A 144,179-nucleotide genomic window follows, 5' to 3' on the forward strand; every position below is an offset into this window, starting at 1 on the left:
GTAGCTGCTGGAACATGCTCCCTCCGAAAACTGCTGATGTCACTCAAACTGCCACACATTTTCGAACAACGTCTCCATCATTTGGCTGGGAAAAACCAAAGTTCATTCACACGTACATAGTTTCACACACACAGTCTTTCTCAGTCAGTGCCTGACAGGAGCAGGGTGTGACAGCACAACGCCACAGTGTGTTGTTGTGATTGACTCATGAGGGTTATATGAGGTCATGGCCAATAAAGTGTCACTAACGGTTAGCAACAGAATCGGCTTGTGCTAACTTGCAGAGCAGGGGTGTGTGACTCTGCTATTGTTTTAGAAAAGGTTTTTACCATTACTCAGACTTCTTGGGAAATTTGCTCATTTATTTTCAAAAGCATGACCAATTTTTCAGCTTTCATGCTGATTTCATAAGGAGAGGGTGAACTGACTAGTTGTTGTTGCAGAAAACACCACCATGTGTCCACTTTTGGCTCACAACTGTGGAGAAATAGGTGCAAAACTTTCCTGCATTCCTTGTTTCGAGACAGATCTCTCAGCAGAAACATTTGTGCCTAAACAAATAGTCATATAGCCATGTTTTATATTGTTTTCTATTCTCCTTTTCTATAGTCCTTCTGTGAATAATGTCCAACCGGCATTTTGAAATTGCAAACAAGCTTAGATAACCACTGCGTAGATGAAGTTACCCGCCGTCTTCCAATATCCATGATTGTCTATCACTATTCGTACATTGATGCAGATCCAGACACAGAAATATGAAACATTTTTATCATTTATCAAAACATATTCAAAGTTTGCCTGGATTTGGCAGAGGGGCATGTGGTCTGCGAGCGAGTGTGTCCATGCATATGTTAACAGATTTTTTTTTTTTTTTCCTTCAGCTAATATGTTGTCCAGAAAGATGGCATCTGGAGTTTTGGGGTCAGTGATCTGAGACTTGAACTTCAACTTTTTGTTTTCCATCGTGTGATGTAGATTTCACAATAAAAGGTCAACAAAGCAAAAGATCTGGCTGTCAGATTTGGATAAGGGATTATTATTGGTTTCGTCTTAAACCACAGAAAAGGGCAACAGCAGAAAAGTACTTGGCTCACTCTGTTGTTAGGCCTTTGATTTTAAAATCATTTTGGAATCAATTTCATTTTCCATGTTGTGGATGGCAACGCAGACTTTTACTTAAGTCCAGACTCTGACAGCTACTATTACTGTCCAGTCCACAGCTTGCTTATTCTGCCAGTATGAGGCTCTGCATTAATTAAGAACCGTCTGGAAACCGGTTGGCCGTAACAGGCACAATTAATCCATGCAAACAATACATCATATCTCTTCCAGAATCAGCAACTTTGGATGGCTGAGCACTGCAGCTATCTACAGTTACTTTTGTTTGCAGACTGTCACTCTTCCTAGAATACTTTCTCTCTTTCACTCTCTCTCCCTGTCACACTCATACTTTGGAAAGATGCTTGGTTTTTTTTTCTCCTTTGGCTCCCTTTTCTTGGTCATGCAGTCTGAGATGTAGAGAGAATTGCAGCCATTTCCTCTGAAACCAGGCAGACACACACACACACACACACACACACACACTTATTCTGTCTCTCAGCTGATGTTTGTTTCTACACAAAAGCATTATGAGCCTTTACAGTATGTGAGAGAATGGAGAGAATTTTAATTTAAAAGTTGAGAGGGCTTCTGCAGACTTTTAGAGATTACCACTGTCACTTTTTCCTTAAGTCTCCTCCAGCTTTTTCCTCCCGTCTCCTTTTCTCCGTCCACATATGCAGTTTTACCACCACTGCCCTCAATGAGCTGATACTGTTTCAAATTGTCAGGGAAGAAAAAGAGCACATGTCTCGATGTGGGCATGCAAAAAGGTTATGACTTATGATCCTGGTTCGCTAGTTTGACAACGCTATCCCACATATTACAAACGCACCGACGTGTGCACAGACACACTCACTTACACCAGTACCGCAATAGCTGCAGTATTCATATCCCATCCCTAATGACCACATTTCACATTTTTATATTTCATAATCAGATTTTCTATTTCCACATAAAACTGGAATGTGTATCCACAGCTCCCTCCTGGTTAAGCTACACGCACACACGCATGCACGCACGCCCGCAAGCACACACGCACACACACACATACACACACTGTTTTAGCTTCTTTCCTCCAGACTTTTTCAGAAAGTGATTGGTTACTCCTGGCAGTACAGATTTTAGTGTGACTAGAATGCAGTGAAATACATGCAGGAATTCAGCCCTTGATGCTCTCAAACCTGCCCCATCATCCTCTGACTGAAGAATGCTTTTGAAAAGAAAGAGAGAGGAGAATGAGTTGGCAGGGTGAGAGGAGAACTAGAAAATATTTCATGATTTGGGATTTTATTCAAAGACTTTGGGGAATAAATGATTTGTGTTCAGATGCCAGGGTAATTTCAAGGTAATCTTAAAGTAGGCTGGCATCTTGTTTTGGTTTTTTTTTTTTTTTTTTTCCAACCCCTCCATCCTCATTCCCATCACCTGCTTACACAACTACAGGCTCAGTCTTCCTGTCTGAACATTTTGTACATAGTGTAACAGATATTTTCTTTTCTCTCCCACCTCCACTCTCTACTTTTAATTCTCCTTCCTCCCCTTTCTCTAATTGTGTCTGTCTGTCTCTCCTTTCACTCCGTCACCATCTTTGTGTTTTATTTGGCCCGAGCAGTTGAAAATCTTATCTAGATGTTGATCTGAAATTGCAACACTTGAACTGATCATTCCAGTTTCGCACTGCACTCATTTGTCTTGATCCAGCTGGCATATTGTTAATGAACATATTGTACTAAATCTACAAAAAAAAAAAAAAAAAAAAAAAAAAAAAAAAAAAAGAACTAATAAGAGAAATGGTTTCACTTTAAATCTGCAAGTGATATTTAAGCAGGATGAAATGTATCATAAAAGAGGCTGAAACATCCATTTGTCAACCAGAGATATTCCCCGTAGCCCATAGTGCAGTACAATCACAAGATTATAAGGAACATACAATTACAGAAGTTTACCTTTGAACTTAGTATGGTTCAGACCAGTTTAATAAAAAGTAAGAAAATAGCTGTTTAACTGTAAATTTTGACTAAACTTGAACAGCTTAAATATTCTTCTTTTTTTTTTTCTTTTTTTTTTTACGGCATGTTCTCACTATCCATAGGCTGTTGGGAAACAGTATTTAATCCAACAGCAAAGGGATATTCAGCATTGTTTTACATGTCAGAAAGAGAAGGAAGAATCATGTTAGACCAAAAACATTTGTAACGTTAAAGTCACAGCAAATCTCTGCTCAGCGCATCACATAAAGACTGCTGCTGCCATTGAAATGTTCTGCCCACTTGCTCACATTTAGCACATGTTGCAGTGTGACAGATCAGGAGGACGAGCCTTTGAAAGGTTGTTGTTGTTGTTGTTGTTATTTTGGATGGCATGAATAGACTGTGCTCTGTTTTGTTGAGCGCGTTGTTCGTCTGTGGGTCCTGAGTCGTTGGATTCTAGAAAATGTTGTTTTCTTACATATTATTTTTTTTTTGTTCTTCAAATGGACCTACATGGCTTGGCAATGATGTCTGTGGGCTATCCTCTAATGTGATAACTGCCTCTACTCTAAAGCAGATAGAACGCTAGGGGAAAAAAAAAAAAAATCCAATTTGAGGAACTGCTTAAGACTCTCATTGAAACCCAGAGCCGGTCCTTAGTGCAGCAACAGTCTTTTTCTATGAGAAAGCCGATAAGGAGAGAGAGACTATTCACCACATATAAAGCGTCCACCAGTCTTCAAGAACACATATTGGAATATTGTATATCTCCAAGGACAAATTAGATATTCGCTTTTTCAGTATGTTGTTGTAATACGACAATTCCGTTCCCTGCGTGTTACCTCTGAAATAACCACAGTGGGAGATGACATTTCAACAGAAAGGCATAACTGAAATCTTTGGCAGTCTTGCCGTCCCGACTTAGTCACAACAAATCTACAAACTGCGTTGGACAGCAGCCAACTACCAATTCTACAACGACCCAACTGTGGTTTCCACAGCGACGGCGCCTTAATTGATTCCTTTTCTAATTAACATGCTTTAAGGACAGCTGGGCCAAGCGGCATTGTGTTAAACGTCCCCTGAACAGCACGGTTATTAGCTTAATACCCAACTGGTTATCTGGATGGTGTTGGTACACAACGTTCTGCTGTTCAGCAGAGCATTTGCTCGTGAACTCTTGGAATGTGCATTGAATTTATTTAGTTGCTCTGCATAATAAAAAAGCTTAATGTGTTTATCGTGGTTGCTGTCCAGAACCAAGGAAGATGTTTTCTCTCTCTTGCTGTCTATCTCCCGTCATCACTTATCTGCCCTTTGCAGGCGTCTGCTAAAATATCTGGATTAAAGCAGTGGATAGATACTTTAATTCTAGCTTATATTTTGTACACAAATCAATGTACTTTCACCTCTAATTCACAACAACAGAATGGATTCCTCAAAGTGTAAGGAGAACCAGTACCCCGACAGCTGAGATGGGAAAGAGCTTTTTAATTGTGTCTCTAATGAGCCATGAGTCCCCTCACCAAAGCTTGTCCTTATTTGAAGACAGCATATCACATTGCAACCGCAAAACAGGTGGAACCAGTACAAGACACACAAAGAGCCTGTTGACAGGTTGTAGTGAGAGTCTATCCATAACCATAAAATGCAAAGCTGTACTGCAGTGTGCAGTATTGTTTGCATTCTTTCTAAATAATCCTCTTGTAACTGTCCATCTGTGAAAACCGAGCCATCCAGCTAGTGTCAGTGTCTTTCACGTTTGCGGTGAGCACAAGGGATCTGTTTTACCTGCTTCCGCTGAGGAGCCCACTCGATTTTCGTGAAGCCTGGCCTTGTGTTATGGTTGTACATGACTCATTTCAGTGTCGCACTCATTTTCTCCCACTCAGGCGTGAGTGAGGGGGAGTGCATTTACATTGGGTATAAATGAGATACATGACAGATGTAATGAGTTACAGTATCAGTACAGTGTCAGGATCATTTTTCTGTTTCCTCTTCCTCTCTCTCTCTCTCTTGCAGAAACTGGTAATAAGTGCTAAGGCATTAAAAACTCAAAGAACACCAATGTGCTCTGTAAATGTTCTCCTGATAACTTTGACAACAGTTTATCTGCTGCAGAATTATTGGTGACAATCAAACGGTTATACATCAGCATCAGTTTTGTGTGGTTTTCTCATTAAGTCTGCCTGTCAGTTGAAGGCCTTGACTGTCTGGGCATCTACTCCTTTATATAATTGTCTTCCAAGTTAGGAAGGTCTAGACTGAAATATCTCACAACTACTGAATGGATTGCCATGACATTTGCTACAGATATATGGTGTCCCCAAATGACAGTCATCTGTCCTAATGATTTCTGCAGGGCCCTGACTTTTCACCTAGTGGCACCAGCATGTACTTCAGTTTATAACTAAATACCTGTTTTACAGTGTTAACATTATACCTGCTAAACATCAGCATGTTAACATTGTCCCTGAGTCGAAACAGAATAAGGCTTCTGGCACAACTTAATCTACTTTCAAGGTGTATGGAAACAGCAGGAGGTCCAAAGAGGTAAAAAAAAAAAGTCAAGCAACACTTGTAGTAAAAGAAGTAAAAACTTTATTTGACCAACGCGTTTCGGCTTGTGGTCTCCATCAGGGTCATCATAAAACACATTACAGGTGACATTTAAATAAGATAGGTATGGAACAAAAAAAAAAAAAAATACAAAACAGCCAATCGTGTGTGAACACATTGATAACTGCCTATGGGGCTACTTCAAAGGTGGGTTGGGCCTTTGGCCATGTGGATTCAGGCCAATCACTGTTCCAGGCTGGTGAGAAATGTCCAATACGGGACAAGGGTGCCATGTTTTGTTCAAAGCCTGGAAAAGTGCAGTTAAAGGGTTGTATAAAGGGGACCTTGTTCCAAACTGGGTCCATTTGATGTGGCGTAGCACCCCCACAAAAGTCTTACATTTAAAAAAAGATTTAAAAAAAACTTTATATGTAGAAGGCCACAAGATACAACAGAAAAGTAAAAGTAAAAATTACATAAGTAAAAAAAACAAATTATACATAAATACATCCAAACAACATTGTGCACATTGTCACTGAGACCATTTAAGCGTGCTGACATGTAACATGTAGCTCAAAGAACAACCTCAGAGACCAGCCGAAATGGATTAGTCTTGGTTCACATTTACATTAAGCTTTGCATTGTAATCAGTATACATGAGACCATCAGCGTTCATGACATGTTTATTTTGGGGCATTCAAGGCATAGGAGACAATTGGTTAAAGGTCACCTTTGCTGCCAGGTGTGTTGATAGAAAGACAGAGTCTGGTGTCAGTGGCAAGGATATTAGTCATCCCTCAACAACCCAAGCCACCCCCATTCCTCCCACCCACCTCTCAACATGTCTTTAGTGGCTGTTCCCTCCATATGAAGGTCAGATGTGCTCCAGGATTGATCTTTGTCAGCTTTCTCATGAATGTTTAATGGTGTGCTTGTGTGTGCATGTGTGCATGAAGCTAAATGATGGTCAACATGAGCAAAGATGTGTGTGTCTCTATTGTTGCACATGTTCTACAAATCTGATATTCATGTCAATCTAACACCTTTTTACTCCAAAGCACCATTTGTTGTTGTGTCAAGAGTGCTCCTTGTCTGACATGGTGTGATGGAACAAAGGCCACCTTGATGATGGTGGACAGCAGGATGGCCCAGCAGGTGGTCCAATTAGTTGGCCCCACGCTGAGAGGGAAGAACATCATAAAGAGGAGTGTTTCATGCTCCAGGCTGCAGAACTCCAGTCACAGTGTGATGTGATATGTTATCTGCAAGTCAAGGTGTTGATCACAGTTAGATGCATCGGTGGCGTACACATGATGCTTCGTTTAAAGTAAAACAAGCAGTGACAACACATGCATGGTAAAAGATTCACAATCTGTTCAAGATGTGTGGTATAAGAAAAGTGTAAAGTGTATGAAATTCATTGATGTTTTGATGCACTGTGATTCAAATTTCACAGATCGTGATTTGCTTGATGCATGAACTGTGAACTGAAGGGGAAAATCAACAAATGTCAAAATAATTGCAAATGTTTTACATTCTAATTGCAAACAAATACTGTAGATCATGCACAGAGTTTGCCAGAGTTTGTCGTGATTTATTTCTGGAGTTTTTTTTGCAAAATATTGAACAGAGAGTAGCTATAAGAACTGATCACCAGGAGGTTTTATTGAGTTTAACAAAATCTAAACATTGCAGGGCCTAGTCATGAAGTTTCCTTTTGTTTATGGGGCTCTTTCTCAACCTTATAATCAATGCTCTCCTTAAAATGCGGTTGTAATTAAATGCAACACATCATCCTACCACCCAGGGACCTGGCTGCTGTACACCACCCACACTGTTCGTCTATATCCCCAGGATGGTGTGTGTCATCTATTGGACCCTGACATTTACAAGGCCTGATATGTCAGGGCAAGAGAAGTGGCGTGTCAACTTCAGAACAGTAACAGGAGTCACAAGGAAGCACAATGTTCCCCTGGGACACACTGTGCCCCTTACTGGCATCTTTTTGCGTAAATAGGCTTGTGTTAAAAGGATTCACAAAGGGATTTCAGCTGTGTTAAATAAAATTTTGTCAGAGACTCCCACAGACACTAAGCGTGAAATCAGAAAATCAGTGATATTTCCATTTTTAAATCCATGCAGTCATTACTTCCTGATGGGATTGGATAGAAGCAGTTAAACGTGGTACAGAAATAGTAATATTATGCATGAAACAGTGTGTAATAAACCTTGCATTGTTATTTTTGTGCTTCAGGAGACCCAGGAGAGGTTTCCAAAACTGGGCCAGGTCGATGCCTGGGACGAGCTGGGTAGCGGGGAAACAGACGAGGGCAGCACCACAGACTGCGATGATGAAGATGGATGTCAAGCCTCAGGAGACGGTCCAGAAAAGACCTGTAAGTGACACATGCCAGCTTCCACATGCACAAACGCTCACATGAACACAAATTGTTCTGCTTTTTCCTTTTAGCCCTAATCTCATTCCAGTGTCCTTCACTCTGCGTTTAAAATTCACAGTACACATTATGTCCACACATAATGATTTTCAGTATCATTGTGATATCTTTGTGATATTTTTTATTTTGATTTACCTTTAGTCAGCAGATTTTTGTGCAGTATATAAGTAAAGACAGATCCGCCTCTGAACTGTTTTCTGCGGCTCCTACGTTCACTTCGTACAGGGCGAGGAAAATTCACTTTAAAACACATTTTCACTCTCTGCAATCCCCGTCTACTGTATCTCCTTGAGGCTACGGCAAAGGTGGCGGCACAGGAGGTTCTTAAGATCCTGAGACAACAAGCCGGTTTACAGTTGGCACACACACACACACGCACACACACGCACACACAAAACAGTGAAGAGGTGTTAGGGCATGTGTTGGCTTTGATGAGAATCATTTGATCTGCTGCAGAAGCTTCACGTTAATCATCCCTAATTATCATGTTGGTATTTTCCACCTACACAGTTAAACAAAGGAGTCTGGTGTGAAACATTGTCTGACTAGCATGGAGGGAGTAGAGAGGAACGCGGAGGAGCAAAAATTCACTCATCCATGCACACAAAAGCAGCGGGTGCCAGGTTAGGTACAAGTGTTGTGATTCTTTTTCATGTGGGCGGTAAATAGGCCATCAGGGGATACTGTACGCTGAGACATCCAAGCAAGCTGACAGGAAAACATAATGAGGGAAAGGCCCAGTGATAAGATCCTCATTGGAGTAAGCTGATTCTTTTTGGCTTCCCCAAGCGCCAGACGGCAGGAAAGCCAGATGCTGATTCAGCAGTCTCTTCATTCTTAAGGTGTACTTTGTTTCCTCTGTCCATCATAGGCACATTTTACACATACCTCTGGCCACAAACATCAACTTGTGTCTTATGATGAGCACATAAGTAAATACTACGGACATGGGTGCGTGCTGGTGGCTTCGATGTTAGAGATTAAGCGCTTGCCATTCTTCGTCTGTTTCCTTTCAACAAATGTCGCCTGTTGCATGTCACCTGCCCACTCTCTGCCGTCAAAATATCATTTAAAAATATACAAGATATACAACATTATTCCCACATACCATCCAACCTTTAATCTCTCTTGAGTCACTGAGGTCACAATATTATAATTTTTTTGTGTTGCTAGTGTTGCTCACTAGATAAAAAAAAACCATCAGTATACTCGATGGACATTTTCAACTGATCCTCTACTGTCACCACAAGGCCTATTCATTTTCAGCACGCTGACATATCAAAATGGTTTTTCCACCACCCTCCATGGGGCCGCAATTGACAGCAAAGACACAAACAGAAAGTAGGGCATATCTCATCAGTCGTGTCTCTACTCATGATGACAATTGTTTAATTGGTAATCAAATCTCATTGTACTCCTGTACTGTGCTTGATGGAGTTTACATAACTACTTGATGTTATAAAGTAAAGTAAAAACAGCATGAGTCAATGAAAATTAGTTAAAATATTTTAGCCCCAAAAAATAAAAATCCCACCATAAGCCATTGCAATATAAGTATATGCGAGATGAAAGGGACCGAAGTTAACATTCAATGGGCTTAAAACCACCGGTCTAGTTTTTTTAGTGTAGTGCAGAGGCTACCCACGCCACGATACGGCTAATACACTAATCAATAACCATTACATTCCCGCTTACACACTGCGCTGGTCAGGCCGTTGCTGCTCCTTGTTGTGATGTGGATAAAACATGCCAAAGTGTCTTGAGCACTGACAGCACAGCCAGTATCCCAACAGCAGGGGGTAATCAATCAAAACCACTGTCTGAGATTTACTGAACAAAACACATTAGTCTGTGCTTTAAGTATAAATCCATATCCTGGTGAGCTCTGTTCAGCTGTCCTTTAGCTTTCAAAAGAAGGTTTTTCATCCAGAGGTATGGTGAGGTATTTGGCCTTGGTATCTCTCTTCGTATCTATAAAAACAGATTCCAGTATTGGCTCTATCATAAGACAACTCTGACTATGACACAGAGTCATTTGCTTCTCCGAAGACCGACGGCAAGATCTTGGCAACACTTGTCCTCTGAAGCAAAGATAGTCCAGTTTTGGTACATCGTCCATTCACGCTTGCCAAGGCTCGCTTTGAACTCTGTTGTGGGTATGATCAACTATTTTTACAAGTCTTAGTCATGTGCTGCACTCCCCTGTCAAACTCTTTGAAGAGACGAGTTTTGGAGTTAGGATTTTATCTAGGATTTAGAAATTGATCTAGGATTTCCTCTGACTTTTAGCATTTTTAAATCTTCTTAAAGTCATTTAGAGCTCACCATCTGACATGTGACATTGTACCGCTTGGTAGCTTGATGTTCCTTGATGAGATCTGCTTCACTGATCACCAGGTCATGCTTGAAAATTGAAATCGTTGTCTTATGCCTTCACAAAAAAAAAAATGGTTAAGCTGTTATTGATCCAAACAGCAACTTTGGCAACTGTTAAAAGAATTCCTCAGGTGGGTGAGGTTGTAAACCATTATCGCGGTAGGAGGCATATTTTAACTTCCATCTGTCTGTGCATTTGTTTGCCTCTGTAGATGTAGCAGAGCTCGCAAGGTCCATGTTAAAAGGGGGCATGACCACCCACTGTTCTGCTAAGGGAGACTTCATTACCAAGCTAATGAACAGCGCTAATCTGCAGAGGACAGACTCACTGTCTCTGTCATCATTCAGATATGATGGAGCTGCTGCACGTCTTAAGGAGGAGATAGGATGCATGCACACAGCCTTCTGCATACTGAAAGCATGCAGTTTAAGAATGCAGATGTAGATGCTTCTTCATACATTCAGAAGATCAGTGGCTGTGAAAACCAAAGGATTGTTGGCAACCATATATGAAAACTGAGCAATGTTACTGTTTGACACTGCCTGGCTAAGAAAAGGGATTATAAATATGCTAACAAAAGAAGCTATAGACAAGAGTTGGAAAAGTCGCATTCTTTTCCCATACTCCAATTTGCTCTCCGCTACCACAAGAAAGCACAGTCTGATTGCATGATGTCATGCCTGTTTGATCTTGGTTCAGATCCCACTACTCTTGCCCTGCAGACATGTTAGTGTACTTTGTGTGCCAACTAAACAAGGCCTGGTCATGTACGAACTGCCATGACCACAGCCATGAACAGGAGAATAAATCAGTGAATCTTTAATGAACCATATCATCCCTCTCCCCTGCAGCTATGAGAGCCTCCTCTGTGGTACATTTTGTGGCGTGACTATGGCTTATTAACTGTATTAGCCCGGGAACACTTATGGCTGCTCCTTCCAAAGGAGCTATTCATTTGTAGCTAGCTCATTAACGTATTAATCTGTAAAAGACCCACAGTGGCATATTTGACCACTATCTCTCCATTAGACAGAGAGAGGAGACTCCGGATGTCTGTGCATCAAAAGGTGGAACATTACTTTATTTGTCTGTGTGCTTCCCGGACTCCAGCAGTCTTGTCTGAGTCTCTGGCAGAGCTGACACAGCCTTTTTCTTCTCTGGCCTTTTGTGCAGATCTCATGAAACAGATTTAGGCAAATGGAGAAGAGATGTTCTTTCTTAGCACTGAAAGTACAAGAGAAGGTAGAATTTTGCTTTTAGATTTCATGAAATCTTAAAGGAGTTTAGGATGGAATGTGGGAGATCAAAAAAAAAAAAATCCCACTACTTACACCCTTTGTATTTGACCGCAAAATAGTTTTGTTTGTGCTGCTGTTGAGGCTGCCTGGCAAAGGTGTGAGAAGCCATAAAAACACAACCAGGAGAGAGCAGGTTATCCATCTCAGAGGAGGAGGAGAAGTAAATGCATGGATAAACACTTCCTGTGATTGAGCCGGGGGGATGTGCTGTGAAAAAGTGTGAATCGTACAGCCATGAAAGTACAATTCTCTTCTGGTAACAAACACCATCTGTCAGGAACACTGGTGAGCTCATCAAGAAAGTGAAGACACCCCCGGCATCGCTCACACACTCTGCAGTTCAGTGGCTAAACCTGCCTATTAGCATGAAGCCACTAGCAATGATTGTTTTGCTTTGTCATCCTGTCGCAGAACATAATTATCTAAATGTGACAAGATGGGAAGATTTAAGAGTGGATCGGTGTGCTTCCATCATTCTTGAACAGAGGGATAAATATCTAAACTTTCTTTGTCTCTCCTTGCTTACCCTTATACAGCTGGAAACAGCTGGCTGTGTGTATCTGTGTGTTTGTGAGTGTGTGTGTGTGTGTGTGTGTGTGTGTGTGTGTGTGTGTGTGTGTGTGTGTGTGTGTAAACCTGAAGCTAAGGGAAGTAAACTCTGAACACTATTTCAAATTCAGAGCTTTTTTTTTTTTTGTGAAGTTGTGAATTTTTCTCCACTTTTAACACACACACACACACACATTGATGGAGAGGTAGGTCTATATGGCAGCAGGTTTTGAATTTAAGTCTAAAGGGCACCCGAGCGAAATCTGTACTCCCCATCCATCAATGCCCAATGTTCCTAGTGTGTCTTTCACTCTCTCCTTTGTGTACACACACACACACACACACACACACACACACACTTATTATGAATACGTTGCTATCCACAGCTGTATTTCTACACCTTGAAAGCTTGAATGTCAGGAATTCAAAGTAGTAATGTGTCCGATATGACCTTGAATCTGACCTTGATACGGTGATTAAGCCTTCGACATATCAGCCTAATAAGGTTCTTGGGTTTCTGTTGTGTTTGTACCTGAGTGTCAAAGGCATGGAGAGAACTTCTCCCCAAAGCCTATAAGGCCATAAAGGTGTGCGACAGCTGTTCGCCCTGGCAGGGGAAGTACATTCCTGACGTGAACGGCTGCTTGGGCAGGATATGGCCAACCTACACCAGTGTTAGCAGGATTACACTGGATCGGCCCCAAGCCCACTACAGCCTGCTGTTGCCCTGGATCCAGCACGCACCGACCTTTCATGTTAGAAAACTGGAGATTAAGGATGAAGTTCTCCAAGTTGAGGTCTGAGAGAGGACACGCGGTCAGAAGTAGAGGTGAATGGGGCAGGAAAAGGGTTTGAGATGAAGAAAAAAACACAGGGGTAATACCATAGAGCTGTATGACGTTATGTTACAGTGCAAGAGGTAACAGAAGCATGGAAGTACAGTTTACACAGGCATAGAGTGCTAAAGGCTGAGGTTCAGAAAGGACGATTGCAAGATGCAAACCTGTGACTCAATATGCCGTGAGAGGATGGGTGGAGGATTTGGTGCGTGAATGTTCTGCCAGGCTGGTTAGAACCAATCCACCCCACACTCTTCCCATCCTAGGTCCTGATTCAGCCTGGGCCCCTTGGGACTGGCGTGTCTCGAGACCGGCTGGACAGCAGATGTCCCGGTGCGGATATTACCAGTAGAACTGCCATTTCCCTTAGCCTTTCATCTGGAGCTCAAGGGGCTGAGAGTGTGCTCCGCAGGGCAGAGTAGGCCTGGAGAAGAAGGAACAAGAGGATCAGAGACGGCTTTGGCAGGGCAGGGCGATGGTCTGGTCTGATGTGGGAGGAATGAGTCACAATTTCTCTCAGATATGCAGAATCATCTATTTGTTTAATGTGACACTGCGAATAACATTGCATAATTTCCCTTAATACTTGCTGGGACAGATGTGAACGATTCTGAGAAATCTCAGTATCCTTCAAGCAGAACAATTACAGCAATAATCCTTCAGACTAATATGTGCTCAAACTTATTTTCAGCAATTAAACTACTTGACAGATATTCAGTTTTCTTAGAATCGCTGTATCAGACATTTGTTGTTGTTGTTGTTGTTGTTGTGCGCATCAGCATTTGTGATCAATTGGCTCCAATCTTCTGCCGCCCCCATCCATCCCTTTTTATACTATTTTCCACCTTGCCTTTCAGTGGTCTCCTTTTTTGTCCTAGCTTGGCATATTCTGCCCAGTGGTTTTTATGGCACTATGAGAGCATATTAGCTTGAAGTGCTCCCTAGGCGTGCAGTCATCAGTGGAGAATGGTTCTCATTAGCCGGCATCATCATTCCGTTTCTAAGCAGTGTCAGTGAGACCTTTATGACTGAGCCTCTGCAGCACACCTTTGGGACCCTGGTTGGGAAACACCAAGAATCTCTTGTATGGCAACAAGTTATAAACTAAAGGAAGTAGTGGGAATTACTACCTTGGAAGTGTAAAATGAAAATGATTCATGGAATCCAGCATTTTGTATGGTTGCTATGAAGTTTACTAGCAGAGCAACAAGGAATGCTAGTGACTCAGTGTTCTGATACCGTAGCCACATAGAAGGCTTTACTACGGTATCGCAGGAGGAGCTCTTATTCACTTATATAACAAGAAATCCTTACAACATGTGCAGGTTTCCAAGCAGTAAATGGTATTTTAAAGATGGTGTCCAGACTCATAAAGTGCTCTTTATTGAAAGCTGCAAATTCAGTGGATATGACTTGAATTTTATTGTGTGCGTAACGCACTCCTTATACCACCATTCCACCCCGGCCCCCAGTCGGGCTTATATTAAACTTGTGCACTGTCATTGGGGCCAGAGGTAATCAGTGCTCAATGAATTTATGGAAATATTTTGTTGCTGGCTACACACACTAACAGACAGACCTACAGCTGAGGCGACGTGGTGATGGCCCTAGTTTATTTGGGCTGCTTTATTAATGCCCATACTCAGGCTTCTCTGTCGGGGGTTGAGATGGGGATTGGACGGGAGGGTGGGTGTGGGGTTGCATGAGTGACCTCCTTGACTCTCCTGCCTTGCCTGGAGCCCAACCCTGGCTACTAACACAGAAACTGGCATTCCTGCTGTAACACAGCACTGAGCAAATAAAGGCAGACATTCCATTGATATTGAAAAATACAGTTGAAGGATAAGCAGGGATGAGTCTGATCCTCTTTGTCTCATCTCAGCCTGGTATGCAGGGGGAAATACAAATTAGGTGAGGGGAGAAGGAGAGAAAGCGTGGAATGGCTTGGGATGGAATTTTCCCACTGAGGCAGGTACTATCACGAACTCAAAAGATTCAAACTTTTGTTTTAAAGCAACACTGGGATCAGAGTATCTGCTTTAGATAGCAGAGGTGCATTGCATGAGTGGTCAGATAATGGAGGTTGGTACCAATGAGCCAAGTTTTGTATTGACTACCTGCAGCGGGACTCTGTGTGCAGTCTTATATATGTGTATGTATCAAAGGGACACACACGCTAGACAGGTCACTTCATTAAAATCCTATCCTATTGACCAGCAGTGAGAGCGACAAAGCCCTTCTCCTTTATCCATAATTGATTTGGCAATTAGAGCTGAACCTGGAACAGACTGTCAGGCCTGAGGGCTGGGAGGGGGCTGACCTCTCACTGCTTCAGCTGATTACAGATCAGATTGGAAGAGCCGCTGACAGCGTACTTAATGTAGTGCACAGTTGTAATTTGATTCTAAAACTGCAGTCAGTTACGCAACCAAGAGTTTACATCAAAGTATTTGACTCGCCCCCATAAAATCAAACATTTATAACATCACACCACAATTTTTTTTTCCTTCTTTTTTAACCCACACAGATTTCTGAAAAACACTTTGAAGTTGAAAAGGCAAGTATCACTTAGATCAGTTTAATTCAGAGGAGGCTCGTCACATGGAGTAACTCAAGATTTCGTTCTATTCTCTGCATCTTACTTTTGTGTGGGCGCTGCTGCTGCTGCTGCTGCTGCTACAACACTGTGTCACTGAGAAGATAGTACCCAGTGACAGTTTACACACTCTAAAGCATATTTTCCATACATACAGCCTTTACACCCTGTCTGTGTCACTTTAACAACAAGAGCAAAGAGCGAGCTCCGAATGTGTCATTGGAGTCTTGATGCTCCAAAACTGTATAGATTTCGCAGAGAGAATATGATTTATCTTGAGACTTCTGTACTGATTCGCTGATTCCAGTGGGCATGGATCCATGTGTGGCATGTTAAGTCAGCAGACTTACACGGCAACTGTGTCTCTGTGGTGCTACCTGATGTGCTCTTCCTCTTGACTATAATGGATGGCAATGACATGTGCGTTGTGCCCGTGTGTGTGTGTGCGTGTGTGTGTGTGTGCGTGTGTGTGTGTGTGTGTGTGTGAGAGAGAGAGAGTGAGAGAGCAAAAGAATATGAATGTGAGTTTATCTCCGCATCCTTCACGCTTGTCTGTCCACAAGGACAACCTGACACCTGCCAATGCAATGAGGCATCTGGCGTTTGAGTGCACACAGGTGTGGCATTAGGCGTGTGTGTGTGTGTGTTTGGGTGTGTCTCGGCGCTGATATCATCCAAATGAATGTTCTGGTGGGAAAGCAGCGTATGTGCATCTGTAAGATTGAGGAGTTGTACTGGGCCTTTAACTCCTCTGTTGCATAGATGCTGCTTTCTCCTCAGGATTCCCCCTCCATCTTGGGAATCTGTCGCATTGACTGGTGGAGGTCACTGTCCTCCCAGGGCCCCTTTAGCCTATTTGTTTCTGTGTGTATGTGTTTGTGTGTGTGTGTGTATGTGTCTAGAGGAGTAAATCTTAATCTTGCCAAGGAGCTTAATAGTGTAGTACAGCCAAGAATCGCACTGGGTAGATTCCATTGCGCTGATCCCTGCTCCGGAGTTGCCATGCTGCTCTGCCCGTTGCTAGGTTAGCTGTAGGCTCCGATGCGTACCCCGCTGGTGCCCCTGTATTTTTGGCCCTTTAGCCCCTCGAGTGGCCTGCCAGAGACCCTGTACCAGTCCTGGATTCCCTATACAAGTTGCCTGTGAACCAGAAGGACAGTTCCCAGAGAAGTGAGTTGGTGTGTGAGTGTGCAACCAAATTCAGTGTGTAACTTAGAATACAGAATAAGGAGATTAGTTTTTGATGGGGTGAGGAGCCCCTGCCTGACATGGGACCACATAAAGAGTGAGCCGTAGACAAAAACAGCAAAGAGATGAATGGCCAGTCATGAACTGTGTGAATGCATCCTTCCCTTCTCTCCACCCTCTAACCTTACCACTCTTTGTAAGAAAGTGTATGTGAAAAAAGATAAGGGACTACTGTGTGGGTGCTTGGGAAGGTAAATGTCTGTGTGCGAGACAGTGAAAGAGAGGCCATAAAAACTATTGTGACCCAGAGAGTTTTCTCCTGGGTCCCAATGGTTCCTCTGATGTACCAAATAGTGTCAGGACACTCCTGATACATTGCCACCAAGAGCAGCATCAGTCTTTTATTGGTGTCCAAAGGTCTGATCAGAGGGAGACTGATAGCTCTGTGTCTTGGTAATACCGGCTTTACCCAAGAATAAAAAAGACTTGTATTGGACTGCATACATTCAAAAATGAAAAATATGTGTTCATGAAAATATTGCAACCAAGGAGTAGCAATTAATTACTGAATGGATGTGTGCCTTAAGGGGCTACGTATGCATAATATGGACTCTTTATTGTTATCATTATTGTAGAACTCACGTACTGTTGAGCCCCAAAAGAAGGTTGCCGAACACTTTATCTACACAAAGTGTAGAAAATTATGGGGTTAAAATCTCCAATCATAAAACTTTAAAACATATTTGGAATACGTGCATGTACAAAAAGGGAGTAGTAGAACATTGCGTCTGTGTCTCCTCTCTCTTCTTTTGGGAAAACGGAGAGCCTCTTGCTTTCAGAGGGATTGATGGCAAGAAGCAAATATCTGGCAAAGGTCACACATCAGGTCGGATCAGAGGAGAATGCTCTGTCCCTGTTAAAGTCAACAGAGAGTAATGGTAGAAATAATTGTACATTTGAAAAACGGTGAGCAGGTGCCCACGTTTTCAAAGACATATTGGCTGTTGCATTTGTTTTACGGCGAATGAATCATTTAGCAAATCAACAGTGTCATTATTCAGCCGCTTGGCAGAGCTGTTGCAGGGGAAAGGGAGGAACAGTTGGATAAACTGCACCCCTGTTGTCTCTGAAGCATGCTGACGAGTCTTGAACTTAAGCTGGAACTAAGCACACACTCACATTCAGACAGCATGTCTGAGTGTGTATCTACATGCACCATGAACATGCATAAATCTTTGCACCTGTGTGCGTGCTTACATGTATGTGTCTGCCTGTTTGAGTGGGAAAAGGTCACCTCTCCTAATGAAACATCACCATGAGACAGATCCAGTGGCCTTGTCAAAACTCAGGAGCATGAGCTGCTTTACAACCCCCACCCCTCCTGCATCCTTCTCCCATCAACCGCTTAGCAGATAAAAAACCTCCAAGGTCAAGGCAGAGGTGTGAACCTAGAGAGGGGAAGATTCTGAGAATGAGAGAGAGGAGGAGCAACTTACTGACCTGCACCCACCACCTCCACCACACTCCCTTGATGTGCCATAAATTGAAGCGCTACCTTCTGACCATCGCTATAATTATACACAGCAGGCAGAGGAGCGAGAACTGCCACAGGTGCTTTAAAGTCCATGTTAAGCAGGTCAACGTCTTCTATTTACACATGTAACTTCTCTGTAGAGTTAAGTTACAACAGCAAGTTACACTAAAGGGATATTAAGACCCTACAACACAATTCTGGGTTGATTATAATTCAGTGAAATACAAAAATAAAAAATGAACACAATTGAACTCAACATAACACATATCTGTGTTTGTTATGGCTACAGGTCTGTGCTTAGTCTGGAAAAGCTGCCTTGTCATGTTGATAGCATATAGTATGACAACTTGCTAAGCCCCAGTATACAGTAGCACCATTCCTCACTGGATTACAGCTCTGCAGCTAGTGTTCTGCCAAGAGTCCCATGGAGGCTTGCACAACACACACAAATGCACTCACACACGCACACACGCGCACACACACTGGGTTAACTCATTGGATTTGTCCCTTAGTAAACTCTTTGCCCTGTTGCTCCTGTACTGCTCCTCTGAGTGAGAGTGTGCGTTTGCTTTTGTGCGTCCATTTGTGTTGTGTGCATGTATACTGTAAGAGTGTGTATTCTTGTCCACGCATGACGCGCTGAGGAAAAGAGAGACTAAATCTTATCAGTTGAAGACAGAGCCAGGATTGTTCGAGAGCGGTTTGCTTCTTCCCTTTGCATAGATTCAAGGATTTAGACTGTGTGGCAGCAGTGGCCGGGTGCTGGCAAACCAAAGGAAGCACAGAGGAGAAGAGGGAAGGAAAGAGAGAGGGAGGAGAGCAGAATATGAAAACTGACATGGCTGCCCAGACAACCATCATGCAATTTTCTGTCCCTCAGAATTTTTCCAAAGAAATGATGGCCAAGGCGTTTGTTATTCCTCCCACTCACCTTCCAACCCTTTCTCCTCCCTTCCTCTCTCCCTTCCCTCCAATCCCTCCTTCCTCTTGGCTAGAGCCCGAGGTCCACCTCTTCCTCAGTGCTGTGGCCAGGCTTGTTAGAAGCAGCTGTTGTTGCTCCTTGGCCAGTGGGAAATGGAGGCTCCTCCAAACACACAAGCTGCCCATCTGGAGAGGCATTAATGGCAAAGGACACTATGAACCATTTCTCACACACTTAGCCAACAGAGAGGTCAACAAGGTGGAGGAGGACCTTGTACTGTATGTGTAGTTATGAAGGTAACACAGTGCTTATACTGTATATAGTGTTGGACGTGTATAAAGTGACCTGATCCCACATCCTGTTTCCCTTCATGACCCTGTCTACCACACACTTTAATGACAAATGAAAGCTACCACAACCCATCCTTTATACTTGCACAGGGCCCACACACACACACACACACATATACACACTTCACATTTAATGTCTGCAGTGTTGCACAGACCTCTTAGCACTCAGGTTCTATTTGTCTCTTGGGTTTGCTTTGCCCTGTTCTTGTTTTTCACTGTCACTCTTTGTCGCCTGTTACAAAGCTTTTTACCAATCAAATCACATTTGTCTTTTACTGGTAGAGGACATAAGTCATTGACTGGCGAATGTTGTCGTGATAGGAGGAGCATGTCAATGTGGCATCGCTTAGCCTTGATACAAGTGTCAACGGACATTCATCTTCCTCATACTGAAAAGCCAAACTAACTGTTTTCTTCCTCTAACACTTTACGTCATCTTTCACTCCCTCCCACCCCTCTGTTTTTCTATCTTGCTTGTTCTCCTTCCTTATTTGGAGGATTTACACATGAGCCAGCTTATGAAGCACGGCTTATGTGCTAACATTGTCTCATTATGACAACAACACCACATTCCATTATCCTCCTGCCCTCCTGCTTTTTCACTTTTTTGTGCCTCAGGTTGTTAAATACTTTTAGGGACCTTTTTCTATTTCAGTTCACCCCTTTTTTCTCAAGTTTCCACTGCTTCTACTGTTCTATTTTATTACTTTGATAATTGAATCCATCTCAACTCTTGCATGGCAATATGGCTAAAAGATCCCCATATTATCTGATAAATAATTTAAAAGAGACCAGACGTACAGTATGCCGTGTCACAAAAACATTTTTTTTTCGGACCAAATAGATGAAAAAGAAAACTAAAGAAATAGGATAAGTTAAAACTAAAATACAGCTTACAATTCCTGGCCTTTATTAACTGTGTGGGAGGGTTTCCCTTGAGAACTTATTCATGGTAAATCTGCCAAAATAAATGTTGAGAATTGTTTAAAACTGTTGTATTGCTGAAAAGAAACCTCTCCAAGATAAACATGGCACAGTGCATTATTACATTTTAGTATAAAATGACAATTGTGTTATACAATTTGAATGCACCTGTCAATGTTTTGGAGAAGTTTCCTTCCTCTATTTCACAACAGATGTTCATCTGTTTTCAAGACTTCAACAATGTCATCTTTAAGAATTGTTTAAATCTATTTATAAAACATATTATCTGTGTAAAAAAATATCTCAGACTAATCTAGCACAGTACCACTGCGCTGAATCATCCATCAAATCAAATTAAGGCCACTTATTTGGGTCCCAGTCATGACAGCAGCTCATGAGAACAGCTCAGGAGTGTTTTTCTCCAGCCACGTCCACCATCTCATTGTGGAGGATACTGGAACGTTCTCTGGTTGGGAAACATAATCTCTTGTACGTGCTCTGGATTTGCCTTCTGGGGCAGGTGTGGTGCAGTGTGAGCTTGTTTTTTTTTTATATTTATGAATTTGTCACATCAGATACAATTTTGAAAGGCATTTGAAAGTATATGAGATTTTTATGTGTCTTCCAGCTGGGTTTAGGTAATCCCAAGTTTGGCTTTGCCCAAAAATGGACCCGGGTTGATGATTAGGTAAATACGTATTGACTCTCGGCCTTGTAATCTGATTTTATTGCATCCCATTTTATTTTATTTCAAAGATCACAAAGTATTCTAGCTCCATGCAATACCTACCTTAGATGAAAAAAGACACTTTAACTAGTTGGCAGCACTGTTGTCTATGCTGTAAGTGGTTGTTCTGGCAAGGACCTGCTCCAATAATTAGCCAGTTGGTTAGCCTGCAGTGGAGCAGTATTAGCGTTGTGTTGGCCCATTCAAACGCTGTTTTCTGACATCTCCCTGATGAGATGCAGCCCATTTCCATCGAAACAATAACAGCAATCTGATTTGGGATAAATGATGTCTTTGTCTATTGTCTTCTGGAACAACAAAAACCATTGGCACGGGAAACACTTCTCTCTCTAGAGCCCCGCCTAGCCCTATTCAGACTTGCATACACATAAAACCCAAGTGCACAATAGGGATGGGTTGATATGCATTCTCAGTTCTACAAAAGAATGTTTTTTTTTTTGTTTTTTTTAGAATTACCCATTTGACTATGCCATTTGTGCTTAAAAAGAGCAATAAGTGTTGTTCCCAGTGGAGAAGTGATCACGCTAGGTATTCAGAGCTTTTGCACAGTGTGCTATGACATTTTTGGGTTTTATATGGGTGTAACATCTCGTAACCCATCACACACCTGACTGTCAAGCTGTTTGACAGCAAAGTAGCCACAGAGGGGCGGCTTGAACTGTATATAATTAGACAACTGAACTCTAGACAGATTGGTTTATACACACAGTAGTCTGAATCATTGAAAACTTGGCCTGTTTCTGTGACAGTGGCAGCTTAAAGAGACACTTTGACACTGGGCTTTGGCATGGTCAGTACTCTGATAACTAGCTTTCCCCCATAGCACAACACACACAGTCATTCTGTCCTTCACCTGTGTACCATTTGTTACTTCCATATGGGTACAGACTAAATATATTGCACGTGTAAAGTCTGAGTGATGCAGGTTAATGGGAATTTGATTACGAGTGTGTGGTGCACTTCCTGTGCCAGGGGTGGTAATCTGTCTCTAATCCAATCATGCACGAATTTGGTCTGGGTTGGGTTGGGTCCGGGTGGGATCCATAAAGAGGAGTAGAAAGAAGGATGGGTAACGAGCAGATGGAATTAATTTCCTTTCAATTTTAGAGACACCAACACCTTGTCACCACCCAGAGGAAAGTGAGATGAAGAGAGGAAAGAGATTTGTTCAGAACCACAGCTGTGATGTGGTATGAAGATTGAAGTTGGAGAGAGACTGGAAGAACAGTAGGGAGTAGAGGCATGAGTGAAGTCCTTTTTCAGGAAAGAAATTTTACAGACGTCAGCAAGAGTGGGTTTGTGCGCTCAACTTTATGTGTGTGTTTGCGGGGACCGTGATAGAATGGGTGCTTAATGTCTGCCCTACCCTCATCAGCCTGATTTATCTCTGATTGGCTGTAATGACATAGTGAGGGCTGTCCATCATCTTCTGCAGGAGATTAGACTGTCTGTCAGTCCCCAGTCATGATGTGTGTGTGTGTGTGGTTGGAGTTCAGTTTTTATTATACTGTGTCCCTCTGGGGTAGAAAAATACAGTATATTGCAGCGCAGGCTTGATGTGTGTAACTTGGACAAAAGAATTTAAAAGTGAGTTGATAGCTGAATACTAATCTAGTAGCACTGTACATATATTTTTTAAATTTTTTGTAAAGCACTGTTCAAAAAAGAAAAATCGCAGGTAAAATCGACTGAAGCAGCCGCAGCTGTGCTTCTTCTGATGAACATTGTGAACTCACTTTAACTGTAACAGACATAATCATACATCATTTTTATGTCTGATTGTTTTTGAAAATCCTTGGAATGAGGTGATGGAAACGGTGACTGGAGATGATGAGCCTCTAATGTACAATTTTACAAGCCCAAAGGACTCTGAACAATAAGGCAGATTACCATGATTACTGTGATGTGCCAGACTATTTATCTCAGTCTGTCTCTCTCCTCCCTTCTCCCTCTCTGTCTGTCTCTTGCAGCACAAACAGAAGTCTCCAGTGAAGGAAAGCCCATTGGGAGACAGCCTGGAGGTGACAGCCCACATGAGAACTCTTCCAGGCCCCCCTCGGTGAAGGTGATAGGGGGCTCGCCGTCTGCCAGCTGGGCACGACCCTGGAGCCTTGCACTGCTCTTTGCTGTACTTTGCTTGCAGTGGACCCTATTCTGATGCCAGCACCATCTGTGAATCCCCACTCCCCTTTACATGTACATGCAGACAGACACTCATATCATATAAACCACACGTAGTATCCTTACTCCTGTCCTCGACCTGCGTGGATGGATCGTAATGATGGAAAAAGGAAAACAAGATGGAGACGGAAGAGAGAAGGACAACATTGTAGGAGACTGTAGGGGGAGGGTGGGGGGGGGCTGCTCTTGCAGGAAGTTGTTGTCCTGCAGCATCACCAATGTGGATGATCGCACAAGCTGATCTCATGCGCTCTCGTCTACAAAGATTATGCCTGCTGCTTCCACTAGGCTGTTCTGGGACTAGATGTGTTTGTGTGTGTGTATAAAGACACCAATATAGCCCTGCAGCTCCTTGCTCCACTCACACAAACACACACGCTTTGTAGTTCAGAACAGGACTTCATCATTCTGATTTTACTTAAAACCACTTACACATTTACAAACTCACTTACACGTGTTTTACATATACCAATGCAGCCGTCTTCTTTTTTTTTTCTGCTGCTGGATTTCACTTATCCTTTCAGACTAAAAAACCTGGTCACAGCCATTAGCCAGCCAGACACAAGAATTCAGCTCATTTGAAAACTCCACTCATTTTCTTTTGGAGGATTAAGGAATGCATGATAGATTGATAGATCAACCCCAGGTGCCTGGCCCAGAACAGCAGATTTGATATACTCTAATGACTGTGTACCTTGGCAGGGATTAGAATGTAATGAGTTCACAGGTAGAGCACGGGCGCACTTGCACGGCTGAACAGAGACAAACTAGGTGTGTATAGTATGTAACTGTATATAGGTGGAAAGATTTGATGGAGTGTATGAGGTTCTGATTCTACAAAAAGCTCTTAATTGATTTAGCTGAATGGGTTTTTCTTTTCAACTAGCTATGAATGGACTATGCTTGTCGACTCCATACTACATAGAAAACGATGCAAAAAAAAAAAAAATAGAGAGAGATTTCATTTCTATAACAAAAAAAGCAGGAATGTGCATCATTTTCCAACTCAAGCCCATGACATAAATGGACAAATTTTGGACAAGTCTGTACATTGTTGATTTTCCTAATGTTTATCGTGCATCCGGTTTTGTGTGTTAGCTCGTTGAATTGCACATTAATGCATGTATCGCCTACCAGGTTCTCAAATCGTTATGATGGGATCAGGCCCTTCTTCAGACAGCATAAGAAACATATATTCTAAAACCTTTTACCTATAACGTTTCACTGATGGCATGACATCAGGTCTGACCTTTCTCAACAGATTCATCACATGCAAAAAAAAAAACCAAACAAAAACAAAAACATGCAGAATATTTTTTACAAATCGGTGCATCTATTGTTTGATCCAGTACACTGGCAGCCATTGTAGAAGTCATGGATTTTACCATGTATTTCGTCCTGTACTGAAATTGTTTTTTTTTTTTCTTAAACATCATTCAGGAAACCCAAATAAGCTCAAATTCCTGCACACCATTCCTTGGAATTCCAACAGCAAATCGTTAATTGTTTTAAATGATTCCTGATGGGGATGGAACAAAAAGGAGGTTCAACCAAAAAGATTGCGACTTCTACAATGGCTTCCTCTGTATACCAGTTTTCTTTCTTGTGTAGATGAGGATTTTGTACGCACAGATACTGGTATACCAGAGTACCTGTGTGAATGAGGATGATGAATGTATGGTCATTGCTATGCAAATGCTATATTAAAGCTGACTATGCCCTATATAAAGGCTACACAGATACGGTATCTACGGTAGCTAAAAAGGTCTACACACTTACAGATTGACATGGGTCTATGAGCAGTGATATACCTCTTCCATTAACTAGCCTTTATTGTAAACAACTTTTCCTGTCGTTACTGAAAGGTAATTCACCTTTAACTCTGCCTGGCAGTGCAAATAGGATGACCTGCTTAACTACACGCAAATACAATTATACATTAAATGCCTGCCGTCAATGAAGAACAACGATGACTACAGCTATGTAAGGTTTCGGCAGTTTAAATGTGTCACATTTTGTGTTCTATAACCCTTTGTTTAGTTCATATGATTTCCTCCATGTATGTTTTGTTCCAGACTGGCGTTCATTGCACCCACAGATCACTTACAGCCCTATACCCTCGCATGTGTATAAATGTACATATTTTAAGTCATTTACCATTTGTTTTGTGTCTCATTTCCTCTCTTTTGTATCAGTATGATACGGTGTAGCTGAGCTCTATTAAAGGTGCTCTGCTTTTTTTGCTTGTCTCTGTAGCCTCTCCTTGAAGAATATCAGTCACAACAGATATTGACAGACAACAGAGATTTGCTTGGAAAAGGTGTTTATTAAAGGACCTACACACCCACACAGGTGTTGTTATTTCTGATTAATCCTCTTCTTAGGACTGTGTGGACTTGCTTGGTTGACATTTTCTTCGTCCTCTTGTTAGGTCTAGTCAACTTACATCTTCTTTTTTTTTTTTCTAATGGTACGGTAAGTTTAGTCAGCTTTTTTAATTATGTAATTCCCAGCATAGCTCCACCCAACCTCAATCTGGTGGGAAGTTTAATGAGCCGTAATAGATGAAAACACCTGTGTGGGTGAGTAGGCTCTTAAAATATTTCATGCTGATACCACATACATTGCCCCTGTCCTCAAAAAAGAATATTAAACAGTGAGGTGGCCACATTTTGCACATCAAGCTATATTTTGAGCCTTCTGTCACATTTGTGTGTTATTTGGGGCTAGAGCCATGAGGTTGTTAGCTTAGATTAGCATAAAGACTGCAAACATGAGGAAACACTGAGCCTGGCTTGCACCAAAGTTCGCCTACCGACACCTCTAAAGCTTAACACATTATATCTCATTTGATATCCAAGACTCCTGGACGTCACTGCGTCCAGCCAAGAAATAGTTACAGCAATCAACTCCCTGTAGAAGCTCAACCTGTCGTTGTAAAATTTTGATTTGTTGTGAACAAATGAACAAGTTGTGTTCATTTGTGAGTTTTGGAGGTGCTTGTAGATGTGTTTGTGAGCCTTGGAGTGAGCTAGGCTAGCTGTTTCCACCTGCTTTCACTCTGTATGCTAAGCTAACTGCTTCATACTTAACGCACAGACATAAGAGTCATATAGTTCTTCTCATCAGAAACACACCATCACTTTCATTGACCATACTTGTTGCTGGTCAGCAGTAGAGCAGGACTGAGTTATGAGGGTGTAGGCAGGGCAAGCCATCTCAGTCTGACCTTCTCTATTTGCATCCAGGAAGCCTCTTGTTAAACATATCTGTCTGTGTGTTTGCACCAGGAATAGAGGCAGAGGGAGTGTGAGAGTACAGAGGACATGAATAGGTTTGGTGCTGGAAAAGACCGCGGCAGACAGTCAGTTGTGATGACAGCGGCGTCGACAGTGACAGTTTGCTCGCTCAGCTGATGTGTGGCTGACCCCTTTGGCTGCTCCTGTAGGGGAAACTTTGCGTGTTCATGGGCTAAAATTGCCCTGAATTAGTCACTGCATCACTTTGTTTGTCTAGCTTAGCTGCCATAGGTGTGTTTTATGCATTATTTTAGATAAAGCCCAATAAGTTACAAAAACATACAATAGGACTGAAGAAAACCTTTTAAAAGCAACGTTTAATGTCTTTTTTCCTCCACAGTAATTATAAAAGCATTTGATGGCAATGTATCAGGCAACAGTGGCCCTCCAAGTCTCACCACACCTCTCACTGTTTTAGCCATCAGCCTGGGAGCACATACCCTAATAGCACTTTCCTGGCTAAAGCACACAATGCCCATGAGCTCTTTCTCACTCTCTTTGTCTCTCTCTCTCTCTCACACACACAAATGTACCCTTTTATGAACACAAAACTTGTCAAAAAGACACACTGATGATCTCATTCACGCACCCCATCCCACAGTTTTGCACTTCCAATTGCACCCAGACTGTATTTGATCCTTGGAGTCTATTTCATGCTTGTTGCTGTGAAACTGAGTGTCTGGCTAGCTGCAGACGAGAGCAGAGCGAGTGCCTAGTCCAAGGATATCGTGCCTCCTCTTTGCCTGGGCTGTAATTGGGCTGCATTGTCCCTGCTTGACAAAACCAAAGCTGTCTGTTGTCCTTTAATAACCTCCGCTGACTGACGCAGAAAGCCATGGATGACTTTAAAATATGGACAATAATGGGAGCAAACTCGGGCACTGAAAGAGAGTTAGTCCGACAATTACTTTCAGCCGAGTTTTCTTACTGAAGTTCGCTTCATAAAGACAGTTTAATGTCTCCGAAATTGGTATAGACGATTCAGTGTATTATACTGTAGGTACAGACACACACACATTGCAAAGAGCAGTGTGGTCAGTGAGTGTAACTGAGAGTTCGGGGGACCTGAGGTCACAGCTGCTCAGCTGTCTGTCTGGGCTATTTTAAACAGTAGCACACATCAGCGCTTCTGTCCCACTGGCTTGGCCAAGTCCACACCTAAATGTCCTCACACACACACACTGAAATCTGTCTCTTGCTTTAGTTAAAGAGTAGATCTTACAATAACTCACGCATTCAGAGATGAACAGTTGCATCACACAGCGTGAACAGACCCTTAAGATGCATAACTGCATAACTGCAGATGTTCCCTCAAGTCAACCTGATTGTGTGGTAGCAGAATGAGAGCAGTGAAGACCCCTCGCTCCCCCCCAACCAGATTGTCTTACCTTTTGAGCCAGGGGGATCAGAGTGACAAGCTAGAACCAGGAGGAGGGAGCAAAAGGAAGGAGGGAGGCACTGGAAATAGATTTTCAAAGATGGACAATTGGGTGAGGTAGAGGGGAAACGAAGGAGGACCTGCGGCTCCTGTTAGCCACATCTCTCCTTGAGTTTCAGCCGTCATCTGTATCCATTCCCCTCTGTTCAGAGCTGCCTCTGCCCTCACAACAGGCTAACACAAGCTGTCACTGCCAATTCTCCTTCTGTCACCCTGCTCTGCTGGCCACTTAGCATTATGCTCAATGAGCTCTTGAGCTGACTAATTGAGTCCAATTAAACAAATTTTCAACATGACAGACCATCAAGAAGAGTCTTAGCAACCCTGACAGAGATCAAATCTGCACCAGGAACACGGGAACTTTTGCTTGATTCCTCCTTCTCACTGATTGGCCTCACTTGTCAGGTTTGTTTCCCATCATGCACTGTGCTGCTGGCAGAGGCCAGGTAAACAGTATTAGGAGGTGTTATCTTCCTGGCAGCTACGGTGAGGTTGTTGTCATTTTCTGTCTGACTGTGGGAAAAAAAACTGTTATGTGGCAATGCACAAAGGTTTGCTGCTGAATTAAGATATATAAAACCCAACATGTGTGTACAAAACATTCATGCATACCAACAATTGTGAAAGTTTCAGATTGTGCAAGATTGCACAAGTCGTACAAGTCGCTTTGCAGACAGCTCCCTCTGGCAAGTACTTCTGGATGTGTACGAACAGACCTGAAGACGAAAGCAGTGATGCAGAACAGGCATTCATCTGTGCAATAATCTCAGATCCCACGAGAATCCCAATTTATTCTGCCTGTTATGGGGGAAGAATAGAGGCGGACATGAACCACCACACCTCGCGTCACAACACTGGACATCTGTGTTGTGCCCCTAACTACTCGCAGAGGACACCTGAAGGTGAAGATGTTTTCTGTACTTCACTGCCAGGTCAGGTAGTGCTCTGCCCACAGATATCCCTAACCATGTCTCAAGCAGATGAGAGAGAGGACAGAAATCATTTACAATAGAGAAACAAATGTTATATATGCTCTAAACTTTTCAACTTTTAGGGGTACCACATTAGCACACACAATGCATTCAAGTAAGCCCAGTTTTAAAGGATGTCTAAACATCTCCTCACCTCAAATAGTCAGAAAAGCTATGTCAGCTGTACCAATAATAAAGCATAGTTGCCTGCTGTACTGTGCATAATTATGTTTCATGTCACAAAGAAGAGAACTAAATTACTACAATTTCTACAGTTTCAAACTTTTGTGATGTGAATCATAGTACAAAACATAAACACAACACATGTACAGTCATGCACAAGCCCACAAAGAAACAGAAGTGCTTGGTGAGGGCGAGTTGTCATTAGAATGTATTTTGTCTTAATAAGGCGATGCAGAGGGGCCTGAACATTAGTCACCATGAAAGTCTGGCTGTTTGGAAAACAGATTAACTTTGTCGCCACATGACAATGGCGAGCCGGAGAGAAATGTGGCCCCACTAGCATGAGCTCCCATTCCAATTAGACCAGTGGGGTCTGCACTGATGTGTGTGTGGTGTGAGGCGTGATTGAGGAGTTTAAGAAGGAGTTTGTGAGCGTGTGTGTGTGCATGCATGAATGTCTGTCACACATGTTCAAGGCTGGCCGGCATCTCATGTTGAATTCTCTGTCAGGCTTGCTCTGTTTGGCATGCTACAGGCTGCCTCCTTCCCCATGTCCCAGAGATGGATGAGCTATGGTGTGAATGTTCCATGGCTCCCTTGGGTGCCATTCTACCTTTCCAACTCTCTCTCCCTCTCTCTGTCTTTATCAGGCTGGAGCTGAATTCACACATTCCCCTGTATGACTATTGTATTAGTTGGACTCTGTTTTTTTTTTTGTTTTTTTTTTTTTAATTTATTTCATATTCATTCAGGATTATTTTCACCTGCATTTGCGATCTGAATACCTGACATCATTGTGTTATATGGTGTTAGACTTGAATGAGCATAGAGCATGAATGTTAACATGCTAGTTTGTTGGTTTGTGTAAGGGTGTGTGAGCATGTTGGCCACATGTGTGTGACCCAGGATGAATGAGCATGCTGGTGGACAGGAACATCATTGATTGGCTCTGATTACAGATTCAGAGATGCCTGCTGCTGTCCGATTCTGCTGGGCCTGAGAGAGTGGCGATCAATGTTGCAGGGCCACAAGATCTTCACTCACATACACCCTCATACTTACAACACACATCCTCCCTACCTCATACCAGACGGGATTTGGATTACATTAATGACACTAAAAACACATTGCTGATTGACATGACTACTGTTGGGACAACAAAAGTCCGCTGCATTTTTTCATTTTGACCTTGTACTGTACAACCTGTACAAGCAATAACTCAACACTAAGGATGGATGATCTTCACAAAAAACTCATATAACTCATGTATTAGTGACTATAATATGAAAATGATGATATGATATTTCTCTAATGGCTCATGGCATTGATAATGATTTATAATAAGAAATGACAAAAAATATGTTTCATACCTATTCTCACTCAAGAGACATGCAATTAAATGATTTGGGAGATATTATTTGTAAATGAAAATTCACATTTATTTGTTGAAAGTTTAGTCTAAACATGCAAATTTGGACAATTTTAATTTCTGCTCAAATCTAACCTAGCAGCGACAGAGTCAATACTGTGCTTGCAGCCCGTGTTTTTGAATGAGCGACAGATTTAATTCATGCTTTGACAGAACCAGTAGACCAGTGTTGGGTAAGCAAGCAGCTCTTCCGGGGGCGTCCTCCTTGCAGGTACCGGTGAGTATCTTGACAACAACCTCGACTGTCACACTTTGCGGCGGTCGCAGAATATGTCGTAACACGCAGTTCACTCACCCTCGAACTCTGACCAAAAGTGTTTCCTGAATGTATTTTGTAGTTGCTAACTTTAGCGTGACTCCTTAAAACATGCAGTAGGTTATGTAAATATGAAAATGTCGGAGTGACCAGGAGTCTCATTTTTCTTTTGCGAAGGCTACTGGCCTTTCCCACCTCCAGTCCCTGCGCCAACCTAACATGCACAGGAGAGAGGCCGTCTCGAAAGCAAACGGATATCAACCATTCATCAAACTCCTGATAATGGCGAGTATACGCTGTGCTATTTTGTGCTACGCACACAGACCAACGTGAAAGAAACATGGCAATATCTTTGTTCGTGGCTCCAAGTGGCCCTACATCTGTGACAGAGGTTCAAAGATGGTTGCCATGGTTTTGATACACTGGAACAAAATACTGACTGTGTCAAACATCCAGGATGATCAATTATCAAAGCATACATTTCTGAAAAAGTTATCACATTATGTAACATGTTACTTTACTTCTGCTAACAGTTATTGCTGCAGGGAAATGGTTCACAGATTTACTTCTTTAATCTTTTCCAACTGTTAATTAATAGAGCAATTTGGTTTTTGCTAGCTTTAGTATATTTAAGCTTTCTTCACAGCACACATTTTCCTCCGTCATAGCAGGTTTAACTGATAACACTAATGAGAAATCTGTTCATTCAGGTGTCCCAGTAAGCAAAGCCAGGGAGCCAGCATGTAAAATATCAGAACCATGAAACCTGCAGCCAGTTATTATTAATTGCACATGTGTTTGTCCTGCTATGATAAAATCTCTCCTGTGAAAAAGTCTCACTGGCATGGTTTACAAGGATACGCCATTGCAATGGAGACATCCTTAATGTTATCAACTTAACTTGCTCTTAATTGTCCTTCTGTTACAAGTGAAAATGTTTATTGGTAAAAGCTCTCACTCTCTATATTACGATTAACATGTCTCATAGATTTGAAATAAAATGAATTTGACTTGACTTTAGATGTCCCCATAGGGGAAAAAAAGTAGTCACTGCACACTAATTTATTCAATACTAAGATCAAAAAAGTTTAACCTGGAAAAAGATCTAACAGAAATCAAAATATCAAAAATAGCCAGGGAATTACAAATAATGTGCATATAATAATGGTAATTTCCCTTCTGATGTCTTTATACTATGCTACAAAAATCAAGTCTCTGTGTTTACAGTAGGTACCTTGTAAAACATGCATGTATGCATCAGTGACTGTGACAGTGTTACATGGTAAGCACATCCATGTTGAGTTTGCTACTGTAAATCATGCTCCAGTCAAGAGGGCTTTTTGCATTAGCGATGAGCCACGCAGAGCTGCAGGAAATGTGCACACGGCATTACAGCTTCATTTGAAACCCAACCAAAGACGGACTGTTTCTAAGCTGACAGATTTACAGGCTAGATTTGTTTTACCATCCAGTTTACAACGCCATATGAGGGGAATACTGAGAGAACTATCCGTCTAAATGGCAATGCCCCATTAGCAGCTTCGCTCTGAACACAGAGGGTGAGGGAAAAGGCTTCAGACAAAAGCCAGTACCAAAGCTGGGTAGCTCTCAAAAGTGGGTTGTTTAAAATTGAAAAAAAAAAAAAAAACAGCAGCGGAAGCTGGCATTTTATATCAGTGGTAAGCATAAGCACTTACACAGTCACTTACTGTATTTGTGTCTGGTGATCGAACTGAGTCAGCACTGATACATTCCACTTTTTATGCAATCTTTCTCATTAGAAACAAATTGGAGAAATGTGAGGAGGAGTAATGTGATAAAGTGCTTCTGTACAGGGGAGGGCTGAGTAATGTTGAAGGAATGTGTGGATATTCTAAAGTGGCAGTGGGAAAATAATGAAGGACTCCTCTTAGGGGGCTGAGAACCACACAGAGACACGGCCTCCCGCTGTCCCTGAGGCCAACATGGAGGGAGATGCTGCCAATTTGGACGAAGAGCTGCCGTAGAACCACATAAGACCTGAAGAGAGTTGAGGTTAGTTGACTCTGGACCATTTGCATGTATTGGAATTCAGAGAACACTTGTGGCCAGTTTCAGTGTTTCAGTTTCTGTTATGATAGCAAGGTCACTCTCAAGGTCACTCTCAGGAAAATATAATCCACCAAACTTGTTTTCCTTGCAGCACATGACATGGAACGTAACATCATGAAATATATGAATACAAGTATCCGTGCATATTAATACCCAGCTAACAATTAATCGCATGAGAGTTGGTCATAAGAGGTCATCTGAGGCTTTTTTCTATTTCATCATTGCTTCCCGTGTGTTTATGAGTTTTCACAGCAAGTGACAGATGAAGAGAGTAGTTAATTTATCCAGTTAGACATATGACAAATAGAGGAGGTGAAATATTCATATGAGAACAGCATGCAGGCAAATGAACAGAGTAATTGGATGAAGTTGGTGCAGGGATGAGGAGACGCCACTGCCAGATGGGTACAGTCTGCTATTGTGTATGAGAGGGGCTTGATTCAGCGCCATCATCTCATTTAATGAATCTACACAAATGAGATGTGTGCTGTCTTTTCCTCTTCAATAACCTACTGTACATGAACAAATATTTAAAAAACTGCATCCAGTGGCCATTATTCAGGTTTAAGTGGTGTCTCAATTAGATTTCATATGCTCCACTCCACTCCATCCTGCTGTAATTTCCAAGTAAGTAGTTTGTGGTGTTTTTACATTGGATTTCATTACATTGTAAGGTGCACCTAGAATTTTGTCCATGCTTGGACAAGGTTGGAATGTGCTCTGATTATTGAGCAGAGAAAGTGCCAGGATGCCCACAGAGACGTACAAAAGCACAACGCAGCACACCACAGGGGGCATTTCTCATTGACCACACCGCCTGTTTACAAGAACAACCCCAAGAATCCAAGGATTGGACCGTGCTGGCCATTGCTTGTTTTCACTTCATTCTAACTCACTCCTTCCCTTTGAAAACACTGTATTTGTTCTATTTCCTGCACTTCATCTTTTCCATTTTGAATGTGCAATCCCTCTGTGCTACATTTTCCCAACTCACTTCTCTGTCATCCCGCCCCCTCCCGTCATCCATCATCACATTCTCTCCCTCCTTATCTTGCCTCATAAGCTCGCCGCCCTCCTCCCAGTTTCCCTCGCTATTTCTCATTTTTCTCTACAATACTATCTGTCTACCCTTTGCACTTGCCATCAAAATTTCTCCTTTTTCCGTCATCATCTGTCTCTGGCAACTGGGGAGGGCTCCGTGTGTGGAGATATGCAGATCTACTGTTTGTGGAGGCTGTGTTTGCACAGGCCGACACTCGGTAAATGTGATCAAGGGATGATGTAGCATTGCAAAACGGCAAAGAGGAAGGCAAGAAGAGAAGGAAGGTGTCAAAACAAGTTTAAGTTTTTATGTATGACTGCATTTTAACAGGCAAGGATGAAGGAATGATCATATGTTCTCATGAGACTTAGAAGCGGAAGGAGAAAATATAGAGCAGCGGTGAGTGTGCATACAAGAGAGAAAATAGAAAGGAGATGGACTGAAGAAAAAGAGACAATGAACGAGAAACGAGAAAGGGAAGAGATGGACCTGATGAGTAATGTGCACACACTCGAGCACTCCGGTGAATGTGCTGAACTCAGGCTAATGGTTGACATAAAAATCCAGAGGAGAAGCAGAATCGATGTTATCTGTATGAGCCCAGGATGAGACTGGTTTTAGGGAGAGGACACAATGATCTTCCTCTAAAGGCTGATTACATCTGTTGAAACAGCACACTGATATTTACATAGAAACCCTGCTGAGGCCTGGCGGTGGGCCTTGTACACTGGCCAAACCTGCTGCTCCTTCAGTGCATCACTTATTTTTAGGGAGAAACTCAAGTGTGTGTGTGTCTGTATGTTTGTGTGTGTCGCCTATCAGATCTGGCACTATGCTGCTCTTTTTGTCATTAATGTCTTCATAAAACTCTACTCACGAGTGTGATGAGAGCACTCTGTGCTTTTGCATTTCAGTGCTACAGTATGAAAATGATAAAAATTACAAAATCTTCCTTTGCACCATTTTCATCTGGTTACATAAGCTGACCTTCAAAAGACGGATCAGATTGCCTCTCTCTATATATATGTGTCTATAACTGTAGAACTCACATGTCGTTAACACACAGTACTTCTGTGAACGCAGGCAGAATGCTCTACTGTCAAATTCCCATACGGGTGGGATACCTGCACAAGTGATGCCTACAGTATCTGAAAGGATTACATCATGAAAGCTTCTGTGTGATAAAATCTGTTCTTGCGTTCCATCCCAAGCAAGATTTGAATCTGATTTGGAAACAAAAGTGCTCTTACATTTCCCAAATATAAATGTGTATTTTTTAAATTTTTTTATTCAACAACAAGTTCCCAGCCCTTCAACATTTCCTGTAGCTTCTTCACAATAAAGGCATTGTAGTGGCTTGCAGAGAATGTTCAGCTGGCATGAACAGATGTTTGATACAGCTTTGGATTTCAAAACTACTCATCGCAAAGAAATTAGAAAACACTGAGGTCTCTAGTTTGACAGCAGAAAATTTGTGCAATCAGCAGTTAATCAGCCAGTGCTACATTCGGGTGCTGTCCTGATTTAGTTGTGTTACTTGTATTCTAACCTGAAGAATAATCCACAGTCTACTGATGATAAGTGAAATAACATTTTTCACACATTCCCTGTTGCGCTTAGCATAGAAATACAAATAATTTATAACAAATTTCATGCTTAATTATCCTTAATTATACATGAGGAAATGGAATTGGATAAATAAGCTTTTCTGTAATTACCGTAAAAGGAGCCAGTTTGAGGGAGAACATGAACATTACTTATAAGGTGATTCTGTACCCAGTGTTCCCATTGGGATTACCCTTCACTATATCCACCTTTAATAAGTAATGAAATGGCAGAATGACCAATTAAAGTCATAGAAGTGAGGCTGAATCAACAGTGAAGTCTACTATTATTGTAGGCAGTTCTGTCAGCTTCAAAGGAACGTGGGGATGTGTCGTAGTGATCAGGCCAGAGCAGGAAGAGCAGTAGTTCTTACCCAGTTATCTTTGGATAGGTTTCATTCACTGTCACTGTACTTACTCAATATCTAACATACTTATTTTCTGCGTACCAACACTCAAAAGATGAGTTGTCAAGTCTACTAATCATTTCGAGGGAGAAGCATGTGTTATAATAACATTTTCTTCCATGTATCTAATTTGAATCAAGTGTGAGTGTTTTTGCTTGGAAGACGTAGTCTAACATCTGTAGTATTTCTGTACGGATGCAGTGTAGTTTTCACTAGAAAACCTCTTCACGCCCCTGAAACTGCTCACCACATAATTACTGCACATGTTACACGAAAACTGACAGTTGCTCAGTTGCACACCCTCTCACCCCGTTCTCTCCCCTCTCTCTCCCCTCTCTCTTTGCTACCATTCTGCCTCCCCTCTTTTGCACTCCCCGGTCTCCTGAACTTCCCCCAGCATCCTGCTCCTCATTAGGAGGCCTTTCATGGTCAGAGCCAATAAAACTTCAATGGGAGGCAGCCTGAAGAAAACATGGCTGCTCTGTGGCTTTACTGAGCGTTAATTACATGATCTCCATACCAGACAGTGGAGGGCCAATCAGTTTCTCCAACAGCATTGCCGACCTATGGCCACATATGGGACACAGTCAGACACATAAACTCACATTACACACTCGCACCAACTGCCTCTCACACACAAACGAGAAATGGGCACAGACACACGTACACATAAAGGTCGTACATACACAAACCCATATATAATACGGACAGACATGTTATCACACACACACACTTTGAGGCCACCAGACTTATTAACCTCTGGCCACATGTGCTTTAACTCTGGCCGGTATTCCCCTTCAGCCATGAGAACAGTGGAGCAAGGGTATTACACATAATTAGAAAGTGGTTTCTGTCTGCTGTGTGGCACAATTACACAAGTCTCAACTTTAGCAGAGTAACTGCAGCGCTTTAGTGTCAGAGTCGACCACTTGATTTAGCAGAACGAAGGTGTAATTCATGCCTTCTCATTTCAGAGCTGCAATAATGGGAAGCAAGTGTAGCTATTTGTCAGTTAGCGATATGCAAGATGCTGTCCTCTTTGTTTGGACTCATCCAGTCATGAGGAACAGACTAATTATAGAGTAAGGTTTCCTAATGCATTCATAAACAATGTCTGCCTTCATAAATAGAATGATTTGGAGGCAGGAAATGACTTTACTTGCTATATGGCTCTCTACTTCACCCTGCCGTCTCTGGTTTTCTCTCGTCGCATCTCACTTTTGTTTGTCTGTCTGTTGTGTGACGGTTGGTTATTTCAGGCTGCACTGGAGTTTTTCCATGTGTCACTGCAATAATGTGCGGTGGCATCTTCTTTGGCAAAACGATCCTTAAAAAGCATCTCCCACAGTTGTGACACCATCAAACACTGTCTGATTCAGTTTCATACACTGAGATGACTAAGAAGACATTTAAGTGAGAGAACTGCATGTCCCTTTCATTGCAATCCAGGTCCACACCAGTCATTTAATATCAGCTGAATGTTTTGTGGGTTTCTCAGCACATAACATTCACAGCACTGCTTTTACCTTACCTTGAACTTTTGACTGTGCATGTTTGTATGAATGGTGTAAGACGGGAGGATGTGTGAACTTCACATTTATGAGGCCAATACCATACTCAAAGTGTAATAATGTAATGAGACTTTTAAACTCAATTTTATTGCTTCGTGAGAAGAGGGCCCTGGGTTCAAACCAACCTGAACTGAGTGAACTTTTTCCTCTCGCATACAAATGAATGAATTCACAAATAAACAAAAGCATTAGTTATGGACATATTGCTGCTACTGGCCATGCACTGGCCTGCTGGATCCGGACCTGGGAACCGGGAATCAGGGGATCCTATTAGAAGCAATGAATAAATGGAAAAATTCCAAGTATGTATAAAATGTAGCCTGCTTTATAAACAAAGCATTTCCTTTAGGGATGTAAGAGGAAACAGGCTTCATAGGAAAAGCTAAACTGTAGCATCATTGAAAAAACAAACAAGGGATGGGGGTCTTTTGTATTTATAGTGTTATTGTATGTAGGCTATAAGACAAGTGCAAACTTCTTTCATACTGAAGGCGAGGATAGCTCTTGTTTTGTATAGCTTCATTTCTGTGTTCGATCAAGCCTGAAATTATTCAGGAGCATTTCATGCTTTTGTTGTACACGTACAGAAACTCAGATAATGAATGCATTCAGCAGGTGACAGGTAAACCGGGAAAAGGCACAGGGCAGGTAGTGACTTGTTGGCTCCTTAATTGCACCTTGTGGAGTGATATGGCGCATGTGTACAGATGCTCTGTGCAGAGTGGAGGAGGGGTATACTCAGCGTTGGCCTACACTGGTGGGTGGGTTGGTCTACCTGGGGGTCGAGGGCACGCCCACAGCTCACCTGTGACACCTGGCTGGTGGAGATCAAGCTGTCAGGACGCGCAGTGCACATTCCTTCACTTCCAACCACACACACACACACACACACACACACACACACACACACACACACACACACACACACACACAGAGCGAGAGAGAGAGAGACTGCTACAGACTGAAAATGACAGATGTTTCCAAAACTAAACCCACGAATCAAACCAGACAGTAATGTCATACTGAAACATGTCCACAAATAATATTTAGATGAGACAGAATGAAACGGAAATGGCAAGAGGAACGTGAAACCTCGTATGCCCCCCCTTCTCTCTCTCTCCCCCGCCTCCTCACTCCACAGAGTGGCAGCGTTGGCAAAGCATCGTTCAGAAAAGCCTGAGCTGGAAACGAGCTGCGGTAGCTGCCTGTGCGCACCACTTTACTCAGATCCCTCCGGGCCGTCATAGCCGGTAGGCGTGTGGCGACAGAACCAGGCTGCACAGCGTTAGCGCAACACAGCCGCTATTTTCTTACATGACTTAAATAATTTCAGCTGTGAATGCATAACCTAAATCTTTCATCTCTTCATTCTCTCTCTTTAGGTGAACCAAAATCCCAACAGTGGATATAAATCTGCACTTAAACCCGAGCACGGCGTGAGAAGATAGCCTATAGTTATTTGGGGAAAATAATACCTGAGGGTCTTGTCCTGTCCACATCAGCCCTGCGTTATAGGACTGGGGAGAGACGAAACCTCTGCGCTGTGAAGAGTCGCTCTTGTGCCTTGCAGCAGTGCGCGGAGAGCAGCCCCACACTCAGCAGACGCACTGAAAGGGCAGAAGGAGGAGAGGAAGGTGGAGGATATTTTACGCACAGCAGCACTCAGTAGCCCTGTTTGACACGCGGCTACTAACTGGGAGTCTCCTGCTCCGTTTAGGACTCAACACAGTCGCTTCGGCTCTTGGTCGGATTTGCACTTGACCACATACACCGGTCGGCTGGGATGGATTCCTTCATCATAGCGGCTCTGGCACTATGCTCTCTGACGGCACCAGCCTATGGGGACAAAGGCACCAGCAAAGCCCGGAGTTGTTCGGATATCAGGCAGTTTTATAGTGGGAAAGGATTCTCTATTGAAAGTGTCCCTCAAGCTGAAATATCAGGTAAGCTCCTTAAATATACAGCCTGTCCAAAGTTTGCTGTTCATGTTGTGCGCACACCTTTCTCTGGACTGAATCTGATCTTTACCCCTGAAGCCAGAAATACTTTCAGGACAGTCAGTCTGTCCAAACGCAATATATCTGTTATTTAAATTATGCAACAATGTGTTAAATACTAAGTAAAGAAGCTCACAGTTGCTTTAAACTCATTGCCACCAGGAGCATAATCCCTCTGCAAGTCCCCCAAGGAATGTTAGTCTATTTTGGGGCCAAAGTCGCACCTGCAGTAACACCATTTATTGTATCTAAGTGCTGTTGTGCAGATCTGACCTATCCAATAGGAATGAATGATTATAGGTTTGCATGTAGTTGGTTCACAAACTCTGCTCTTTGTGCTCAGTGTGGTACACAGGATATTTAAAGCAATCCTTGTTAACCACAAGCTTAAAATGAAGTCTTTTTCTAGTTTATATTTGTTGTGAGAGAGGCAGCAGATGAGACGTCTAACTCTGTAGCTTTTCAACCTGTAGTCACACTCATTTCATGTCACATGATAAAGCAGAGGAGCTCTAGCTCTTGGCTATCTCTCAGGATGAAACACTGCTTTGAAAAAATATCAGACAGTACAGACGTGTCACAGACAATCTGGCTGTTCATCCCTGATCAAAAATGTGAGAAAGCCTCTTCAAATGTTCTCACACTTGACATTTTTGGAAACACAGATGCAGGATCACCACCTCGCTTTATGTTTTCTTTTCTCAGTTTCCCTATGCCTCAAAATTAAGCTGCTACTCTTGAAGACACTCCCGAATCTTTTTCTCTTCTTTAAGCTCTCTTGTCTTTGCGCAGGGAATTCTTCCTTCTAAATTGCCAGCCAGTCACTTGACTGGGCTGGAACCACGCAAACACGATGTTGCTCACTGTGTCATTCATGGTCTGATGTCAGACAGTCACAAGCCCCTCTACAGTTCAGATGATTACACGTGTGCCTCTCCTGGAATTCGGTGCAACGCTTTCTCACACACACACACAGACACACAGACACACACAGAGTTAACTGTAATTTCAGGTTCTACAGTTACAGTATCGTACATGCATGGACAAGACAGGAGACTGTGAGCATGCATGCCTACACAACCACTTTCCTGTGTGCACATTCAAATGCAATAGAACTCAGTTTTGAACTAGCACACTTTTAATTTCACTGTCCCAAAACTGTAAATGTAAAGAAGTATTTTCCAAACATAGAGAACTTACGGTACAGCAATAATATCTGAAGTAATCTCCAACAGGAAATGAAATGTGGATGTGGGCAATACTCATCTGAATTTCGCTACAGTGATTCTCACTGAAACACAGCTACAGTCAGTCCTTATCTGATAACATACTTTTTCTAGACTCTGCGTCAGTCACCTTTTCTGTATCATCCAATTCTTTTTTTTTTTTTCACAGAGTGCTACATAACCGTGTCAGCAGATAAACTCTTCTTCTCTGTGAAGACAGCAGTGTTTGTCCATTAGTACAGAATGGTGGCTGAGTGGTACTGAGACATACAAGGGTGACTTTCTGCAGTATTCACCTAAAGGTCACACATTCACGAATATCCTAAAGTAGAAACTGCTCTATTTTCTGATAGCATATAGGCTGTCACAGAGCACAGCATGGTTGCAGAGAGAGCATTGTGTCTTGATAGAAACACTTTATATATATATATATATATATATATATATATATTGTGCAGTTTCGCTTTTAAACACAGATTATCTGTGTTTTATCTTGAGCTACATAAATAAAACATTAATAGTGCATTTATGAGGAACATGATATCCAATGCAGAGATATACAATAGATCTTTCCTAGTGATTACACTGATAGGATGGGAGAGATTATAAGATTTGAGGGTGGGACCGTAATGTGATGAAACTGTTAGCTCATGTCATCACGCCATACATCATAAGGTAGTGAGGGCCAAGTAGTAACTGGACACTTCTAATTTAACTGATTGACCATACTGAATAAATCATTTGACAGAATTAACGCCAGCTCTGGTCCCTTAGAAATCCCCTTTTCTTCCATATGTCTGTAATCCATAATGCTCTAAAGAGCAAATCTGTCTTGTCATGACACCACCTATTCCTGTTGTTTCAATCAATGATGTGGAGCTTAAATAAGTCTAGGGTCAACATATTCTCAGTAAGAGAGAAAATAAGGGAGTGAGACTGAGGGTCAGGAAGAGATAGATGAAGAAATGACAGAAAAGAGAGATGAGAGTGAGGGGTAGAGATAGAGAGACGGAAAGAGAGGGGGGGGGATTTGGCTTTGTACATTGACAATATTTCTCCGGTGTCCCCGTCTCTTGGCTCTCAAGCATAAATAACTGCTGGTTCGCTCCAGTCTGGCATATTAAACACCTTGGTAAAATATGAAAGCTTTAATTTATTCCTCCAAATTATGCGCCACCTGAATGTTGTGGATGATCCCTGACATTTGCAGAAGGATATTTCCTGCTGTGACACCAGGGCTTGATCAACCTAATGTATTGGCTGAGTCTGACTCAAGGTCACATGCTGAGTACATCACCCAGGTTGAGTCTGGGAGGACGATGAGAGACGACTGCATCCCAACTCTGAAAATGATGTCCAGTCGCTGCACTTTGAAACGCCACTGCACAATATATGAGGAAAAACGTCCTTGGCACACAAAGTAGCCAACACCTTTGAGCTTAATATTAGACTTCATTTTTAGATGCACAAAATTTGAATAATCAAACATGGAAGCATATGCAAATTAAGTCTGAACATGGTCTGTAATAAATATACCCCCAAAAAAAAGGTTAAACAAAAAAGTATTACTTTAGCTATTGCCATTTCATTTTTTTAATTAAATTCCAAGATTTGTTGGTTTAAAAATATAATTTTTACTTTTATACCTCTGTTTTTTACATTTGAATGATGTACTTTTCTAAATGTGTGAGGCAAAAAAAAGAAGTAAGAAATCTTCAACGAGCTGAACCCCCCATCCCATATCACAGTCTCTGTTTGATTATGCTCAGTCAGCGGTGAAAGAAGATTCCTGGATATTGCTTTCACATCGACACGCCTCATATACCAACTTGGATAGTCCCCTATTCTTAAGTAATTTGCTCAGGGGAAAAAGCCACGCAGAAGAAAGCTATTGAGTTAAGGCTGAGCTGTTTGTTATCATTGTGTTGAAGCAGTGTTTACTGGACCATGGGAACAGTATCACTTGAGCAGAAATGAAGAGCAATGGTTCTCGAATAATCAAGCGAACTGATTGATGCTCTCAAAATGAATACGATGATTGTAGTTTAACTCCATGTGTAATGTAATGTCAATGTTTTGTTTTTTTGGGGGGGGTTTTTTTGTCTGTGTTTACCAAAAATGGATGATTGATTTTTATGAGGCTCATCTGTCTCCTCCCTGCGCTGCCCCCTCCCTGTCCCACCCCATCATTACAGTCGTGATGACTTATCTTTTTGTCTTTCAGGGGATGACATTCTTCATCTCTCTGTTTCTCTCTCTCTCATCGGCTCTTAAAGAGAGAGGCGCCAGACGCTCTTTGAAAGCAGCTGGCAGCCAATGAGTGTTAGATGCTGAATGTCATATAAGCTTATACAAAGAGACAAGCTGCATGAGACATCTGCAGGAAGGCTAGTAGCATATTGGTTCGGCATTGGCTTTCCCATGCTGTATTTGTGTTGTTGTTGATTGCTGGTTGCTACAGGCTGACTGTGAGCAGCTCAGTGCTCTGAAGTGTCATCTCTAACCAGTGTTTGGCTAATGATACAGTGGGATTGCTGCTCACCAGGCCTGCTAGGAACTGTTGTTGACTAAAGCCTGGCTTGTGGCTGGAAAAATGGGCTGATCACTATGGTAGCCCACAGCGAAAAGTATGGGAATGTTTTGAACTCAGTCACTTGACTGAGAATTTAGATATATGTCCTGAAATGTGTAATAGCATTACTGCAGCTAAAACAGAGCACAAGTTTTCTCACACTGAGTAAAAAAATCTCCCTCTGTAACTTTCTCCTCTTTGACGGAGGGTAATGATAAGATAATGGCTGCTGGTGTGTTTGCTGCCCTCTACACCACCTTCCAGTCAGAGGTTAAATGGAGATGGGAGTTCACTGCCAGCAGAAAACATAACTGGCTAGCCAGGCTGCAAAGTCAACACCAATACAACAAAAATACTTGGGGTGTCACATTATGCATTGCGCTGAACAGTCTAAAACGATACTTGGAAATGATTTTTAATTTCAGCTTTCAGAATCTGCAAGGTCTGCATACCAAATGGCCCATCTACCAGGGTGTTCATGGTCTACATTAAAATGCACACCATGTATAATGTTGCATGTGTTTAAGCCCTTAATCTCTGTGGATATACTCATACAGTATCTGTATATCCACCACCAGTTGCTGTTAGCTCACGACCCGCTAGCTCCTCTGTCTGTCCCGCTGTGAAGCTGCTTGACCTGCGATGGTATCTCGCTCCTGTCCCCTCAGCGATGTTCTCTCATGCCAGTTAGGCATATAAAAAATACATATTCACAGTGTCACTGTCATCGCATTGTATTGTTATCAGCAAGGAGACTTTATTTTTGTCCCAGTTTAGGAACACATGATGGACAACTGGCAAATAGTTTATCATAGCGTATATATATCCACTGCGAAGTAATGACAAAGCTATGTAGCAATAAATTAGATGTAGGTTTTGTTTTTGTGTAATCTTCTTTTTAAAGGAGTTATTTTTAAGTTTTTGCTATTGCTACACGGCCAGTGTTAGCATTACCGGCTGTTGACTCACCAGTCTAGAAGAAACATTGTGAATTCAGCATCAAACTTTAGTCCTTTACTCACCAAGCGCTGTCTCCAGCGGTGGGAAGCAAGCCAATGTTAACACTTGTCTCTATCACGTCTTTTCTTGTAGTGAAGTTAGCGTGCTGACCAGCTAGCCCCGGCCCGTCTCGCCACTTTCCAATCGGCCCTGAAGGTGTAGCGCTGCTCAGAGGGGAATATTATAGCCTTTTATGTTGTAAACGCAATTATAGCTTTAGCTCTTGTCAAGTTTCCACCGCCCACTCCTGGCGAGAAACCACATTTGGCGGCAGAAAAAACATACAAATAGCTCCTTTAAGTAGGCACAGAGAAAATAAAAAATGTCCGTCTTCTCTTCCTAATAAAGAGCACTGTAATAATTTATTCATTCAATGATCATCTCTTATACAATTTGTTTAGTTCCACCAAAAGTTCTTGAGGACATTCTTCTCCTCACAGTGCAGGGAATTAAAAATTATGAAAACAAAAACAGCAGCAATAAATAAAAACAACCCTTTTAGCTGCATGGATGAATTCATTAATATCCATCAAATCTCTAAAGCTACAGCATCATTTACGAATTGCACAGGCATGTCTGACTGAAAAAAGACAACACTTCAATAATGTTATGTGTTCTATGCCTGAGAAGGGCTCTGGAGAGATAAAGAGACAGACCAGACTTAACTGTAAATAGTAAATATTGTGTGTATTGAGATAACGTGCAGTGTTGTCATTGTGGCTGTTCTGGACAGTAGCCTTATCGCCATCCCATTAATATCCCCGCTGATGTGCTGTTCTTATTCCCCATATAGTGGATAACTAATTGATCGCACTGAATTACATATTGCCGCCTTGTGAATGGAACTCATTAACTGAGTTGGAGATAAGAGCGGCAAGGCTTATTTGAAGGTTAATATCAGCATAAAGCCGTGTGCATCTGTTGGTCTTTCTCTTCAGAAAGATTAAAGCAAAAGCAACAGTTGTTTCTGTATCACAGAGTGCAGGCTGATAACTCTGCCGCAGTTTAAAGTGTGTGAATCCCTGCATCTGGGCTCCTGTCTTTGCCTGTTCATGTGTAGCTGTGCATACGTGTTTGTTGCCGCGCATGGGTCTTTGTGTATGTGTGTTTGCCTACCAACTGAATATGCCGGAGTTGTTAAAATGCTGAAGTCAGTAAGAAGCCTCTTGAAGCATTAAGCCATAATGGGCTGCATGGAGCATGAAACAGACCACAGTGTGTTTGATGTTCACCATACAGAGAGACATAGAGGGGGGGGGGGGGGGGGGGGGGGGGCTGGCTGATGGGTGCTGACTTGGGCTGCTTTGGTCTGCTTGGCTTTGCAAGACCCTGCTCTGCCCTCTGACAGGCTATATGTTGGGAAAAACTACTACTACAAGAAACAAGAAGAAGAGAGAATGTGGAGTTTAAAATGGATGAAAGGAAGTCGCTCCTTTTAAAGAAACACGTTATGTGCTGCATTTCCTTATGTAATCATTTTCATTCTTGGGCCTGTTAGAAACATTGAAATATGGAGGACGGTCTGTCCAAACATATTTAGCTGCTCTGAACTCTGCGAAATGTGTGAATAAGGACAGAAAAACCTCTTCACAGATTGCTCACTAACCTGCTTTTTTGTATAAAGCACCGAGCATAAAGTAGTCATCTAAAAACGAAACAGTTTTGGATAGACAGAAAGCTGACGATTTGTCTTCCTATTTCCTGTGACAAACACAAGTCAAGAAAATAGTCAAATGCATTGACTCATATGTGGAGAGACAGGAAGACATAAGGGCTGGCAAACGTGTCACTGTTTTCGTTTCTATTTCCTATAACTAATTTTACAAAACATCCACAGTGTCTAAAAGGTAGTGAAATTGAGGTCCGAGAGTGAGCGGTGATTGCTTTTTAGAACATGATGCACTACCTTGACAAGTGTCAGCTGCCTCTTCTCCGACCAGAATGCACTTGAGCTGCTGGCGTCGCTCGTCTTGCGCTCCTCTTGTCTTTTGTTCCCTGTCACTTGTCTAATGTGAGAGTAGGAGTTCACACGTACATCAGCCTTCCCTTGGCAAGCACACACAGACACACAGATGACAGCATAGGCCAGTCTTTTTTTGTCACCACAGGGGGTTGTAGTGTCATTGCAACAGGCGTGTGTGTGTGTGTGTGTGTGTGTGTGTGTGTGTGTGTGTGTGTGTGTGTGTGTGTGTGTGTGTGTGTGTGTGTGTGTGTGGCGCGTGGGGGAGTATGTGTGTTGTTTCCCTCTCAGGGCCGCAGTGTCTCTGTGTTTGAGTCCTCTTTTGTCTTCAGAGGAATTGGCTGTGTCAAAAGGAGAATTATTCCCTTGTCAAAGCCCCTTCCCCGTCTCTGGTTGTGTGTTTATGTGTGTGTGTGTGTGTATGTGAGTGTGAGTTTGCGTGTGTGGGGATGTTGGGTGCAGATGAGTGAATGAGAGAGTGTCCATTTGTGTGTGTGACACAGATGTGTGCACTCTGCATGACTTCTAAAGCCAAAGTGAAAATGTTATTAAACCGCTTCCTTTCCATTTGCTGTCATTGTGTATGTGTGTGTGTGTGTGTGTGTGTGTGTGTGTGTGTGTGTGTGTGTGTGTGTGTGTGTGTGTGTGTTTGAGTGTGAGTGAGATTGCTGCAATTTTTTTGTTTTGCCCTTTCGTCAGTTATGTAAATGTGTGTGTATGTGTGCCACGCCAAGCTGTTGTGATCCCCTCCAGCAGTGCATTCTGCAGACAAGGTGAGTATTTGAAGTGACAAGGAACTGGCTTTAGCTCTCAGCGTGGCTTCGCTTCTGCTCCAGCTCCCTCTCCTCTTGCCCTCCCACTGCTTGACAGATGGTACAGACCCAAACCGGGACGCCCACTACCATATTAAGTGAGGCCACGCAGTATGAATTTTACAGGGTGACACGCCCTACACCAACTCACATACACACACACACACACACACACACACACACATATACATACGCACTGTCTGCAGCTGTGGTTTGAAGTATTTGTTTGGAGACTTTCGTTCTTTGGCTAATACACATCCCAGAGGGGAAATCCTGTGTCTATGGCACCATGGCAACAAATTCAGCAGCTCACAGTGCCAGACGGACACACTCACATGGGGTTGGATATCATTTAGATTTCATCAATTGTGATTCTGATTCTGTTTATTGATTCACGTTTTTATTGAACCCATATTATGTTTACTTGGGTATGACTAAATGTAGGAATTCTCAGCAGATTTAAACTGACACACAGCTATTCCTCATAAATATTAGTATTAGTCGTAGTATTAGTAGTTAGTATTATAGTAAATATTATTAGTAGTATTTTGTGTTTCTTTTAATCATATACAGTATATTATTAATATTCTTTATCTTGTATGTTAATTGTTTTACGCATCAACCCTCAATTATTTTCAAGCAAATCTGTTATATTGCTGCTATATTTTGATTTAAACCTGAGGTGATTATTTGATGAATTGATTAGTCAGTCAACACAAAATTTACCAACAACTATTGATAATGATACATTCTATCATTTTCAAGCAAAAATATCATTACAACATTACTGTGTTCCAGCTTCTCAACTATTGAAATTTACTGCTTTTCTTTCTATTTTTTTTGGTCTTAACCTGTTGGTCAAACAGGAAAAGATATTTGAAGACGTCACCTTGGACTTTAGAAACTTGTAATTGGCAGTTTTCACTATTTTCTGACAATAATCAGCAATAATACAGCCCTATTTTCAGTTGTCAAAAACAAAGTTGTTTATGAAAACCTTTAAACAGCCCCAGCTGTCTTCAAATTACGGCACGGCTAAACTCATCTTATTCAGGGTCATTATGACTAGGAAGGGCTTTGTCATGTCCTTCACTGCATGAAATGGTTTGTGTGGAGCAAACAAATTTTGCACTACTCCTCTTTGTGAAGCCCAGCTACTCTTTTGAGCACTTCCTCCAGCTCAGATCCAGTTCTGGATACACAATATAATTGCCAAAATAGATTGATATTCTCTGATGGAGACAGCCTTTAGGCCCCTATCTCTCAAATAGAAAAATGAGGAAATAGGAATTGAAGAGATGAGAGATTGGGCTTGTATATAAAAAGATAGGAGTAAATGATAAAATCAGTAAGGTGTCGTCTAACCGTTGAATCTCTGCGTCCTGCACCTCACTGCTCCAGCGCCTTCTACACACAATACAGATTTAATAAAGATAGGACACACAGATGCAACAGTACACATATCCCTCAACCACACACTTCCCTTTGATAAGCAGTCACTTTTGTTCTGCTCTGTTCAGCAGTGGCCCTTTCTTCCACACATAGGTTGTTATTAGAAATACCGTAGCTCACATCCTCTCAGAATAAAACAGTGCAGAAGTTATCTGGCTGTTAGCTTATGTGTTTCTATGTGTATGTGAAGCAGATATACCAGGTGTTTCAAGACTTGTGAATATCTTCTTTGTCTCCAATTTCCCCTCCTCTCCCCTGAGGTGTAAACATTATTCTCCATAATCTCTTCCAAACTAGAAGCATGTTCCCATACTTTGTATGCAGAAGAGTTGCCACTTTCTCTTCAGCTCTGTCAGATCTCACTGTCTCTGATAGTTCTCTCTTTGGCTTTTTAAATTGGCCATTTTGGAGGATTTTGTTTTTAGCTGCTGTAGGCAAGTGGCTCCACATAATAGCGTTATTTTGCTTTATTGTTACTTGGCGTTTCGTAATTTCCTGAAGGTTTTCTCTCATCGAGATAAACTGTTTCACACTAGTTTCCATTATCGTAATTATTTCTTCTCTCTTTCTCTATCCCTAAGTCGTTTCTGCCTTTGAGGCTGTATCTCTCTCTCATTCTCTCCCTATCTGCTCCTGCGGAGGAAGTTGTGAATTCATTTATTTTTCATGTGAAATTTACTGCATGCTCACAGATGCTCTCCAAAAGCTTTGCTAGTTCAGTTTGTTTTCGGGTACTTGTCTGTGATTTTTATGACTTTTTATTTTGTGATCTAATTTTACCACGAAATTTACAGTCTGAACATTAAAGACACGTTTGCAACACGTGGCTTTAATGTTCGGGGTATAATTCAAAAATCCAGGAAAATCATCATCATCAGTGGAGCTTTAAATGCAGCTCAGGACTCCTCCGTCCTCTGGGCTTTGGGAGAGAAATATGCGAATGAGATAGATAATTCTTAAAATGTTTCCCTTAAAATTTAGTGCTATAACACTGCATGGGATTTCTGGATTCTGTAAAATTTTGTAGCTTCCTTTTAGTTTTCTTTTAAAATCTTCCTGTGGGAATCTATTTTCTCACACTCACTCTAACCGTCTTCCAACTTCCTTTGCTCGGAGTTTGAATGTAATTACAGTGAAATCTGTGTGTTGTTTTATTGGCTTCCTGGAGCCGAGAGAACGCAGTTTTTCCAGGCCCTACTGCTCTGTGATCCTACTGCATGTCTCCCTTTCCATCCGGTACATTTTCGGGATCTCCACTGTATAATTGGCTTAAACAGAAAATCTTGGTCCCCCCAAAATAACATTAGTTCTTCTAGCAATCAGAATACCAAAATGAGTTTTTCGAGCCGTGCACTGCAGTCTCGCTCTCTCTCTCTCTCTCCTCTTTCTCTCTCTCTCTCTCTCTCTCTCTCTCCCAGTTTGTGGTGAAGCAGCTTTTCCTCCGTTCTCTCTGAGTCCACTCCAGCTCGCATCTCCTGTTGGATTTTGTGCTTTCGAAGCACATTTTTCTGTAATTAGATACTGAGATCTGGTTTTATATGACATCATTTCTCAAGCGTTATTTGTGGGTAAGGAAAGCCCCTGTAGGTCATGGTGGTTTGCTTATTTGGCTGGACCATGCATTGCTATTTAGATGTGGAGGTAGAGTGACTGTTTGAAGATGGAGGAGCGGGAATGACCAGGGGATTAGTAAGGCCTTATGAGAAGAGGGGCGCATAAAAAAAGCTCATAATTACAGGGGGGGTATGTAATTACTGTCAATTGTCATCCTGTTTGCTGGTACAGGATTAGCTTTTTATTACCTACATCCTAATTTTTGTTCTTTTTCCACTTCCACAATTCCACTTTCCATGTCGGACTGCTTCTCTCTATCAGTTTCAGTCAGTTTTTTTATGTCCTCTTTTAAGATAAAGGTTCCGGGGATTGTCACCTCTGTACATCTTACATGTCCCTTGCAAACACCTAGCATTTAAGCCACTTAATAGCAAGGCACTGGCACTTACTCTGTTTGTTTGTCTACCTGAAAAATTCCAAGAACAGTGGAATAGTTTGACAGGAATGTTGATCTATTTCAACACTGAAGATCCTGTTTGTAATGTGACATTTTTTGATACATTTGTGACTGCATCACTGCGTTCTATTTCCATCCGCGGCTTCATTTATCGCAGCCGTGGATGGAAATAGAAAAGCTATAATGGGGAATTTACAGTAAGTGCAATCAGTAACTTTTTAAAGAAGAAGAATATTAAAGGTACAAGCTTAAAAGTCACAAAGTAACTATCAGTGTGAGTTCCTATTCCGTTTCACAGGAGCTCAGCGGTTTTTGCTACTGTACAAATATACCTTTCTACACTTCCCCTTCTTTCGTTCCTCCCAGGAGGGGATGGCAAGCAGTGAGCTAATGAACTTGAAATGACAGTGACATATTTAGCTTGCATTTCTTCCGCTCAGCCATAACAGAGGGCATTTCAGTTGGGCCCACTCGTCACTGTTTCATTCGTCTCATTATTTGCTATCCCTCCTTTGCGCCCTCACTATTTTCATCTCTTCTTCCTCCCCTGCAGAGTCTTCTCTCATAAATATTTTACATCTTCCAAATGAACTCTGTCAACTCAAGCTTAGTGCATGGCTGGCTGCCTTGTGTGTTTCTAATGCGTATAATGTGTTTATGTATTGTATGGGTGTTTGAGTGTCTGTATTTAAATATATACTACGTAAAAATGTGAGTGTCGTGCTGTGTTACTCTAATGCAAGACTGTTTCTGCTTACATATTTTAATAAGCACACACATAAGACGTGTTTTACATAAAGTGTGTTCATTTGTCTCTTATCCTATCAGACAAGGTGACTAAGAACATGTTATTTACAGCAGCGACCTCCTGGCTTGCAGAGGATCACAAATACATATTGTACATACTGGATACATACACTGGGAGCTGCTGTGCAGTATGCCAATCAGTGAGAGCTATAATTATAACCAGTTTCATTTAAATAGTTGGACGCTAAGTGCTTCATTCAAGGTCAGCTTGAACTTAACGGGGGGGGGGGATACGAAAGCTTTTTGTCATGTAGCATTCTGCGCCGCAACCTGTCGGAAACTTAAACTCAGATTTAAACCCACAGAACCCCTCAGCTTATATTTAAAGCAGCACATAGTCATCATATTGTTTTTACCCTTAGTACAACTTTAAATAAGTCTGAGCAACACGTGCACAACGTGATACAATAAGCAACATCTTGCAGCAATGTACTTGAACTAGAATCCCTGACTCAACAGTGTCATATTAGAAAGAGTTTTTGCCCCAAGGGATGTTGGGTGCTGGCTTGCATATGTGACTCTGTGTGTTTAGACTTTATCCAGGTTTTATCCAGTGATGCTGGCTCCACATTAGAGGATAACTGGGCAGATTTTGGGTTAATTCACCCCTCCTGTCATTCCCTAATCAGGGCTGGTCTGAACTGATTTATCTGCCCAAACGATCCTGTGATGTGAGGGGTTTACAGACATAATGTAAATGTTACCAACTGGATTTGAGTCTCCCTGATTTTGAATTATAAATATCAAACATCTTTGATATTTAAAAATCATGTAGTGTGAAAAGAACAGCGATCGCATCCGCAATATCCAATGAGAGTGTGGTCACTGGGATGCGTCAACAACCAGATGATGCGCTAGCAATTGACCATCAACCATCTCCGTGGCAGTGGAAGGTAAAAAAGAGAGTGTATAAAAATGACTACATTTCTAACCATCTCACGTTTCATTCTCCACTCCACCTGTTTAAAAATAGCAATAACGTTTAAGACTAATAGAATAAAACTTTATTTCCAACTCTCCCTCAGCTCGTGCTGCAAAATGTACAAGCTCTGCTGATCCTGTCCTCTCTGCTGTGACTACATTCTCATTTTTTTCTCATTTTTTGTTTTTTGGAGAAATACAACACACACAAGTGCAACCAGCTAACAATATTCCATGTTTGTTTTGCTCTGACGTCACGTTTGATCAAGCAGTTTTCTCTGAGATCCTAAGTCTGGGCTCCCCACTCTAAAATAATTTCAAACGCCAAGTGCGTGGACCTGCATCTTGACTGAATTGTCTGGTGTGTGTGTTCTTATGATTAAAATTTAAAAAAATCTGACTTTACTGGTAATTGTAAAAGTAAGCTTTGCCAGAGATAGTCTGATATCTTTCCTCTTTTTTGTGTCTGAGTGTGTGTCTTTGGGCCAGGCGCTGGTTCAAACTAAAAGCCTTCTCTTTAAATCTTTCATGCTCTTGCTTCCATCCTGCTGAGATAAAGAGAGAGGCAGAGATGAAGCGTCTTATGGAGCAATAGAAAACTTTCTCCCACTCTGTGTTTCATCCTGTCATTCTTTGTTTTTGTGTGTGTTGCTTTATCTCTCTTTCAACTTGGCATAATTACTTGTACTCTACATTTTTGAAGAGTAAGTAAGTTGCTTTCTAGCTGTTTTCAGTATACTCAGCGTGGCATCAAAATCAGTTTTCATCTCACAAAGCTATTTGTGTAGCCTGTGTCTACGTTTGTCTGCTGACATGTCCTCTAATAAACTGGCTACGCACATCTACAGTATGTGGCTAAATCTATTCCTCTAGCTGTGAAGCAACAGTAATAGCATCCCTGTCACAATGTCTGTGTGTCCCTGTACCCTGCACCCTACTTTCCCAGCAGCCTCAGTCCTGACGCCTGGGGCCCAGGGCATCAACTCAGCCAAACTGAATCACAAGTCCTGTTGGGCAGAGGAGACTGTGAGACTCAGAGTGAATGGCTCTGGTGTGTCATGTGATATCTGCTGATGAATGACCAGGGCCTTGAGGAGTGGATGGACTAAATCAAGGAAAAGTAGATCTGGCTTAGGTCTCTTCACAGGAGGATTTTTGTCGTAGAATGTTGTTCCATTGATGTTACGGTATCAGAAATTAATGATCTTTGGAAAAGTTTTAAATCAACCTACATTTTAGGTTAATCTTCCCCGGGGAAAAGAGGAGAGAGAAGTAAAGTACACATTTCTTGCTGAGAGCACAGTAGGATGGTGACGTGAAACAACAACAACAGCTGACTTTCTCTGTCTTTGTTGTTTGGTTGTACCAATTTTACCCTTCTTTGCAATCGGGCGGTGACGCAAAAAGAGAAGCATCAAGGCTTTGATGTTCCATATTGGGGTGTTTTGTCAAGAGGGTTGTGTGCTCACTGCGGATGAACTCTCACTGTAACAGCCCCTCTCTTCTTAAGTGTTCCATCCCTTCTTCAGGCTCACAGAGTCGAGACTTTGTTCCTTCTTTCCAGACTTATATCCTATCTTGCTCTTTTCCCTCAAGCTCTCTTTTCCTCTCTCCAGCTTTCTTCACCTTCGCTTCGTCCTTCTGTGTCCCTTCACATCTCTCTTGGCTTAGTTCCCTTGATTAAGCACAGCTGTCGCTCTCATCGCAAGGCCCCTCTTTTTTCACATTGTTATATAAATTGGCTGGCTGTCTTTCTCAGGCCCTGGCCCTGTTGATTTTGGGTGACGTCAATAACTGTTGTTTATGCCTTGGACACAGAGTTGATTCTGCTGTCTCTTCTGACTGCTTTGACTTGTACATAAATGTGTGTGTGCATGTTTATTCGAGTATGCACCAGCATAGCATACTTGTTAAATTAAAATCAATCACAAATTGCTTCTCCAAACACATCTCTTCCATAAATTACTTATAACTGACATGATTATTATCTTTCATGCTTTGACAGGCCAATATTATCAACTTCTTAATAATTTGTGTCTGCTGGTTGGATGAGGAGGAGAGTATAACACATGTGGCTCGCAGTGGCGCACTGCTTAGCTCCTCTGACTCACGCTGTGAGGCAGGGATGTGCGCCCGCGGGGTACTGAGGCAGCCTGGCCAAGGAAGGCAGACTGGGCTGTGACATTGAGGTGACAGGAACTTAAATCACTCGCTGTTGTCTGTGTTTATCTGGTGTGTCATAACTTTTTATTTCATTTGCCCATGTTCGCAAGTGTCCACTGTCCATGTGGCTGGCTGAACCTATGTACCATACGTGCTGACAAAAGTGTGAATGTGTGAACTGTAGCAGCATGAATAACGATTTTAAAGTACCGTTATAGTCCACATGCGTTTTCTGGAGTACCATGGATGGCCAGTATAACTTGAATGGAGGCTAATTGTATCTCAGACAAACCCTCCAAGGACGTCGCTCTTTTGTGACAGGAAACCACTCCAGTCTTTCAGATGAGGTGCATTCACTGTCAGGCTGCAATATTCCCCCGCCTCCTTCGCTTTCAGCATATTGTTACCCTCTCTAAAAGCATTTTACTCTCTCAGTTTGCCTCTCTCTCTCAACCAGGCATGGATCGTTATTCTATGTGGTGGTCTACCAGCTTCTCTGTAGCTAAATGACAAGCAGCGGTTGTTAGAAGCTGCTTTAACTGTTCAAGCTTCCCACTTCCCACATCACCCATTTTGCAAATTGTAGCCAGGCCCCTTCTCTCTTGGGAACACGGTGCCTAATGCACCATTACACTGCTATAAATAATCTTTTTCATGGACCACACTCATACTTTCATTGTGAGGTGATTATTATTTCATTTCTACCTATTGTCATGGGCCTTAAGTGTGGTTTACTGTTCATGTCCATCATTTTTGTGAAAAAAGGGGCGAGAGGAAAAGGTGTTGCAGAATATTGCAGTTTCAAATCATTGTAGACGGTTATAATGTTGTCCCACATGTCTGATTATTACCAAAGTGAATTGCAAATGGATATTGTGCCTCTTTACACTTCGTTTAGCATTTAGATACAGCATCCCTAAGCACTAAGTGTTCTTTACTCGATTGTGTTTCACTAATTGCCCCCCGAGCAGAAGTTGTTTTTGATCCATGCCGAACAAATGTATACAGCAATCTATGCTAACAACAAAAAAAAGAGGGCCAACGCAGCTGTCTCCGGTGTTGGTTTATTTTCAAATAGTGATTTCCTTTCTTGCAGCACGCAACATTTCAGCCTAAATGATGAAGGGTTATCTCCTGAGCTTTGTGTATTGTCTTTTATTTTCCATAAAATGATGGCAGAGGTTGAGACTTGAGGATGTTTTTCGGGTTAATTAGTTTTCAACTCTAAGCTCCCTGCCATGATGCATAAAGTAATTTCCCGTATACTCCAAACATAAATTCTGGACTTGGAAAGGCTAATGTATCAACGTGAAATTATAATTTTGCAACATTTTTTTTTTTAACTGTGTGTCACTGTCATTCTGCCATCTTTTGCTCTTTTAATCGTTCCAAAATTTGGATCTTGGTCAGATTAAATGAAGTAAATAAGACAAGGTAGCATTTGCTAACCTATTCTAAACCAAACATGTTTTTCGTATTAGTTTTTGCTGCCTCTCTATGGTCATTGAATCAGCATTTTAAACCTATGTTGTAGTAGAATACCGTATAGTTAAGGCATCAGCAATTGCAAGTCATTCTGGAACAATATCATAGATCTAATTCTGTTGATTCTAGTCAGAAGGTCGAGTATCCTTCTCAGGATTTCCTCCCCACAGTAGCTGAGGTGGCAAATGACAGATAAACAAAGCAAGAAGAGAAAATAAAACCACGGAAAATGCAGCTCTTCTCTGACCATTCATTGTTTGCTCATGGATTAGATCCCTATCTCTTCTAATTGAGTTCCCTGGGAATGGCACAGCCTGTCCACAAACACAACCCCGGTCTCCCAGCATCCCGATGTGTTCCCGCCATCTAACCCATCCTTAGTCCAGTAAAACACAGCAGCAGGCTCAGATGGTTAAGTGTCACTTTAACTCCATCCAAAGTGAAATGAACTTTTCTCTTGGCAGCGGTGAGTTTTTAATGACATTTTTCAGGTCAGGGAAACAGGAAATGGACGGATGCAATTCATGGCCATGCAGTGTGCCTCCGTGTGTCCTTGTGGAGTGGAGATCCGCATCTGTCTACTTGTCAGAATTATATTGTCTCTGCCTTGTTTAGCAAACAGAATCTGTCGAGGTTTAGGATTTTTATTGCACCTCTAGGTGTTTCTGTGGTCTGTATGTAGTTACTGTGTGTGTGTGTGTGTGTGTGTGTGTGTGTGTGTGTGTGTTTGAACCTCCACTTTTATGAGCAGGTCTGTCCTTGTAGTTAAACCAGCCCGTGGCACTTGTAAGAGCTCTGGTTGTGCAGTGCAGCAGTATTTGGTGATACAGATATCTGCCCTGGCAGTTAACTGGCGACTACCCCTGTAGATATTATTGTAGTCTGTAAAGGGAACCAATCGTGCTGTCTGGAGCCAACCGCCTTAATAAGACTGTCAAGTTCATGTTCCTTTCTCTGAGGTAAAAGAAGCTTCTCTTTCGTTAGCCCTCTTTTTACCATTTCTCTTTCACCCAGTCTTTTTTCTTTCTTTAGCAAAGATTCTCAGTAGGGACCACTGGCTCTAAGTTCTTGCTGCCTCTCCACCCTCCTCTTTTCTCTTCCCCTATTTCTAGCCCCACACAGGCTTTGATGTTCAGTGTCTCTACTCTCTGAAGCAACGCTGCTCTGCTGCAAAAGAAACACCCCATCTCTCTCCCCTCTCTCTTCTTTTTCCCTTTTTCCAATGCTGCAGGTGGAGAGAAACCAGCTCTCCGTGGCCTGGTATTTTTTTTTTTTGTGTGTGACAGCAATGTTCACCCAGCTGTTAGATAGTCAATGTTTCTCTCTGAGTTAAGGTGAAGTTCTCCTTTTGCCCTCATTTTCTGCTCGCAGGCTTTTCTTGCAATTAAGGTAAAGGGACAGGTAATTAGGAGGAAAGGTAATTTCTCAGCTCACTTTAATACACTTTCACCTTCAGTGAGAGGGGCAATAAAAATAACTTTATATGTTAAGGTTAATATTAAAAGTCAATTAGAGAACAAGACTGGGGGGCGTTCTGTAGCGTAGTGGTTTAAGCAGGCGCCCCATGTGTAGAGGCTACAGTCCTCGCTGCAGTCAGCCCCGGTTTGAATCCCGCATCGGACGGCCCTTCGCTGCATGTCATTCCCCCTCTCTGCCTCCCCATTTCCTGTCTCTCTCCACTATACTATCAAATAAAAGGCATAAAAAGCCACAAAAAATATACTTAAAAAAAAAAAAAAAAAAAAGAGAGAACAAGACTGGGCATTTAGAATTAACCGGTGTTAGACAGTGTTTCCTCTACGAAAAGTTCTTCATGCACGTTTTTCCAAAATTTTGTAGGCGAAATAAAAAGGAAATGAGGAGATATTAACAAGCAAAATTATTGAATTTATTTGAATAGAAAAGTACACAGGTTTTTTTTTATTTCTTTCTGTATTTATTATATAATTATGTAATAATGAGATGGGGAAGAGGACGTGCCACTCTATAGGATGAACTAAAGAAACACTCAGTTAATACTTTCCCCACATTTCATATTCATATGTGACTTCATGACATTTCATAAGATTCTGAAGAAGCGGTGGCAATAATTTTGTAGTGGTTGGCCGCCGCTGAAAGGCGGCCGCTTGAATAGCCCTTTATCTTCACTTTTACCTGCATTAAAAGAACAAAAAACTTATTTGGCTTTTTGTGAATATATTATACTTCCTCTACATTAGTCAAGGACAGTTCTCACTCCCCACATCTGTCATAGCAGATAGGACCTGAAGCTTGTTTATCTGCTGTCACCACAGAACTGCAGACATCCTTTGATTTTTGTATCTTTTTGCAGTGTCTGTCCATTAATACACACCAAACGTGTTCTTTATGCGTAAGAGGTTAAACAAGATGTAACATTTAGACAGATGTCTGATGTCTTAGAAGAGTAGTTGTAAAAATGTGTTAACATTATGGCCTTTCCTCCCTTTGAATTACTGAGTTTCAGAGAGTAGAACTGTCGGACACAGTCCTCTCTAGTCAGGCAATGTAGATCAGAAGCTTACTGTACACAATATTTCAGGAACAGGCATTAACACACACACACACACACACACACACACACACACACACACACACACACACACACACCTGTTGTATAATTGCACAAAGAAGTGCATGTCAGAGAAGAAAGTCAAGCCCTGTCTTATGATGCCTATTTGTGCAAATACCTGTTAGTTCTTGTGGTGGCCTTTTTCCCTTTTCATTTTGGGGGAAAAAATCCCCTTAAAGATCAAATGGGGCATGATCTGACATGTCTGCTTTGGCATAGCTCAGCGGTAGCTGACAGATTTGGAGTTAATTAAATGTGCTGCCAGTGCAGCGAGGATCTGGGTGGTGTGACGGGCGTGGGTGGAGGGCATGGGCTGGGCCACACAATGGTGGGCTTTGTAGGTGGCTGGGATTCAGGGAAAGGCTACATGATGTCAGCCTCGTGCTGGCTTGTATCCATATATTAGAGTCCAGTGGCCTTTAGAACATTCATGACACCTTCTCACAGCTGGAGGGGGAGGAGGTGGTGGAGAACTGTCTTGCAGGAGGGGGTTGCAGTACAATGGGCCGCATTCCTTGTAAATAATAAAGTGAATATTGAGAATAATTTTGGGATAAAAATGTATTTTAACAAGGACTTCAATAAGAGTTATATGTCAGAGGAGCTCCCACACTTTGCAGGTCATTAAATATTAAATAATTCAACTGAACTAAGAACTCAGCGAGACGACCTTGGCTCGCACACAATGCAGCTGGCAGAGTTTTAACCAAAATAAGTAAGAGAGAGCACATCACACCCATCTTGCATCTTTGCACTTGTTTACTTTATCTTTTAGAAGTGATTTAGAAACAAATTTACAATGCTATGAATAGTTCAGCAACTCCATATTTAGTTGAATATTCCTCCTCTTGCTCTACGTGTACGTACATACATTTGATTGATAACACTCTTATCTCTATGCTAAATATGAAGGTACCATCAGGAGCCTGTTAGCATAGCTTAGCATAAAGACTAGAAGCTTTGGCAAACAGTAATCCTGGTTCGTTAGCCTGCCAGACTGATTTGGATCTATTTCTCGGCTTGTCTTCACCGTGAGGCTGCTGTAACAACTTGTTTCTGACGCCTCAGTTTCTGTGCCGAATAAACAAACACGATATTACAGTTTAAATACTGAGCTTTAGAGGTGTTGGCCAGGCTAACTGTTTGGCCTTGTTTTCAAGGTAACTGAAAGTCAGTGACTTTGATTTTATATAGTTTCATAAATCTTCTCATTTGACTATCAGACAAGAAAAAAAATAAGCATCTTTCCCATTCCCTTAAATGTAAAACTGGAATATGACTGTGTAGTTTGAACAAAGCCTGTCAAATAAACATTAGTCTATGATCATAATGCTGATTAGTTTAGTAGCTCATATCCACCTGTGCCATTAGCCTGGTGGTTGTGCAGTGATGCTGCTGACTCTGTGCCATCCTGTGCCTGTTTTTGACTGAGACGCAACATCAGAGGAGATATACATAACCACACAGAGCCCTTCAGTTCTTTGCTCTCTCTTGTTCTCTTACTCTCTCTCTCTCTCTCTCTCTCTCTCTCTCTCTCAACTCTGTTTTTCTTCCTGCCCTCATTCCCTGTCTGTAAATCTCTTTTTCTACTCTCAGCCTCTCCTCCTCCTCCCTCCCCGGCTGGAGGGATAACCATCTACCCTTTCAGCAAAAGCCAATGCCCTGTCTGCCTCCCTGTGGCCTCCCTCTCGGCTCTCTCTCCGTCCTTCTCCTCTGCCTTCATCTTGCTCTGGAAGGATAACCATCGAGCCTTTCAGCTCTTTGTGATGACTGTTTCCAGTGAGGGAGGACAGTGGAGAAGCTTTGTCCCACTCATAGTGAATTTCAGCTGCTCGGCGAAGGGGGAAGTCAATATCATTTTTAAATGTTTACAACAGCAGAGACATCATTTAATTTAATGTGTCGGCAAGATGAGATGAGATAAGATTACCTGCTGCTTCAAATTTGACCATTTCTTGTTGAAATCATATGTCAGCAAATATGACACCTGTGCGTACATGGCTGATTATATTTGATAACTTGATTGTTATTTCGGGTTTGTAAGCACAGAAGAGTCCAACAATCATGATCCACTGCTCACATCAAACTAAAATCAAATGATACAGGTTGCATCAAAATGAAAGGGGGGTAGCAGCACTGCAAATGCCAGTGTATTGAAGCCATCAGATGAACATCATAACACCTTTTTGCATGGTGAACCACATTTCTCATCAGGCCAAACATCAGTCACTCAGTTCTTACACTCACTGCAGCTTGATGGCTCATGACAAAAAAGACTCACAAAAAGTGTAAATAAAGGAAACAGAGGAGCAAAATATGGAGTTTCAAGCTCCATGTTTTAAGTATAGCTTGGCAGAAAACCAAGCATCAATCATGACGAGCGACTGGAAAACATCTGAAACTTTGAAGTCAACAGGCACAAGAGCACTGAGATGAAAAAAAAACAAAACATTAATAGAGCATATGACAGTGCGAGTGAGTGAGTGAAGGAGAGAAGAGCAGAAAGGAGGACAAGAGGAAGTGAAGAAGCAAGGAACTGCTTCACTCCCAAGTTCAGGAGTGCAGATTTGACAAGCATTTAGGTTTTCTTTTTTTCTTTCTTTTTTTCCAAAGAAGAACCTATGAAAAGCCCTCTTTCAGGCCTGCTCTGAAAGGGGGATTAGACAGAGGTGTACCGAGTGAAAGACACAAACATTCCTTTACACATCTTGTGCATTTACCTGTCAGATAGCTGCAGTAAAGCTGCTCCCACGTGGGCAATATGCCAAGATTTTCAATTCTAAAGGCCTAAAGGGCTGTCTGTGAAAATCTTTAGTGGCTCTGTGTCTTTGTCAACGGAAATAAATGCTATTCTTTATCATTCAGATTACAGCCAAATAACAATAATATTTCTGTAATATGTAATGTGCACACACCTGCAATGTGATCTGCGGTTTTCAGATACTTCCCAGACGCTATTTAAATGTTTTGTTTGAAAAGTAACACACGCAGTCCTTGGAGTGTAATGCATATCTCATTCCTCTTCCTCTGAGTGTTACAGCTCTAGTCTGACCTTTTAGTATCCGAGTCGCACATCACTCCCAGGCCCTTCTGGATGTAATTCCCCTCGCAGCTATGGTGAAGAGTAATTTGCTGTGCTTCTCGCTGATCTATCTGTGAAGAATGCTTGGATTGTGCTGCGCAGAACATAAATTCTCAAACCACACATAATCTGTCCACTGTCCCTGTCAGCGGTGAGAGAACTAATGATTTTTTACATCATTAAGCTTGTTCCAGTGCTTGAAGGGTCATTGTGTGACCAGTCAGCCTTGCACTGTCACGCTAACAAGTGCTAACCCATGACAAATTCAGTATTATTTGGAGTTTTGGCTACCAGCAGTGGAATGTGTGAAAGTCTTTTTATGTTGTTTTTTTATCTCCTTGTTTGACAGAGATCAAGTGGTCCAGTCTGACCTAGTCTTCTTCCAGGAAAGGGCTTTATTGTTGGTTCCAGTCAAAAATTATTACACCATCATAAAAGCATTTCTAAGGAGGCCAACAAGCAAAGTTACTGGACACTTGGTAAAACCAACCATTCTGTGCAAACACTGCAGCGAGTAAAGTCAACATTTCACATAATTTTGGGTTTGCTTTATTTTAGGATTTAGGCTGTAATTCATTCATATTTAATTTGTATATTTTATGCATGTTTATATAGAGCATATCACTGGACGTTTTTATTCGATTTAATGTTTAATTTGACCTGTAAATGCAACAGAACGCTCGTAAGAAGCTGTTTCCCACAGTGATAACAGAAGGTCATTTATACTTGCCAATAATTATGCACAGCTTTGTGCGATGAGAACAGTGCAGAGAATACAATATACTGTCTCTACTGGCCCTTTGTTACCATGAAGAACCCTTCATGATACTTAAATGAACTTTGAATTACTTTAGCCTCAGTTTTGTGAATTTATTTTTCATTTTCAACTTTGTATGTTAAGATGGTCTGCACACACAATCACAAAAAAAAACACGAAACCTTGAACTACAACAACCTACAATTTAGTCTACCCTGCAGTCATACTGGAATTGAAAAAGACTCATATGATAGTCAGATGTGATTCACTTGTACATTTAATTTTTCCCCAGCTAAATGCATATAATAGTGTATAAATCATGTTTTGGAGAGCTATTTGCTTAACATAACTCAATTGTTGGACTAGATGGACCACTGCCAATTTTTGTACATTGAGTTTTAGATGTAAAACTGGTCAAGGTCTGAGGTCTTTATCTGTGTTGCAAATTTGGAAGTTTTAAATAGGCCTGAAGCCAATGTACCCTAAAGCAAAAAATCAAGACATGTTTTGTTTTGTTTTTTTCCAGGGTTATAGACTAAAGATTTGTGCACTGTATGTATTAATGTACTGTGGGAACAGTGAGTAACAGATTTGGCATAAAGATTTGTAATCAATTTCATAATTATAATATGTGTTTCTTGGAAACAAGGTGTTTCAAAAAGTAGCAAGCAAAAACTGCAGTCTAAACTGAACTAAACTAAATACTGATCTTTACTTTGTCATCTCTCGCTGCACCACTAACATCCTGAAGTTGATGTGACTCAGCTTCCCAAAATGCCCTGTTTTTCCCCAAAAAGCACAGGCACAGCTGGAGGGGGGGGGGGCTGTGGTTCCTCTGTCATTATGTGTAAATGGTCAGGGCCAACACTGCTTTTCATCAGGCAAGAGAAGTGTGTGACATCAGCGGTGGTGGCCTACATAGAACAATGAATTGGTGGACCGGTTCCTTAAATGAGCCACTGTGGAGAATGGTGCTCTGCGCTCTTTCATGGAGCTTCAGTGCGGTTTGTTGATAGAACAGTCTCGTTGTGAGGCAGAAACCAGAAACCACAGACTTAATAGTTCTGACATTCCCTAAGCATCTTCATCTTTGTCTTGTCAGTACTGTTCCTTACCACTGGCTTTGTGTATGTCTTGATATCTTCTCCTTTGTCTATGTTTGCTGTCTGCCCACCTGTCTGCCTTTCCAGAAAACGTCTTCCCCTCTGTTGTGTTGCTTCACATTCGCCATGTGACTTTCATGTTTCTGTATGCCTTTCAGTCTGTCTGCCTGGCTGTCAGTTGGCCGTGTCTATCTGTCTGTTGTCAAGACATTTTACTGACTCACAGACTCGCAGTGACTAAGAGAGGCCTGAAGTGCTGGCCTGTCCTGACCTGACTTCAAAATAGACAGCTTGGCACGCACACCATGCACACACAACATCTCCAAAACAGGGCTTTCCTTGTACAGCGTTAGTTCCCATGTCAGGCCCTCTTTCAGATCAAGCTTTTAATATGACTCACTGGTTATGAGGCTTATGATCGTTTGAGAACAATCATTGAAGCCCACAGCCATTGTCATAATGCATCTGATTGTCAGCTAACAGGAACACACACACTGGGTTACACAGCTCGGCCTTTTGATTCACTGATTAAAGTGCTGCTGTTGGTGCTTTGTTGATTGATTAGACCTCAGCCAGATTGTTTATTTTGTGAAAATGCTTATGCACTGCGAGTGTACACAGAAGCAGCCTCTCTAACCAAGGAGATGTGCAATTTAATTCCCATCAAACCAGCAATGCCACCAGATGACAGATCGTGATACTATTAATCTTGATATATACTAAATGTAGACAAATGACATAAAATGATACAGATAAGAGATATCCCCTGAAGGTAAAGATTGTTATCTGGCCCCAGCCATGAATTAAAAAAAAAATGCCAGTGTTTGAGGATCTGGGCAAGTATGGATCTGCTCTTTGGAAGCCCAGATTCCCTGGCCAGATTCCCAGCCAGAGGCGAAGGAAGGAAAAAGGGAGGAGAGAGTGAGAGGCGGGGGAGATGAGTGAACGACGGGAAGTACTGAGAAGCTTGTCTGTGCTTTGATCTGATGACTGAGGCAGAGAGCATCAGTCATATTTTCTCCAAGCACTGATCTATAATCAGATCACTCCACATTTAATACTTCTCTGACTCATTATTGGGGATTAAAGGAGATCTAATTGAGGATTGGACAACCTTTCTCTCTGCCTTTGAAAATGGTTGGATTGGAGTGGCAGGGGTGTGTGCTCGTAGGTCAAAAGCTGATGATTGATGGCATTTTGTGAGGGCCTTTGTACTGTGGCAGCAGAGAGAAAGGAGCCGGATTAAACAGTAAAATTACATTCAGGGGTTCCCATCATATATGCCATTTGCGTTCTATCATAAATTGATTTCTATTCATTCCAATCCAAAGGATAAGAGTGAGAGAAAAGAATTTAAATTCTCTCTGTGGAGTGGAAGCTGGAGGCATCAATCTAAGCTCACAGCGTGTAAATGTGGTTTGATCATTATTATTATTTACAAAGCTGTATTCGCTCTTTATGAAGGAGTGATTGCTACACTAACAGTAAATCTCTCATTGGACATACCTTTTGAGATTCAGAGATAAGAATGTGATTTGCAAATCTGATATCTGATTGCAATAAAGTGATAAAATGCTGAGCATTTGAAAGTTTCACACATTTGCTCACTTTTCTCTCTTAGGTTTTACACTTCTGTGTGTTTTTGGCTGCTATTTATTTTCTGATTGCATGCATTAATAAAATATGTGATTCATTTTTCATAAAAATAATTGGTAGTTGAAAGTCACCTGGCAATCATTCAACTCCTACTCTCCTTTCCCCGTTCTTTCCTTTCCTAGCTTATGTTTGCTCTCCATCTTTATTAGATTTACGTCTCTTCTTTTTAGTTAGTTTATCTTTGGTTCCTTTGTGAAAACTTTTCATCCTCTCTGCTTTTTCTTTTACATTGCCCTGTTTTTTCTTATGTACTCACCTTCATATTTTCTCCCGCGTACATCTCTCTCAGCTGCATCACCCACCACCCTCTGTGTCTATGTCTCTGACTCAGTCCTGGCTGAATGTGTTCTAGCTCTTGTTGCTTTGACAGGCCCTGACAACAGCAGGTCAGCTTCTATCTGTCAGCCTCTCCACCTCTGAGCACCAGCGAGCAGAGGGGGACTGGCTGCTTTGTTTGTTCTTTCACCATCAGGAGACAGGCCTGCCACAGAGGGAAGCTTGCAGGTGTGTAGGAGTCGAGCCATGAGCTCTCTCATACACACACAAGCACTAATACCTGCAAGCAGGCACAGGCACATATACAATATAATGTGCGAGCTATCCCCTTTCCTCTGCCTGTCTGTCTAGCTAGTGGCGGAGCCAGGGGGTGGCCTTGAGTAGCTGTGTCTGACGGAACATATGGGATTTTGTGGAAGGGGAGTAAAAATCTTCTGGTTTAAGGAAGACAGCTCAGTTTAACTGTGTGTTCATGTTTCTGGCTGGTTTCTTGTTGTATAACATCAGCTTATGTGATTAATGGACGATAGAGATCAGGTTGTGTGTGATTCAATGATCTCACTGTGGTGCTTGGTAGCTGTCAGTCATAATTACATTTGATACATAGTACAGAAGCTTAGGATGGATGAATCACTGGGGTTTACCTGTTGTTAAGTCTGACTCGTTACACATCAGTGTAGTAAATATAGTATGAAATGTAGTAAGACTCTGTGTCCTTAAAAGCTACATTTTTTTTTCACTTGGCTTCAGCAGAAAAAGCTGTGAACACAACATTGACATATTATCACCTTATAATGTTGGTATGACAACTTCTGTAGCTGCTAACATGTACCTGAGAATATCAATTCAATGAGAGATAGATATCATTTTTGGTGTCATTATTTTCCAATTACTTCCTGCTGCGGTGTGTCTGTGAAAAGACAGAACTGTTTCCAGTCTGGAAAAAAGCGTGAATGTGAAAAAGTCTTTGCTTTATGGATGTTTGAACCCAGCAAACCGGTTTCTTGTGTTAAAAGAGTGCGTGTTATACCTCCCTGATCTTGAAGAGTTTTTGTGAACCTTCAAGACTTCATCCAGTCACACAGGAGGCTGAAGTGTAAGTCTTCTTTCATCTGAATCATGTGACAGGATGTACTGTCTGATGAACTGTTGACACTTCCTGTCAAGGACCTTTGCTGGAACATCAGTGGAAAACTCACCCACACACATACCACAACAACACGCACATTCCACCAGACACAGAAATGAGGTCAGCTCGCTGTACCATTTAGTTACTCCTTCGGTGGCCTATGATACGGTATGGCTTATGGTTGAGATACACATCAAAGGACTATGTAACATTTTTTCACAGACTTTTTCCATGACTTGCCTCCCTTATTTCTTTGCCCACACACACACACACACACACACACACACACACACACACACACACACACACACGAACACACAATCTAAGATTCAGTAAGTCAGTCAACACACAAACGAGCTCATGTTAAGACATGTCTGTGACTGGCAGGAGAAGGATGGGTGTAACTCGGGCCGTATATGTCTGTACTGTCTGTACAGTATACTGTTGGGTTTGTTATTCTTGTTAGATCCAAGCAAATGACATTCTCCTGCATTCCAGGCCAGTCCAGTGTAATCTCAGTCAACACACAAGTTGAAAAGAAAATGGTGGGAATGGATAAAGCGTGGTGAAGACACTGAAGAAGGCAGGACATGGTTGGGCAAGTTGGTTGGAAATCTCCAACCCCACAACAACCTATTTGACAGCACTGTGACTGTACCTACTAAGTGAACAGGACAGGCTGCTGCCACCATTTAAAGCAGCTGGCATTCACGCTCTTTGGTTAGTCACCGGCCACTGGCGTTTGTTAGTGTGTGAACGGGAGAGAGCAACAGAGAATCAGACGGAGAGAGTGGGAATGGGACAAAGAGCAAACGTGCTTGTGTGTATTTGTGTGTGCGTGCTGGAGTGGGCAGTCGAGCGTGTTTCGCAGGGCTACAGCAACTTAATTACAAAACCTGTTGTAATCCATCATGTTCCTTATAAATCACAGCTCCCATTAGAGGGCCTGCAACAGGATTGGAATCCCGCAGGTTCTGTCCGACCCAGAACAAATGTTGCAGGCGCAGGCTGCTGGGCTTAACATTCATGTAATGCATTTTCCTCCACCTGTGTGCCTTAAAACAAAATACAGTTTCAGTTTAGTTTGTCCATCTTTCTCACCCACTCACATTCTTTCTCTCTCTCATGTAACATGAGAAGTTGCCATCCCTAATCCATTTTCATCTGTAAACAATGACACTATCACTGTTGTTCTCAAGCTTGCTGTTCCAGCATCTGGTTCACATCTGTTGCTATGGGAGACAGTATAAACTATCAGAGAAACAGGGACATGATCCATAATGATTTTATTCACTTTCAGGTCCCACTACCTCATGCTGAAGCTGTTTTCTACTTTTATATAATAAGCCCTCTTTTCAGTTCACATCTTTTCAAGTTGACTTATTAAAGAGCTGAGTTATTGTATTAGCAGTTTTTAAACACAGTAATATAAGTGTTGTATTTTTCCTTTGGGATAGGGCAACAGAAAATGGTGAATATCTGCTAAATGGTGCATCAGCATGAGTAATGGTAAATAATACAGCACTTGTAGGTGGTCATAAACACACAGTATATAGGAGCAAAATACAGCATCCTGTCTTATCTTGTTCAATCCCATCCTGCCCTTTGCACTATACCCTGCTTCCCTTCGTCACTCCACTCCCTTCTGTCCGGTCCATTTGTTAACACAAGCTGACCATTGAGTTAATCACAGCCAAAGCTATTTAACTCTAACCCAGTAATCTACTCCTACAGCCCACATCATTACATTATCACATTATCCATTTAGCCGATCCTCTCTCCTGTAGTTAAAATGAGGAGTTGGTCAGACTTTTTCCAAGCCTAATAAAATGAGTCTGATTCAAGTTGAGTGAGTGAAAGAGTGCCTTTTTAGTTAGGCAATAAAGAGTCTATTGCTACCTGTATCAATGAATCGCTGTCTGGTTAGTCAAAAGTGCAGGTAGCCAGTATGGGCTAGGAAAGAGCAGCCTTGAAAGATCAGCCGGCCTCAGTAGTAATATGTTATTAATGTGTTGTGTGGCCACCACCTTGTCTGGCTCGAGGTAGCTATATATGTGACTCCCTGCTTGGCTCAAATTACCAGACTGGTGAGCATTTAGGGTGTAGGTTAAAGCATGGGTCGCCTGTTTGTAGTTTTGTGTGTGTGAAAGTTAGACAGACAATAACAGACAAGTAAACAGACAGACTGACAGCAAACAGGCATGCAGGCTGGTAGCCGAGACCATAGTGTTAGTGTTATATGTAATGTGCATTTGTCTGATCGGTATGTGAAATTTTAGCATGTACAGTTGGTGGATGAGACATGTCAACCCCTGCTGCCAAATAGCCCTGTTGTTTTTCATCTGTTTAACCCTAATCCACTGTTCAAGTGTGTGTGAGGGTGTGTGCGCATGTGTGTGATTCCTGGTGTTCCATGGGTGTTTTCCTTGGCACTGGCAATAATCTGCCTAACTGTGGACAGATACACACACGCACGCACACACGCACACACGCACACACACACCCATACACACTCACCAGTGTATTAGGCCGCTAATCTCTCAGATCCCACAGCATGTGTGCACACGGATTCATTTGTACAAGCACGTGCGCGCGCATGCACACACACACACACACACACACACACATTTTCTGCATTCTGGTTTGAACCAGTGTCAGTTATGCAATCGCAATTATTACCAGGAGCCATCGGTTATGTGTGCCATCAAGTGTGATCGCAGTAACATTTTGTCAAATGTGCTTTGGCAGAAAACAACTGTTCACATGTAATGCATCTTAAATTCCTGTTCTTGATGCCATGCTATTTATGTGCTTAATTTAAAAATCTTCAAATGAGAAATTGCTAATATGGCACATAAAATGAATGTTGAGTTTAATGCATGCCCACTGCGCACATGCTGATTTAGGGAGCTAATGCGGAACAAGATCCAGCCGGATCAGCTACCCTGGTTCACTCTAGGTAACATGCCACATTTTTGATCCTAACAGCAGGAACTGGACAGGGTGTCCAAGAATGTTGGTGGTATATCACATACCATCCAATCATCATCGTCATGTCATCCAATGTCTAATACAAGAAGAGATTTCACACGACGGACAGGGTGTGCAACACAAAAGAGCACGTCAGTGAAAAATCATAGGTGCCGATAGATCTAACAGTCAAGACAATATTTTTGTCTAATCACCTGTGGGAATTTTACAGTGAGTCTTCAATCTATCCAGCCTACCTGAGCTGCTTACACTGTATTTGAAATGTTGGGAGGAAGCAATTAACTGAGGGAAAACATGCAAACTTCTCAGAGAAAGGGGAAGATTCAGGAAGTCTTTTTTTTTTCTATGCAGCAGTAGTGGTAATTGTTTTGGCACTGTGGTACCAGTTGTCATAATAAAAATGTTTTGAATACACTGTACAGTGTTTCAAAGCAAAAAGCCAAAGTGGACAAGAACAGGGAAAAAAAGAATAATTTACAGCCCAATAGTCCACCACAGTAATATGCAAAGACAAACAAAGAAGCCAAAGGTTTTGAATAAACTGTGCACAGCTGGGGTCATGCCTAAAACTTTCCATGACCACACTGAATGGTCTGAACTGGCCATCTCAAAATTACAAAGAGTATCTGAGTCAGCGTAACGCCTACACAGGTTAATCAAATATAGCATCAAAACTTGCCACAGCTGTGAAAAAAGAATTGCCACATTGACCATGCATCACATGATGGGAGACAAGTGTTTATTTTTTGCAGCATTTTTTCAGTATCCATGGATCAGAAACAAAACAAAAACACACTAAATAGTCACGCAGTGATGGTAACCTAACCGCACGATCTCAGAATTTTGACTTCTTCTGTTTTGTTCACAGGCTCCCAGACAAATGACGGAGACACTTTGGCTTTTAGTCATTCTTAATTTCCTGTTGCCCTCTCCTCTCTCTGCCTTTCCCACCATCTCTAAAAGCCCCTGACTGTCAGTCTCTCCCATGCTTTATCACAGTGTGCACGACGTTATTCTGCCTTCCCAGATTGCTGTTTAATAGGACCCTTCCTCCCTGGTGAACAGTGATAAGCTAATGGTTAGGGAATTGCTCACCATTTTGCAGCGTTGTTCGTCGAAAGAAAAAAGGAAAGAAGTGATGGAGGACTGTTATGGGGTTAACGTGAACAGTTAGTTTTTCCTAATTTTCCCCTCATGCATAGACTGATGTTTGGGTGGGTGTGTAGTTTATGCATGTGTCTAATTTTAGGAGAGGCCAGATAATTGGCTTGCTACCTCTGTGCTGATTGGCCTCGCAGAAGGTGGTTGATTAATGTGGAATACCTACTCTGTCAATTTAAATATGTTTGAATAGATCACTTTGAGCAGATCTTAATTATGTGCGGCTTTGTTTCATCTCTGTGAACCAACTGCGCAATCAGTTTAAATGCTGTAATTCACCCTCTCTTGTGTGACGTCAACCGTATTATTGTTGTTATTATGACCATATTTTTCAAGTCTATCGTGCATTCCATGAAGTTTATTCAGACTGGGGGAACAATAGAGACAGGAAATAGCGAGGGCAGGCTGGAAATTGGTTATTGCGAGAGTAAATCTCTAATGTAAGAGGAGTGGTCTTGTGATATGTAATGAAAACATGTTTTTTCAGCTAAGTGTTAAGTACAGAAAATGGAATATGTCTGGTATTATAAGCACAGAAAATTGGGCATCTCAAGCATTAGTATTAGCTTCCTTCTCTGCTGTGGCTTTGTAGATGCTACTGTTGAAGCCTCCCACTAACACAGCTCTTCTCTAGATTGAGCTGCCTTCCTCTGCTGATTACTCTAGTATCCTCTGGCTGCAAGACTGAAAGTGTGTGTCTCTGTGAAAGAGAGAGAGAGGGAGATAGAGATGTGTGTGGTTGTTGAGGATACATTCCCTTTACACTTTGATTGAGCGTGGCTTACTGTCACTCTCCACCAAATAGACACACACGGCTTAACACACACACAGACACACACACACGCACACACACAAGCTTACTCCAGTTTACTGAGTCAAATGGAAGAGACTGCTCTGTGTGTAACATTAGCCGACTATTAGGTTAGCCAACTGGAAACATAATGCTCTGTTACAGGTGACCTTTCCTGCTGCAGAGCCAGTGTGTGTCGAGGACTAAGACTGTGTGTTTAAAACTGAATGCCTGCGTGTGTCCAGTTTGCAAATGTTATGTGTTTGTGTGTGCTGAAATCGTCACATTGTTTTCCATATATTTAAATGGACCCTCTGAAGAGGCTGTTTCTGCCTGGCAGCATCTGTAAACCTCACACCTCCTACTATTTTTGTGTGTGTGTGTTTGTGTGTGTTTGTGTGTGTTTGTGTGTATTTGTGTGTGTTTGTGTGTGTTTGTGTATTGTGTTCTTTACACAGATGTCCTTCAAATGGCAGGCAGCTAGCGGATTGCACTGGAAGAAATGGCCACAGGCCCATAATACACACACACACACACACACACACACACACACACACACACACACACACACACACACACACACACACACTAAAACCAGTCCAAGCATTTAAATGGCCATCCCAGGGGCTGACAGATTGCAGCTGACCCCTGATAGTACTGTATACTATTCCTCTATCAATCTTCTTTCTTAGCCTTCCATGAAACCCTCCCTCATTTTTCCTTCTTCTCTATGTCTTTGTGCTCTCCTCTTCACTTCCTCATCTTCTCATTCAATTGATTTTTTCCTCCTACTGACACACAAATCTCACAGACTCACACACAGTACATATGCCCTTCTCCAGGCCCAAACTCTTTCCCTTGGTGCTTGGTTGGGAGTCACATCATGACCAGCGAGAGGGTGCTGAGAGATGCTCAATGTCACCTTCTTCTCTGATCTAGGGAGCTTGTTCTCCACTTTGGTGTTGAAAGAGAAAATTGCCTTTAATTGCTCCACTTTAGAGCTGCCCTGGATGAGGCACTTAAAGGACAGTTGCAGAAACTAGGTTGACACATAATCACTGAAGGGTATGGATTCTTGTCATACGCGCGTTGACTGTAAAACACAGCTTAGATCATGAACAGGCTGGGGAAGGGGTACACAGTGATTAACTCGGGCAACAACTACAATAAATGAATGCGAAATGCCTGCTTGTAATTGTTGAGCCAGTGCACACAGAAACCACTGGTTGACGATGAAACGGATGGCAGGATCAATGTTATCGATGGCAGCACTGTGCCTATAGACCTGCCTTCATTTAGAGCTGTGCCAGGTGCATGCTAATGACAGCCTGAGGGGACATTAAATCATTAATCCTGTACTCGTGTGTTTATACCTTTGTGCAGACTGTGTAATATTAATTAAACATTTCAAGCTAATCCACAGGCTAAGTATCAGACTTACTATTAGACTTCAGTCTGTTAACAAAGGATAGAACAAGGACAGAGTTCTTGGAATGTGTTACTGTACATGTGTTTATGAAAAAGCATTGTGGTGTTTTTTTTTATTATTATTTGGAAGAGATACTGAATGATTTTAGTAGTCTGTGTTGGTAGGTTTAAAAGCAGGCTAGTCTTTCAAATATTAATGTGCCATTTAAATGCCTAAAATACATGGCAATAGCCTTGAAACTATCAGATGAATCTTGCGCCTGTGCATCAGATTTATCACTGCTGTGACACTGAGAAGCAGAACAGAGAAATCTGAAGAAAAATAAGCAAATAGTCAGTTTTCAATTTACTTTAATAACAAAAGAAAAACAAGTAAGTCATAACTTATGTTTTGTGTGTGTGCGTGTGTGTGTGTGTGTGTGTGTGTGTGTGTGTGTGTGTGTGTGTGTGTGTGTGTGTGTGTGTGTGTGTGTGTATGGGTCTCTCTTTGTATACTGTACAATACGAGGCCATCCAAGAGGTATGTCAGAGAGAGCCCTCAAGCAGGGAAGAGAAAAATGGCTGAAGAGAATGGCTGGTGAGGTGGGAATTACAGAGAGGCAGTTAGAGCTTAATGCTTGTCACTGTAGGGCCTTTGGGTGGGGAGGTGGACTCAGTGAGATTCACTTAGGTGCCTCTTTCATAGACGCAGTCATACAATCAGAATGGAAATACTACAACCTGCACTCTATCTATGAATACTGCTTAACACAAAGTGCAACCAGTGGCTCGTTAATATCAAATAACAACAGAGCTGCTGGCTTCTTTTATACATACTCTGCACTGGCCAATAACAAATACTGTTATTGTTTTCACCTTATTTTAACCTGTAAATCTATCACTCCCACATGAACCAGGATAGGAATGTACATCTGCCAACATCGCTCCAGTTTTTGTTGGTTTGAATATATCTTTAGTAACAGAAGGTCAAGGTTTTATTAATTTAAGTCAACCCATCATGTTTTATTAAACTTTGATGTGATGGACGGATGGAGGCTACTAGAACTACTACAAAGATGAACAATGTATGGGCGTGTTTTATTATGCAGGGCTGTGTCAGATGTCCATATCAATACAGTTGAGAAAAGGCGTTTCCAAACAGGCCCAGGGCGACTCGTCATATAGACAACTGCGAGCTCTGTGTTTGCAAAAGAAATTAAATATTTATTAATCCTTCCAATAAACAAAAGCCCACATCCAGCAAAAAGATGTGCCCTCTGTGCTGACTGAGGAAGAGCACTCCGCTCAAAAAGCGTTTCCATCCTATCTGCATACATGCTACAGCCTTTTTGAAATTTGTCTGTGTGTTTTTGCATATGTGGGCAAATTAGAAGCTTTAATGAATTTCATTTTTGGCAAGAAAAAAAATCCTTCAGTTGTCTTTATTGTCTTTATGTTCAAAGTGCGACAGAGTAATCTAAAAGCTGAAATCTTTCCTCTTCTAACAAGAATTGTCTCAGTGTGATGTGCTGCACCCTATTCTACATAGTACAGTGCATATTTGCTCTTTGGGTACTTGTGTGTTTCACTTTGGATTCATATTATGCGAATGTGTACGCTTGTGTCTGGAAATAGTAACAGTGGGGAGGATTCTGCAGATGTAAAAGAAGAAAATGATTGCAAGTCAAAGCCTTGCATCCAACATTATCTGCTCCCTTCACCTGTAAATGAATGTCACCCACATGAATTTTGTTCGCCTCAAGCTCGGCTGCATTGATGTGGATGATGGAATTTCATTCCTACATAATTTGGTCTGATTTCAGCTGCAGCTTGACTACAGTTTTAAACATCTTTGAAAACCCTTGTTTAAATTCTCTCATATGGAGCACGCACACACAAACACAGAGACACACACATCCCTGGTTTTCAGAGTTTATGCATTTGTGTGTGTGTGTGCGCGTGCACATGTTTGTAAATGCATGGACAGGCATGCGTGTCAGGAGTCCTCATTAAAATTGTATGGGAGCTGATGCTGTACTCCTGCTCCAGTGCTCCCATTGCCACAGAGTTCTCCACATCTTGCCAGGTAATCAGGCGGGCGAACACATGCAGCCCTGCCTCCTCGACTGCCAACAGGCTGGCTTTAAGGCCGTAAAAACAGCCGCTGTTGCTAATTCAGCCTGTCATGTTCATGTTCACTGTGGAAAATTTTTTACAGATGCAAAGAACTATCAGTCACTATTTTGTTGAGTGCTGATTGAATTGATGGGACCTGTTAATGCTAATGTGATGTTTCCTTTTCTTTTTCTTCACTGCTTTTTGTCACCCCCTATAAATCACCCTCTTCCCTATTTGTTCTCCGTGTGTCCTCCTGCTATAGGGGAGCACCTGCGCATCTGTCCCCAGGGTTACACCTGCTGTACCAGTGGCATGGAGGACAACCTGGCCACCCTGAGCCGCAGAGAGATGGAGGGACTTCTCAAAGATGCTGGACGATCCTTACAGACCTCACTCACTGGACAGTACAAGACCTTTGATGGTGAGTTTTTATATTCTTAGTAAGTGCATGAGATGAGTTTGGGAATTAGAATACAAAGGGGGGGGGGGGGGGGGGGGGGGTTTGTTTGTTTTCTTTTTGTATGTCACTTTTGATCAACACATTGTCTTGCCAGTAGTGGTATTTCTCACTTCACATTTTCATTCCAGAGATGCCCAGCCAACACAAAAATGCACACACGCAGACTGACAATAAGTATAAGAGATAAGTTAAAGCCATTTTATCATACAGGGTGCAGATTGATGCAGAGCATTGATCTACTGTCATGCTTCAACAGAGGAGGTTGGTAATGCCTTTCAGTGGTGTTGTCAGACTGCCAACCTTTTCCTTTTACTTTGTTACAAATACAAATCTGGATTTCACTGTTTGAATGCTGATGTTTGAAGCCAGACACACAGAAAAGTTAAAACAATAAGAATAAGAGAATTTGGCGCCTTCTGTTAAGGTTTTAAGAAGCTAACTAGGTAATGGCAATGTCGGGGGACATTGTTGTATTTCATCTCATGTCCCTCTATTCTCTTGTTTCATATCTGCTCTGTGCTGTATTCTAGGAAAAAAATGTTGCCCCAATATGCTTAGTTATATTTTGAAAAAACATAACTTTAAAATGATAATATAGAATTATCTATTATTTTATGGCTGTTTGGTACCTCCCAAAGAGACTGGAAATGCAAATATAAAGTGTTTTGTTTTTTTGTTTTTTTTACCATACAAGAGAGCGAATAGATTAGATATTTCGTAGGCTTTTACATTACATTGGATTAGGATTTGAGAGTTTGCTAATATTACAGTAACCATGACCATGACAGTATATTTTTATTTCATAAATAATTAGATCCCATGTAATTTAATTCAACTGAATCAGGTAAGTCTCAGGTACCTTTTTACAGTAAAATGTTAACATACATTATATAGAATTATGATTTGCTGTGTTTTGGCGACATACACCAGCGCAATAATCAGAACTGCTATTGTAAATCTACTCTTATTCTCAATAACATGAAATAACTGCAATGCTCTGAGTGTGAGAAAAGAAATGAGGGAGACAGAGAAAGAGAGGGATTTTCAATCTTAGAACACTGGCACCAAGGCAATTATTTGTGTCTAATGACCTGCTCCAGTTAATAGAAGGGTGTCTCTGTGCTCCACTTGTTCTCCTTGGCCAGTTGGTGACAATGGATCTGTCAGCTGGAGCTCTGAGCTTGGCTAGTTAGCCTGACCTTTTCAGATCACAGTGATCAGTGGCTGAGTGACATTTGTTTACTCTTCTTCTGTTGCTCTGTCCCCTTCTTTCGCATGGCCCCCCCTTCTCACTCTGGGTGCTGTTATTGCTGTGCCAAAGGGACACCATCACCCTGCCAAAACACACAGAAGTACACACACACATGTGCACACAAACCTGTCCAAGACATACAAATTCTCTCCAAGATAGTTTATGTCATCCTACAGTTGTTGAACTTTCCCATTTTTCAGGAAAACACCTCATTTAGCACAGCAGAACCAGTAAACAACACAGACTGCAAACACACACATTCAAGCAGCACTCAGCTGCGACCTCTAAACACTGTAATGATGTGCATCCAAAAACTCGTAGATAAATACACACATAGACACAAGTCATGAACAAGGTAACTTGTGTAGCTTCATAATGAAGTCATTTGGAGCTTGTTTTTGTATATGTACCATACACTTTGCCAGACATGTTCTTACAAACTTCTGATAGCTCATAGCTGCTTCCTTTTTTTGTTTTCTGTACACGCTCTCCTCTCCTCTCCAAAGCGAACCCATTCCCGCTCTGTTCAACTCTATTTCTTTTTTTTCCTGTTTCTCATATCCCCTTATCTCACCCCTATGAGCATCAGATGGGGAAGGCAGAGCTGACAGAGGGAGGAGAGAAGTATATGTGTGTTGGGACCTTGAGGTCTAAAAAACCATCTGTTGTTGACTGTGTCCTCTGAAGATGATAGCTGAGAGATAGACTGGGGTTAATTGGACCATAATATGTTACATTTGCTGCCACATGATCATTTAAATTTTGTTGGGTTCAGCCATTCTTATTAAAGACATCCTGTTTTTAGCTTCAGCTGTTGACTTACTCTAGTTTCAGGCTTTGGTAAAATAACTACCACTGAAATCCAGTCACTGCTTTTAGTGTTTCATAAGTGACTTAAGAAATAGTTGATTCTGGGTTATTCCCAGGATTAGACACAAAATGTTTTGGAAGGTTAAGGTTGAAATGTATGGTTATATATTGGTGTGGATTATCTGTTCTCTAACCACGTCCAGAGCAGAGATTTTAGTTCATATGGCTGCAGGAGACTGCAGTGACATTGTACCATGCTGCCAGTCCCTGCACATCTGGCTGTGTTTAGCAGGGTGTGGGCTAGCTAGCGCCATGTGGCTAAGTGTAGGGTGTTACTGTTCCAGCCCAGTCAGGCTTGGCCTTTTTAGGTCCCTGGACTTTGGAAGAAGCCCCAAGCAAGCCACAGATTAGAGGACCAGCATGCTGACATACAGCTGGCTCTGAACCTAAAAGTGTGTACACTGTGTATATGTCAACATGCAGATGTGCGTTTATATGCATGTGTTTGTAAGTTTGTAATTTAGAGTGTGTCACTGTGTGAGTGAGTGAAATGGGCTTTGTATACAGTATGTGTGTATGTGGTTTGCACTTGGTATTCCCAATGTCACTGCTGTCATTCATACTGCGTGGAGTGGTGCAAACTAAACAATATATTATGTTGAACAAAGATGCAGTGCAAAATGCTAAGGAAGGAAAATTAAACAAAGAAACTGGGTGAAGCAGAGGGCAGAGTAAAAGTGAGACAGATGGAAAGCTAAAACATACAGTGGAAAGTGGTAGCCAGAAAGAGTGTAAAAGAGATAAACAGAGAAAGAGAGGTGGGTTCACATATGAAAGTGAGAGGGAAAAGGTCAGAGAGGACACAAAGAGTGATGGCACCAAAGGGAGCAGTGTGTTCGATGGCAGCCAGGTGTGTTAGACAGACGGAAGCCTTAAGCTGGCAGGTGGTGCCTGGTCTAATGGTGCCATCACTGGCATCTGGATTCACTGTGTGTGTGTGTGTGTGTGTGTGTCACTTGTAATACTGCCACATATACATTCAAGCAACCTTCTACGTTGTACAAAGGGATACTCATTTACTCTTTACACAATATTAAGATCACAAGGAAAGACCATATTAATACATTTCCAATTCAATTTTATTTATAAAAAAACAACACTGTTGACCAAAGTGCTGTAAAATACAAAAAAGAAATCTCACATTGACAGTACAAAAAGACATAAAACGCATGTAAAAACAACAACAGTTAAGCAATAAAAAGGCAACATCTCAGACTGTATCAAAAGCCAAGGAAAAGAGGTGCGTTTTGAGAAGAAATTTAAAGACACACAGTGAAGAGGCCTGCTTGATGTGCAAAGGCAACTTGTTCCAGAGTTTGGGAGCTGCAACAGCAACTGCCTGATCCCCTCTGAGTTTCAACTTAGTACTTCATACCTCCTGTAACTAAATCCTTGTTCCTTTTGAGTCCAAGCTTTGTTTGTACCGTATGTAAAGCACTTCATGACCTTGCATGTTTCTCCATTCAACTTTCAAAATTCCTGTCCTGATCCCACTCCATTCAAACCTCGAAGTCCTCCAGCGCCAGACAGTTGACTGTGCCTTTATTGCATTTACTGCTTCTTTGTCTTATATGTCTGAATATCTCTGGTCGAATAAAATAAGACCTTTGAAGATGTCACCTTGGGGTTTAATAGATTGTGGTGGTGTTTTACTCTGTCTTCTTGTGTTTTACAGGTTAAACAATTAATAGATTCACTCAGAAAATAATCTACAAATAGAGGATGAATATGTAAATACACAGAGTACAAAGAAACTGATTTTATTTTGATCTTAACCCAGGTCTTGAGTCATCAACACACACAGCCTACACACATACATGTACTGGCACAGAGTATTTATGACCAGCCAAAGGCTTATTGGCCAGTGTGTTCCAGCCCATTTCGGTCCAAAGCAGATCAGTGGTCATAGAGCTTAATCTGATTTGAAGAGTACTGGCTGGCTGGCTTATGGGTACACTCATTTCTACATGACCAGGCAGGACTCACTTACTTATTCATGTAAGTAGAGCTCTGAACATCTCCCACCTGGCTTGTTAAGTAACACCATGTCCTCTCATGAAAGTAGACTGAGGGGGAAGAAATCCATGAGAATGACATCAAGCACACCCAAATGTGTCCTATCAGGTTCAGGGAACAGGCACTAAACTTGGATGTAAGGAGAAATCTGCATTGCCGTCAGACGATAGCAAGCAGCAGCCTGCTGTATTGCTTTTCAGTGAGTAGTGTGGCAGGCAGCTCACTGGGAGTCCTGACACCAAGAAAACTTGTACTTTAATCCCAGTAAGAACAGCTTTGGTGATTAGCAAGTGAAAATATATGCATGTCTAGGTTAAAACTAGAACACACTTGAGTATATGAGTATAGTTGTGTAGCTTAACATGCTACACATTGAGATCTACACATGAGGTGGCTTATTAAAACAAACATCTCTCACTATAATGCGATAGCTAACAAACTGGCAACTCTGTGTTTTCAACCAAATTTAGTCCTGCATCCTTTTCTTTTCACCTTTAAGACACAAAATCAATGTTAATTCGGATTGGGCACTGGTGGCACATTCTACATGTGTGTTGCAATATTCCCACAATTAGGCAACAGATTTGATTCACTCCCACCTCACCAACACCCACCTTCTAATTTCCTGCTTTCAGGGTCACTTCTGATGATGTCACGAGAGACAAGGACATCTGCTCCCATTGTGGCGCTTGATTGGCTCATTTTATCTGCATGCAAATCACGTCGGTGGGGACCTGGAGTATACTGGCCTAATTATGCCAAACACATTACTCACTAGGAGCGATGGCGCCTCGGAAGGATAAAATGAAAGCAAGACAGAGAGAAAGGGGAAGAAGAATGCAGCGTTGATGGGGCAAGCAGTGGAAAGTAACTTTAGATAGAGGGGGGGAAAAAAGAGAACGAAATGATAGTGAGGGTAAGGAATGGTATGGAGTTTGGGAGGAAACAAGCAAGGGAAAAAGGGCTTAAAAAGAGAACCAGATGGACAGAAAAAGCAACAGGCATGGGTAAATGGTGCATAATGCCAGCTAGGGAAAGTCAGAAGAGAGACAGAGAGAAAGTGGAATAAAGGCATCCACAGAGAGCCTGTTGATAAATGACATGCATTATGTGATGTGTCGGCTTGTTTAATATAAGGGACCTTTTAATAGCATCTAAATGCTGGCTAAGGGGCTTGCAGTGCTCCTGGGGCACAGTATGTGTGTGATAAGTGTTGTTATTGATGGAGAGTCAGGCTGACACATAAACAGTCTAATGGCTCCCAGATCATCATTTGTGCATTCGGTGCACCCAGGACAACAATGTTTGTCTGTGCCTGTTGTGTTTATTTTTTTCATTGTCCTTGCACAGGTGGGGGAATAACAAAGGGAAAGGTAGAGGATCCCTTTGTACTTGTGGATGAGGAGTGGTTCCAGTCGAAAAAGCAGAGATCACAAAACCATCTGGTGCCTGCTGAAGAGGCTTTTTTTTGCTGTGCCCTAAACATTACAGCTCTGCATTTTTTTAACTTTTCTTTCCTTCGCTTCTTAGTTAGTTATATAGTCAAAACTTTGAATATATTCAGTTTAATTAGGTGTAGAGAGTTAGGCTATGGGCCAAGGTAGAGAAAATTTGTTTGTGTGTAAATTGCACATCATATTGCCATTTATAAAACACTTCACATGGATGATTTGGATGATAATTTCTCAAGCAGAACTTTACAAGTAGTATTCCTGGCTCAAGGAGATGTCTATCTGAACAGATGATATCCGTTTCATCCAAAAAAAAAAAGATTTACTGCAATTTGAATTTTTTTCTGCCAAACTGTTTTTTTCACCTGTCCAACAAATTTGTTAATGATTCTCAGAGGCATTATGTACTAGCAGGTGACAAATTCATCAACTCTGACCAGTCCTGAAAATGTGCTGGCATTTACCTTACATTTATCTTAGTTAAAGTTAAATGGCCATCGGTCAGTAGTCCTGAGTTTCATTTTTTACAAACATTCCCAGACTTGGATGTGAAGAGTCTCAGAAGGTCATGGCAGTCATCAGCCAATCAACATGATTGTGTATGTTGATGTAGATCAAATCCAGCTGCAGCTTTACATGTTCTATTATTGAGATAACAAATTTAGTGAAGTGTATGAGCCTTGGCAGACGTTCGGTATGTGCTCACTGAGCACTCTCTAGTTTTATATTTTAGTGCACCCCTGCCACCTGATTTTTTTCCTCCTCTTCTCTTGGCATATGCCTCATCATTTGCTCTCTCTGTCTCCCTCCTCTCTGCCAAAGAACCATCTAGCTAATATGATCATTCAGCACTTGCCAAATGGACAATAGAATTACGGCTGTCAGATATGAAAGAGATATACAATTTCTTCTTTTTCAGACCTGTTTTCCTCTCTTGTGCTCTTTCATTTTTCCTATGATCTTCCTTTTCTATGCAATCCTCCCCTTGTCAGTGTGTGGTGCACTGCCAAAACTCAGTTGATCTGCCATGTTTGCTATGTATGGCGCTGTACTATATGCGATTTAGTGAATGAGCCTTTGTGGGAACGGTAATTTTATCTATGCTTAGGCATTGGTAAACAAATGTTTGCCTTCATATTTCTTCCATTTCATTGTGCAAGTCGTGTCCTTCTCCTGCAAAATACCTTGTTATAGAAATATCAAGCTTTTCCCAGAATTTGGATTGTATATTTTCTTTCAGTTCTCAAGCGGGGTCCCCAAGTGCTTTGAAACATTTCCTGCCCATGTGAGACAATGTTAGCTGCCAAATGGAGGGAAACAAATACCAAAATGAGAAGAGACGAATTATGAAAGAATAATTTCCCGTCTGCCTAAAATTCCTTAAATGACCTCCGTGTAGGATTTAGGGGGATTGATTGGCAGAAATGGAATATGATATTCATAATTATTTTTTCAGTAGTATGTGATCATCTCAAGCTAAGAATCGTTGCGTTTTTGTTAGAATGAGCCCTTCATCTACAGAGGGAGTGTGACCTCATCCACAGAGCCCACCATGTTGCACTGCCATGTTTCTATAGTAGCCCAGAACGAACAAACTGAACACTGGCTCTAGAGACAGCCTTTCTTGTTTTTATGTTACCTGAACGCCATCGTAGGTTCTTGGAAAGGGACGGTGTGAGGGAAAGGGGTATTCTGTTGTGGTTTCTTGCAGTCTGTGACCTCACCGCTAGATGACACTAAATCCTACGCACTGGTCCTTTAATCACCACATTAAAGATCAGGTTCTTCAAGCCACTGGTATGAGTTCCAACCTAATTAGACAGTGGCAAAGTTTCCAGACCCGCTAAGCCCTCTGTATGAGAAAACCGATTCTGGATTAGCCTGGAATGAGTAGCACAAGCCTCGGTTAGTTAATACCTCTGTGTGAGAAAGTAACTTGGGATCAGTCCAAGCCCCTCAGTAAGAGTGATTGGCAGAAGAGGAACATCAATGGAACCTCTGTGTTACACAGAATCTCTTGTCAATAACACAACTCGACACGAGAGACAGAGGGAGGGAGCAGGACTTAAGATAGAGACGAGGCAGAGAGACAAAGATGGCACTCGGAGGTAGAGGCTACTTGTCTCTACGTAAAGCACCATATTGACTGATAAAAGACCAAGGGAGTGTAGCAGAGGGTGAAATACTTGAAAGTAATTTTATGGTATATGAGCTTTTCTGTGAGCACTCTAATGTGTGTGCGCGTGTGTTTAACCAGATTTAGAAGCAGTGGGCTAAGAGAATGTAGGAATAGAGTTAAAATAAGCCTCTGACATGTCAAGGTGGCCTGGATGTGAAGCTCAGAGTGATTACAAATGAAATCATTAACTCCCCTCGCACCGCAGGAAGAAAGTCATTAAGACACACACGCTTGACTTAGCTTGTTCTATGTGTGTGGGTGTGTGTGTGTGGGGAGAGTGTGAAGAAGACGAGTGAAAAGCAAAGTGTGATAGAGGTAGAGTGAGACGAGAGAGATTTTACTAATCTACTGTCACAAAATTGTTCTAACACTTATGGGAGTAGTCTGGTCTCCGTAGTGGAGCTGATGAATATTATCATGATATCAAAATGGATATTTCAACATTGACATATAACAAAATATTGCAAATTATACGCAAAATCACACATTAAACTGTCAAACCGAAGTGCAAAATAACCGTGTCCCACTATTATGCATTATACATCAAAACTGATGAACGGCCATACTGAATTATAGCCCAGTCCCACTCTGATGACTGTTATAAGTATAATCTATCTGGTATGGTTATAAAGACAGAGGGAGTCATATGCTGTTCAGATTAATGTGGCATTTGTGATTCAGGGCTATAAATATTAATGACAAAACTCTTGCACAGCGTCCTGCTCACTGCTGGTGTATTTATTACCCAACTTCTATCAGGTTTACAGTGCTGTAAATGAAACTGAGTTGCTTGACTTGTTAAACAAACTAGAGTTAGTTTATGTACCACAGTTCGCCACAGATAAAGGTTTTATTCTTTCCTGGTAAATGTGTTAGCTGTGGACAGACATAATAGCAATAGTGACACCTGATGCATTTGTAAATGATTTCACTTAATGTGTGTAATAATGTGGTATCCTCATGACTACATTAAAAATGTACTATTGTTTGTCCCCTCTTTGTCCCCTTCACACCCACTGTGCTGGGACATAAGCAATTCAGCGCCCTTTCCCATCACTCCTTCCCAGGAGAGCAGACGCTGGGGGGAGAGGAGGTGGAGGTTAGGCTTTAAAGGATGATATAGGATTGAGGAAGAGAGTAGAAGGAAAAGAGGGGTGAAGGAAGGGGTGGGCATGTGGCTCCCTGTGTCATGTAGACACAAACAGATGAAGAAAAGGTCATCTCCACACACACACAACCACACAAACGCACAGGGGCTTTGTGTCATACTAATGATGATCATTATTCAATTGAGCTGAAGGGCAGAGGAGAAGTGGACAGCGTGGTGCCATTTACCAAGATCTGCCCTCTACATGTGCCGATCCCTGAGCACCTAAAACAAAAAAGAAACAAAAAAAAAACATGACCCCAAACCCATAACGACTATAAACGGGAATGTGGATAATTCATTTAATGGAGAAAACACTTCACTCCATCACCTGAATGCAACTGTTTCTGCTGAAGCCCATTTGACTCGGCCAGACTTAAGGCGTTTTTACAGTATGGCTGACAGTACACAGCAGGAATGAATTCTAATGGGGATTAAAAGCAAGGCTGCACCTGTCACAGCAGCTCCCTGTCTGCCTGCCTGCCTGCCTGCTTGTCTGCCTGTCTGTGTGCCTGCCTCTCTGTACCCTGGATAGAATAGTGTGTGTTTTTCGTCTGTGATCCTTATGTGTCTGTGTGTATATGTGAAAGTGCTTTGACTTTCAAGCCGATTTCATACGTTTGCGTGCGCCTTTCTGCTGACTCCTGGAAGGATGATTGCGATTGTTGGCTTGCGTGCGAGTATGAGTGACATACGTGCAGCTCTCCTGGTACTTTGAGGTTGGCCCAGCGCTGTGTTTGCAGATAGTTTGAGTGGCAGGAGGTCAGGGAACAGGGGAACGATGTGTCATCCAGTCAGGAAGTCTCACGACTAAACAAACGCTGGACATACAGCTGCTGCACTTCAGAAGCATTTATCTCACCAAGCATTATAATTTTAGAAAATGATTTGCATCTCACACAAAGACAGAGGCTACACACCCTTCATTAAATTGCCATTTGTTCAGTATGTTGTTTGTAGCTACACTGAGGGGCTTGTTTTCTCTCATTCTCATTTGTTTAAAATATCACACAATTTCAACCTGGTCCTCCACCTTTCTTGTTACATTATGGTTTAAAACAATAAAACTGTTTCATATTATTGAAATACAGTGTTAAACTTGAGAAAATGAGAAATTGTAATTGCTTATATCACTGCAGTAAGAAATAGCAGTCACTTGATTTCAGCACAATGCAGCAAAAACAACACTTAACATAACTTAAAATAAGCCTTTTTTTATCTATTGCTTGTTTGAAGCAAATATTTATGCCGAAAGCTGATTGTATATGTTTTGAAACACGAGTTGTACATCAAAAAGCACGTGACTGACAACATTACTATGACTCCGGTTAAGAAATAATGCACACTGACATTTTTCTGGGCATGAACCCAACTGAAGGAAATGTCAAAGGGCAATTGGTCATGGCACCAAAGGAAGACTGCGGCTGCAGAAGGAGGACTGTGACCCGATGTGTCATGGTATAGACCTTTCCAAACCAAAACAAAGATATACCTTGAAGAATGTGTCTTGATGTTTCCAAGATGAGTTAAATGCATTTTACAGATATACTTTAAGCCACTGGAAGTATTCACAATGCACAGAGTGACCATTAAATGTAGCAAAACCAAGAATATGTAATGACGTATGTCTCGGAGTGGATGTCTGCATAATAAAAAAAAAATTAAAAAAAGAGTCCTCACAGGAGTATGTTTCTGCAAACATTCACTGCTAAATACATCTTTTCAAATCGATGGCTCCGATGAGATTAGACCTTTTAGCTTGGAGTCTGTGAAAATGCCAGAAGAAAGCAGCAAATAACAGCAGCGGTGAAGTGGGCCGGCTGGTGTTTATTAATGAGCGGGAAAGCAGAACAGAGAGATACAGTATCCAGCAAGGCCAGTGCTTAGATAATGCTACGCAGATGGGTCAGGATGAGCTTAGCATATTAACATGTTATGTAACTCCAAGTGCTGTGATTGTCTTCAGGCCCTGCGCACATGAGGTGATGGATTTTTATTTTTTTTCACTTCTGTATAACTCTTTATATGTTGTTGTCAGGGAAACTGTTAGAAGGCAGGGTGTGTTTCTATCATGTTTAAATAAGCTAGAGTGTGTGCGTGGTGAATTTTTGTGTTGATGTTGTGTTATGATGTTTTTAAAAACAGCTTGCTTAGGGGAATAAGCTAACTCCAGGCGGGGTCCCCCCCTGTGGAGGCCGCAACCTCCCCTTTTCTCGTCTCTCCCTGATCAGGGGTGGCAGGCAGAGATAAGACACCTACAAAGTAAACACTGCTGCAGACTTCAGCTTTCCACCTCCCTGCCACACACACACACACTCTTACCAGGTGTTGGCCTGAATGGATTGATGGTCATATCACACACTGGTCACACACTGTTGTCGTGCTGAACCTACTGTTGTCATTCTCTTGGCAGAACAGGAGCCTCATTTATAAACATTGTTTACATACACAAAACAGATGTAAAAAAAAAAATGTTTATGCCTCTGGCCAAGCTGGGATTTATGAGAGCAAACTGGATAGGTGGCTGTGTGCACCTCAGTGGAAACTCAACCATGACCCGTGCATACAGCACAATGAGTTACCAGTTTTAGCTTTCCAACGTAATGCAATCCAATAGAATGGTCTTTCATTAAATAACATTTTTAAGCACAAAATATTCACTCTTTAGAGGCTGTAATTGTAAGTGGTGTTATAATGGATTGCAGTATGTAGTAAGATGTGTGTGTGTGTGTTACACCCTGCCCCCTCATACATGTGAATCAGGTGGATGGAGCAGTAGAAACATTGAGATAGAATTGGGATTTGTAGTCTGCTTCCACTGTTTCCATATGCCTTTTTTTGGTGCTTGTCTCAGTCAGACTTCAACATTCTTCAGCTTTTTTTTTTTCCTCTCCCAGACTGACAGCCTGCCTAACTGTCTGCCACTCTGTTTACCTGTCTGTCTGCTTGACTGCCTGCCTCTGCCTGTAGCCTATAACTGTAAATCCTCATTTGGAGCAGTATATACTGCTCTCTGAAGCACTGTCAATTCTGTGATATCCCCCAGAGGGACACCCTCACATACTTCAGCTTTAGGTTCACTGACAGTATGAAGCGGTGTTGGTATGTAGCACAAGGCAGTCAAAATAAGATGGTGAAAGTGTGTAAAAATAACCTTTTTTCCTTTTCTTTCTCTTTTAAGCGTCCTTCTTACAGTATGAAATGCCTTAGTAGTCATCTAGGAATTACAGACAGACAGCTTTTTAGCTTTAAGAGCCTGAAAATATTTGTGTTAATGACTATGCCTTTTTTTTTCTTTTTTTTTTTTGCTGTATTTGTTGAATAGCAGTGTGTACTGTGGGTGAAAAACAATAATGTGAGGATATGGAGGGGAAAAACTGGCACAGAACAAAATCATACCAAGCAGTGTAGTTGCTGACACTGTAAATCTGCCTCAAAGCCACTTCATTATTCTGTTGTAAAACCTTTAATTTTCTATATTGGTTTTTAGGTTACTTCCTGGAGTTGCTGAACCGCTCTGCGATTAGCCTACAGGAGACTTTCACTGCAACTTGGGGTGCAGTATACTCCCAGAATTCGCAGGTCTTCTCTGAGCTGTACACGGATTTGAGGCACTACTATCGAGGCTCAAATGTCAACCTGGAGGAGGTGCTCAACGAATTCTGGGCCAAGCTGCTGGAGAAGCTCTTTTACCAGGCAAACAAGCAATATTCCATAGGTACGCCCAGCTTCTTTTTGTAGAACGCCAAATACCAACCATGAAGTAATTTGTGGGTTAATGTTGCATCACTAACACAGATTTATTGACTGAGAACTCCCTTTACAGCGGTGATATACACTGTGTACTTTACAAAAGTAAAATAAAGAGCACAAATTACGACTTGGCTTTGACACTGTCAGTGATAACATCTGATTTATTCTCTTTGCAGAGATAACCTCATACTTTATTAAAGTAAAATACTCTAAACTATAATCTTGAGATGTATGTGTTGAACATGTATCTTGATTGCAGGTGAGGACTATCTGGAGTGTGTGTCTAAGCAGATAGAGACGCTACGGCCCTTCGGAGACATACCCCGTGTAATGAAGATGGTGGTCACACGCACATTTGTGGCAGCACGTTCCTTCGTTCAGGGACTGGTGGTCACCGGGGAAGTGGTGCGCAAGGTGTCCCAGGTAAAAACCTCTCTCCAGTTTCCCATTTTCTTCCCTCTCAATTTTACACGGCTTCCTTCCATCTAATAACTGTGATTTGCCTCTTTGCCTTAAATTTATAGTCCCCTTTTCCTATTTCCCGCACCGGTTACTTTTATTGCTTTTGATAGAAGGGACTTACGGACTCACATAGCATTTAACTGGTGTCTAATCTGCCGAAAAGCTAATATTCTCTCCCACTACATGTTAATTGGTGTTATTGTGTTAAAGGTCTGTATTCATTTTTCTTTTGCGGTCACCAGTCCACCTCCTTGATGTGAACCTCTAAAAACACACACATATACACTGAGCTGTTTTTACTAGTCCGTGTGGATAGTATAAAGCAGTGGCAGATCAATGTTGGTGGAAACTAGAGGCTCCATAAAGTAAAGCCCACGGCTCTCAGGCAATCAGCCCCTGCAGCAACAGTTAATGTCAGCTTCACACTGAAAGAAAAGGCCATGGGGAGGGTTAATATCTCCCAAGAGAGATGGTCCCCTTTGTGTATAAGACAAGAGTAAGGTTAAGATCAGAGCAAGACTGAGAAATTATTTCAGCTTCTGAAAGGGAGGAGGTCAGTATTGATGCAGTAGTGAAAAACATCTTCCATCAGCCACTGGACGAGGAGCAGTGGCCCCATGAGAAATATACGCATCCTTTGACAAAACAGATGCTGCGCCAGAGATGAATAATAAAATAATTTCCTTGATGAAATATTACAAGGCCAGGCTGTGTGTGAGCATGAAAAGACCAAAAGCAAGAGAGGAAAAAATAAAATAAAATAAACAGAAAGATTGTGGCGCTACTACGTGACTCCAAGGCCACACATTTGGATGCATGTCAGAGAAAGAATCTGTATGATCCTTTTCCCTTTCACTCTGATGTATGTGTTCTGGCTAGCACTGTGGGTGGCACATACTGTGCTGTTTGCATCAGAGTGAGACAGCCTGGCCTAGCATATCTTTCTCTGCTACTCTTTGGCCCAGAAATAGGTGCAACATCTCACACCTACACAAAGGGACCTGAGGATGTGTCAGTGAAGTACCTGCACACAGCAAAGCCTATGCATATCCATAGCCACAGGGAGGTAAAATCGGGGATGACCATGAACACAGCTAGTCCAGCAAAGCAGTTAGTAGGTGAATAACAAGACACACAGCATGACAGTGGCAGTTAAAACTCCATGACCTGGAGCTATGGCACTAATGCAACTAGCCTAACATAGCCAGAGACATGACATTTACTGCTTAACTTAGACGCGAGCAAACAGGGGACGACGGATCGGAATTAGCATGGGCAGCACGCTATGTCGAAATTGCCATTCAGGATTTGTGACACATGGGCGTACCCCCTGGGCCAGTCAGAGTGGGTTAGGACTCCTGCATGAGCTCTGCCAGCAAGATGCTAAACTGATAAGCATCTCTGTTAGGCAAACATTCATGTACACACTGGAGTACGCGAGCGCACAAGTGCCTCAAGGTGTAGAAACACACACACAGTTCCACACACACACGTCGTCATAACATCATTACCCTCCAACGGTGATGAACATTTCCCCAGTGTGGCTACTTCTTAATACACATTTCCCGCCTGATGTCGTTGTGTTTGTGCTGAGGGATAGTGAGCGATGAGTTCATTAAACTAGGCTGGCTGGGGAAAATGTGTAAATAATTAGCGCAGCTTTTACAAAATTACAAAATGTCATCCCAGCGCTAATGCCAGGGCACTGGAGCCACTGCCACTCTGAATTAGGTCATGGACTGCATTCTGCCCTATTTACAAACACTCATCAAAAGTCTTAAGTGGGAAGGCAAGAGAACACCGCAATTCAAGAACAGTCACTATGGACACACTTGGTCAATCTCTGCAAAAGGGAATTTCCAAGCTCGGTCCATTGAACTGTACTGCCTTTCTTTCTTTGAATCATCCATGTCAAAGCTGGTTTGATACAATTTGAGTAAACAAAGTACAGGCTTCAACCAACTGTTCAATTTCATATGCAATTTCGAATTCATAATTTGTGTGTCAGACTGTGTCGCTGTCTTCGCCTGCACACAATCAGCCTTGTGCTGTACTTGCGCAGATCAGAACGGCCTTGTGCTGGGAACAAATGAGACGGTGAAAAAAAAAGAGAGAGGAAGATAATAAAAAGACTGTGACGAACTCCAGCATCCTCTCTTATCCCCCTCTTACTGGTCTCTCTATCCTTCATTCTCCTTCCTCTCTCAGTAAATTGTACTCCATCATGTCTGTTGATATTTCCCAGAGCTGTGCCCTGTGCTGGCCTTTGTCTCCTTTTTAGTGTGAATAGCTTCGTACACTAATTTGGATCTTAGCTTTCCCCTCCTTTCCTCTGTAATTTTATCTTCGATTGATTGGGCCCTAATGAGACAACCTCTCCTATTTATAGCTATCTATTGCCACTTAAAGGGGCCCTGTGACTGAAGATGTTTACTTCACACTGCTCCGGGAGCTATTACACTGCTCGAGTGCAAAGCAGGGGAGAATAAGACGCAGTTCTCCCTGCATATGTGTGTGCTCCAAATGTCTTCTGCGGAAGTCTGTGTTTGCTGCCAACTTAGAATAAGCATAACATGAATCCCTGCTATGTATTAGTTTGATTAGCTATGAAAAATAGGAGATGTAGTGAAACGTGATGAAATAGTATCCTGAAAGGAGGCTGGGAATAGAGCAAAGCAGAGCAGAGGGAGACCGAGATGCGTGGAAAACTGAATAATTATTTGAGAGGGAAGGAGATCTCAGAAGTGAGATGCAGTCTTTCTTTCTGGTACAGTATTTATTCCTCCCTTGCTTCGCTCCAAGCTGCACCAGTTGCTGTGTCCTTAACTTTTTTCCGGACTGTTTTATTCCCTCGGGTGGAGGAGTGGAGGAAGTAGGCCACGCGCCACATAGCTCACTCTGGAGGCAAGGAGTCTGGATGAGCTCGCTCTATAACACAAGGGGGAGAGGTTGCTCATATATCCTTACTAATTACATAGGAAAGACAAGCAGCGAGAGAGAGAGAGAGAGAGAGAGAGTCAAGCTTGATCGCAGGCAATATAAAAGGAACTGACAGGTATGGGAAGCATATTGTGTAGGTGAAATGAGGACAAGTGAGGGTATAGGTGTTTAAAATGTAACACAGTCATGTCAAAGAGCCACATGTGTAAACATCAAAGAGAGAAATTCAAGCCTAAAACTTTCTCTTGATATCTCCTGATAGGCCTGTACAGAGATGATTTGAAGTAGGTCAGAGTGAGTGTAGTGTGTGTGAGTGTGTGAAAGTGTGAAGATGCATTCTGTCTTTATTAGTGCTGATATGTTGATCTATTTAGAGTTGATCGAAATAAAACTTGTGATCAAGGATTTTGATGAGCGATTAAACATTGAAAGGTAAAAAGTGAGGAGTAGCAGTTTTTTTCTGTTGTATGTATCCGTACATGAATTGTCTCGTGGTTTCGGACTATTGGGTGGACAAAACAAGCAATTTAAAGATATCTCCTTGTACTCTGGGAGGATATGGTGATGGGCATTTTTTCACTATGTTTTTAACACTTTAATTGTAAGATTTAATCGCATTTTTTTCATAAATTGAAAAATAATAATAATAAAAAAACAAAACAAATTGATCCATAATGAAATCAATCCTTAGTTGCAGTCCAGAGACTATGAGTCTTTTTACTGGTTCTAATTTGACAGCCCCTCCTTCACAGTGCCTGGTGCACCACAGCTCCAAGGTTACTGAGGAAATTGTTAACATCAACCAGCACCACAGAGCAGTTACACACTGTGTCATGTCTGTTGGGCCTGGCCTGGGATTCCCAGTATTAATACTGTATGGATGATGTAACAGGAACTAGATTAATGACTGTCTCTCCTTAATAAGTATTTCATTTTTTCACTCCCCTGCCAACACCCCTTGGTGGATCTCTAAGGTTTTTTTTTTTTTAAACATCCCACCATCTCTCTCATTTTCAGGCATTCTCTCCACTCATCTCTGCACACTCCCCTCCCTCACTCCTCTCTCTCTCACCAAAAAAGCATTCGTCTGACTCATCCCTAGCTAATGAGTGGTGGGGTAAGCATGGGAGGAGGGGAGAAAAGGAGGGCAAGATCTGACTCATGTCTCATAAGACTTGAGATTAAGCCTGGGAATGTGGTTATTGCTGTTCTGTGTCACTTATTTCACTTCATGCTGTCCTCCTTGTGCAACTGGCAATAATTACCAAATTCGATTGATCTCTCTTATACATCAGAGATAGATTTACTAATTTAGGCTCATTATGTATTTTTTTTAATGTGGTTTAGGATTTAGTTTAAAGTTGAAACAGTGTCAAAACTACTTTTACTAAACTACTTTTGCCTTATGTAGATCAAATATAATTAGATTAAATTTTAATGATCCTTGTGGGGATATTGAGTTGATGCTATATAACCATAAATAATCATTGAATACAGTTAAGAAAAAAAGAGACTAGAAAACAATATTTTCAACATTAGAGAACTGATGACAGAAAGTACATAAAGTGTGAGAGACAAAAGACACAAAAGAAACTATGAAAAGAACTATACACTGCACACAGAATTACACCATGAAAGAAAAGTGTTACAGAGGAGCTACCTTTGTTGATGCAGATTACATTCATCAGGGGACAAGGCCATAGTCCACTGTCCTGAGAATTCAATGTCTGCCTGAAGATGATCTTTCTTCATTGAGACCGGAAGCTGTCCTAAACGCATGACAGGACTGTAGAATGTTGTTTTCCCACCTGATCCCTATTGTTGCCCCATTTCCAGTGTATATTTGTTAAAACCTGGTTTTAACTGTGACTTTGCTGTTGGAAGAACAGTTTCCAGGAAAAGCATCAGGCTGGCCCAGATGTCAGCTTAGAGGAGCTTTGTATGCGTAGCTGGGCTCGTTCCATCGCTCTCTCTCTCTCTCTCTCTCTCTCTCTCTCTCTCTCTCTCTCTCTCTCTCTCTCTCTCTCTCTCTCGCGCGCGTGCGCTCCCTCCCTCTCTCTCACACACACACACACTTCCTGAGGTTTTGCATGCATAGCTGTACTCTCTTGTGAACAGAGCTTACTGGTATTAACCCAGTTTCACTTTTCACGCACGAAGGCCCTTTCCAGAGGGAGCAGCGTTGTGGGATAGAGAGGGAAATGGAGGAGGCAGGAAGGATGGAGTGAAGGACTGAGAATACTTGTATGAATGTCAGGGCCTTTTCATCGCATGTGAAACAAAAAGCGAATTCTCCCAAAGTGGTTTCCAAGGAAACTGTGCTGAATGAAAGTCTGGTGCAAACTAAAAAAAAAGGTCACCATGGGAGGTGACCTCCCACAGTTCTGCGACTGTCATTGTCTGGCTAAAGAAATTTACATCTTTACATCTTAATAAATCTGAGCACTTTTGTTTAACATATATTTAATTCTCCTGTACAGTAATAGCAGGGCTTTTCACAGTTTATACAGTCAAATGTACAGTCTTATCAACAGCTGCTATCAGTTTTTTCTTTTGGACTCTTAGATCATATATGCTTGACTAAACAGTAATTTTTCATCCAGGTGGTGTATGCTTATTTTTGTCTGTGCCCTACCCCAGGTGCAGCTGAGCCAGGAGTGTATGCGAGCCATGATGAGGATGACTTACTGTCCCCACTGCCGGGGCATGGCCTCCGCCAGACCTTGTGCCAACTACTGCAGCAATGTCATGAAGGGTTGTCTGGCCAACCAAGCTGACCTCAACACCGAGTGGAGGCATTTGGCGGGTGGGTAGCACATCACACAAACATTCACACATGAATCCAATTCAGCCTCATGTCTGCTCAGAGGTTCACCCGACACATGGTGTTACTTTGTGCTGTGAATACAGCTGAACCAACTTCATGCATATGAAACGTTCTTCATGGTAACTGTACCTCCTGTCTTTGTAGAGACAATGATGCAGGTGGCTGATCGCTTTGATGACCCATCTGGTGTGGATAGCGTGGTCCTCTCCCTTCCCAATCGCATATCAGAAGCCATGTTGACCATGAGCGATAATTTACAGACCATCAACAGCAAGGTCAGAACACACAGTGGTGCATACATACTTACAGATATACACAGCTGAAGTATACAAACTCGTTTTACTGCACAGAATACAATGAAGAGCTCATAAAAAATACATCAAATGATATAGTGAGCTAAACCACAATGTGTCGGCGCCATCACAGACACTGAATATCCCTGATATTCAATCAAATCCCAATCAAATCACATATTTCCTTGATTATTAAAGCAGTTCACTCTGTGCCTGAATTTTAATCATTGACCAATGGAGGAGGACCCTCCATCGGTGAGGAACAGAATGCATGTCATTTTAAATAAGGGGATTGTTACAAATTAGGTCGTATTAGTGTTTTTCTTGTCATGGCTTCACGACTACCCAATGTAGACAATGGTTTCATTATATTAGGTCAAAAGCTAAACAGATGTTATCTGCAAACTAAAGAAGGGGTGACTGGCTACAGGTAAGAACATCTGTCAGCCAGTCCATGGCTATAGGTCCTAATGACATTTCACATCTCTAGTTAGACTTAAATCTATGTGTATCTTTTTCTTGAGGGAAGTCAATGAAAGCCAAATTGACAAACTTATATCCATAAAATGGTTGGCACTATACAGTAGCTTCAGAAAGTATTCAGACCCCTTCACTTTTGGTACACTTTGTTGTATTGAAGATGTAATTGATATAAATGGATAAAATTGCAATTTTTAATCATTAATCTACACAATGACAAAGTGAAAACATGTTTGCGAATTTATTGAAAATCCCACTGTCTGCTGTGAACGGGTACATGCTCTTTGCTTTAATCTTCCTTGGGATGTGAGAAGAACTTCATCCAACTGTGGCAAACTGAATTCATTAGACATAGTTTAAACCTCTGCAATAGATCAGGGCAAGGGTATACAACAGTGGTTTGGAGTGTGTGTGGGGCTCAGAAAAACTTAATGTGATCAGGATTTAGCAATGTTGACAGTTATAGGATTATTTGTAGACAAACGTCAAGTTGATGTATTTAAAGCACACCCACACAGTCCTGATGAAGCAGATTAGCTGGTTGTTGCTTATTTAGTTATGAATATTTAATGTTAAGGAGAAATACTAAAAATTTGGATTGCTGGGGCTTTAAAATATTTATATCATTCGATAAACTTTTAAGAATAGAAGGAAAGAAGTAAAAAAAATCTGTACTGTCTCAGGAAATGCCACTGTGCTACCTAATATAATATAATACACAATCATTTATCTCGGTTCTGACTCAAACAACATGCGGGCTTGACCCTGGGTCTCTGCTCAACATGCTACCTCATTGCCCCTACTTGTTCTTACAATTAACACCTATCCTGCAACTAAATTAATGCTGTTACAAAGCCCCACATACCTGATTTCAACTGAGGGATGTGAGTCATGCCAGAGTCTGTGGGCCAAGCATTTACTTCACTGCTTAATGGTGTTTTAGCATCAGTTTTATATGATCCTTAAAAGGCACTGGCAGCCATGAAAATCTGACTGAGTAGTTTGGTGAAGGTGGAAAACTGTGTAGATGGTGAGAGAAAAGACAAAGCTTCTTCTGTGCTGGTTTGCTGTTAAAGGAGCCTGGCGGCCTGAGGTGAGCCATAGTCTGGCGGGCCGCCTCTGACCTGGTTCAGTATGGTAATCACACACAGCTTCAGCTTGTGATCTTCATCTCTAGGGGAAAGTGCTGTGTTGATCCCTCAGAAGTCAATTGATGCTCATAGTGTAGTATTATGGTAGACAAAGTGTGGGGACAGATTATCCTTTATTTACATAATCTGCTGACATCAAAAGCCATATGTTGAGTTATGTACTTTCCCTCATAAAAACAAAGACCTACCAGATACACACAATAGAATCTGCAGTAGGTATGTGTAAATATAACTGTAGCAGAGTCAATGCCACGTTTTTCATGTTCATTATTCAATCTGCTGCGAACCACACAACACCAACATGTTATTCTGACAGACATGACTGAAAGCTTAAAACGGGATCATTGTATTCTTATATGTGAAGGTTCAAAGGCTTGAGGCTCCTCTAAGCAGATCAGATTGGATGACAGATTGACTGCAGTCTCTCTGTATTCCCAGGGCTCCATTTATAAATGTAAGCCCCATAGGGACAAGAAGTACTCTCTGAGCTGTGAATCATTCTGCTTGAATGATTCTGTGGTTGACTCATGGGGTCATTCAAATAACCAGCACCACTTGTGACTGTCGGTTTTCATAGGTAAGACATTTGTGTGTTCTAATATGCTCAAAGATTCTTTGTGTACCTATAGATAGATAGCTGGTCTAACAAACACCAAATGTTTTGCTGATGCGGTTTGATTATGAGATTATAGGATTCTATTCAGAGAGGTGGTTCAGCATCATCAGATTTCATTCTTGTCAACACCAACACCAATAAAGATTCAGAGTATGACCTACATATGGGAGGAAAGTAAAGTTTATAGAGCCTGTGTGAAGCCTTACAGTTCGAGTTACTTGTACTAGAAGCACTTGGATCTGGTTTCTCATTTAACCCTTCTGTTAACCTTCTCAAGTACAGGTAGGTGACATCTTAAAGGAAAATGTGAATACATGAGTAGATAAATGTAATGACTACAGATGCTTCCATACAGGGCAGGACTGGGTCACGAAAAGGTTTGATCAGAATGATGTGAATCATGTGCTGTGGCCTTCACAGTCACCAGATCTCAACCCAACTGATTGCCTGCAGTTGACTTTGGATTGACTGTCACGAGGGAATATATTTTGGAAGAATGGTGTTCGTCATGTCAAGGGTCACTGGAGCTGCAGCCGCCCTGGACGCTTGTAGTGGCCCAACAAATCACTAATACACTTTACGTTGGTTTTTTTCCTTAGATTTGTCACCCATCTGCATCTTCTCTCTCCATTTCTGTTTTGTCTTTTCTTCACCTTCTCCTGCACCAGTTGTTCCAGGCATGTGGCAACATCAGAGAGGGAGGAACCAGCAGCACAGGAGTTGATGACTCCATGAAAAGAGGGAGGGTTACAGTGGAGGACAGACTGGAAGCCAGCTCCAACAAAATGAACAAAATGGTAAGTATTTATTCAACCGAATCTGTGTTCTTGTTATTGCATGCTGACAGCCTAATCTGATCCATTCATAGTGATGGTCTATGACGTAGGAACCATTGCTCAACCTGGTTCACTTAAACCCCTTTTTGCTGTTCATTTCACCTTTACACTATGGGGTGATTAGATGAGAATGAATGCGTGCAAGGATGAATGACTCCGATGACTAAGCATTGCAGTTGGTTATCGGGGAAGCGGGATTTTTTTGCTCATTATGCTCATCATTATGCTGTGATTTTAGGCAAAGCATAAAAGCTCACAAATCTGCTCAACTCCCACCTCAGGTGTCTGATGTAACTGTGAGACTGAGGGACTTGCAGTCATACTGGGTTTCTCTTCCGAGTATGCTCTGCAGTGACAGAGTGGCCACCGGAACGGGGGCCGAGGATAAGTGTTGGAACGGCATGAACCGTGCCAGGTAGGACATTTAAACCTATGAATACATGTATTTTCAAAAAACAAATCAAAGTAGAAAATGGACATTCCATCTTCCAAAATGATGGTGTTGAATTCATAGTATAATTTCCCACTGCCATCTGGCTAGAAATCACCTCAGCCAAAGGAAATGGACTAATCTATCTATCTATTTATCTATCTATCTATCTATCTATCTATCTATCTATCTATCTAATGGGAACTGTGGGTTGTTGCTGAAGTGATCCCTATTTTTTACAAACTGTTCAGCAGTCCCAGCCATCAAATATCAACACCATATACCCCCCACAATGGATACATGGTGTCGATACATGTAATGAATCTTCATATCAAAGCAAGATTCAGTAAGTTTTGAAATAAGAAATCATAAGCAGTAAAACGTTTCCATGTTCAATTCAAAACACTCAGTGATTCTGCTGTTTCAGCCTTATTTGTTTTGGTATGACCAGTAGTGTATGATGTCTAATGTTAGCTAATGTAAGCAAACTTTTGATATTATTGTGGTCATTTTGCTGACTTCGCAACTCCTCTTTTCCCATCATAGTTACATTTCAGTGTTTCTTTTTTTCATAAAACATAAAACAAGAAGTAAGCATACTGTATCTCATGACATGTTAGTTGTTTCCTGCTTGTGGTCCTGTTTCATTTACTCTCAGTCTGATCCTCTTCTTCTTCTTTTTTTTTTTTAATGTTGGGTGGAAACAGCATTTTACAGTAGATGCATTACCATCACTTTCAGTCTGGTCACCAAATAATGATGTCTTTAAAACCAACTGACAGAATCCTGGGAAATGTAGGAAATGCAAAGTGCCATTATCCTATCACAACTGTTCAGCAAAAAGTTCACAGTAACACAGTAGTGTTAAACAAGTGTTCATGTGTGCCAGGTACCTTCCTGAGGTGATGGGTGATGGCCTGGCCAGTCAGATCAACAACCCTGAAGTGGAAATCGACATCACCAAGCCGGACATGACAATACGCCAACAGATAATGCAGCTGAAGATCATGACGCACCGCCTGAAGAATGCTCTCAATGGCCAGGACGTGGACTTCCAGGACACCAGTGTGTACTTTTACCATGACAGCCCACAAGTTTCTAAAAAATATTCACAAGAAATCAGATGACTCACTGATGATTCAAAGCTTTTAACAAGTTCTAGATTAAGGGGAATAAACAACTTTGTTTTTGAGGAGGCAGAACACTTATATCTTATACAAACACTCACAAAAAGCAAAGGTAGTACATTTGAAATAAAGACGAAGGTATAAAAAATGCTTTGCATGAATCAAAGTGCTTTTTTGTCCTATTTTGTAACAGTACAAGTAACACAAAATTTCCTTTTTCTGGGACTTGCACCTTGGCAGTCAACCTCATATGTCATGCTAGTAGTTAAGCAAATAATGTATGAGGATGGTACATTTAATATATTAATTATATGAATACACAGGCCACACTGTTTCTAAATGTGTGTATGTACATACCATTAAGCTCATGTCCTGACTCTCTGTCTGTAGGTGATGATGTCAGCGGTTCGGGAAGTGGCATGTGCACCGAAGAAATGTGTTCACGGGACCCACGCCTTGTCAACCCCGTCACTGAACGACCAATAATACGCTACCCTTTCCCTCCTGAAAACAAGAAGGTGAAAGCCTCGGCCAACCAGAACCTCCCCTGCATCACCATTTACCTGCTTTCACTGCTCATCTTGCTGCTCCGGCGATAATTGAGGGGGAATCTACCAACCGGGACTGAGTTTGGGACACGGGGTTGGGGAGAGTCTGAAATGGGAGGGAGGAGAAGTTTGGGGGTTAGTTACTTTGCCAAAACTAAATAAGTATAAGGAAACAACAACAAAAAAAATCACTTGGACGGACTTTGTTATGGTTTTGGATTAGAACAAAATGGAATGACGACTATTCATAAATGTTTTGGTTCTGCTCTGGTCTTTTATTTCCTGCTATATTATGACACCATTAGAGCTGGTCTTTTCGCATCTTCTAATGTTTTGTTTCTGGTGTTTTGGTTCTCTGAGATTCTATCTGTACCTAAGACATGTGTAAGACTATATTGCTAACAGTATGTTGGTGTTGACACCACAGGGAGAGGGAGAATGGGGCTTTGCAGTGGTACTCGGATAGACATATTTTATTCCACTCCTTTGAAACGGCACATGTTTTCAGTAGAATTTATTTATTTATTAATAACTCACAATAGAATCCAATATTTATAGGAAAAGAACACAAACTTCAACGAAATATAACATTCATGACTTTTACAGGAGGATAATCTGGACATCACGACTCACCAGACCTCTTAATGCATCAAGCCTCACAATATCATTAAACGTACACACACTTTCTCCCAACGTGGGTGAGAGCACTCCGCGTCAGCACTTTTTCCCATTTAAGCTGTAATAACAGCCGTGATCACATTCACACTGACATGATCGTCTAATGTAGGAGTAACATGACCCACCATCCACCACTCCATCCATCCACTCATCCCTACATTCCCTCTGCCATCCCCACCCCTCCCCGCCGGGGCAGATCTCCCTCTCTCTCTCCAAACCCTGCTGGCAGTGTAGGATCAACTCGAGAGTCTGGTGTAAGCAAAACACATGCTAGGCCGGGCCAGGTCTCAGATGACAGCAGCTTCCCACTATAGAGCACTGTATGTGGAATGGTGACGGCGGGGGCGGGGGGGTGTCGGTTTAAGATCGCCCTCACAGCAAAGGATTGACAGTTCATGATTTTGGAAGCGTGTAGCAGAGCAGAAATTTACACAGAAGCAGAAACACTGCTGTCATGTAGCGCTTTTTTTTTTTTTTTTTTTTTTTTTTTTTTGCAGTATTCCTTTTATGTGCACAGCAGAGCAAAAATATATAACATGCATAATTTTGTGTGCTCCCTGCAAAGGCCCAGTGTTCCTGTGATTAGCATCATAATTGCAACCAGCAATGTCATATGTATTTGTCTAATTGCAGCAATGATTCATATCACAGTCAAACCCACACTGTGCACCGTGTTTGAATTGTTCTACTATTTCGATGGCAGACACAGCAGTGTACATATTTCTGATTGCTTCTTTGTTGTTTTCTAGAGGAAATAGCCAATTAGGTATCACAATTTTATAATGGCCAGATCATTGTATGCTTTAACTCTTAATTCCTTCATCATCTGTCATAGTGTATTCATATCTACCTTCCATTTTTCTGCAACTTTTCTATATCAGTGCCTCTTTCTTCCCACCCCCGACTCCCTCTACCCGTCTCCCCGCTCATCAATTATTATGACCTTTAAAGCGTTCCTCATGCTTCTACATGATGGCAAGGCAATATGACAATGACACAGTGGTTCATTACGTGTCAACGTTAGTGGGAATGTTGTGGAAACACAGTGTGAGGCTTTTTCCTGATGAGAAGCTCGCTGGGGAGGAAACATGTACCACATTTAATTCAAAGAAATGTCAAAGCTCTCGTTTAAGAACGCTGTGTGCAGGATGATGGGACAGTGCTTGCATGTGTGTACATGTTTTTGTGTTTGCGTGTGAATGTGTGTACTTGTCTTTTGATTGATTGAGCAAAAGAGGGGACGGACTATAGAGCCTTTATAAATCTTGTCTGGATGCCACAGAAATGAAATGTATTAAAAAAATGTATTGGACTAACATTATATGCTAGAGTGCTATTCAACTGACAGCAATGGGAGATTAATATAGCTCATTTTTCCAAACTGGTATTTTCAACCTACTACTGTAATAACTCACAATCCCTATTGATGGTATCTCTACTTGTCAGTATTGTATGTGACAGAGAAATGAATATGGAGGACACAAATGGACATCATTGCTTCAGTTGTACACTGGGACAATCCACTATAATTCATTTTGTGAAAAAAAAAATCTATATGCACCTGACGGTTGGTAATACTGCAGATCCAATTAAGTAGTTTGAGGCTCTGTCAAAGTTTGAGAAGCACATCTGTTAGATACTTGGTTAATTACCGCTCTGGAAACGGGTGAGGTGGTTGTCATGCGTGTTACTTGACAGGTTATTTTGATGGTATTTTCAGTTTTTGACATGCTTTATTAATGACTGCTTTGTTGCTCTGTGTGTATGCGCGTTTATGTGCGGGTGTGTGTCTATCTCTTAGTCCCTGGTTATGAAATCTGCCTGTGACTGCCTTTGACACTTTGTATAAGGTTGGGGTCAATTCTGAGATTTAAAAAGACAGATATAGTGATATTAGACGTTCAAGTGGGGAAAAAATACACATATTAAACAAAGAACAATTAGCAAGGGCACCGCATGGGTCCTCTTTTTGTGACCCTTTAGAAAAATCTCAATATGAATGTGAAAGTACACAACATGCCCTGTAAAGAATGAGAAATGACTCCAACTGTGATGGTGACATTCCAATTCAAAGACGACTTGCGACTTTAGACTCAGAACTTGAGTTATATTGACTGCCTCACAATGTCATGGGCTGAAATTTGCACAAACCCTCCCTCCCCCCTCCCATCCCTACCACCATCCCACCCCACCCCTCCTCTCTCCTCCTTCACCTTTTGATCCCATTAATTTGTTGCTCAAGTCCTCCCTCCCTTTTATAAAAACCTGCACTTTTATGAGGCCAATAAATGGCATTGTCTGCACAAAGACATCACAAGATGGTCAATCGATGCGTGAGTCAACACCTTCCAGGAACGACTATTGATTGGGGTTGTGTGTATGCAGATAGATATGGCCCAGCAAGACGTCTCTTCTTCAACTACGGTGAAACAGTGTAAACTCAAAGCCCCTGAGTGCGAGAGGAAGCAGGAGAAAGGTCTGTCCAGAACGCTGACAATCCTGCCCTCATTCATTACTTTAGGTGGCAAAAAAAAATAATGCAAAGCTGATTATCCAACCATTTAAAAACTGCTTTATTCTACACTGTGTTGAGTATGGGAGGCATTTCTGTATGGTGCCAATTTATGAGGAAAAAAAAAAAAAAAGTACTTTTCATTTTCTTGTTTTTATTTACTTCGGTTTTGTTGTTACCAGAAATCTATGGAGAGTTTGTGCTTATGGTGAAGATAGATGCCAGAAAGAGGTCGAAAAATACAAATGTCTCATTTGCTGTTGTATCTGAAATCTTGTGTCAATTATATACATTGTAAGATTTTCAACATGCCTGTGCCCTGTTTCTTTACCTGTGTGTGTGTCTGTGTGTGTGTGTGTGTGTGTTTGTTTGTTTGTTTGTTTGTTTGACAGAGAAAATAGGACAAACAGTTGTTGGTTTATACTTCCATCAGGCAGATTTTAAAAAGGTTTTAAATTATATTCACAAACCACTTAGCTCACACAAACAACACTCAGAACCATTATATCTAGGTTTCTAAGGAAAAGGAAGTGTATGCTCTTCTTCAAAATTGTGCATACCATCTGTCCGAGTTGTTTCTCGGAGCGCAGCGTGGGGCACACTGCCACCTAAAAAGGGCCAATGTGCTTCAGTGATGATGTCAGAGGTGACAGCTGCTGTCTGGTGTTGCCACACAGGAAAAACTGCCACATGTTCAGAGCACACTAAGTGCTTTGTCTTGTTTCTGTGTGTAGACAATGAAATGATCATCTCCCTCAGGATGGTTTTAACAAGGTGTACTTGACCATGATCCTATGGGAGGCTTGAAATGCCACGCTTCATGTACAGCGCTGTTTTATACTAAGTGTTGCAAATATGTGTATAGAGGCAAAGAACTTTGTGGATTCTAGTATAGCAGTGGCAGCAATTTTTCCACCTCTCTCACCGGGTTACAAATTATACGAGAGAAAATGCACCTCACAGTTGGGTCATGGCAGCAATATTTAACCAAGATTATGAATATTAAAGTATGTGTCACAATAAATCTCAATTGCCACCCTCTCTGCCTCTAAACAGTGCCAAAATACACAGAGTCTGTCCTTGTAGGTCGACCTTGTTCACTCCAGCATCTGTTTGGTGTCACAACATGGGGATTCAAAGACAAACTCCAACTGTGCCCAGATAATTTTAACAATCCCAGCACACATTTTCTATTTCTTTTTTTTTTTTTTAATCAATATTAATATATTTCTACTCAGTGAGAGACAATTTTATTCTAAGTGATTGGAGTACATTTAATTTCACTGAAATCATTAGTCATCCTTCTGCAGTCGTGGCCCCTTAGCAGCTGCTTCTGTACACACATACCGGGAGACGGACTCACATACCCGGCTATCGATTGTGTCTGAGGCTCTTCACCTTCTCTCTTACTCACAGCCCACACAACTGCACAAATACACAAGAGTTATTCTCAGCCTTTTGGCTTTCAGCTTGCCCTTTGGTTCACGGCGCTTTTATGAGTGACTGCCTCACAACCTTACATGGTCTCCGTATTTGAAATATCAGCTCAACAGGGCAAAACACTTGTCAATAAAAATCTCCTCAGCTCAATACACCATGAACTGCCTTTGCTTTCAGGCTCCATCATGTCTGGCGGTAACATGCTACCGGGATTGTGCACCTAATACCTTATGAAATCCATTGAAATATGTTATTCCCAGAAATGAAAAGAGGGTAATGACGCACTGCATAAAATTTTAACCACATTTCCATTTCAGCATGAAGGCAACTTATTGGGTAGCCAAATTAGTTCAAAAGAAGTGTAATATCTGGAGAAAATTGGATTCCTCTCTTCTTCTCTCTTCGGCAGCAGGTGCCATGGTAAACCTACCAAATCTTTGAACGCTACGTTACCGGAAGTGAATGTTTGGTGAAACATGGCATTTGGAGTAGTTCTCCTATTGCCTCAATTGCTTTATCTCGTGTATTTGAATTTGGATTACCCAAAGAATGCTCGCAGGTTTTTGACGTCATGAATTCAAAGAGAGAGATCCCCTGTAATTTTTAACATCAGTGTCACGTCTGGACGTGCAGACAAAAATACTAAAAAGGCAGTTTTCTCCAACTAAATTTCCCTACATGGTTGCAAATGCGCGGTGTTCCTCTTTTGCCTTTTGGGTTATTAGACATATTCTCTCACCTTTTTCTCCCTCTTTGATCTGCACTGTAATTGAACTAAAGCGTCCCGCTCCCTCCCTCTCCCTCTATCTCTCTCTCTTTCTCTCTCTCTCTATCTGATATCGAGCTGTCTGAGTTGTTATATAATTTTACATCAGTACTTATATTCGAGATCAAGGGCTTCACATCATTGCCTCTGTCAGATGACTGAATATGAGATGGGTCAAATAACCAAAAGCTCACCCAGATACACTTCCACCTCAGGTTGTACAGTACACGTGCACATACTGCCACCCAGTGGGGAAAGGGTTTCATTACATTTCAAGGAAAAATAATAAGGCTCAAAATGCACGTAATGATGAGAGTAATGGGGCCTTTATGACATTAAATAGAAATGATGAGAATGATGGAAAAGTTGTTGCTTTAAATGTATAAATGACAACTTCTGCAATTGCTGACAAATTCTGCTTTACATTAATATCATAACCCAACAGATACAATCGACTGCAACTGAATGGAGGCCTCAGTTACAAAGGGAGTATGGTAATATTAGTTTTGCATATTCTGAATGTAGCCCGACCCTGGCGTAACTTAGTGTCACTTGTGTTCTTGGGGATGAGTCTCTGATTCAGCAACGGTAGCAGTGGCCTTGTTAAAAATTATCAACATCTCTGCGAGTCAGAGGAGAGATCCAGTTATTACTTATGACTATTTATGACTATTTATTATGTCTCCATTTTCAGTCTTCCTGAAAAGTGCCTACAGCTCCCGTCAGCCTCGGACAGTAAAGCCCTGTGTCTGTCGACCTCTAGTGGTTGAAATTCTGAATTACTACAGTGTAGCGCTGTGTTCGGGCAACAGTAATGCAGTGATGCAGGGTGTGGTCATTAGAAGTGATACAAGTAGAAAAAGGTTTGTGAAACAATTTTTTTTTTTTATCATGGTGCTAAATTGTTGTTTAAAGGAGGATAACATATTTCAGAGGCTGAACTTTTATTTGGGTGTCCATAATAACTCATAACTGTATTGCATTTATTTTTATTTTTTTTTATATTTTTTTGAAAACTGTAAACATTATATTAGACACACAAATTTCACACTTTATACTTAAAGTTCTGATTTCTTTTAATTGCTGATTTCCATGCTTTCCACCCAGTATTGCCCCAGACTGACCCTGAGATAAACAGTGGAATATGCAGACAGTTAAAGGATATGCCGTGGACACCAGAACATCTATAGCGTCAGTGCATGCTGTCCTGGAGGTTTAATACACTCTGATGGGATCCTGTAGGTGGTCAAACAACATTAGACTGTAGGGCGGAAGTGGAAGGAAAAAGAGTAAAAAAAAAAAGAGAAAGTGATACATTTTAGAGTCTAAGATTTCTATGTCTCTCTGACGGATTTGCAACCATCAGTGGTTGCAATTTTTTGTCCAAGATGAGGCTAAGACGCAAGCTCATTAAAACAACAGCAAAACAAGCCTGGGCAGGAATGAATAGTATCCCTTGACCTGCGTACTTCCATAACTTTGCGTTTCAGGATTCTGTTCCTACTTGTCACCAACAGGGGTAGATGTTACCTTATCTGATTTAGGCACAGTCTTGGAGTGGATGGTTGTATTTTTGGATGGTTGACTCTTCACACATTCTGCTAAGCTTCACAGTGTTGGGATTTCTCAACTCTATAAAACACTTGGTTTTTGAAAGACTGGAGGAAAATATATCTGAACAGAGACTCACACAGGAACTCACCCACATACATATTCATAACAATTTTCAACACAATAATGACTATAACCCCTGACATTAAGAGAGGAGTGATTGGGAGTCTCTCTCTCAAGTGATGAGACCAAATTGTATTATTTTCGGGGTGACATTTCAGACCATTATCTGCCTCTATAACTTTAAAGTCCCAACACGTATAATCACAAAGATCTGGCCAGACCACATACACAAACAATACACATGACCTTTTTCCTTTGAGCTGGTGCAATTTGATGTCTGGTCCTGTCATGCACAGAGACTGCACACAACAAACTTCACTGTAGTCGTTCTGAGTCAGTACCACTGAGAGATATGGGGAGAAAATATGGATCTTAGCAACAACCCACGCATTCAGGTTTCAGGCAGCTTTTATTGTGAGTTCAAATTGTTCAACATTGTTAAAAAGATAAAAGATAAAATGTTATATTGTGATATTAAAACTGGAAATTAGAGACAACAATGAGAAAATAGCATGTTGTATGAGTCGGATGAAGAAACATAAATGAAAAACTAATTGCAAGGGGTAAACAAAGAAACACTTGATCGACTTGTTTGAATGGCAGACACATTTTAAAAGTAAATTTAAAGAAAATGATATACACAAATTGACAGGAAAATATATTTTCTATCGCTTCGAGTGAGGCAATGCTGATGACACAATAAATGATTATTTACTTCCCACACTAAAAATGCATTAAAATTGATTTCTTAGTTGAAGAGTTTCCATGCAGTCGTCAACATCAGCAAACTGCATTGACTTTAACAAACAAGTATAAAGAAAGTCAAAACTGACCTCAAAGTTTGGACATCTTCCTGGAGCATCAGCCTCTTGGTTTCCTCCATTGTATGCAGCCATGTTCATCTGCAGTGGCATGTCTCCATCGCTGGGTGGCGCTGTGGCTTCATCACATAGCTGAGCACAGCAGTAAATCAAGTGCTGTGGTGCACCACAGGATGTGTTTTCACTCTGTGCTGGGAAATGGCAAAGCTCTACCAACAGCCATTCCTTCCTCACGCTGTGCACACAAGGAAAAAAAAAAAAAAAGAAACACAAATATGTACTGTAATTAACACAAATGCTACAGTGTCAACACACTTTTCCAGCAGCTTGGACCGAATCCTAATGACACTTGATGAATCCAGCTGACATTTGAGCAACCCATGGGACTTTACCCATCTTCTATGACCTGAAACGATCCATAATGACCCCTGACCTCTGACCTTCTCAGTTGTTGTGTTGGTCCTGGAGTTCAGTTGGAAGTGACTGGAGCTCAGGACTATGCTATTATGAATTGAAATGAGATACCACATGTGTTTCACTTTAGTTGTGCTTCATTATGACATATTTGCGAGAAGCAGATGCAAACAGTGAAGTGACGATAACATTTCATAATGTGAAAGTTTCTGCAATTAAAGAACCTTGGAAATGACTTGACCTCTGTGACGCTTAGTTATGCTTCTTGTGGTCTCTGTGGCGTACACAGCATTTTCAGTGAATTCCACGTCAGTTTCAAGGTAATTACAGGATTTATTATGTCTCTACAGAGTATGATAAACTTTATTACAGTTAATTTGGAATTTGATATTCATCCTGCTGTCTTCATGCCTACCATTTAACCAGATAGAAGCCAACTTCCACTCCCTATTAATATAGTGTAGCACATTATATTTGATATTATATTCCAGAAAATGGCTGAAAATGTATATGACTTTGAAATAGTGTTCAACAACGTTTTAGCAAAGGGAGCTCAGCTGTATAAAGGCAGAGCTTATTTTGGGGTCTCTAGCTATGTCACAATTCTGTACCTCAGTACATACTAAATGTATTCAGTATGTTATGTATATAGATTATATAGATTACTGTTTTCACTGTTAGTATACAATAAATATGTACTGGAAATGATTATTTGTTTAGAAATTATTAGAACAGTCTCTTTCAACCTTACAAAAATGAGCACGTGATAAAGATGCTGTCACAGGGAAAGATTTAAACTTTTTAGGAATGGAAGAGCTGGGGGACTTCAACCCGAAGGCATTTTAAATCTAGTTTCTCATTCCACCTGTCTTGTGTCCTCACATGGGATGGGTAAGCCACACACACACACACACACACACACACACACACACACACACACACACACACACACACACACACAATGTGCATATTCGACAGGTCATCCATCAAGCTCTCAATAAGCTGAGGATCTGGGGAGTGTGGTCTAAATGAGAAATCATTGACTAGGAAACTGTGTGGTAATGGGGTCTGCTTCTGATTGGATAAGGAGGTTGAACCAAGAGCAGAGACATGGCTGAGCCACCTGCATTTATGTGGTAGTAGTGTAGACTAAAAATGAGAGGGCAAAATGAGAAAGAGGAAAAGGGAAACGGAGGAAAGTGTTGTGAAAATGAGTGAAAGATGGGATTGGGAACTGTTAATTGCTTTTCTCACTTGTACTCATTGCTTTTAAACACATAAAACAAAACACTGATTGACAATTAGTAACGGTCAACAAGTCAATGCTGAGTGATAGTGTGTTTTGAAAGTGTGTACTACAATGATAATTACTGCCATAACACACATTCTTTTGACATTTAGCATTTGACATGGGCTTTGTTGCATTTTTGTGTGTGTATGAATATGTGTGTGTGTGTGTGTGTGTGTGTGTGTGTGTGTGTGTGTGTGTGTGTGTGTATGTGTGTGTGTGCGTGTGTGCCATATCACTGAGCCTGCAACAGGCCGATAATGCTCTGAGCATCACCTGGCACCAATGTTTATTGATCTGATGATGCATGCTGGGAGGAGAGATTGCTTTCAAAGGTCAATGTTAATATCAGAAGGTCATTGTGTTAACTCAGCGCTATTGTTTGTTTGCATGTGTGCTGGCTGCATAACTGTTGTGTAGATGTGTGCATGTGTTAAATGAGGTCATTATCTAAATAATAAATGTCCAAGTGCATTGTTGTCCCATGGCCAAGTATAATTTTACACGTTCAATCCTCCAAGCAAAAAGCTTTGAGCATGGCTGTTATGACGTTTATTGATGGCTTCTGCATCTTTTTATGAATCCTTTTGTTCTTTTCTCCTGTCAAAGTTATCATCATTTTGTGCACCATTGACACCACTTGTGTGTCTTTGTGTGTGTTTCTGAATGTATCGTATACAGACCGGGCATTTGTTTCTGACGTGTGCATTTTTGTCAATGTAGTATAATAGAAGCTAAGGTCCATCTTTTTAATTAGAATTTTGTGACCTTCTGGTTCAGAATAAAATCACAAATTGGAAAACCAAAAATTTAAAGACCAAAATGCAATCATAAACTACAACACTCAGCTGGCAGAGCAATTAATAAGAAGGGACTATGCAAAATCACAAAGCAAAACAAACAGAACTTTAATTAAACTGAGTTGGTCTCAGATAATGAAATTAATTTGATTTTAAGAGACAGGCACTCTGAGGATGCCGAGTAAAGCAGCTCCAACTTGAATTGTATGGACAGAATTGTTGGAATTTCTCTGCATTAATAAAAGATATTATTATAAACACTAATGAACTAAAATATATGAATATGAGTATTTAAAGTAGTAACTAAACTAATATATACTAATATCTGAAGAAATAACTGTCAAAACCAAATCATGTATATTTTTTCTGAGAAGGCTTGTTAAATTTTTAAAGTACAATTTTTCATTGCTGTGTGCAGCACAACTGAAGTCACACATTTTTGGCATGAATTTAAGCAATAGGTGCCTCTAAACCTGTTCAAATCAAACCAAAACTACCTTTATCTGTATGTCTTGGAGCAAAATGAGGACATAAATACTTTAATTAGGAGGAACCAACCCTTACGGGTGCAATTCGCAAGATTTGGCAAGAATTTTAGTTTAAAATGTTCAAAGAAGGAACTAACACTATCAACAGTGTTATGACCAAGACCTATATCTACTGAAATTAGTAAACTAACCAGCTAGTCCCGAGTCCTGTGTTGTAATACCACTTTGTGACACTAGATGCTGTGTGAGTCAGGGTAGCGTCTAGTCTTCCCTTCAGACCCACGAAGAAGAAAAGCTTCTTCCAGAGCTTGAAGTAATGCTACTAGCACCACATAAAAACAGAGATAGCTGAAGTTCTTGAAAGCGATCTATATCTCCATCTCTAAGGACCGCTCCCGACAACAAACCATGTTCAACGGCAAAGAAAAGAAGCAAAACGCGAGTAAATCTCGGTGTGGCTTTCCACCGCTGGAGGCAGCTCTTGGCGAGTAAAGAGACGTGGTTTGATGCAGAACTGGCAACTTTACTTTTAGACTGGTGATCGAGGAACATCTAATGTTGGCTCTTAAGCGAAACGTATCATAAGTGCAACTAATGACAAACCGTACTGACAAACATTTCAAGTGGCAGAAATGTATGATATTGATGTTGTCGACAGGATCTCCGTCTCAGCGGTTTAGCAGAATTGAGCCTGTTCCTGTCAGCTGTTGCCCAGCTAGTTATTTAAGTAACTTCGAATACGCGTCGATCGGTTCACCGTACTGGAACCACTTTACATCACTGTTAAGATATCAGGCAGGATTTAAAGTTCACCAGGCCTTTACATCTCTGAGGAGATTTCAGCAAACATCTGTCTTTATCAGGACTTGAGGTACAGACCCCTCTCCCCGCCTATCCTTCCAACACCAGAGAGTGTACAGACACAAGGAAGAGGGTCTAGGTGAGTAACATTCAAAAATTCACGTTTACAAGTAAGACAAAGAGACTGTTTGCATCTGGTATCTTTGTTCCAGAACCAGCGGCTTCAGGATCTGCTTCTTCCCCTCAGCTGTCTTTCTCCTCTCTGCCCCACTTGTCTATACCACTGTGATTATATCAGAGCCACAGTGTATACACATTCATACTGCGGATTCATAATAACGAATATTATACCACAGATGTACCACTGCCTATATTGGTTATGTGTTTTACAGTATGTCCATATGTCTCCTACTCATTACAGTAACACCATGAGGTATTATCCCTGCACGTAACAGATATTGTCCTTACTGTGATCCTTTGCACATCCCCTAATCAATACTTTTTGCACATCCTGTCCAGTAAGAGTTTGGTGGACAGTAGTAGTAGTATAGTATTATTTTTTTAGTATCTTTTTCATTGTTTTATTTATATAGATCAACTCTAAATGTTCACTTGCCTGTTGACAATAAAAATCTATTGTCAGACATTTTAATTAATCTATTACACTGTCACAGTTATGCTTTTGCATAACTTCACATGACTCCCATCCTATATCATCACATATGCACAGTTTTGGACCATTTTCTACAAACCCAAAAAGCAAAACACAGCACACAGTTTTGCACTTCATCCCTCTTTGGACAGACTCAAAATTTAAACCGTTGCATGCACATATTGTAATCAAGATTTTTTACAAAACTTAACCTAATTAAGAACGGCCCCCAGAGCAATTTGCCAGCAGAGTATGACAGGATTCATATTCCTGTTTCAAAAGTAAGATGGTCATTTAAGGTAAAACCTAAATATTTGTAACTGTCTGAGTACGACAAAAGAACTGAACCAATATGAAACACAGTAAGTTTAAGTATCACCTTTTCTCTTTGATACATTATTTCTATTTATCTTTGTTGACATTCACTACACCAGTCATGTACAATATTTACTTTGAAGATCCTGCTCAGTGTCTGCCAGAAGAACTATACAATAACACCTGCTGCTTAACTTCAGCCAACCTATGTTAGTTATTACTTTGCACACATGCAACTGGGATTCAATCGAGAGCTTTCACAGCTTTATAAAATTTCCTACCAAAGCCAGATCTCAGTAGTTTGAGGGTAAAGAGTTCATGATTTACATTATCAAAAGAGTTCTGAAATCTACAAAGCAACAAAAATTCTAGCATGAATGACTGTGTAAGATTTGAAGTCAGCACAAAGAAGTTTTCCCGCTTTAGCAGGTAAATCTGAAAACAGTTCTTTAGTATCAAACTCTACTCCTACATCATTCTGCCCATTGACGGTTTAACATTCAAGTTAGCTAACAACAGATTTACCTATGGGTACAAGTAAAGTAACCTAACGTAACCTAATGTATTTTAGAGTAGAGGGGGGCCTTACTAGGGGTAAGTAATTAGGTTAAACCACAGGCCAGTTTTTACAGCATTGTCCAATGGGGGAGAGCTATTCATTTGTTTAAGAATAACTGTTTGTTTTAGTGTTGTATGTGACGCCAGATGTCATTTTTCCTGTTTGTAAAGGACTAACAGATACAGAGGCTTACTATGTTATTTGTCAAAGAATGAGTCAAATATAATGTATGCGAATGTAGCTTTTATGTTCCACCATGAGACTGGAGATGTAAATGACATGCTGTCCACACAACATAAAAAACTTTATGGCTGAATGAAAGATGTGGTTGTTATTCGAGACCCACAACCTGCTATTTGCTGAACACTGATATAGTCTGTTGACATCATGAAGGAAAGCACTCTAAATACATTAACAGTTTTTTGATAGTAGTTTCAGCCTTGACATCTTATGGAGCTTTTGTGTTCACAGATTTGTTGTATGTCTTTAACAATGTGTATGTAGTAATGTAAGATACTTATTGGGGGAGTCAGACCAGGAAACGTGGTGTCATCTTCATGGTGTCATCTGTTACCAATAAAAAGAAGTCGGTGTGTTTTTGTGCTTGAACTTGTTAAATGTTAAATCCTGTAGTTTAGGAAAGCTTTGTGAATTTTCAAAATGAATCAGATGGGAGCTGTAAAATACCTTTCCCTGCTATTTATTCATATTTTGTTTAAAACTTCAACACGTTTTCATACAGTTTGTTGAGTTAATGCATCACAATTTTAGCAATTTCTCGTATCCACTGAGCCACATTGAGTAATACAGTACTTTTTAATATATTTTGATAAAAATACAAATAAAGAAGGTTGAAATATGATGCAGGATTTCTTGGGAGAAAATGAGCCATCCTTTTTCTCTTGAAATGCAAAAACAACATTAAGCATTTATTACATTTTGGTCCCAAAAATGTTTTCATGGGCTATGTATGAATTTGAGTTGCAGGCTATGGTTACATGTTGCTATCTGTAGAGAGGTGTTTTGGGGAATCCTGTTCTTAGACTAAACTCACTAACTAACTAACTGTATAAATAACTGTATGGGTTGTGCGAAGGTGGGAATGGAGTTTAAACTATGAACTACATGTATGCTTCTATTTTTCAGGCATGTGGGCCAATACAGGTTAGTGCTGCCTTTCACAGCCCAAGGCAGTACAGACCAGCTTTGCACTCGAGGATGGACTCAAGAGGAGGTATTGTCACTCTGTTAACTTTCCAGACCAAAACATACTTAAAGATAATTGTCCAGCAAATACTCATACAAAGTGGCCTTTTCTCTGACCAAACTTTACAGTTTTTGTCCCACTCATGGTGTGGTTGTTTCTTAATTTTCTGGTGTGTATTTACTATTAGAGCCTCTTGGGGCTGCTCTTGTGCCTTTGGACTTCTAGTCTTTCAGTCTTGTTGACAGAATATGGCAAAGGAATTTGGGCATAAATATTAGTGACACATATTTCTGAATTTGAATAATTTATATTTGATCTTGAATTGCTAAACTTGAATAATTGCATTAATAAAATTCATTTTTATCACACAATTTGAATTTTGCGTCTTTGAACTTGAATTATTGCATTGAAAAACTGAATCTGATGAGCAAATCCCAGCCTCACTGGTCAAAAATATGAAAAGGAGTTCAGTGAATCTGCACTTGTTTGCTCTTCCTCAACAAATGGATGTGTGTTTTTGAATTACAACAACTGAATTTCAATTGTGAGAACTTGTGGAAGAACTTGTGGAAGTATATAGAGATTTGAATTTTCAGTCTCAAATGATGCTATTCAGATTCAGTTTTCAATGCAGTTACTCAAGTTAAAGGAGCAATGTGGGAGCATTTTAGTTTAAAACATTCCAAAATTAACTAAGGTTATCAACAATGTGATATGTGAAGAAATAACAATATGTGAAGTGATGACTTAACGTCAAAGATGTTTGTCTATTGTATAGCAGAGGTATCTACTGAAGTTACCATGCTAACCAGCTATTTCTGTCTCATCCCGTCTTGTAATACCACTTTGTGCCTCAAGAAGCGATATGAGCGTCATGATGCTGCTACTCCAGCTGCTCTGCCTCTCCCTCATGTTAATCAACCTCTCATGACTCGTCGATTCAGTTTTTTAATATGATTACACCAGTTGAGCAATTCTAATTCAAATATAAATGATTCAAATACTGCCGAGAAGATCCTATTGTCATTATTGTTACCGGTTTTCAGACCATCCACACCATCTACATCCCCTGGTATTGCTTAGATGGTGGACATTTCAGTTAACCAGTGAGTTCATCTGTCAGAAGGTTCCCTCATCCTCTGCGTTCAAGCCAGACTCAAGTGCAACACTCTTTGTATTGAAATGCAGCACTGGAGTTTCATTTGCTGGGTTTTGCAGAGGTCAGCCTATGACAGGGGATCAGTGTATGGCAGACAGAGGGCAGATTGATTTGACCTCGGTTTTTCTCTCTCTCTCCACCGCCAGATGTTTATCCCATTTAGCGTGACGGACTCAGGGATGTGCACTGTTTTGTGTGCGCCTTCTGTCCATACGTGCCTCTACGAAGGACCGGCCCTTGCTGAGGTTGATAGATTGCACTGAACTATCTGTCACAGGCCAGGGAGGAGAGAAAAAGACAGGTCGGAGGAGACGGAGGGGTGCATTTTGATGGTGTCCCTGTGAAACAAACAACTAGACGAGAACGAGTGGGATAGGCTGTCACTGGGAGCTGACGTAAAGTGATGAGCTGTCAGGCTAGTTTTGTTTTTCCTCATTAACACGTCCACCTCCTAAATGTTGCTTTTGTAGCCAGAAAACTACTTTATGAAACTCTCCAGTCGACTAGACCATGATAATGTGTTCTGGGATACAAAAAACAATTTACCATGTGTCAAATGTTGTTGTTGTCAAGGCGCCTCTTTTGAGGGAGGTGGGAAAGGTTGATGCATAATTTGAAAGGTGTATTACACCAGAGAGGGATGAGGCCACATGGTTAATAGGAAACTTTCTTAAATGCTGCAAGTGAAACAGAGTAGGTGAGTGAATGAGAACCCTATTAACCTCTGTGATTAGAGATCCCTAATCACGAGCAAATGAATACATCCTAATCACGATAGCCATCAAGACAAATAATTAATTAGTGAGTTGTCATAGGGTTGGTGCATGATATTGGATGTTGTTTGGGTTTGCGTGTTTTTGTGTGTTTTTCACACTGGCTTGGTGACACCTTTTGAGAGATGGATTGGGTCGCTTGCTGCTGGAACATTGTCTGCAACAGAAAACCCTATGGCAGCTGACAGAGCATGGGGGTGACTGAGTAGAGGGATGCACCAATTTATTATCCATCTTTCTGTGTTTGAGTCAGCCACACCGCACATGCACGTTCAAGTGCGCATACATGCATACACACACACACACACACACACACACACAGACGCTAGAGAGTAAACACAAGCAGGAACAGAGCCTCTTGCACATGAACCCGGAGTCAATCTCTGTCTCTCTGACACACACACATGCACTCATGCACTTGACAAAAAGCAAGCTATAATGAAGCTCTTACTCATTCAATGCTGAGCAGAATCTCCCCATTGTGTTGTTGTGATTAATGGTAACTAAAGAGCTGGAATCTTGAACAAAATGAATGTGAGCTAACGACTTATTAATCAAATTGCGATACTTAAAACAAATAATGGTTTCACTGCATCTCTGCGAGGAGAAATGGAGTGTAATCCCTCTTCCCTCCCTCACTTACCCACACAAACACATAAACATTTATCGGGTCTTTTCTGTACGTGTGCACAGCTACAGATGCTTCTTTTGGTGTGTTGCTGTGTGTCACAGAAGTGCAATGAATGTCTCTGAAGTGTCTGTGTGCGGATAGCAAGGGACAGGTATCATCAGTCTTGGCATCATTGGCAGATTAATGAGAGTGCTGTATTTAGCTCCTGCCCTCTCTCCCTGCCTGACCTACTGTCAAACAGTCGTTCTACTCTTGAAACTCAAAAAAAAACCATCTTGTTTCTTGTATGAGTTTTTACCAAAAGCATAACGCTAACCTTCAAACTTTTTATAAGCTCTGGTTAAATGCAACTGGCTGGTACAGAGTGAGATTTTTTTTTTTTTTTTGTTTTCTCTTTCACATCTACATTTTTGTTCCACTGTAGAAAATCAGTTTGTTTGTACTTTGCTGTATAAGTCCAAAGAGGTTGGCATGTGCCTGTGTAGCCTGTAAAAATACATTTTGAGGCAAACTCAACCAAACTCATGCATCCCCCCACAATGAACCTATTTTCCATCATGTCTCTTGAGTTGTGACCCAGAAAGTACAACAGTGGCTGGGACTCACTAGTGAGTCCTGACCCTCTATTTGGGGAACACTGGTCCAGAGCACATCTGTATTCAGCCCGAGCTCTGTACTCATATTGTCAATGGCCTGGCCTGCACCCAGACTTGTGACGATGGATGAGGCGAAAGCCCAGCGTAATAACCATTCTATCCCCCCAGGGTGGGTGTAGCACTGCACTGCTCTGTCACCTGGTTCCCTGCGCTGTCTCCATATTGACTTAGGCATTTCATTTTCATGCATTCATATTCATCACCAGACAAACCTTCCCAGCTTCCGCGCTCTCTTGGAAAACTCTCTTTTTCCCATATTACTGTTTCGTTATAATCATCCACCTCCTTCTAGTGCGTATGTCTGCTTGTCCCCGACAATACCTCTCATACGCACTCCTGTGTCGCAAATCTAAATAATGAGTGTGCATCCCAGTAAAGTCTGCACTTGTGTATGGAGGCAAATCTCTGTTGTTCTCAATGTTGTTGTCAGTGTACAGAATGAGCTACACACCATTTTGTATTTCCTACCTGACTCCATCAAAAAAAAACAGAACAACTGTGATTTTTTTTCCAGTAACCAAACAGGAATTAGGAAACAGGAGACAGAGAGGAGAAATGTAAAGGTCATGGCACATTGGTCATGGAGAGGCCGATGCTGGCTGGATGTTTACAGGTCAAAATCACTATAAATTTAGGGTCAGCTCACAGAATCCAGAGAATGGAAAAACATTTAATCAATCACAAGTCCCAGAGTACCCACTTGGCAAGGTTGCATTTTTATTTTGTTTTGAATCTGGTCTTGAATTGACAAAGGGAGAAATGGAAGAATGAAGAAAAGAAAATAGATCTGGGATGCTGCACTTGTAGGCTTAACCACACAGAAAAAAAGAAAATCAGGCCACAGAGAGAATGAGAGGCTCTCTACAATGTGTTTGGACTCAGTATTGGTATTGGGCTGAGGCTCTTGAGCTGAAGTAGGCAAGTGCTTGTGTGGCTTTGTGTGGATCATTATCAGAGTGTTGTGTGGGTGAGCGACTGCACACACATTTGTGTTATTGTATGCGTGTGTTTGTCTATGCGTGCATTGTAAGGCAGGATGTGCTAAAGCAGCAGCACCATTGTCCCTGCAACCCCTCATACTCTTCCTTCCTTCCTCTCTCTCGCCCCCCCCCCCACCCCCCTGGGGTGTGGACAGCAAACAGGGACAGATTGCTCTGTGCTGCTCCTGTATTTGGAGATGACCTGTGCAGTCATAGGTGATGATGACTGGCCTGGTGACAAATAAGGCCAGGTGGCTATGAGAGGCCTACAAACCAGCCAGCACCAGGGGCCACGCTGTGCTGCGCCATGTCAAACTATAGCGCCACTCCTCACCACACCATTAAAAATGACAAATGCTCTCATCAACTGCTTTCCCAAGTTAGCAACCGCTGCCTGATGCTCCTGAACCACTGTGTCTGCCCCAGTTCATCTGCTGGCCTTTGCCACAATTGGAACAACCATTTATTAAGTGTGAGTCACTTTTCATTTACAATGTGTTTGAGTTTTGTCATTGTAAAGGTTAGGAGTTGAATCGCAAAGGGGCACAAGAGATAGATGTGGTGAAAACAGTTCAGTCTTGGTGGAAAAAAAAGAAAGTAGCTGGCCTCTTTAGGGTCAACACAAAATAGCTATACAGTGTAACATAGGTGTTAAGTTCAGAAGCTACACAATATTTTTGAAAACCCTACTTTCCAATCCATTCATTAAGTCCATAAAAAGTAAAGCAGGTAAAAAGTATCTGGGCCAGTGTGCTGTGAAGGGACAGCACTGAAGTATTAGGCCATCCAGTGGCCCGGGGTAAAACCAGGCCTACTCAGGCTGTAGATTAACAACCCCATCCCACATCTTCTGCCCGGGGGACTTGGGGGACATATCTAGCCCAAGACAGGTGTATGGTTCTGGGCTACAGGGTGGCAACTGCCCCCTTCCTCTGTTGCGGCAGACCCTGGTTCTCTGTGTCCCTGCGGGGGAAAGGCTCATTGTGTGTACCATCTGTTGCGACACACGTGCAGACAAAAGGGGTGAGAGGGGCAAAGGGTGGGAGCTGATGTGCAACGCCTGTTTAATATCATTACGAGGTGCAGCTGAATTTTCTAATGGTGTTAAAGAACATCTTGATTGTAAATGGGGTCTGTGCACTTGTGTGGAGCATAATCAGAGAGTGAGGTTGCCAGACTAGGCTATTTGACACTTTTCCAAAAAATGTATATCAATGGACATTTTTTTGAAAATGTATGTTGACATACATTTTTGTATGTTATGTTGAAATGAGGGGTCCAGAAGTCTGAGACTTGGCATATAAACCATCAGGCTGCTCTTTCTTCACAGAGTGAAAAACAGCTCAACTAGCTTTTTAATCTTGTTGAGTAAAAGATCCTTGTGATTCTTATAAATGAAAAATGTCCCTAGTCAAGATGATGTTCCGTGTAGAACACAGAGGGGACGTGAGGATAGCCATAAGAGACATCACTGAGTCTGATAAATGGTTGAACAGCAGGATTATTTTTGAAGCACAGGCTGACAGACCACTCAACAAAGTGTACAGCCGTTTAGATCGTCTCCCATGGGGGTTAAGGCTTGGTTCTAGGTTTTTTTTTTTTTTTCTTTACGGCAGTAGCTACCGTAACCCGACTGGTGGCGCTATTTCCCTTCAGTGCAGCGGACGCCGCTTCAAATAGGTCAAGGAAAAGTTTTGTGTTTTGACAATGCGTGGTGGGCGGAGCGGCGGGCTGTCGATTGGTTAGTGAGTTTCAGCTCCCGGTCGGTGATTGGCCCCGGCGCTCCACCGGGGCCGTGAGCAGGCAATGTAGGGTCCCCCCCTCCTCTCCTCTCCTCCACAACCCCACCACCACCCCCGCCCCCTTTGCTCCTCGCACCCCCTCAGTCCCTACACTCCGCTCTTCCCCTGCGCTGATTGTCACACATTGTTTACTACGGCTTGAAATGTGACTCACAACTCAGGCTATCTGGTGGAGTACCGCTCTGACAACTGAGGGATTCTTTTGACGCGCGCCGTGCGTCTTGGTTATTTGGGGACACGCTGTGGAGACTACCCTTCTGCCATGACAGTGGATTTGTTTGCGCTTTTATGCGTGCTGGTCATCACATCCTCTGCGATGGAAGGTAAATGAGAAATTGGGATCATACTTTGTTGTAGATTTGGATAAATGCTCTCCTCTCCAAGACGCCCTCGGCACCTTGGGGGATGCTGGCAACGTTTTTGTGGTTGGGCAGCGCTCCGCCACTGGCATTAGAGATACAGGGATGACATGCACGTGGATCGCAGCAGATTGCCGTGGTTATCCCTTTATGTCGGAGCGGCAGTCCTCCCGCTCCGCTGCTTGTCACTGATGCTGCCCCTCTATGCGAAGAGTGACACTTTGTCCCATTTGAATCTGATTTTGAAATGCGGTTTTTAATTGCTTACGGTAGTTTATAGGCGGCTATATAAGCATGTTTTCCCACTCTTTAGTCTTCCTTGTTCTTCGCGGCAGCGTGCAGGACAGGAGGAGTCTCCTCCTTAAACTGTAGGCTAATATTTTAAATTGTGACTATCCCATGAGAAATTAGTTTTCCCTCAGTAAGAAACGAAGGCTACATTGTAAGTGTCTGTCACACCTGCAATGATTCCTGTCACGTTTTCTCATTAAATTGTACATATGAAATACCATTACTACAAGCCCCTGAGCATCAGTCTGTAGCTTTTTGAATTTGCCGAGACAAACTCTTGAGATTGTGGATTGTGCTGACTGTAAATATCCATGTGACCTGGATTTTATTCTGGGGTAAATTTCTCACTTTTAGAAAATCAACAACTCGATGAAAAGAAAGAAAAACCCACTGGGCTGCCTCTCCCCTTTTCTCAGACTGTCCCTGTATTTCTTTCTCTTCATCCATCCCCATTTCATTCTTTCTGTCTTTGTCTTTATTTCCTCCTCTTTTTTTTTTTCCCTCTCACGCACCCATCTGGACAAGCAGTGGTGCCACCAGTAGCTAATATCTCCTCAGTTAAACATGTTTTTCATTTCCGCTGTGGGCCCCTGGGGACCGAGCACTGGGCTGTAGCCTCAGACATTAGCTGCTGGATAGATATCCCAGCAGCACCACAGTGTCTTCTCTTACTTTATTGTACAGTAGCTCATCCTCACCAATAAAGCATACACAGGAACACACCAGCTTCCCCGCGGCTGCCTGTATCCACCCCCAAAAGCATAAATAAGTAAATTAGAAGCACAAATAAAACAAGTTTTCTCACATGCAGCTTTTCTCTTTAATCATTTACAACTCTGCTCCTGGACTGTTCCCAGCTCAGGCTGTGCTCTGTAATTCGGTGGTGGCTTTCTTGTTTGTGCTCATCAGATTTCAACACAGCTATGGATACCAAGCCCAGGCCCAAATTGCTACCTCTTTGAGGGTGGATATTTTCAGGTTCAAATGTTTACCCGATGTGAAATGACAGCAGAAATGTCAATTCAGAGAGATGGGTGGAGGAGGGGGTAGGGAGGAGTGAAATTTCCCCCTGCTTGGAAAGGGGTGTGGGATTTCTGCTTAAAAAGATGGGATGAGAAAGAAACAGATGGGCAGGGAGATGGCCCCTGGGTTACCTCAGTAACAAGGATGAAAGTGATTTCCTTGTTTGGGTCGCTAATTGAAAGGAGGTTGTCCCATGGGCAGGTTAAAATCTTCACTGATCTGAACTCCAATCTGTTGCTCTTTCATTTTTTTTAATTTTTTTTTGTTGTTGTGTGTTTGTGTGTGGGTGTGTGTGGGAGAGAGTGGAGCCATAGACCACATTATCCCTGCCTTCCAGTCACCCTTAATCTGATTACAAGTCCAAATCAGCCACAAAATGTCAGAGGTGTGTGTGTGTGTGTGTGTGTGTGTGTGTGTGTGTGTGTGTGTGTGTGCGTGTGCGTGTGCGTGGACCTGTGTCGGTAACTTTAGAGTGAGGAGCAGTCCTGACCATATGGACACGTAGTTGCGATGAATTGAATGAATTATTAGACCTGTCTACATATGCACACACTTACAGTAAACACTACACATACACACACACACACGCACGCACACACACACACCATTAATGAACTGAGTAACTATGGAATGGAAATCATAAGGAGGCAAGCATGAAAGGATGGATAGATGGGAGAATAGCAAATGAGATTGAGAATTGAAAGGTTGTGGTGTGTGTGTGTGTGTATGTTACAGTGTAAAGTGGTGTGTTTTTGTGTCTCTGCGAGGTGCGATGAAGGACCAGAACAGTTAAATCGAGTGTGAAGTTGATTATAGAACTTTGAATGTGTTGGATTCAAGGTCTAGACAGAGCCACACACACACACACACACACACACATGCACACACACGCACACACGCACACATGCACACACGCAATCCCACACACATGAAGACATGATGGCAGCAAACAGAAATGCATTCACTGACAAGTTATTGAAGAGTGGTGGAGGCGCAGTCAGACCCAAAGCAGAGGGCTAACAGAGAGGAGAGTGAAGACGGGGATTTGCATGCTATTAGAAAAAGAAGCATGTGCACTGCTCTGTTTCACCCTCATTTGTCTTCTCTCTCCATTTCTCCCTATCCTCTTCACCTTTCTCTCTGCCCACTTTCATCTACACCTCCCTTTCTCCCCCTCATTTCTCTATCCCACTCTGTCTTCCATAATTCTCTTCACTAATCTCTCCATTCGCCCCTCTTGTCTCTCTCCTCACTTCTTCTGCTCGCTCTCTCTCGCTCTCTCTCTCTCTCTGTCTCCCTCTCTCTCTCTCCGTGGTGTGCGGATGCTTCTCGCCAACAGCAGCAGTAATTCTCCCCTACTTACAGAGCCATTGCTTATTTCTGTTTGCCCTTAAACCAATTAGGCTTAGATAAGCCCGCTCTTTTAACGGCCTGGAACAGGGTGGTGGAGGGAGGAGGAACGAAGGGACGGGGGATGAAACAGCGGTTGAAAGATAGACGGAGATCGAGGGAGATAAAAAGATGAGGGAGACAGGAGGGAGGTCTGCGAGTTTAAAAAAAAAAAAAAAAAAGATATAGTACGCATGTTTTACAGATGAGCAGCCTGCAATTGAACAAGGCTGTGGAAGTAAGCAAACACTGGGCTGCCTCAGTTATCTGACATACAGTAGACACCTGAGCCATGCAGCAACAGGGGCAAAGCAGCAGCAGCATCCAGTATGAGTATGATAAGAGAACATTAGTAGTGTGCTGTTACCAGTCCCTAAGGATGGTTTGTTAAGTACCTGTACTCTATTGTGGTAATGCCTCATCCTTCAGGGGCCAAGTTGATGGAATAGAGAATACTGTTGCTTGAATTAACAACAATTATAAAGTAATACTTACGGTGATCAGAACTACGTACTGCTGATGTGCAAAAAAAAAACCAGAAGCATCAGTGCGGTTAGAGGACAGAGCATCTTCCAGCCCCTGTCTCCGCAACTGACCGCTTTGCTGAAGTGTTCTTGAGCAAGACACTGACTCATCTCGGTGTGATAATGTGCGATAGCTGACCCACTGTACTGACCTCACCGCTGAGTGAGGTCAGCATCTGCCTCCTGGGATTCATAAAGTATCATATTATTGATATTATTACTATTCCCTCAGCAGGCTGTCTTTCTAAGAGCAGTGAAGCTACTGGAGTTGTGCTAGAACTGACTTTTGAGTAGTAGCCTGGCAAAGGTAGCGTCCAGCTTTGACAGACCACAATTGTTGCTGCTTTGAGTCGTGATTTAGGAAAGGCTCGTGAGACCTTTCCTTGAGTCAGGTGTCTGCTTGAGGAGGGCGTACAGTCCTGTTGATGATTGGTAGTTCTCTGCTTCAACTAGACATCAGCAATTACACGGATCACAAACTGGGCTGCCGCTGGTTTTTGTTTCACGTCAACAGGAGGATTTTACCTGTAATATCCATCAAAATCAGTCTGAAGCAAGAATAGGCCGTGTAGATACAAAATAATGCTTCATTTGATTTTTTTTTCTTTTTTGGAAAGGGATGAACAGCACACTGCAGGCTCTCATGTTGGTCCATTATGTCTGGTCAGGCTCAAATGATTCTCAGTTGTTTCCCAGACTTAAACCTTGCACCAAATACTGAGCTTGTAGTGAGCTAGACTGGCTTTGTGAGGCTAGTGTAGTGCTGAGTTAAGAATTCTGTGCTGCTCAGTGTGCGAGTTGGGTATGCATGTGAGCGCGCCGGCTGTGCGGAGCCTGTAAAAAAAAAAAAAAAGAAAAAGAAAAAAGAGTGCTGTTGAGTCTCTAATGGATGTGAATGTAAGATTGCTCCTTTCCTCCTCTCTCTCATTTGAAATGGTGAGAAAAGAAAATAATGAAAATATAAGAATAACGTAGGTCTGTGGGTTGAGGATGTGTAAGACTGTGTGTGTGTGTGCGTGTGTGTGTGTGTGTGTGTGTGCTCACATGAGTGTACAAGTGTATTTTGGCCCTAGGCACTACCGCTGACCTGGGACCACCTGAAGTAGAAATCAATTTTGCACTCGTTTTGTACCACCGTGTGTGTATTGTACGTTTGGATGCCTGTGTCGTCAGTACACTGCTAAAGCCATTATAGCTGGCAGGGGCAGCAGACATGGCCTCCTCCCATAATGGAGCCTTTATTTTGCCCACAGTGAAAAGACTACTCGGTGTTAAGGTGTGCTTACGCAGCCTAGTCAGCTATGACGACCCCCAGTGCAAACCCCTGCCTGCAGCTCATGTACCTGTAGTGCTGTAAATGTGTTGTGCTGCCTCTTCTGTGAAAAGTATTGTGCTTGCATGCAGGCAAAGAATCTGTGGTCTGTGCAGGTTTTGTATGGTTTTTTTTTTTCACATATTGCAGTATAATGCATAGCGCGTATTTTCTCTTGGCTAATATGATCACTGGCTCCCCACACTCTCTCTGTTTCTCTCGCTCTTTCTCTTTCTCTCACATGCACACACACACACACACACACACACACACACACACACACACACACACACACACACACACTCTCACTCCCTCTCACAGTTCACCCTACCCCAGAGACATCTGAGCTTTGGGAAGGCCAGATGGTGGATGCAGGTTGGGGGCTGGTATGCATGTGCACATTTTTGTGTACATCTCAGTGTGAGAATGAATGGTATCAGCGGTGAATGGAGGGAGAGAGAGATAAAGATGAAAGCAGTATGCACTGTACTGTATGTGTGTTTTTGTGCATATTTATTTATCCTTTTCCATGCCATTCCCGACTTGAGACCCCCGTTTCCTTCCCTTGCCGGGGAGATATTTTCTGTTTTTGACCACGTCGTCTCCCTGCGCCTTTGACACGTTCCCGTGTTCAGAGATTTGCTGCAGAGATGCTATCAGCAGTGTTAGGTGCCACCCGTTTTGCTTCGTGCTTGGCCCTTATCAGAGCAGGTGGCTGACTGTGGGAAGAGGGCTGAGGACTTATCTGTGCAATCTCGGGGAGAAGCAGACCTAATGCATCAGCAACATACGAAACACATTAGAGCGCCGGAGTGAAAGCGGTGACGCTCGTGACACAGTTCAGCCTCAAACTGTGTGAGTCATCTGTTTCCTGGTAAAGCCAGTCCTCTTAAATGGCGAGCACACAACACTGGCGCACACGCACGCACGCACACACACACACACACGGACATACTCACCAAGGCTTGATGTGCACAAGAGCGCAAACTTAAGAGATAACCCTCCAGGCCACACCTAGTGGAAAATGGCAATGCTTGTAATTGATTGGGCGCAGTGACCCAGCTTCCCCACCACTCAGAGATGGTGTGGTGTGAAAAATGTGCTTTTTCTCATTCTCTTTCTGTCTCACAGGCCTTTTCCTCTCCATTATCACCTGTCCTAGAGATTGGGTGACAGTTGTTCAGTCAGCAGGAAAGGGGAGCCTCTTCGATATTTGTTGAGTTGAGAGGCGAGAAGAGAAAGCATTGATTATCGAGTCTTATTTCCCACTGTTCACGCAGCCTGGCTCCTGGGGCCTCTATGTTTACAGCCCCATATTCACCGTTTCTCCTCCAGCTGATGGCCCCTTCTTGCCCCTGTCCAACCCAACCCTCCCTACATCAGCTCGGGCCAGCCCAGATCCACAAAGGCTTGTTGTTGACTCGACTTCCTGGCTGTTCCTTCTTCCGTGCCAGATTGTTCTTTTTTTTTTTTTTTTTCTTTTAAACGACTTTAATTTTAATTAAATCTGAGAGTAGTTGCAACATGTCGTCCCCTCCCTTCTGTCCCACCTTCTCGCTCAAAATGTCCTGCCTGGGAATAATTGGTTGTTTCTCCTTGCTTCTCTCCCTCTTTTCTCCCTCACCTGCCCCCCCCCCCCCTTTTTTTTTTTTAGTTAAAAACAGATGCATTTATGAAGCATTATACGGTTTACTACGAGGAAAAAGTGAAATATGAGCCTGTCCCTCTGAAGACGTAGTAGACGCAGCCCTGGCAGGAACAGGAAAAGAGTAAAGAGACTGTTGGGGTTGTTAGCTTGTAGGAACAAAGAGGTTCATTTATGATTGTTATAATGAGATCTGTTTTTGAGTCAGGCCCAGAATGATTTAATTTGACTTTTAAGCCCTACGGCTCAGGCTTAAGGGCTGCAAGTGGGAAGGCTGGCGGGACAGAGGCAGACGAGGGAGTGGGAGGAGGCAGGTATATATTGGTGCAGTGGTTTTGCAACTTTCAGTGTGTGGGAAACTTTTTAAAGTCTACAATAAGACTGATAAGAATATCAATTTAGCACACACACACAAGCTCCCCTGCATATCGCTGTGTTTATTTAGCAAATCTCTTGCCTAAATGTACATGATACAAAGTTGCTACTGTACAAGAAAAGAAAAAAAACCCCACAAAATAACAACTTTGTGGTACTTTTTCCACTTTAAGTGATTCAGCAGCCCAGAGGATGGTGCCGTTCCAGCGCTCAGAGGAATTAATGGCAGAACGTTAATAGGGCTGAAATTACCAGCGCTGGTGGAAGCTGCTCCACTTCCGATTAAATAAAAGCCGGCTTGTCCACAGGCTGTTTCTCATAGGGACTGACAATCACACACACTCACGCACACACGAGCACAGATGTGAATGTGCGAGATACCCAACACACACACACACACACACACACACACTCACAGCAGCCATACACACACACACACATAGCTTTGATGTGTGGAAAGGAAATGAGTAGAGACGGAGAGCTAAGGGCTTGGGCCTGGGGCCTGTCCCATTATTAATGAGTAAGTGCCAGCGCCTCTCCCAGGTTCAGGACATGTGGACATATTTCACCATTTGCCTGCCCTTCTCCTCACCATAAATGTAATCTCTTATTAAACACTGGGTTCTTGGCAAGAGAGGGGCAGATAGAGAGAAATCGTCCATGAATATTTGTGTCTCGGTGTGTGTGTGTGTGTGTGTGTGTGTGTGTGTGTGTGTGTGTGTGTGTGTGTCTGCGCTAGCGTGAGGAATGGAAATTGTGTTACTGGAGAGAAATGAAGTGCCCGCACAGCGCAAAATGGAATGCCAGCTTCTGAGAGGGACACTGATGGGGCCAATAAGTAGCAGTTTTCACCCAGCATAACACTGAGCCCCTCTGCCAGGCAGATTTCTGTCTGCCCTGCGCTGTCCACTTCTCTAGCTGGATGAGAAGAAAGCGTTTTTTTTTTTTTAGAGGTAATTAACTATTGATTTGAAGCACAGAGGGTAATGGGGAATGAGTGGACAGCATCTCGATCTACCAGCAGTTGCCTTGCTGGCTAGACTACAACTAGAAAAGTGACAGGGTGAAAGAGGCACTTCCCTAAAAGAGCCAAGGTCAAAGGTGTTTTGTTTGGCTTTCAAGTTCTTTTTCTCTAAATTTGGATAAAGAGAATAAACAGAAAAAAGAAAACAGACCAGTAATCAGGAGCCAAAAATCCAAGTTTGTGCATCTAATATTTAGTATTATTGAATACATTTCCCCCAGTTTTGAATATTTAATATATTCATGCTTTGTTTTGATGGCCGGCTTGACAGACTGATCCGAGCCCAAGCTGACCCATTGACCCACCCGTCTCCTTCATGAATAGTTATAACAGTATCGGGCCAAGGTGACTCATTTTAATGCGATGCTGCCTGAGGTCACACCACAACCAAACGTCCGCGTGTCATAAATCTTACCCTTATGATATTGACCATTTATTTTCAGCACGTGATTAAATGAGTCAAGGGGACATTTCCCACGAAAAGATGCCGCTCTGTTCCTTCCGCTGTGTCCTCCTGCTACAGATCCATGCGCTAGTCTTTTTTGTTAGAGGCGAATTAGAGGACAAGGATGAGGACTCATTTGTGCACAAGAACAGAGGCGAGAAAGGACGACGAGACAGAGGGGGAGAGAGGGATAGGCCTGTATCTGCCTACGATCTTATTTGTGCTAATGAGGAGGCTGGTGGTTCTGGCTGCTAACCCTTAAGCACATTCAGCCCTTTTAGAGTGTGCATGCCGGCATGTGTCTTTGTGAGAGCACATCTCCTTGAGTGTGGGGAGTGTGATTTGCCTTTTTATGAAAAAAGCAAACAAAAAAAAACTCTGTACGCGGTAATGAATGATGTGGAGAGGATTGTTTGTTGCGGTGAGTCATACCAGTGTATGGACTTGCTGTTTGCTGATGGCTTGGGGATTAACGTTGCGATTAAATCAATGCACGACTCCTTGATTCGACTTGTTAGCAAAAGCAGTCTCAAGACGTACACTCCCAACCCAAACCTGTTCTGTAATGGGGCTCAGTGAACAGCATAAAATTCATGCCCCCCCCTCCTCCTCGCCTCCAATTGTTCCCTCCCTCTTCATCCGTTATTCCTATGAAGTCTTTCCCCTCCCTGCTTTCTCCCAAGGCTGGGCATTTAAACCGGCATGCCTTTGATGTGAGCTTCACACACTGTTAGACACCCACTCATCAGATTGACACTGATGTCTGGGCGGAGTCAGCCCATTTCTGAGAGCTGGGGAAATGAACTGCTGGAATATACTGTACACACATATGGCGCGGAGTCAGGTAGATTTTAAATAAAGCAAAGTGCTATGTGGACACGAGTGAACAGATGTGCTTCATTCAGATGCACAAATTTTCCAGGATGGCCGTGCTGCACTCAACTGATGATATGTCAAGATGACAAACGTTCCCACTGAGCCGAGCTGAACGTAATTGTACGGCGGCATTCCAGGGCTGGATTTTACAACTGTGTCATATCAGTTGTAGAGGAAATTCTGTTAATATCAAAAGATATATCATACATGTAATGTGAGATTATTAATGTGTAATATCAAACTCTGGCCTCTTTTATCATAAATTCTCTATATAAATGCATAGCGGCACAGCCTCGGATCTCTCTTACAGACTCAGTGGGTGATAAATGATTTGTAAAGGCCTAACTAGACAGGAAGTGTGTAATGTTTGTACGAATAGTATGCGAGTGTATGTTGTGCTTTAAATCAGCTCCCACAAATGATCACATATATTTGTGTGTCTGGTTCTCAGAGAGAGACAGAACTAAACTTATGTGAGTGTGATAATATAATATCCATTATGATTATGATAGGGATTTGCATATCATAGTATTTTAAGGTACAGAGCCAAGCCAACATTTTCGAGTTTGACATAACAGCAATTACAATTTGATAACTTTTTAATATCACAATTACATTTAACATAAATAAAAAAAACAAAAACTTTTGTTTACAGGGACGACAGGAACCACTGCACCAACACATCCTTGCATCATGATATCCTATACAAACACTGTCCGTCACACATCGTCAGTTAATGGCTTAATCAAAGCTCTAGTAAAGTGTAGCTAAAGTGTGTAATTTAATGACCATTTAACATGACGTTTGTGTTCACTCCAGCAATTCATCATGTCCGTAGGTTCATCGTGTTCTGTAGGTTGTCACGTTGCGGCCTCTGAACACCTAGACTCTTCTGCACGGTGTACAATAGTTTCCCTTCACTTTACCTTACCACTGAATCTTCTGAGCCTTTATCCTAACTTAACGTAATGTGCAGTAGAAACTCTTACATAATATAACTTCATATTTATTTACCTACAGCTAATGTTTGTAATAAAACTGTGAATATGTTCACATCTGGAGTTTGTTGAAAGCCATCACTGTGGATATCTTTGTAGAAACATGCTGATCTCTGTCAGGGAGGTCTTGGATATTTGTCTATATTTGTTTATGACTTGTATGCCAGAGAGCACAGAACATTTCCCCTGGGAAAGGCCATCATTTCAGTATTAGAGTTCTTAAATTTGAATCAGGCTCATGACTCAGTTCCTCCCAATTGTTTCAGGTGGATATGTCATGTTCCAACCTGTGTTAAAGTCAATACTGACTGTGTAAAACCAATCACGAAACGGCTATCCAGCCTAAAGCGGCCGGCCAAGCAGAGTCATGCAGGGAGTTGTTGTAGTGACTGTCTCCCAGGCTTTTGTTCTCCCTGCCAAGGATTTAGTCTTCCCTTCCTCAGGCAACACAAAACAGGTTAGGGCGATGAAGAAACAATGCCTCAATAACTGTATAGATTTGAAAGCTGTGCGTGAGTGTGTTAGGCCAGTGCGATTTGCAGACTCACGCTTGTTTTTGTCCGTCTTTTCTTCTTTTCTTTTTTTCTGGCCATCGAATGAAATCATGACACATGCTCTTGTCTCTTTGCGTGTTTTCACTCCCAAATTAACGTGTGACTGTCTATTGATACTGCCCGTGTTCTTTTATAATGCGTGTGGAGTAGGGTTTGTGTAACAGTGGATGACTCCCCTCTTTGAAACTGAATAAAGGGGCACCATTAAAAATCTTAACAGCCCACCTGGTGGCGATCATGTTTATGCTGTCTGAAAAAATAAATGTTCTCATTCCGAACGCTGGCTTTCGCTTCTCAAACATCACCCATCCATTTTTCACATTTCTGAAAACCACGGACAATGTTGACTCACCTAACCCAAGGTGGAACGGAGAGACACAGATGTGTAATACTCTCCTCATGTGATGGTTATGACTCCTGACAAGGTCACCGTGTGAGCCCCTGAAGGTGTGTATGTGTGTGCGAGCAGATCCAAGCTTGTATGGAAAAAAAACAAAAATCACTCGGCTTGCTCTAAAAGGCCGTTCAGACACCTGTCAATGATTGGCTGAAAAAGGACACCTTCCCTTTGCTGGTATTGACAGTTGAAAATGTAGAGGAAGTGTGGAGAGTGACTTGCATTTCTGCACATGTTCTCAATCAACTTGAAGCTCAGGTAATGCTTTGAAAATCTGCTTCCTTTGATAAACATCATGCGGCAGCTTCTAAAAGGAAAAGCATGATGGATGGTCATAGTACCTCTAAAAAAGCGGAAAAGACAAAAGGCAAACAAGAAGCCTCTCTCTCTCTCTCTCTCTCTCACTTTTTTTTTCTCTCTCTCTCTCTCTCTCTTTCTCCCTCTCTCTCTCTCTCTCTCTCTCTCTCTCTCTCTCTCTCTCTCTCTCTCTCTCTCTGTCTGTCCCTTGCCTTGGCTCCGAAGATTGATTGTGAGTCGTCCAGGATGTATGAGCGGTGTGATCATATCATGGATCACAGCATGGGGAGGGAATGACAGATGTCGTGAGCATCCTCTGTTTATTTGAGAGGCGAGCGTGTGTCTGATGGATTGGTTGCGTTTGGTGGATACAAGGAAGATTTGTCATCTCTTATGTGTCTCCTTGTGTTTTTGTAAGTATTTAACCGGGCGAACAAAGGGTCTGTGCGCTGTCCCAAAGTTGGCCAGAAAACTACAAAAAACAAAGAAGGACATTTGTATTTTATATATGAAAGAATAGAATTATAAGTCAATAATTGCTTTCAGATGTAGTTCAATTATTGTCTTAACAGTTCCACATGCTCTTCTGGATCTATGTCCACCACTTCCCCAAGCACAGATCATTTTAATAGAGCATTTATCAAAAAAAAAAAAAAAAAAGTAAAATCTTCCAGATTTAACATGACTTGAAGAAATGGGGCACCTCACTGGGGTGATGGGTAGTAAGGGGGCTACTGAGGGAAGGGTTAAGTGTGTTTCAGTCAAGGTCGTTTTGAATGGCATATGTATCCTATTTAGGTGCCTCCGAAACTACTGAGCAGTGTAGACATGAAGCGGCGTTGACAGCTCTGCTCTGCTGTGATTCCTACAGTCACACTGGAGATTAGTTACTGGACCAAACACTCACTCACACACACGTACACACACACACACACACACACACACACACACACACACACACACACACGCACTGACAAATACACAAGCTCCTCTGTTGTAAGCTGGACACAAGATCAGGCCATTAGTATGGAGGACCATTTCTACTCTAACAGCTCCTGATTGCTTTGCCTTTCACATCGCCGTGACATCAGCACATTGCTAATTGACAGATAATTGCCAATAATCACAAGATGGATCAGTGACAGTGCAATTAAAGGAGCTCGCTGCAGCTTGCCAGTTCTTTTAAGAAATCTGGACCCATAAGTTTGGCCCTGTTTAGTAGAGCAGGTTAATCAAATATTTATTTGCAAGAACAATTTTGGAAACGGTTCCCAATGACAGTGTTCGAAGTCCGATAAACTTTGGTTCACGTATTTTCATTGCGGAACTCTAGTTGTTTTATGGAAATTTTCGGGACTTTCCCTTTTCACGTGTGTATTACAATGTTTTGCTGCTACCTCCGTGAGAGATAACACTCAGGCGCTTGTAATAGGATCCTGTCTGTTGGGAGAAGATGGAGGAAATCACTGGGAGCTGGAATGTGCTTGACTAGTTCGTGTGGGTCAGTGGAGGAAGTGCCGGTGTGTGTGTTTGCGCGCGCGTGTGTGTGTATATATGTGTGTGTCAATGCAGGCATTTCTGTGTGTTGTCCAAAACTGTGTTTGCTCAGCGATAGAAAAACTGAAATGTGATATGAATATCCTCTCCATTCTTCCATGAAAGTACCTGAAAAAACCCCTGAAAGGGGCCCATTTAGGCTCGCTCCCAGACAATACAGCACAATGCCCCTGATGACAGCCTAACTGGTGGAGGAAATAGCCCTGCTAGGGCCAACATAATAGCGGAATATTCTGGAAGTCACAGGAGGGATATATGGAGGCAAATAGTCTTTTTCTAACATTCAGCGGAATGGTGTGTGTGTGTATTTGTGTGTCTGTGTGGGGTGTGTGTGTCTGACATACTGACCCTCTTTTCTGTATGCGCATCACAGTCTGTGATGTGCTAGATGTGTGAATTGGAGCCTTGCCTAGCCCGTCAATCAGATGAAGAGATCATTAGAGGTGTCATACTCAGATCTCTCATCTCTCTAATCAGCTGTCATACTAACAACACTAGCTCCTACATGTGTCTGTGCCCAGCTGCCAAATATAAGTCCATGATCTGGAGCTGAATACACAAAGGAATGTAAAACTTAGTCAATTTTGTTCAGGTGTCTTACCCATGGCGAGCAACACTTGGTTGTTCTTTCTTCCCATGATCCTCTAGTGGGCAAGAGATGACTCCATCTTGGGGTCCATATGGACCCCATGTTGGAGTCACGCTGCTCTCGAACAGTGGGGGAATGGCAATTAGCGCTACATTTGCTGAAGATGGCATAGAACCAGAGACCTGTCACCTCTGCTTCACAGCTCTGTTTTTGAAGACGTGTGTGTGTGTGTGTGTGTGTGTGTGTGTGTGTGTGTGTGTGTGTGTGTGTGTGTGTGTGTGTGTGCGTCAGCATGCATTAGGGGAGGGAGAATCATATCACGGCACCTGCTTCACAGCAGGGGACGGGGCTGCCTCACAGAGGCAAGGTGTGTATGTTCGTGTGTGTGCGAGGGGGGAAGGGCAGGGCGTAGCAATGGCATATTGTGTGTGATCAGAGGCAGAGCAGCATCTAAACACATGCGGTAACTTGTAATCAATGTTACCGCAGTTCCCTTTGGGTATGCTAATGTATTCTAAAATGCTAATGTATTTCAGTGCCAAACCCTTAAGTTGTATCATATGAGTGAATGAGCGATCATGCACACAGTGGCAATGAGATGGAAATCTGCTTGAGGAATGTCATCCAGTATCTTGGGAAAATTAATTCCCACACACAGTTACTGGGAAGACACATTGCGCGACTGCCGGCATATGGATTCCTTAGGTGGCAGCCATTGTATCATGTTTGCAAGAATTATTTGATCGCAGTTTAATAGTCCCTTTGATCTCTGTAGTGGAAGACTGATGTGACACAAAATGGTCGGCAAACCGTTGAGGCGGATGGGGGAATCTGTGTCTCTGATAGGACAGGCTACAGTCGCCCTGGAGACCGGCAATTGCAAGAACCCTGCTTTGAAACCCCTCGTGATCACAATACACCTGGATGTGATCATTTGAGATTGAGAAGAGTAAAGAAATATCCTCCTCATCTCTCTCTCTCTCTCTCACTGGAATTTCTTCGTCTGAGCTTTTGTGCGTTTGCTTGATTATATAAAGTGTGATGGGATAGTTAGAGATCGGGTGTGTGTGTGTGCGTTTCTGGGTTTCGTTTGGCTGCCTAGGTACTTGTCTCTTTTGACTGACCTTGCTCAGACAGACACACCATTGTAAGATTTGCATGTTGGCAATGTTCGTTACATGGTGTAGGAGTTCCTTTTTTTTTTTTTTTTTTGTCCCGAGGGACCCAAACACTCATTCATATAATTAACACACCTTCACAGCGCAAACGGCTCGTATGGAGTGTGCCTGGATTGATGGGGGTCCATGTAAAGTAGACACTTGAAATTTATTTTCTGCTTTGTTTCACCGTGTTGTCAGTCGGCCTTAATCAATAATTCTCCCTCCGTCTATCTCCCCCTCTCTCTCCCTCCACCCATTAGAGTGCCAGGTTGTGTAACATGTTGTTTGGCTTTGTACTCACAGATGATGACTTCTGACAGTTGCCCACACTTCTGGAATTAGCTTTGTGTAGCGAGTGTTCGAGTGCATGTGCACGTTATGTGTGTGGTTTTTTTTTTTTCTTTCTTTTTTTTTGGATAAATATGCCCACTTGTGTTTTGTGTGTGTCTGTGAGCGCGCATGCTGATGACAGCTGACAGGGCCCACGCTTCTTAAATTAGCCTTGCTGTCTGGCCCTTGGGGAAGGCATGGATGTTCAGATATAGAGGAAGCTTTAATGCTACAATCCCTGCTTTCCTTCCCTATAGTATCGAACCGTGCTAGTCCCGCTCCTATGCCTCCGAGTCAGAGCGAACTTATCCCACAAACGATTACGACAAAGGGGAATCTGGAACTGGGCCCGGTGCCAGTTTGAGTGTTTATCATGGAAATGCTTTTCCCTTTTTAGTCTTTGAAGATGGCTTGCAAAGAGAAAATGGATGAAAAATGTTTTGCCTCTGCTTCATATATTCGCAGATTCCCTCCAAGTGTGCATGCTGTTGCTTTAAGATATTGAGTTTCTTTATGGCATTGAGTTGCGTTGAGCCTACAAAATATTTACATTCAGCATCTTCACTGTCAGCACTCCGGTAATTTATTCACAGCATAAAGCGGTGGTGAGGTTATTGTCAGCACTGTACGACTTGCAGTAACTGTGGAGTCACGGACGTTTGTCAGGGACATCCCTTCACTAATGAAGTTCAGTAGGTTAGTGGTTTTTAATGTGAGTCAAATGATTTTGGTATGTGGAGGTGATCATTGTGGCACTAGAGTGTATTGTGTGCCATTGTGTGTGTGTGTGTGTGTGTGACTGGATAGATGAAGGAATGAAAGGGTCCCCATGTGACTTGGGCTTTATTAAAGAGAAGTTAATGAGTTCCCTTGTCTGCCTCTCTCATTTTTCCTCCCCTCCCCATTTATTCTGAGCGCCATCTCTTCTCTATACTATCCCTCTAATATCCCTCTCGCTCATGCTGTTGTTCATACTATATTCACATTCTCGAGCGTGCTCCCGTGCCCTTATAAGTAAATTACAAAAACGGAGACGGTGCTGCATTGGGAAGGAAAATATAAAACTACTTGGTTATCCCAATCTCTGCCGCCCTTTTCTCTCTCCCTCTCGCTGTCTGTCGCTCTCCTCTTTCCTTATGCGCCGAGAGAAACTCGCCTTTATCACTGTCTGCTAGTTGGATTTTCATGCTAATTCAAGCAGATCCATCTGACTAATGCTGATCACAGATGTTCTGCGCTGTCCCCAGTGTTGGCGTGTGTGCATGTTAGTTAATTTGCGTTTCTCATATCACAGCGTTTGATTCTTTTTGAAGTTCAAAGATCCTCTCACAACAAAGTGCAGATTCCTTGCTTTTGAAAATTCGATCTCTCTAAATCAAATGGCTGCTGCGGTGGCATTATCAGTGATGCTAATAATTTTTCACACCAACTCATTCTCAAGTGTTTACCTTTAGGCTGGGTACAAAGTGCCCCTTGCAGTCTCTTGTGTCTTACTGGGCTATCCTGTGGACGTTCACCTGCCCAGCCAGCCTGTGTTGTGTTGTGTTGCGCAGAAGTTAGACGCCGGGGTAAACTCACTGCATCTGCAGGCAGTCGGACGATGAAGCTGACCGCTGGCTCTTTGTAATTTTTCTTAACTCGAGGAGGAAGAAGAGCCTGTGGACAGAGGAAGAGAGGCAGAAAGCCGAAGAGAAAGAGAACAAGGCAGATAGGACATAGACAAAGAGGGAGCCATGTTCCTCTTTTGCTCTCTCCTGAGGCACAAAGAGCAGCCAGTGACCTGACGTGCGAGCGAAATAGTGCTCCACTGCTGTAGCATCAATCTGCTTGTCCTACTGCGGAGGCAGGAAGGGAACAGCAGCATGAACACACACCGCTTTGTCACTGCACACTTTGTGCAGTTGCTCCTCTGTCATGGTCACTGGAGAAATTACACACAGAAAGCAGACATGACGGCAGGCACACATGCACAGACACACAGTCACACAGAAATGGAACCGGTGCTCTGCTTCCTCCTTAAAAAAATGAAAATAAAAAATAACTGTGACATGAGAACAGCAGGTATAGCCTGAAAAAAAAAAAAGGTATTTTCTCAGTGGCTCACTACTCCTCTGTTTCTCGAGTTTTCCCCCTCCCCATCACTCGCTACATTTATTTATTGGAGCTGCACATGAATGAACAAAGATCTATGCCCATGTTCCTTCAGCACAATGAGATTTTGAACCCAGTGTATTCCATGTCATCCAATTCCATTCCAGTCTTTGTACTGGACGCTTTCCCTCTCACTCCCGCTGACTGTAGCCATCTGGGCTTTTGATCCACTGGAAGTATTCTGACAGGACTATTTGAGGGGCCAAAGGAAGAGAGATGACATTTTATTGCGGCAAATCCATAGGAGGGACATGCGGGGGGCACTACCAGAAGTCCGGGGAGGGGGCGAGGCTGTCTTTAAAAGGCAAGAGGATACTGCAGCCGTCGGGAAGATCTATGGAGTGTGATGTGACTGACATGGAATGCTATTTGTTGGGTCCTCATTGGACAGGGCGAACTGACACATCTGTGGCAGGCAGCCAAATCAACCCTGATTTACGCCACCCCACCATCTAGAAGGGGGCCTGCCCAGTCACCCAGCCATCACAGAAGATGTATTGTGAGGGGTAGCACAGCATCAAAAAACAATCACTCACATAGACACACACACACACGCACAGACACACACACACACACACACACACTTAAACTCCAACCCATAATAAAAGATCTATGATGAGCGAGTTAAAGTATCTCTAGTCACAAGTTATGGCTGGTCATGTTTGACGTATATAAATTTCCCTCGCACTCACAGACACAGACATCCGCTGCCTCTGCTGACAGCTATTTGTTAAGAGGAAGCCATTATTGCAAATAAAACAAGCCCGGCGCCCATGTGGGCTGGTTCCAACTGCATGTTAAACATTTAGTAAACCCCTCAACATGTTCTCCTGCTGTTCGCCATCACATTTGCTCTGGTTCCAGACGCACACAGCAGCAGCAGAGAGCGTGGAAGAGAGTGAAATAATGAGATACGGTATTGGGGGGGGGGGGGGTTAAGTAATTGAGAAACCAAGAGAGATCCAGAACATTTTGATATAAAATAGAGTGGTAAGAAATAAGTGGTGGCAGAAGTTTAAGATTGATACGAGAAAAGAACTGGTCACCCATGGAGAAATTGAGGGCAGTGATTTAGAAGAGAGGAGATGAGGCAATGTCATTCCCGTTGAATAGCTATTATAAAGGTAGCAGGGTAGGTGTTTGACTTGAAGGCTGTGTGAGGGAGTTCTTCAGCTCATCTTGATCAACCCCTTCTTCCCTGGTGTATAAATAAAGGAGTTTCTTCAGCTAGACACAGTTGGGCTTGGTTATTTTCTAAAACTGCATCAACCTGTTCATTATGTTCAAGCAGAGAGGTAGTGGTGAATTACAGTCCAAGACCAAACCAAAGAATCTGAAACTGCTTGATTACCAGCTGCGACAGCATTGTTGTTATTGTTTTCACCGTGTGTGTGTGTGTGTGTGTGTGTGTGCGTGTGTGTGTGTGTGCGTGCGTGCGTGCGTGCGTGCGTGTGTGCACATGTACCACAGAGGTGGTTTTGAGCACATTGGCAGGTGTTTATATGTCTGTGGACATATTTTCTCACTGTGATAGTGTCGCAACTATTCAAGATACAGTTAGGAAACTTTACAGGTGTGTAGCTGACATCAAAATAAATGAGTTTAAGGAACTGAGTACTCATGTCATAATGACTACTCATGGATCGGAACGTCAGCATTTTGACAGGCGCTGTGGCCCGTGTGGTACAGGGGTCACTTTAACCGCATATTTTATTTGTCACTGACTGAATTCTTTTTAACAATGATGGTAAAATCTGAAGATCGTCTGTCATTTTGAAAGGTTAGGACCCCCCCCCCCCGTCAGTGGTGCTGAAAATAAAATAAAAAAAATAAATGTCATGAGAAGTCGTCAGTCCAAGGCAAAGACGCAAAACCTAGTGTCAATTGCGTCTGCAGCAATCTCCCGATACGGTTGACCACACTCCAGCGAGCACCCAGTTTAAATCACTGTGGGCCAGGAGGAAGGTCACGGCTACAGGTCAACTGAATTCACTTTAAATTATTGTAAGTTTTGAGTTAATATTTTAATTGTAATGATCTAATTCTGTAAATTTGCATAGTTCATACATTATTTGCCTGTTAAGGCACAATGGCTGTGGTGTTTTTAGTGCCCTCTGCTGTCATTCACCTGCAGTGGTGTGGTGTTGACAGGACAAATGTCTCTGTTCATCTTTTCTCTCCATGCCCTTATACATACATAAATTTGTTCTGTATTTTTAATGTTGTGATGTGATCGAGTTCTTTTTGAAAATGAAGTACTATTTAATATTCTATGTTTCACTATCATTAAAAAATGAAAATGAAAATGACGGTTAATATTAAATATTATTATATTATTAATATTATTAAATTATTACAGACCCTGTCCGTCAAAATGACAGCCAGTGAGAAAGCAATCCCATCGCGCCAGAGCTTGCGTTTCACATACAGAGGTAGTTAATCTTTCCATAGCAAGAAGTTAGAATAACTCTTTAAAGTCGACTTGCAAGTTCAGAGAGTACAACTCTCATTTGCCTAAAACATTCAAAATGCATTAATCGCTTTACCCAGCTATACCTGCATCACACTTCACACATTTACCGCAGTTGTGAGGGCTTAGCGAAAGTTGCAGCACTGCAGTATCGGCTAGCACCTTACTAATCTCCACTCATTTAGGAAGCTCTTAAACTTGCACACAGACACATGCGGCCCAATGTAAACATCCTAATTAGTGGTGGGGTTGACAGAGAGGAGGGCTGCTTGGCCGGGGCCATCTGGCTGGGCCTGGCTGTCTGATCTATAGGTCTGTGGTTTGCCAAGCCCACATGTTTTACATTGTCTCACAACGAAGGGAGCACAAGTCAGGCTGAAACCTGCTGCTTTCACCAAGACAAATGTTGGACATATTTCCATACAGGTTCATGGCTATTTGGTATATAAATTCACTCTTCATTTTCTCTCTCTCTTTCATTCATACTCTCTCACTCTGTCTCTCTCTCTCACACACACACACCCACACAGGAAAATTAATTAGGGTTGGCACAGCAGCAGAAGCCTGATTCTAATAAATCTCTCCATTATCTAAAGTGATTGGTGGACACAGAAGCTCATTTCCTGTCTCAGAGTTGAGACCTGAGGACAGACGGGCATTAACCCCATGTTTCTTGTTCTGCCAAGTGCCTACTCTTCAGTTGTATTAGTGTGTAGTGAGAAAGGTCATCACAAGAGTATGACTTAAATAAAATTCCTTCTCATCCTTTCTAATAAAAAAATCTTATGTATGAATAAATACACAATGCTGTAGAGCCTTTTTTTATTTTTTTATTTAATTTCTCATTGAATAGCCTATTTCAGTCTACTCAAATCATTAAATAGACAGTCATTCAAGGCCTGTCCTCCTCCTCAACTTCCATCGACATTTAGCACAAACATGGTCCAGAGTGGCCCCTTTTGTGCACATCGCCGGGCACCGTCGTCAGTGGTCATCTGTCAGCATTGTATTTTGGCAGGAGAGTACCTGCCAGAAAAAGAGTTACTGCTTCAAACTGCAGCCAGAGTCTTTGGCTGGAGTGTGGATGCTGTACCCTACCAGCTGGCCCGCAGTGCACACTGAATAGACTATTGTGAAATATACTCAATAGCATGACATAGACTGGTGACCCAGAAAGTTGCTGAAGTAAAGTTTTGAGTCATAACAATGTTCTGGGCAAGATTAAGTAGTCCAGTATGTGTGAGGGGAATTCAGAGCAAAACTATTTCCTCTTCCTGTTCCATAATGACATCACAAGTGTCTAGGGAGCTGGTGGAGCACCTGTGTCCCATCTCCATGACAACTGGGCTCGAGGCCTTTGAGTGATGGAACACATAGATGAGGCAGGCTTGCACGACTGAGCTTATACATGCACACATTTCATTTATATAAAAAAAAAAAAAAAAAAAGGACTTTGAGGCCAAATAAATCACACAACATGGAGTGTGGGGTGAGAGCCCCTGATGAGATATAGAGCCTACAGAAATAGGCCATCACAGACCCCATTCCTCCCAGCCAGCACCAGAGTTAATGGCTTTCAGATCTCTGGGTGCCTCTCCGACTCTTTCTGTGTTAGCAGGTTTGTCTTTGTTATCTCACAGCTGTTATCTTTGCTTCACCAATTCCATGTTCTCCGCTGGACAGCCACTGTAAACGGCTGCTCGGCGCTGAGTCCTAATGAATGCTTTGCTGCGTTGTAGACCATTTGTTAACGATAAACCAAGGTCCTATTTATGTACCTCGTTTCATTTCAGGATTACAGTGTTTATTTTGAAATAGAAGGAAGAGAGGGGAGGGGGAGAAGGATGGGGCGAGGAAGGGAAAGTCGGGACAGAAGTAGGGAAGGAAGAGGGTTGACTTTTACAGTTATACTGGCAGAGAGTCAAGTGAGCTCAGTGAGGCAGAATAATATGGGCTGAGTGTGGTGGGCTGAAATGTGCCTTTCCAAGTGTGTGTGTGTGTGTGTGTGTGTGTTTGCTTTTCGCTGGTGCACAGTCCATGATTCTCTATGCAGAAGGCTTTACCTGACTTTGCGCCAAATGAGTGGCTAAACAACTTTGTGTCAGTTTTTATCAAACAGACAGTCTGGGCTAATACACAGAGCCGCGAAACCGATCTGGGACTTACAATGTGACTCAATCTACCATGGCAGTATGGTCGAAGCGGCCCTTTTAAATACAGACAGCACGACTCCAGAATATACTCGTGCTCTGAATACCAAAGTGCTGTTAAGGTTATGGACAGAAACTTTGAAAGTGAACCCTTGTCTTAAAGCAAATAAATAAGTAGCCTCAATTAAATAAGCTGATTAAGTCAAGCATGGAAATACCACATGAAGCAGGTGGTTGTGACAAGGTCACGTACACAGATTTTAATGTGAATATACACACACTTGACGATGGTTCCTATTCATTCATATCTGAATATGGGGTTGCCAGGGGCAACGCAGACCCTACAGCATCCTCACGCTCACTGTTTGCCAAGCAGCCAAATATCCAGCACCATTAACCTCATCATTGCAACATAATCAGCCGCGGATGAAGCCGCCACTAAATCGAGGCAGGCTTCAAGGCACAATTAGAAATGTTAATTAAATATTACTCTATTTTGCATTGGCTTGACATGTAATGCAAAACCATCATTTGGGGCTGTGCAGTATGAGCTTTCCCTCTTTTCAGTCATTGAGGATCTGTAGCACACGAACTGTAGATCATGGAAAGGCAGCCATCTAAGACTGTAGTGGATGATTTCACTGAGCAGTATAATTAGCAGAAATAATCAAGTGTTGCATTTGGTTGGAATTGAAACCTGCCCTGTCTCATGCTCTCCATGGCATGATAGCCTTGTCCTAGTCTGTGGAGCTGGTGTTCGTTTTGTGATGGTGACCATATTTCTATTTATACCAGAATATCTCGTGTTCTTAATAGACCTTTTTATTCTGGATGTTGAATGTTGGAACCTTGTTTGTTCTTTTTTTTTTTTTTTTTTGCTGCAACTGAAGACTGAATGACCTTTTTGTGTGTGTGTGTGTGTGTGTGTGTATGGACTTGTGCACTTGTGTTTGTTTGTGTCAGGGTCCGTGTCTGCAGATTTAAGTGCCTTAAGAGCACCCGTGATTCACTCCCCTACTAAAAGCAGTGAGGTCTCAAAATGTTAGGTGGCCATTTTGAAGTGTTAATATATCTAGTAGAAATGGCAGCCACTCCAACCCCGGAGTAAATGTGTGTTTGTGTGTGCAACCGTCGTTGCTCAAGCATGCAAAAGTGACCTGAATGAGAGGGTCACCCCCCCCCCCCCCCCCCCCCCCCCCCCCTTGTGCAGCGCTTGGCTCTGCAAGAGGTCTGAAAATGAATCCGTATCTCAAACCATCTGCAGTGAGAAGGAATGCAGAGGCATCAGCCCTAAATGGATTGGACAGATTGGACCGTCTAATACCATTTTATTAGATGCTGCCAGCAAGAGGCTCAGCAAGAGTAAGACTACAGCTTGAGTGTATGTGTTTGTGACTGGTCTGGTTTAGCTATGCCCATAGATGTAGGAAGCCCAAGAATGACAGGGGAGAGTAAAAGGGATTAAAAGCTAACTCCATTTAGACTCTGCCTAAGACAGACAGGTCTGCTCTAAACAGGTGTGTTTATCCTTCTCCAAAGTTGCTGAAAAGACTCACCAGCTGTGTTGGAGTGTGTGTGTGTGTGTGTGTGTGTGTGGGTGGGTGTGTGAGACAGAGAGAGAGAGAGAGAGAGAGAGAGAGAGAGAGAGAGACAGAGAAAAA

General features: G+C 42.0%; 3 protein-coding genes across 5 annotated transcripts in view; all 3 read left to right on the plus strand.

Moving 5' to 3' along the window:
* The window catches only part of gpc5c (glypican 5c), a 97,493-nt gene extending 71,554 nt beyond the window's left edge, over window positions 1-25,939 (plus strand). For both annotated transcript variants that reach the window (XM_023405443.2, XM_023405444.2), the window contains 2 exons: window positions 7,885-8,026; window positions 23,382-25,939. In XM_023405443.2, coding sequence (XP_023261211.1) covers window positions 7,885-8,026; window positions 23,382-23,569 — 330 coding nt within the window. In that variant the 3' untranslated portion in view covers window positions 23,570-25,939. The remainder of the gene's footprint in view (window positions 1-7,884; window positions 8,027-23,381) is intronic.
* Window positions 25,940-39,013: 13,074 nt separating this feature from the next.
* Window positions 39,014-103,683, plus strand: gpc1b (glypican 1b). Its single transcript, XM_023405400.2, has 11 exons — window positions 39,014-39,133; window positions 39,266-39,826; window positions 75,611-75,769; window positions 88,214-88,441; window positions 88,736-88,899; window positions 94,519-94,684; window positions 94,850-94,980; window positions 97,914-98,042; window positions 98,363-98,496; window positions 99,401-99,576; window positions 100,029-103,683. The coding sequence occupies exons 2-11, from the start codon at window positions 39,667-39,669 to the stop codon at window positions 100,235-100,237; spliced, it is 1,656 nt and encodes a 551-aa protein (XP_023261168.1). The 5' UTR covers window positions 39,014-39,133; window positions 39,266-39,666; the 3' UTR covers window positions 100,238-103,683.
* A 16,986-nt stretch (window positions 103,684-120,669) lies between these two features.
* The window catches only part of LOC111654447 (ephrin type-B receptor 1-B), a 153,647-nt gene continuing 130,137 nt past the window's right edge, over window positions 120,670-144,179 (plus strand). For both annotated transcript variants that reach the window (XM_023405468.2, XM_023405470.2), the window contains exon 1: window positions 120,670-120,925. In XM_023405468.2, coding sequence (XP_023261236.1) covers window positions 120,865-120,925 — 61 coding nt within the window. In that variant the 5' untranslated portion in view covers window positions 120,670-120,864. The remainder of the gene's footprint in view (window positions 120,926-144,179) is intronic.

The sequence above is a fragment of the Seriola lalandi genome, unplaced genomic scaffold (genome assembly GCF_002814215.2).
Source record: "Seriola lalandi dorsalis isolate HSWRI2012SDOR001 ecotype SW California unplaced genomic scaffold, Sedor1 jcf7180002054277, whole genome shotgun sequence".
Taxonomy (NCBI): Eukaryota; Metazoa; Chordata; class Actinopteri; order Carangiformes; family Carangidae; genus Seriola; species Seriola lalandi.

What these genes read in the sequence shown, in the direction of transcription:
- gpc1b (XM_023405400.2), top strand. Translation starts at nt 39,667, where the DNA reads ATGGATTCCTTCATCATAGCGGCTCTGGCACTATGCTCTCTGACGGCA. An exon ending in TGGTGCGCAAGGTGTCCCAG is followed by an intron (nt 88,900 to 94,518) that starts GTAAAAACCTCT and finishes GCCCTACCCCAG; the next exon opens with GTGCAGCTGAGCCAGGAGTG. An exon ending in CGTGGACTTCCAGGACACCA is followed by an intron (nt 99,577 to 100,028) that starts GTGTGTACTTTT and finishes CTCTGTCTGTAG; the next exon opens with GTGATGATGTCAGCGGTTCG.